We start from the raw sequence: 144,179 nt of genomic DNA, 5'->3' as shown, positions 1-144,179 counted from the left end.
AAAAGTGTTGTATGCTTTTCTAAAACATACTATCTGCACTTTTAGAGTTTCTATAGCTCTGCAAAAATCCATTAGAATTTAAAATTAAGCCTTAACTAAATCACAATTACCAAACAGTTGTTACAATAAGCATTAGTTTGACAGCTATGCAAAAACAAAAGTTAAAAAAAAATCATAACTGTTATGATAAAGGTTTGTCTCCCACTTACATAATTTAGTATATGAACTATTGTTGTAAACTCATTATCTTAGATGAGCTCCTATTAACATAGGCCGCACCAACCAAATGTCAGTGTTATCTATTGTAAAGAACTATCTTGAATTCAATGATATAAAACCCCGTATGTTTGGGTAGGGCAGAGATGGACAAAGACTACCAGGCATAAAGAAACATCAGAGATGACTGCAGTCACCATAAAATTTAAAACAACAACAAAATAATTGCGACGGACGTTCAATGGCATATAGCAGAAAATTTAGGTCTTAGAGCTGTGGTAAAAACCCAACAAGAACGGTGAGCTCCCTCCACTACTAAAAATCCTTCTCTGAATGAAACTCTAGAAGCATCCACAAGTCAGACACATACTCAACCAGAAGCCTCATCCGTTACCGCCCATCTTTACTTTTTCCAAGCAATTATGATGGTCTCTCAAACTATTACACATTCACCTGTTTTCTGAAGACCAAGTTTTTCTCAAGCAAGTAACAAGCAAGCATGACATACGTTATCTGCTATTCAATACAACTAGCTTTAGACTGTGCCACAAAAAAAAAAAGAGAGTTTCAGCAAAGAAGTACAGTTTTCCAACAGCTACAGAAAAAGGTTAAAATTTTCAGTATGCCCATACAAATTCCAGAATTTCAATACAAATGCCCAGAAATTCCTTCAAGATGCTGACAGCCTATGTAAGATGCTGGGGAGGGTGGAGGAGAAGGGGAACGCAGAAAACAGGAGCACCCCGCTACAGGGCTGCCATGGCTGCACTGTCTAAGCACCCTCTTCAGTGGGAACGATGCCTGTTCAGTTAAGGCAGCAATTCAAGTGATTTCCATCGGCTCCCGTCCTGTTGCACTGTCTTCTCTCTCCTATTCCATCCTGTTTCACTGCCTTCTCCTATTCCATAGGAAAAGTTATGTCACAGCAGGCCTGGTAGCAATGTCCTTATAATACTTCACCACACATTTCCTTTCAGTTGATAGGAATAGTGCCATTGCACAGACAAAACAGTGCCTGCAAGAAATAAGGAGCAGGATAAAAACCAGATGGCTGAAGTTAAGCGCAGGAAGACAGGAGCAATGCTTGTAGGGAGGAGAAATCATTTTGATGAGCTGAGACTGTGAACATGGCTCTCTGCACAAAGGGAACATAGCCTGCCACGACACAGTCTGCAACAGTATAAATATGAAATGAAATTTGAATGAAATATTGTTATCTATATCACCTAAAGGCTGAATTCTTTTCAAGCAAGTACCAGATGAACATGACACACATTTTTTTAATTTAACATCAGCCTAATGCAGCTTCAGCTGTTTAGACGACTACCTGTCAACCACAATCAAAACCACCATTTTGAAAAATGCAAAGTGATCTGTAACACAAGTCGAGAACATTGACAGCATATTCCCTTACAGTACATCTATACCTTCACAATGTGCTTCCAGGTTGGTACAAGCCTTGGCAGTGATATGCATGACTCTTACGTCCCAATTCCCCAGCAACTGGCTCCATCCATACAGAGACAAAAGTTATCAGTGATAAAGGAACCAGAAACATCTATGCAAGCCCAGACTGTATTTAACATTGTGTCCAACACAGTTCAGATCTTTAAATCTTGCTGAAGATAAGGTATTTTAATTCTTATTACAATGACATGAACTCTAAGAAGCCGGTACAGGAGAACTACAAGCACAGAATGTGATTCATAGTATTTTCCCTGCCCTTGCTACAGTTAAAACAACAAAAATAAGTTAAAATGTTTCAGTCAACACATTTAAAATGCATCATTCATCACCATCTACACAGCCTCGAGATTAAACTTTTAAGAACTGAAGTCAAGGTCTTTCTGACATTGCTTCCTAAAGGGTAGCATAAATATTGTCATATCAAGAATGGATTCAGTAATACCAATTTGATTTTTTTTATTAACAATAATTGGTTAAGGTAGCAGGCATTGATTCAACGAGTTTCTGCATGGTACTTGTCTTGGGACTACTCTCCATGTGTTTTCAATTAAGGAATTCTCAAATTATATAATTAATATTGCATTAATATAGCAGCTATTAAAAAGATTAAAGTCATGTTTTGAAAGCAGGGGAATTTTTTTAATATAGAAAATAATCATCATGCAGTTGTGCTTCTTCTAAGATCCCAGAGGGATCTACTCTTGCTCCTGCACTACATATTCTTAAATACCCTGAAAAATCCAAACTTGCCTCGTGGAATAGATGGCATGATCCTCAACAGATGATGAGAATTGGCAAAAGCAATATAGAAAGGACACATCACTGACTTCCACTGAAACCAACGCAGCAACATGACCAAAAGTAGCTTAACGATTAGGAAGGAAGGTTAGAAAGAATGGTAGGAGACTTTAATTTGCCATTTAGCCAACTCTGCAAAGAAATCATCTAAACATAGCTTCATAGGGCAAGGTTTTAGCCAAAAAACCTAACCGTCCTTGCAATTCTCTGTGAAACAAGGAATCTAGAGCCTCACATCCCAGAGAGGTCCTATTATCTTCTTACTTAGCATTGACTTAATTGCTTCCAAATTACAATGTCCACAATTCAGGAAAGGTGCCAATAAACTGGAGGGGATCCAAAAGAAAACTGAGAGAATAACTGAAGTTAAAAAAAAAAAAGTAATATCTGATAACACACTTCAGAAGATTACTTATTTTTCTTAATAAAAAGAACATAAAGCAAGAAATTAATCCAAATTCATAAAAATTCATCCTCGGAAAAACATGAGATATAATGGGATTTTCAGTGTCCATGAGGCTATAGCAAGATCCATTGGCTAGAAATTAAAGGTATAGCAGAAATAAGAAATAAGATACAAATCAGCCACTGGTATACTTTACCAAGTACTGTGCTGAATCTTGCCTCATTGGCAATTTTTGCCTGCATGTCCTAAAATGTAAACTCTAGTTTCAAACACGGATTGGGAAGGAAAAAAAAAAAGAAAAAAAAAAAAGTCCTATGGCCTGCATTATGAAGAGGTCAGACTAGATGATTGCAACAGTCCTTCTGACTCGATAATCTATTAATCTTATCAGGCAGATCAGAATACACGCTTGATCACTTTCAGGACCGACTGCAAAGTCATCTATAGGCGCACCTATTTTGACGGTATATTTTTAGCCTGAGACTATCTTTTACCTTTAAGCGTCGTCGAGATTAGAACTGCAGATACGTCAAGCAGGCAATAACAAAAACCTAATCGCCTCAAAAAATACTCATTTCAGCTGGCACAGTTATACAATCAAAAAGCAATCCGAAGCCAATAAGATATCCTGTATTTTTTCCGCACTTCCCGGAACTTTACAGAACTCTCCGTGGGACTGAATCGCTCCAGACAAGTTTTCACTGAGCGGAGGCTCCTCACGCCCGAGAGCAGCGCTTTGGAGGAAAGAGGTTAACCAGCCTTTAGCGGAGCGAAAAAACAACGACGCGGAGAAATAAAGGGCGAAGGGGGATGGATGCTTGCCGCCACCGCCGGCCCGGGGGCTGCCGTCTGCCGCCGCGGGGTGTGTGTGTGTGTGTGGGGGGGGGGGGGGGGATAGCCCGGTGCCCCGGCATTGTTCCGGCGGGGCAGCGCCCGGTGCCCGCGGCCCCGCGCAGGCGGAGCTCTCCCCCCGCCGCCCCCGAGCCCCGCTTCCCTCCGGGAGCCCGGTAGGGACGCGTGAACTCTTGAACCCGCGCCGCAGCCCAACGAGAGCCTCCGGGGCGGAGAGCGGCGGCGCGCCCAGCGCGGGGAGACCGCCCGCCCCGCCGCCACGGGCCGCCAGTGCCCAGGGACGGTGGGGAGCCCCCTCCGGCCGCCCCCGGCCCGGCTTGGCGGTCGTGCCCCCCCCCGCCGCCCCAGACGCGGCCCGTCCGCCCGTTCACCCCCGCCCCGCGGCCCGCCCGGCCTCACCCCGCCGCTGGGCCCCGCTCGCCCCCGGCCGCGCCGCAGGGACGCCCCCCGCCGGAGGGGGCACCTCGCCCTCCTCCCCCCACACTGGGGCGCCCTATGGCCGCCCGCGGGGCCAGGCCCCGGCCCAGACCCCGGCTTTTCCTGCCGCAGCCCCCCGGCGGACCCTCCTCACCTGGGCTTGAGGCTGCCGGCGCCCCGCTCGTAGGCCCAGGAGGCGGCGGGCTGCGCGGCGGCCGGGGCCAGGGGGTCGGCGAAGCTGGGGGTCGTCGGGTAGTTCCTGTCCATCATCGGGGCAGGGCGCGGGGCCGGGGCGGCGGGGGTTCCACTGGGGCCCTGCGCGCAGGGCGGCGGCGGCGGGGACCGAGCGAGGCGGGTGGGAGCGGCCCCCCCCTGCCTCATGCGGGGCGGGCAGCGCCGCGGCCCCCTCCCCGGCGCGGCCCAGGCCGCCGCGTCCCGGCCCCCCCTGCCCTGCCCTGCCTCCGCTCCACTCCCCTCCCCTCCCGCTCAGCTGCGGGCGGCGGCGGGTGGGCGGCTGAGGGGAGCTGTACACGGCGGCGGGGGCTGCGCGGCGGCCAGGCGGAGACCCATGTCGGGCTGCTCTTTCCCAGGATGCACCTCCCCCGCCAGCGCACACTGGGGCTCACGGGCTCCGGCTCCGTGGCCGGGGGGCAGGGAGGCCGCGGCGAAGGAGGGGGGGCGCAGCCGCCGCCAGCAGCGCCGGCGGGGGGAAGAGGAGGAGGTCTGTGACTGGGGAACGGGCGGCCGCGGCTTGACGGGGAAGCGGCGGCGGCTGGATGGAGAGCGTGGCGGGGGGCGGTAGTCGCCACCGGGGCGGGGTGGGGGGGCTGAAGGCGGGGACGGCCGGGCCGGGCCGGGCGAGAGGGAGGGGGGTGGAAAGAGGCCGGTTTCTCGGCGGGGCCGCGTCAAGTGAAGCGCTGGCGCTTTGTTGGAGGGGCCGGGGCGGGGCCATCTTGTTGCCGCTGAGGGGAAGCGGCGTCAGCGCCGCGGGCCGGCGGCCCTCCGGGACGGCCGCCACCGACAAGATGGAGGCCGGCAGGCCGCTTACAGCCGCCTCGTCCCGGCTGCCGCCCCGAGGCGGCGGGTTGCCTCACGGGGAGCGCATTGTAAAGCAATTTGTTGGGCGGCTCTCCCGCCCTGCCCCGCCGCGGGAGGAGGCGCCCGGGCGGGCGGGAGCGGCGTCACCCTCCGGTGACGCCGCTCCCGCCCGCCCGGGCGCCTCCCCCCGCCGCCTTCCTCACAGAAAAATTAAACTTGGGGTTGGAATATAAAATTAAAAAAAAACCACAATCCTGTGATGGACGCGGGGGGTGGGGGGTAATTCTGTGGGGATCACCGGGAGAAGCTCATGGCCGTGTTTCCCCTCAGGGCAGCCCAGAGCCTTCCCTTGGCTGCTTCGGGCTCCCGCCTACCCTGCTCGGCGGTTTGAGTCGGTCATCGCTATTCACAGAGGTGAAATAATATACAAGCACAGCCCATTAGTTACTCCCCCCCCTTTTTACAAGGTAAAAGCCTCTAGTATAGATATATCGATATACAGCAGAGCTTTCCAAATGATTCCCCATCAATAAGTCCTTGCAGGCCTGGCGTCTGAATAGGCCAAAAGTCAAACCAGCAAGAGGCTGAAGAGAGAAATGGACAGAAACAGTAAGTATTTAGACCAATCTAAGCTACCTGGTGCACAGACAGTAAATTCCTATATCTTTGGCTGTGTGCTTGTTAAACTATAAGGCAAACAGGCACCAGCTGTGCAGAACAGGGTAGGAGCAAAGGGGGCATCTGTGTGGGGCAGGAGGATGGTGGGTGAACTATGGTGTCTTGCTTTCCCTGCAGGTTGAAGGTACAGAGGCTGAGATGAGCAGGAGGAATGTGCCTCAGAGGTAAAGATGGGGAATATGCACTTGAAAAGAAGGTGACTGCACCTGAAGGCATTGCTCGGAAGAGGAACGTGTGTGCATGCTAATAAGTAAGTCTTTTGAAGATTCAGTTTGTAGTACTCCAGGCAATATCGAACCACAGAGTGAAATGAATTTTATAGTGAAATGTAGAGTTTAAAAACTTGACTGCAGCCACTTGGATTAGATGCTAAAAATAAATAAATCTCAACACTTGAATACAAAAGCAGAGTGGTCAATATTAAATGAGGAAGCAGGAAGGTAAGAGACTTTAGGAGGAGAAGCTGAGGCTCTGCTTTTCTTATGCCTTAGTTTCAAGAAGCAGCAAAGTTCACTGTAGGAAAAAATGCAGCCTTTGGATCAGGAGGGAAAGGTAAGTGTGAAAGTCATCAGCACCGACGAGACTGAGTGAAGTCACCCAGAGGCCAGGGCTGAGGGAGAAGAAGAAAAGAAGCGTACCAAAGCCAGAAACCAGCAGAGTGAGTTTTCCTTGTGTTTGCATAAGTTAGCACCTGTATTGCTTGCAGCTGGAGGAGAGTATGTGGGGGGTGGGGGACTTTCTTCCCCTGAGAAACACGAGGATTGCTGTTTTACATATGAACGAGGCCTGATGACAGAAAATGACTCCAGTTTTATGCTAATGATGAAGCACTTACACTGCTGATACTATTGAAAGTACCATTTCCAGCGGGGAAGGACCACAGTTTTTGATTTCCCTGTAAGATCTCTGCTAATCTCCATTATAATTTACACTTAGTGTGCATTGTTTCCCTCAAGTGGGCCTGAGGGAAGGGCCATCCATGGACCTAAGTGATATGAAATGCCTTTTCCACCTGGCTGTAGTGTTTGGTTATCTAGAGTAAACGTGTTGGTGTGGAGCTACCTTAAAAGTTTCTTGCCACAAATTTGGAGCGACATATTAATAAATTGTAAAACTGCTACTGTTTTGTTTGATTTTTCTGAAGTAATGGCAACATGAACTTTAAAGAGTACATAATGTATTTTAATGTATATTTAATGTATTTTCATTACAGGATGTTTGTCTAAGTTGGGGGTGGGTGTTAGTACTGCTAGATAGGTGGGTGTAAAATCACATTACATGAGAAATTACAAACAACAAGCACCAGTCCAGACTTACAGGCAGGGAAACATACACAATTAGTTTAGACCACTAAGTGAACTAATTGTCATTATACCCCAGACACAGTGTTTCCTTGAACATTGTTGGAGATGATCTTCTTTCCTGTAATCAAAGGGTGAAGTTGAGTGAAACAGAAGTTGTGACAGCTATTGTTAAATTTAATTTCTTTTATGTGGTTTTAATAGAGGTGGAGTACGCTGAAAACTTCATCACTAATGTCCATAATTGCCAAATAAAGTCGGTTTATCCAGTAGTTTGCTTTTCCTGTGTGCGAGATAAACGTACTTGTTCGAAGTTTTCTCATTAAAGCTGATCCCTGCTGCTTGTTGCTGTCCTATGTCTAGGAAAGCTTCCCTGAAGTTTGTGCGTTTTATCTTTTTGTAACCAAAAGATATTTTGTAACACTATTCTGCAAGGCCACAAAAGAGCCTGTGTAGAGTAGAGTAAGTGCTTTTACAGTATCTTAGTATCCGTGATACTTAGAAACAGCTTTTCTGAAAGATGTCAGCAATAGAAAAAATCCTTTGGTAGTTCCTGTTAACATATGTTATTTCCATGTGTAGACTGAAGTGTACATATTAAGATGTATATTTTGAAGTGATACTAGACATGTTCATGGTTCTGAATATTGAAAATATTTTGATTCTTGTGTTAGAAGGGGATGATTTTCTTTCAAATGCAACCATTACTTGCTGTTTGGGACCTGAGCTTCAGTGGGCTTTAACACCTTCTGAACTGTAGTTCATTAGGGAGTGCCTGTAGCCAGCAATGATATTATATCAGCTTATCTCTCAGGTCAAGAATCTAATAAATATATCTTGCTGAAACACAAGCTAATACAATTTTTCACTCTATTTAAGAGCAAAATCTTAAATTACAGCACTGTAACACAATCTGTGCAGCATACCAGCCTGGGGCAGTACTGAATTTTTGTTGCACATATCTTACCCTAGATGAACACTCTCTGCTTGGAAGAATAACTTAAATCCTTTACAGAGTCAAAAACATCATGTGATGAGTAGGAGACAGATTTAACTACTTAAGGTAATGCTTTAATAGGAATCGTCTGCCTAAGGTCTGAAGAGTGATCTTCAAAGCTGCAACATGCGTTGCTTCCTCCAGGTGTGGTGGTATGGCAGCAGGGCTGGGCTGCCTCAGCTGCTTGCTGACACCCAAAGGAGAAGGCTTTGCTCTCTCTTCCTTCTTCCCTGCTCCACCTTCCTGCTCCTAGCAATGTGCTCTGGCCACAAGGTGAGCAGTAAATTCACTCAATTGACAAAAGAACGCTTACTTTTTTTGCCAGAGGTCATTTTTCTGTAATTTTGCTGAGCTGAGTCAGCTTGCTTTCCATCAAATGAGTGCTGGCTCAGGGCAAGCAAGGGTAGTGTGCGGCCAGAAGCAGCTAGGAAGGGAAGGAGATGACAGGAAAGAGCAGGGAAGTTTTACTTTTGATGATGAGACGTTGACTTGGCTTGTGGTATTTTCAGTGTAGAAATCTCTATAGAGTCTAGGAGTGCTTGAGGATATACCTCTGTGGACAGTAACAAGCTTCTCTGCCTGTATGCTAGTTCAGCCAGAATCAAGCCAGCTCTGTTGCAGAACTGTGTTAGCTAATATACTCTCCCCCTTCAGGAGACCTTCCTATTTTCCTCTTTCTGTTTAAATAATTTAATGTTACACAATGCTGAATGGCAATATTGTTTTTTGAGGTCTAGTTTTATGTTTAAAGTGACAGTATGCCAAATGAAACACAGGAGTAAGCTAATGGGTGATTGGCAGTCTTCTGTGACTTGATCATAATTAAAACCAATATATCGGTCACAAATCCAGGGCCAGAATAATGCTCCAATTCATGGTTGGCATTGATTTATTTATTTGTAGCTGATTTGTTTATTTAGTAACTTCTTTGTTGCTTAGTATGCTATTACCCATGTTAACAGAAAAATGTCAGCCAGTATTTGAGTTGAGTGTGGGAATTTTGTATGTTTTTTATGTACAAGACTGGCCAGGCAGAAGGCTACATGGTATGTTACAGCTTTAACAGTACCACAGATGTTGAATACTAGGATAGCACCACTAAGGGTCCTTGTGCGTGCAGCAGCAGATGTTCCTGAATGGGGTGATTCTTCTTATAGGGCCAGCAGTTGCTGCCTGTGCTTTTGGCATCCTTCTTATTGCAGGTACAACAAACTTGGCTCCACGAGGCTTTTCCAAATGTCTCTCTATACCTGTATGCCCTCCTCTTCCACAGAGGGCATTGTTCCTGCCTTTCCGTGACACATGATGCCTGGTTTTGGTCTTGTCCTGGCTCTTCCCTCATGTTTAAGTGCCAAAATATTTTTTTTTCTTGCATTAAGAGGCTTTCAGCTAAACCTGTAAACTGATGGTTTTGCAGCAAAATTCTTGGTATGCTTCAGGGCAATTTTTGATGGCTTGAAAAGAATCATGGAATAGTCAGATGCACATGCTGGATCAGCAGCTTCAGCTGTTGTTGATCAAAGAAAGTAGTTAAAGGCACGGCATGCGGTTAACGCTGCAATTCTGAGATTACAGCTTGGTTGTTAAAAGTGGACAAAAAGGACTGTATTTCAATTCATAATAGTACTTTATTTTTGAACTATCACAGTATGATAAATAGTTCGCTAACATACACAAACATCTTAGTGGTTAGGTTTCAGTGGCTAACCATTTGTCAACAAAAGCTCTAGAAATGCTTAACAGTTAGCCTTGTGCTGAGAGAATGAATCTTCACAATTGTTTGAAAATAGCGTTTCAGAGACTTGAGGACATTGTTTTTTGAAAACTGATGTTTCAAGGATAAAACATTCAAATAAATTGAACGTGTCTGATCAGATGAAGTTTGAAGAAGTTCAGGTCAGAGCTGAGCTGGGTCTAACAAATTACTAACAAATTCTAAAAAGAGTCAAAATAAAATCTGTTCATTGTATTTCTCTGCTGAACACTGATGGACAGTAGGCATCAGCTTACAGAATGTGGGTGTAGCACCTTTGTGCAGGCTTTGTATGTGTGCTGCCAGGCTGTGGTATCTTCCATGAGCAGCAATGGGTAAGTACCTGATCAGATATTATGTGAATAACATGAGTCTTGGTCAGGCCTGCTATTAATCGCTCGCTGCTTTGGGTTGGGGGGGGTGGTGTTTTGTTTTTTTTGTAATGGTGATTCTGACCAAAGAATAAAATTGCAATTGCTTAACAGATTAGATTTTGCATTTAATTTGGCACGTGGCCTCTTTACACATAAAGCTAGACATTAAGAAATGTGCAAATGGGGAAGAAAGTGATGCCTTTCAAAGAACTCACTTGATCTTGGAGCCTCACAGCAAATACTCCCTTTCTTTGCATTTATTTACATATACTAGTCTGTGCATTTATTTGATCAAAAGCTTAAGTATATGTACACATAAATGAAGCAAAATCTTCATAATTCATTCTATTGAACTAAAGTTGATCTGCTAAACCATGGCACTTCTCCTGACGTGGTAAGAGATGGCTGAGCTGGTAGAAGGCTTGCTGCAGCAATGAGATGGAAGGCCTTGTTTCCTTCACTTTCCCAATCCTCCTTCTGGTCATGTGGTCCCACACTTTCCAAGGTGTCACCACTGGCACTTGTGTTGATTCAGCTCAACCACTCAGAAGCAAGCTGTCTACGTTTTTGCAGGATGATTTATGAAGGGCTCTAGTAGGCACCAGAACTGGTGTGAGGTAAGGGGGAGATGTGTACAATGACATAAAACCTTTGCTCTTGACTAAACTCACATTTTTAGCCAGGATTATTTTATTTCAATTCTTACTGGGTATTCTCCTTTGTGTCATACCCATGCTGCATATTTAACATTAAATACTGGATGTTTAGCTATTAAATACCTTATTAGATGCTGATCTTTAGAGATGTTAAACTAAAACTGCTTGAACAACTTGAGTGATCGCAGGTCCAAAATGAAGTAGGTGCTGCATCGGGAATTTAAAACCTGTTATAAGGCCTTTTCAAAACTTGGGTTTAAGTGTACAGATTTCTAGACTGAAATATTTTTCCTGATCCTTTGAAGTCTGGCTGCTGCCTTTACAGTGTGGGCTTCTGGAGGCTCCCAGAATGTAGGCAGCAAGATGCCTGCATTGGGTGGCCTCTTTTGTTTCTGTAGTCTAGGTGCTATGCGGTTCCTGAGGACTGAAAGCAGGAGGGAAAGGAGGAGCTAAAGGCCTTGCTGTCACTGTGAGGAGACTGGGGAAGCTGTGCAAGAAGAGTGGTTTGCAGAGAGTGGGAGGGGACCAAGTGCTTGGGAACCATGTCCAGGAAAGAAAAGAAAAAAAAAAAGCAGCAAACAGGTGAGTGTGTGCAATAGCAGATTATGAATAGACACAGGAAAAGGAACCGGAGAAGGAAAAAAGTTCAATAGCAAATTATAGGTAGAACAATAAGAAAAGAAAAAAAAATAACAGAAGGAAATGAAAAATGTAAAGCAAAAGTAGTTAATGTAGTTATATCTTTTCAACATTGACAAAATTTACTGCATAAAACATATCCAAAGTACATTCGATACTGTTCTGTTATTTTCTGTATAAGCAATTAGTGTAGTTGCCCTTGTGGAGTTATTTTATGGTAAAATAGAGGAATGGTGTCCACTTGGTGAAAATTTGGGGAGGCTGCTCCCACAGGGGTGAACAGTAAACTAAATTGTAGTTTAAACACTAATGGAAGTACTATTGCTTCCTTTGTTGGTACATCATAGGACCCACTGTTCCCAGCTGGAGCTAGTCTTTTGCTGACATTTCAGTATTTTGCCAAATTAGTCAGGGCGGTTGTGCAGTAATTGTTTTGGACGTTTCAAAGTGAGTGGGCTGGCTTTCTGTTAAATGGACACAGATTAAAAGTTAGATGGGAAATTTGATTAATCTGAGTTTTGGCTAGCGCTTTTTTTTTTTTTTTTAAAAGTAAGCAGCGTCAGTATGCTGTAAATTTGCTCAGCTTCCACATAATTTTCAGAATTGATGAAATCCAGTAGATACGAACTCCTCATTTTTTTGTAGCAGGGAACTATATAGCTAAAGTCATAATATAGTAAACAGATGACATAAAAGACATTTTCCAAAGAACTGGGATCCTATTTTCCCGAGACATTTAATGAGAATGAAGCATTTATACCCCACCAGCTGTATTCCAAGTTTCAGTTCAGTTGACAGATTAAAAAGCTTCAAATATAGGAGGCGATTCTGCTCTTCTTTGGGGAGTTTTAACCAGCTATCTCAGCTTATCTTGTGTGGTTGGGAGAAAAAGCACAAATCTGACAGTTGTCATCCAGTGAGCAAAACAAGAGCGGCTTAATTCAATGTAATTTGCTGTGCTACAGTATTTGCTCTACCTAGCTGCCCTCATCTATCCCTCCGGCCTCTCTGCAGATGTTTATTCTCATTGCACAATGCATACCTTCACTTCAGATTGAAATCACCATTACCGTCGAGGAAGTGCTGTTTCCCATGTTGCTTTTGCATGCCTGTTCTGGTCCTCACTGGAGTGATCTTGCTCAATCCACTAACCCTAAGGAAGTGGGTATTTTTGGGCTACATTATCATGTTAAATCTTCTCACCCAAGGTCTGGTTAAAGTCAAGGAAGATGAAAGGGTACAACACTTAGTTCAGTTGGCTTGTTTGTCTTGAAGACTTCATCTCCAGTGCCTGCAGTTCATGGTTCAGAACCTCGGATGCATAAGTGAACTAGAGCAGTGAAGTAGAAAGCTTCTGTCCAGAGTAGAAATTGCCAATGTTAAAAGAAAACAAACTATGACCCTTTTACCCTGTTGATAGGTGCTATATGGCATGAAGAAGAGTGCATGCCATTACCAAATCCATTAAAAAAAAAAAAAAGGAGTTACTAGAGTTTTTTTAACTTTTTATGATAGGCTGAATTAGCATTTTCTCTTTTGCTGTAATTAACCTGCATAAATGTTTATTTCGATTTTTTTTTTTTTACAAAATAATATAGAGACTAGCAGAGTTTAAAATATTGCTACCAGTACCCCAACAAAATGACAGCACTTAACATCAAAGTTAGAACTAAACTATAACCAGTGACAAATGCATTCCAAAGGCTCTGTCAGATCAGTAAAAGGAAATATAAGATTAAGTAACAAGGACTGTTTACACAATTCAGAAATGACTGGAAACAGTGAAAAGTTACCACCTGAATAAAGTGCAGCGTATTTGGGAAGATGTGCTTAACGTTTTTGAGAGGAAAATACATGCAACTTCTTGATTGTGAAAATGTTAATAGTGATACATTTCCACATGCTAGGAATTAATGGACAGGCATTAACAGTGTAGAAGGAGCAAGCTTGAAGTGTTCAAAAGATGGCTTTTAAACCTGGGGTTTCCTTCCTGTTCTCTACACCACATGGCACAAACGAGGACAGCAGCAATAAAACTTTTGTTGACAGATGAGACCGTGGGTAGAAGTTTGTTGGTTTTTTTTGTTGTGGTTTTTTTTTTAAACTTTAAATGAACCTGTCCTGTTGATCAAAGTAATTAAACCGTGTTGCTAATAACCTACAGGTAATTATTGCAGTTTATTCACAGCTGGTAATCTGATGAAAGATAAGGAATTTTCCTATGCCTTCCAAATTTCAAATATACTTTTTAAGGGCAGATCAGCCTCAAAACATTCTAGTTAATGTAAGTAGGCATCATTAAACAACAGAATACTCCAAATCGGGTTTGGCAACAACATTGTGGTAAATAATTTGGCAGAGCATTATACTTTTTTTTTTTTTACCTGAAGTGATTAGTTATTTCACATTTGGTGCCAATCCCAGTTAAGCTGAAGCCAATAAAAAGCTTCCGTAGACTTTGACAGGACCAGAATCAAATGCTTCATGAACTGTGGTGAGGAAGTGGCACTTCCATGTGACGCTTTGGTTTTGCTCATCTAATGAATTCACAAAAACACCAACACCCTTCCCCCCCCCCCCCCCCCAAAAAAAATAGAAAGACATAATGCTTATAATACTATTTATCAGACAATTTATCAAATAGTAGGCTTTCTTACTTAACCTGTTTCTTGCTTTAAGTGAAGTGATTTGGTTTTCAGTTGACAGAGCTGGACTGCTTTTCTGACCCTCAGTTATTTGCTCTACCTAATAAATTGTCCTGATTTATAAAAAGTTGCATGCTGTAAGATTGTATGTTGCTGAAAGGGCAACACAAAGGTTTTTTTTGAAAATTGTTCAAGGCAATGGCCAGTGGAATTTACATGTTTAAACCTATTCTGAGAGAAACAGAATTTAAATACTACGCAATTTTCCCCAGTGTTTTGTTTAGATGCTTCTGTTTTCAACTGTCATAGTAGAGATTTCTGTTAATTCACTTAAAATCCACTGCCTGTCCTACTGGCCCTTGAAAGAAAGTGTCTGGAAGTCAAACCACTGATGATTTACATCTGCGCACAAATTAGATTAAACGTGCTGCTGCTTTGCTCCTCAGAAACTTCCTCCTCCTCCTCCCTAAGGACACTTATTTGCTGTTTTCTATATTCTAATAGCAACTGCATTTTCAAAGGAAACTGCATGTAAAATTTGGAAATGTGGCAAACACTTCTGAATTCACAAGTCACCATAGTCAACCTTGTTGATTTTTCCCTGTGATAACCCTGACGAATCTAAAAAGAAGTTCTAAAGGAAGTTCTAGAAAGAGACAGGATACAAGGTAAGAGCGTCTTGGGCCAGGACTCAATGTAAGAAAGAAGAAAAACAAACTAAACCCAAACAACTGCCATTCAAGGGAATTTTCTCCCTTTACAAGGAGAGGTAAGTTCACATTATGTTCAACTAAAACTTAAGCTTTGCTCCCTATTTACAATGAGCAGAATGTGTCTTGCAAATTTTCATGTTGCAGGCAAACAGTATTTGAGTGTCAGTCACTGCATATTTTGAGTATCTTCAGAGTCTAAAGTGCAGGTTATTTGAGTAAATTTGAAGTGTTACACCCCACAGAAGGTGCAGTTTGCTCCCCAAAGAGCTACAGCATTGATGTTTAACAGTTACACCATCTTAACGCTTTTTAATCATGAAGGTCAAGATTTTTGCTTGCACTGCATGGAATCATTTGCAAATGATTTGTAGGAATAGTAGAAGAATCAAATTTTAAGTGATTAAATAGGTTTCTGTACGATTTCTGTAGTTTATTTAAAATGTGACTCTGCAAAAATCACTGTAGTAACATTAAAGAACCTCTGAACTCACACAAGACCTTGTGAAGTCCCTTTCCTTGAAAGTGCTCCTATCAGTCCCATTAGTTTAGTCATTTTTGAATCCCAGGAAAAAACTAGAGAAAAGTGTGCTCTACAGCTCAAGATGCACATGAACAAATTTTAAAATTGTTAGCTAAATGAAAAGGAAATACGGGAGAAATGCATTTGCAAGCTTGTAATTCCATAGCTTCATCATAATTCTGTATTCTGGTTATCAACAGTTACCTTGCACAATTCACTTATTTCAGTCTTACAGAATAGTAACCTCTGAGAACTTCAAAATGCTGTTACAAGTAGAGCAGAAGTGAATTGAAGCTATCTCAACAAGGGGATTCCCCCATCTCTCAACAGGAAAGAAGCTGCAAAGAGGTTTGTGACTTGTCAAATCTGATGCCAAAGCTTTAGGAATAAGAACACAGTCTGATGTCCACTGATATCAGCTGGGTTGTATGTATTTTTCAAAGGGCAAGAGCTCCTTGTGTAGCATTTTCAATACGCCCTCCTTATATTCCAATATTTGGGATACTTTCTTCTTTACAAAAGTATTTACAGATTAAAAATCTTGTGTCAGTCCTCTGCATCTCACTCAATAGCACTGTAGGTTTTAGCATGTAAAAAAGCATAAAATTCAGTTAAACATTACATATAAATATTCAACCTTTATAATATAAAAGTGCATTTTAGGCACCAAATTAAAATACCATTTGCTGTTTTCAGCATTGGTCAATGGGGGGGTGTGGTGTGGGGTGAAGAGTTGTTGCTTCTTAAAAAACTTCATTGCATGTGTCCAACTAGGTAGCTACTGTAATACAAGAAAACACCAGCCTGACATGTTATCTCTGAGATGCTCTCATATGGCTTCCTGTAGCTATGGGAAACCTTTTCCACTACAATGCCAAATATTTGACTAGGAGGTAAAGGGACAGCAGTGTTGGTCTATGACTTGATTAGCAAAATCTGTAGACCATATAATGTTGGGGGTAGATATTTTAATAGGATGTAAAATTAAGGGTGGCTACAACTAGAGATACAGAAATTTTGTTGATGCAGTTAACCAGGAACTCCCTGAAATTCTTGACTATTGCTCTGTGGATACCGGTTATTTATCTAATGTGATGTTTCATTCTACTCAAAGGTATCGTTTTGTTCTCCCAGTAGGGCAATACATACCTATGCAAAGCGCTTCTGTGGGGTAGTTTGGGCTTTGATTTGACAAGATAATTGTCTTTTTCAACATTTAAATTTTTAAACTGCAAAAGAAACAGTATCTGTGAAACCTGGGTCGTTTTTAACAAGGGACGAATCTCTAGCTATTTGCTTAGCATCCCAACCCATGGTACTCTGCTTGTTCAGCACTAAATACCAAGTCAAAATGAATATAAAACCCTTTGATAAAGTATACTTTGTGAATGGGTAATATGCCACGCAATTAGTGGCTCCTTTTCATCCAAAACTGTAATCACAAAAATACAACAATTTGAGTAGTGTGTTAACCAGCAATGTCTAAAACAAACCAGTGTAATTCAGAAGCAGTAATATACATACATTTGAAAGATCAAATCATGAAATAATTTTCATATTCAAATCTATTACTACAATGAATAGAAAATTCACACAGCAATGAAGTGAATATATCAAACAACAAAGTAGACTTCTTATGATGGTTTAAAATATTAATAGTCACCAAAAATGGCTAGTTTCAATAAAACCAATTAAAATACTGTTCATCCTAAAGGAAAAAAAAAGAAAACTATTAATGGTAACATCAATAGTAGGATAGGATGGCTCAAAGTGCTTATGGAAGAGGGTGGCGGTACAAGATGTAGTCTTTATGCAGTCCCTCCTCTTGGCGCAATAACCTTGTGCAAAGAACAGTCCTGCAGTCTTTGCAAAAGGTCACCTCTTTTCCCAAATGGGATTTTCACTCGTTCCTAGTTGTGCTAGAGATCTTTCACATTTTTGTAAACTGTCTTGCAATATGCAAGGTAGCACACACTTTTTAAAAAAAGTATGTTATGTTTCAGAAATCCCCCCTCACCCCAGAAAGAGGTTTGTGATTAAGGGGCAGGGAGCGACATAGACTTTGTGAACAACCGTGCCCCTTTTGGGGGCCCTGGATAAGGGGGTGGTGGCACATCGTGTTGTCCATCTGAAGTAACTGCTTGCTCATAAGTTGGTAGTCCTGAATCTTCAGTTCTGAGAGGAAGTGGGTTTAAAGAAAATTCTTCATGCCTTCTGAAGATGTTAGATGAATTACGTCTTCTACTTCTTACATAATCCAAGTACCTAAACAAAGTTAACAGCATTATAAGTGTCAGCTTCTGTTTTAAAGGGAAGAAAGAATATAAAGTCTTAGTTGTAAAACAAACAAAAAAAACCCCAACCCAAAACAACCACAACAAAATAAATAAATAAATAAATAAAACAAAACCCCACAAACAAAAAAAAACCCACCAAAACCTACTTGCCTTCAATGATCACAGAGACCAGAAGCCAAATACTCTCTCCAAACCACTGGGTAAGAATAGCTCAGTAGTGTGAAATTTATAAGGAAGACGAAGCACAGAATCCTTTTGTGTTCCTTTCAGGTTTAGGACCAAGGAACAAACAGGGCTGGAGAACTGGTAGAGAAGCATTTCCTCCAACCTGCTTCATCTCACATCTGAGGTAGACTACGTGCCATGAAGAGCATACACCCTACTTTAAAGAGCGATCAGAATGTGTTCGACCTTCCATTGCAGGCCGCAACGCATTAAAATGATTCCATCTTTTTAGTAAGAATATTTTGGAACCAAGAACACACAGGAAAAAAAAAAACCCAAAGGTACATCAACCACGCAAGTGGTGTTTTACATTTTTGTGTTACTAATTTCAGCAGAATTACTCCTAGTGCTCACCTAAATTTGCTTCCAGGAAAGTAAGAACTAGAACATCCACCGGATTCTCTGAGAATACAGTCAGACAAACCCACAGTAATTTTTAAATTTCACTCTTATGCAAGAGTGTGTTTTGGTGTTTGTTTTTTTTTAAGCAGTGAAATTCCTTACCCTGGTGGTTGCCTTGATTTGCATCTACTTTTACAGCAGTAGAAGATAAGCAGTGCAATTATAACCAACAGTACTCCAGCAGCAACTAGACTGATAAGAAGTCCTGTAACATTAATCTTTTGTAGTGTCTCATCACCTGAAGATAAAACATTGGTTATTTTCATTTTGTGTTCTTTCCATCTACACAGTATACAGTTTACACTCTGAAATATTAATTTTACTGTGCTATAAGGCTGTTCCTTTCCACAAATGCCTAGTTTGCTGTAAGAAGCCATAGTATCTGTGCAGCACAACCCAAGAGTATCATTTGCATTCAGCTTAAAGCAAAAGTGAGTAGATACTCCCTTTACTGTACATAAAACTGTTGAGATGTCTGTCTTCTAAGGCCTTCCAAATATTACTTCATGTACTTGTGACCGTAATCAGGCTGTAGATCTTTCCTCAAGTCATACTGACCATTTTTTCCTAAAACATCTGGCATAAGACTACTCTGAACCTGAATCAGACTGATATTACTATTAAAGAAATGGGGCGGGGGGGAGGGGAGGGGCACGGCAGGACAAAAAAAAAAAACAAAACACAAAAAGCAGCCACACAATGATTGTAAAGTTCACTGATTGCGTAATAAAACAAAGAAATGGACAACAAAATTCATACTGTTTTTACCTACAGATTTATAACGGATCCCACTGTAAGATGCTTCAGTTGGTATGTTTTATTGTATCAGATAATGCAATATACTTGCACAGTTCACAGTGAATTTCAGTAAAAAGATCAATTCTGATTTTGCTGACTGAATACATGGTGTATTTTTAAGAATGTACTATTATAACAAAACCACAAAATATTGCAATATAAGAAAAGAATAAAAAGGTGGCTTACCTATTTTTATTTTAGGGCCTTTAGTTGAATAGTCTTTCCAAAAATCCATCTATAAAAACACAAAGGATCAGATTTATACGAGATACAGAACTGGCAGGCTTATTGACAGTTTGTTTTTTTTTTAATATGGTACTGTGGGCATAAACGGAAGCAACTCCCACTGAAGGATTTGTACTTGCTTATCCCACCATATTTTTCTCATATATTCAAGTTTGCATAAAAATTAGTTTCACAAAGAAGAAAATGCCAGCTGGTGAAAGAGAAAGTGCATTTAACTGTCCAATGCTACCTGATATTTCTGCCTGATTACAGAAGTTAGCAAATATTCTGACACTAAAAAAATGCTTGAGATTAATCTTTGTAAATCCCTACAGAAGAGTATTAGTGAGGCAAAGTCAAGTTCTTAAGAATCAGACATTTGTGTGAACAGTATTTGAATTCATATCAGCTAGGAAAAATAATGGGATCCATTTAAGAGAAACTTTTATATTGTATGACTGCTATGCATTAAATGTGTTTAGCTATAATTTCCACATTTGCTACACAGCAAAATACTCCATGAAGACTCTGATTTAACACTTTCATCTTTTTCTTAGGAAAATGCTAGCAAGGGCAAACTAACACTTTCACCTTCAGAATAAGACTGTATTCCTTGCTCTTTTTGCAGGTTAGTGCAGAGCACATCTAGAATTATGAAGAGATTCTTGCAGCATGCACAAGAGCCAGTCTTCAGACAATCGTGTTCCATTACTGGGCTGAAAGGTTGCTTATGTGTTTTTCTCTTTTTATATACTAGCTTTCTTTCAAGCTGTATACAGGTAGCAATTTAGAAGATAATGCTATAGGAATACTCAGCAATAGCTGAACTGCAGATTTGCTCCATAGTCCTGTCTTATAAAACACTTCTTTGGCATGACACAAGGACACCATCAGCCAATTAATACATAGAGCATGGGGAACACATTGAAATTGGATGCTGAGAAGTTAAAAAAAAAGAAGTGAGATTCTGAAAACACATATAGGTATATCCACAAGTGGTACATCTGTAGTTTCATTTATATTTGTTTGCAGAATTGGAGCCCTTATCTAAAGTCTTTAAGACAACAGTACATAATCAGGCATATTCAGTGTGTATCTATAGCAATAACCCTATCTAATTGGGGTCCTAATTTTACAGTAAAATAAGCAATCATTTTAAATGCTGTTTTCAGAAGGGCTACAGTATTTAGATACAGTAATGACTTAGTCAGTAAGTCAGTATATTAAGTTTGAACAGCTACCGTTTTATCAGGATCTTCAAAAATTTCTCTCGCTTCTTCATAATTGCACAGCTCTTCAAAGCATTCTCTTTCCAGGTTATCTGCTGTGAATGCTTCAAAATCAAATCTGTTATTTAGAAGATGCCGTCCGATGAATAAATTGGCCTCCTTTTCTGATGTGAACACTAATAAAAAAAAATCAAGTTGATTTTAAACAAGTCAGGAAAGCTAAATTTGTTATTTTTAAAGGATTGTTAATATCCTAAAGGAGCATATTGAGACCCCTTCCTCCCCTAGCATCTCTCAACTACATACAGGAAAAAGAAACTTCAGGGTCTCCTCCTAAAATGTCTTCTGTGCTGCTAAATTTTCTAACTACACAATATAAAATAAACATAATTTTGTTTCTCATAAAGCATTACAGCTATTCCTCATACTGGCCAAGACAATTTGATTCTCATGACAGCTGTTATTCAAGTTTTGGTATTATCCCTCTGGGATGTAGGCATCAGGATTTACTGGAGCTCTTAAGAACAAAGTAATAGTCGCATAAAGCAGAAATTCAGTCAGATGCAAATGCAGCAAGGCCTCAGTCTACTGCAGGAAGGAGGCAAAAGGGGAAAAAAAGGAAAATACCCCCAAAAAACTCTTCCTTCTAAAGAATCCTCAATATACATTGATCAATATTCTGGTATCTGTGAGTTCCAAATTTTGTTCATGGTATTTGGATTTTAAATCGTGGTAGCAGAGTCCTGTTCACTTTACATTTGTTCCCTTTTCACAATCATGGCAGCAAGTTTCATGTAAAGGTTGGCATAGTGCCAACTTAGTTTGTTTTGAATTAGTCCATGATAGGAGTTTTATTGACAACAGGCATTTCTGAAGACATTTAATTCTTTTCTTCTTTTATGCTTATTACAGGCTCCATGAGGCCTCATGAAGTACATTGTGAGGTGAGATTCCAGAAGAGTTAGTGAAATTATAGAAGGCTTTGGAATACAGGAATGCATTTTCTCACAAGGCATTTTCCATAGTCAAGTTTTAGCCTGCTCTTACTACAGCTTCTTAAAAAAAAATATATATATATATATATATGACAGAACTAGTTTTCTGGCTTGGTTTCCAGTGAAAGCCTAATCTGTACTCCAAGCAATTCAGGCTATTTCGTCAAGCAAAATGACTAGAGGATTATTTTTGCAAGTGTAATGCAGAAAGAGCATTGTTACATACCAAGCCAGACAGCTAAAAAAGGAGATGAGATTCAGAATAACGTTATTCAGCTACAAGTGAGTTCTATGTTCTTGTTAGCTTGTTTGGCCAGATTATCACATCATTCAGGAATTTTTACCCTAATAGTTACTCTTAGATCTTGCAATGGTATCTCAAAATGGTTTGCTCTCTGAAAACTACGAAAACTGCAGTGTAACTTGTATATTGGTTGTTTATGTCTTTAATATTATAGTATATTGAACAAATGTTACAGTATATATTTATATACTTTATATAACATTACAGTATATATTGAAGAAGCCACATATGTACACGCGTATTTGCGTAGGAAAGGAAATCTGTTATTTTAAAGTAATTGCAAGAAAAATCTAAGCTTAAAGTATTTATGCTATATCTAAGAGTAACCAGAGAGAAGGACTTCATCCAAAAAGATCCCAAAACCCACAAGTGGAAAGGGAAAAGAATTACATGGGAAAAAAATGTTATTGACACCTTGGCTGAGTACAAATCATCAGAATAACTTCAATCTGCTGAAACTGAGTTTGTCAGTTTTGCTCAGCAGTGTTTCATTCCTTACCATGCAAGTAATATTCGCTATACTTCTGAATAGATAACATAATTGATGCATTTTTATTAATGTGGCACGCGTAGGCAAACTGCCTGGAGTCTAGGACTCCTAATTCCCAGTGATATATGCTACTTTTCTCTTTCAAAGAGTCTTTATCCATTTATCTGTACTGTCTTCATTTTGTTGGACATAGTCAAAGTGCACCTATCTCCATCTGCAAATTACCTACAACCTGGTGATTAGGATAGTAGTTGGTGAACGGAACAGATGGATTTGAATTCTCTCCTCTACATGAGGGAACTGAATGCAGTCCTGCAGTCCTTAGGCCATGCTCCAACAAAATGGTAAATCCAGTTTTAGGATGCCTAGCATTTAATTAAAAATGTATTCACACGTGCTGAATAACGTAACTCTGCTGGTAAAAACTGTTCAGAAAATGCTGAAGGGGTAAACTCTCCATGTAGGTACCCCATACTCTTGGCAACCGTTCTACTTGCTAAATTATTGGGTAAAGCATTGGACCCCTCTTTTTCCAGCTCCATTGTCAGAAGAGGGTTCTACACGTGAACTCACAGGAAAGAGGCAGCCTGGCAGCCCGACGTTTTATGCCCCAGAGCAATACGGATTTTAATGAATAACCCGTCTCAAGCATTTTTCTGCTCGCCATGTTTTCTGCTCTATTACTGCCCTGAAGGGGTCTCCTGCTCAGTGTGATGACTTCTTAAAGTTTGTCTTAAGGTTTCAGCACTCCTTACCCACTGAGGAGACTGGACAGCTAAGTTACAAATTCCTTTTTGAAGCCCTGATGCTTAAATGTTGAGTATCACACGGCTTGGCATCGTAGTGCTTGAGTCCTTTTGGGGAACTCCATTTGTTTTTACCTCAATTCCTCTCCACTTCCCTCCCTCCCAAGTGAAGAACTGCAATAGCAGCACTATGTTTATCTTTCAAGGTGTTGTAAGGGCATCTGGTATTGAGAAAAAGTTTCGATCTCAAAAACCAAGCAAATAAACCCTTTAAAATACAAAGCAATTTTAGGTATTTAGATACACAAATGAAACTGTGATGTGCTCAAGTAGTACCAAAGCAGTACTGTCTTAATACAGATTTCAAACTTTTGGAATTTTGATGTTACTTAGAGGATTCTGGTTATATCAGTGACAATAAACTCAGAGGCCTGGAGAAAGCTCAGTTGTCCCAATCTGCGCTTACTCCTGGATCTGATAAGTACTTAATATCGACACCCCAGTCAATTATCAATCCTTTCAGCAAAAGATATTAAAATATTCTAAAATTAAGCATAAAGCAACTTAATTTTTTTAATGAAGTAAAAAAAAAAGTAAAACAAAACCAAAGCTATTTACACACATTAAGAGATTTCTCAGCAGAAGCAAAGTTACAGTTTTATTTTGGAAAGCATAAAAGTCACATTAGAAGTAAGTTACCGTCTTTCCATTCGGGTTGCTTCAAGTCATTCAATCTCCCTGCGCAGTGAGGAAATGCAAAGATCACTGGGTGTAGTTGACACAGCAGTACCAAAAACACAAACATGGTGTGGTATCTGTCAGACAGAAACTAACCTGAGTTAAAAAAAAAAAAAAAAGACAATGCAACCTGCCAATGTGTCCGCGATGACCCTTGAATGAAGTCATCCAGTGCAAGCGCCCACACGCCACTGAGGCGAGTGGATCCCTAGAAGAAAGACACCGATCCAAACTGGTCCTGCGTGCCTCTCCGTCGTTCTTCCGTTGCGTAACGCAGGCGCAGGCCACCGGGCCGCTCTCCCCACCGCCAGCCAAAGCCTCCCCAGCCCGGTTAGCTGGAGAATTAACGGGGAGAGACCACACGCGAGGGTGCTGCAGGTATGCTCCCAAACTTCAGAGCGCTGCGACTGTGCTGCCAGAGCAGCCACGGCCAGGCTGTAAAAGCTACCTGACGGGAAGGGACGGACAGAAACCATTTTGTCGGGAGAACACTGTTGCCAACCTCACGCCCAACGCCCCCGAGGGGAGTCTGCGCTCTCCCACCTGGGATGACTGTAGAAAATAAGAACGAAGTAAGACCTGCATTATTCTGAGAGACGCCCAACACCCAGAAAAAAACACCATCGCCGCCTGAAGCGGAGACCTGCGGCGACCACCCGAGGGGCGCCCACAACGCCAGGGCAACAGCCGCCCTACCGCCAGCTTCCCCCCGCCTCCCCTATGGCTGCCCCGGGCCCACCGCCGCGGAGGACGCCCGCTCCGCCGCACCCCGCCCCAGCACCAGCCCCCGCCGTCGGAGCCGACTGTAGTCGGGCCAGGCTCCGGGGAAGCGGGAGCCGTCGGCCGGGGAAGCGCCCCCCACTCCGTCTCGCACGGCGAGGAGGGAGAAGGGGCGCCGCTTCCCGCCCTGCGGCCTTACCTGCTCCGGCGGCGACCTGAGGAGAGCGGCTGGCGGGGCCAGCGTCTCTCGGGGCTGCCGCGGCGCTTCCTGAAAAGGGCGCGGCGCAGTCACAGGGTTGTCACAGGGTTGTACTTGGGCCGCCCCACCCGCCCTGCCCGGGGTCCGCGCCTCTACGGGCGGCGGCACCGGTACCGGTACCGGTACCGGCACGTCGGGCTGACGCCTCCCCGGGGCGGGGGGCGGAAACGCCCCCGGAGCCTGAGGTAAAAGGGGGTCGGCCGGCAGCGGCGGGCTGGCTGGCTGGGGAGGGAGCTGAGCGGTGTTGGGGCTCTCCCTCGGGACCCGGCCCCTCTTCCAGAAACCCGTCTGTCTCCTCAGGTCGCCCCCGGGATCCCTCTGAGGACAAGGTAGCAGTCCTGTGGACAACTTTTACTGTTAAAACCGACTTTTCGCCTTTCTCCCCCCTTAGGGTTATTCATGATGCTGAAAACCGAGTTTAGCTTTTTACTGCCCAGAAGCAAAGCCCTCGGTGTGATGGGAGGGTGTCTGCTGGGCAGAAACTGTGGAGAGGAGGCGTCTCCTAACAGGGGTGAGGCAGTGCACCTTTAACTAGCTGCTTATCCACAATTAATTATTTATCTGATAGTGAACTGGAGTGTTTTATCTCCACCAAGCTTTTCTAGCCAGGCAGCTAACCACAGGGGGAAAAAGGACCAGCATAAGTTTTGCACATGTTTAAATAACTTTGGGAAGTTGTTTTTTGTTTTTTTTGTTTTTTTTTTTTTTAATCGGTGAAGCAAACCTTAGTGTATTTCTAAAAGGCTAGCGAGTGGCAGACATGGTTCCCTGAGAAGGCGCAAGCTGGGCTCCACTCGCACACACCTGCTCCGGGGCCTCCCATCGTCCACCTTCCCAGGGCGGAGGAGCAGCCTGGCCCGGAGGCTGGGTTCAAGCACATCAGTCTGTGGCTGTTTCGGCTTCTCCAAAGGACAAGAGAGAAGCAGTTGAGTAATTGATGTTTGGTTTAAGAGTATTTTCCCAAACCGTGTGTGGCGCTTAGCAAGGATGAGAAGTGGTACTTGAAAAGCCATTTAAAAGGTAAAGTTGAGAATGCGTTTAGCACAGTGTGTCAGTAACATTAAATATGTAAAGAATTTTGGGATGGGTTGGGTTAAAAACTGGACACCAAACTCTTGAAGCACGTGAGTGGAATGATTTTGCTACCAGGAAATCCAGGGACTGAGGAGTGGTTTGTGTCTATGCTAGTATAGTAGTGACTTTGGATTGTGTTATTTATTTAAGTTCTAGAGTGACTTGTATATATGGAAGCAGGAAAGAGTAGAATAAGGGTATTGGATAACACTGGTGGAGGTGATCAGATATTCCCTGGAGAAAAACAGAAACTTCTGATGTGTGAAATACGGAGAACTGTTTGGAGAAATGATGACTGTAGTTAAATATTTACTGTATGACATCAACACAGTGCAGTTAAAAGGTGCTTGATGAATATGTAACTTAGAAGCTGGGGTGGCTCTAATGCTTTTTAGCTAGTGAAGATCAACAGAAATTTCTGTACTATGATTTTGTATGTGCTTATAAAGCAGTGGAGAACTAAGAGGGCAATATTGTATAAGAAAAGAGCAGTATAGATTGTTTGTTGTCTAGATAATACTCAGGAGGCAAGCATACTTCTTTCCTACATGTTGGAAAACAGGAGAAATTGCCATTACTTTGTACAGGACCTTACAGCTTCTTCCTGTGCACCTCTACTCAGCCCTCACCCCAAGTTCCTACGTGACTGTCTCTGTGAGGATGGTGTCAGCCAGCAAAATCCCTGGTGAGAGCTACAGTGCAAGGGCATGAATGCACAAGAACTCTGGTGCATTTGAGTGTAAGTAAAATACCTGCATGTGTGTATGGAAACTTTTTATGTGTCATAACAACAACTTTGTATGAGGAACCTCTGTTGTACAAGCAACAAGTAAATCTCCATTGCATTGTGCCACTATTCCATATCATTATTAAAAGAGAAAGAAAAAAGATTTTATAATTGCTTATGTATGACGTCTGGGGAGCGGAGGTAGATCCTGCAGTCCTGAGGCCAACAGTGACCGCTGGACCCAGCCCTGCCTGCATCAGTGGACAAAGCTGTAGGTTCCTGCTGTGGACTGAGAAATACCTCAGCCCCATCTGGACTCTCTGCTGGGACCTCACCTCTGCTCTGAAGGTGGAGGAGCAATGCAGAAAAGCTCCAGTGGGAAAGGTCCCGAGATCTTTAATGCTCAGTAATGGTTACTCAAATGTTTTTGCCTATGTGGATCTTAACAGAAAAATTTTAAGAGTCTTCTGTCTGTGTGTGCGTGCTTGTGCATGTGTAGTGGAGATTTTTCAAAACCATACCATACAAAACCTAAACAGTATAGGTTATTTATTATTGAGATTTGACGAGAAAAGATTAAGTTGTTGTATGCTGGAAAACAGGAAAGGGTGGTCTTTACCTTGGAAAAGACTCTAACTTTCTCCTATGTGCCCCACTCTGAGCTCAGCCTGCATTCCCACATGCCCATCTCTGTGATCTTGAGAATTAGCTGTGAAATCCTCACTGAGGGCTACTATATGGATACACAGATGTGTGAAAACTCTAATGTGTTTATATGTTAGTCTCTACAAAAAAATGAGGGAGAAGCTGGTAATGGCAAATGTTGTAACAAGTGTGCATGAGTCTTCTAGTTCCTTTTTGTATTAATGAGGTAAACCTTTCTTGTCTTATGTTGTCACTATATAACCTTATTAAGACAGAACACCAAAGAAAGATTCAGCAAGTTTTATATCCCCCCCATGTGGCACAACTCCATTATTCCCAAGATAGGAGCCACCCCTGCTTCTGAACTATACCTGAATTTTTGCTGTCCCAACCCGAAGACTCAAGTTTGCTGTTTGAAGCAGCATTACAGCAGCAGGTATAAGGAAGACAACAGTGTACACAGCTTAAGCTAATTATTGTGTAAGGAAACAGTAAAATTTTAGGGCTATGCTATAAATAATGACTAAAAGTGTGCTTAAATTCTGGTTTGTTATGCAGAACGTAGAAAAGATAAATATAAGAAGGAAAAAAAAAAAAAGGTTGCAGCAAGTGCTTAGAATAAATAGAGTATCTCCTGTGTCTGTGCAGATTTCAGCATGGCAGAACAATGGGTAGCTTTACATACTACTTCACTACGTGTGAAGTGATTTTTCAGGTAAAACAGCCTTGATTAGTAAGCTATATGATGAAGAAGCTCAGAAAGATGGAACCAGCAGTAAGGGTGTTATTCTCCTCAACCTTTTCAGATAAATACCAGTAAACAATATAGTAGATATGTAATTAGAGATAAATACCAGTAAACAATATAGTAGATATGTAATTAGAGATGAATACCAGTAAACAATATAGTAGATATGTAATTAGAGATGAATACCTTTAAATAATATAGATAAGTAATTAGAGATATTCTGAGAGATGAAAAATAGGAAATTAATTTAAATCGCTTGCTTTTAACACTGGGTGAATGTAAATTCACATTTCTAAAAATATCTGCAATTTATTGGCTGTACTAGCTAGTATGCTTATTTACCTGTATTTTAAATCTTCACTCATTACGATGATATTTGGTAAAATATTGTTGGAGAAATTAAGCATGATGCTGTTGAAGAATTGAACCAGAACTACATATGTCCTCACAAAAGGAGTGATACCAATCTAAGATGTTCATGCACCAATTATTTCTTTCTTCGTGTATTGATTACTTCGCTGCAAATTAATAGTGGTACTCTTTGTAATGCTTTATTTGATGTCCTGAATCATATGATATAGATTTGTCCTTTATACAAAACTATTCAAAGTTCTCATGTTTGTTAACTAAACTTCTGTCCAGGTAGCTTGATTTAGAAGTAATGCTTTTTGACTAAAGGTAATTTGACATAACTTAGACTTTAATTATTGGTTTTGTACAGGTAACATCAAAGGGCATTGACTATTGCATTCAGCAATAAGAACTTCAACAAACAAGTGAACAATATCAGAATCTTGGATAACTCTGTTATCTTCTTCCACATAGTATATGCTGTAGGGAAGGGTAATTTTAGACCAGCTCCTATTTGGAAAGACAGTTACTTTTTTGGGTAGCCCTAGTGTCCCTTATGCGTTCCTGTAGAAATGCCTGGTTTTCCAGCTATATTGGTTGGTCTAATAAAAGACGTTATTAATGATATCATGTTGTTGGCAAACCATTGTCAATGAAATCTTTACTTGCAATAAAGACTGCTATTGTAAGGATGTTATAATAGAATTTTAAGTGTATTTTAAATGTGCTTAGGTTTCTGATACACTAATCACTTTGTGTTTTCAGTTAAGGCTATCACTTCATCCCCACAAGACATGATTAAGTCTTTTAAGAGTTGGTTATGAGATTCTTTGGAATTAAGAAGTTGTATTTAGCTGATAAACTAACTTCTGCTGAGGTTATTGCCTCTCTCCCTCAGAGGACTATTAGTGATTTTTCTAATTAAAAAGAAAATAATACTGGCACAAATATCCTATGGCAGTGTAGGGGAAAAGCAAGAAACACATGTGAGAAGTTAGGTTTTTAATAGCAAAATAACTAGGATTTTAAGTACAGATTATAGATCTATGTCAGTGTTAAGTTTCAGAATGAGGCAGGATTTTTCCTAAAAATAAATAAATAAAAAAGCCTACACCCAATTTGAATATTTAGTAATTAAGCACTAAGCTGTTGAGATAATTTTTGCTGCTCAGAAATAATGGTAGACATTTGGAATAGCACATAAATAACAAAAGTAACTATACATCCAATTAACAAAGTTTGTTATTGTCAGAATACTAATCTTTCTGGGAAAGTTACTCAACTAAAATGCTTACAGAGGGACAGTAAAAGCTTTGCAGGGCTGAATTTCCCATATACTTGCCTCTGTATTCAGTATCTGAAAGGGAGTGGAAACGTTATCAATGCTGATGGGGAAGCAAACGCCCACTCTGACTTTAGTAATGGGCCCAGTGCTCCCAGTTGGTGGGTGCTGTCGGCTCCCACTGAAGGCTTCAAGAACGCTGCTCATTGAATAGGATTAAAATTATGCATTGTCTGTTGCTCAAAATATTTTTAGATGCAGCAAGTTTAATAAGGCCAAATGTTTTTGTCATTGGGAAGACTAGTATGTTGTGAGACTTGTTATGTCTGTGTCCTGATGTGAGAATTCCAGGAAATGGTCCATGGAAGATTGTTAGTGTAAATTGGCTCATTTAAAGCAGTGCGCTCTAAGGTGAAAAAAAAAAATAATGTCAAAACCTTCTAGCAGTGTGATGAAAACTTCCTTCTGGCTTTTCTTGATACAGTTTTGTCTCATTTTGATGAGATACTTTTTGACTAGCAAAATCATCCTGTTTGGTTTTAGTATTTAAGGTCCTTAAGCAGGAACAAAAATTCCTGGTCTCAGGGGGTGGGGGGTGAAATCTCATCGATATGTACAAATATTTGAAGGGAGGATGTAAAGATGGAACCACATTCTCTTCAGTGGTGCCCAGTGACAAGACAAGAGGCAATGGGGACAAACTGAAATACAGGAGGTTCCTCCTGAACAGAAGGAAATGCTCTTTTACTGTGAGGGTGACTGAACACTGGCACAGGCTGCCCAGAGAGGTTGTGGAGTCTCCATCCTTGGAGGTATTCAAAAGCTGTCCTGGCAACAGGCTGTAGGAGACCCTGCTTGGGGGTGGTGTGGGGGTGGTGGACCTCCAGAGGTCTCTTCCAACCTCAACTATCCTTTGATTCTGTGTTACTGCCTGCTTCTAGTAGAGAAACACCCCTGATGTTTCAACCTCATCTCAACTTTCTGAGATCTGGGGTTAATATTTAGCTCCTTAACTATTTCTGGTTCGTTATCTTTTTGTCTCAGTAACACATTTCTCTGTACAGTTGACATCTCGGACTTCAATGATTTCCTTTTCTTGCTCACACTAGAGGGAGCTCTCTGGTGGCCTTTCAGCTTACTTGTGCAGCTCTGCTTTCACTTACAATTTTGAATGTTCCTGCTGAGAATCAAAGTACACAAGACAAAGCTGTATAAAATGTGTCTTGAAAATGTTTCATTTGCTAACAAAATTGAGCTTTTGAGTTATCTGTAGGTGAAGTAATACCAGATTGACAGCTTTGGCTGGGTTTTAATTTTTGTCAGCTGCAGCAGCAATGCAGGCTTCTGACGTGCATAAATGCAATAGATATTGATGTTTCTGTTATGCTCTGCATTTATTTTCATAGCTGTAGAGATATATTTGTAACTTTGTTGCTGTGATACAGTCAATTTCTATTTGGTGTGTGCTTGTTTGATCCACAAGGAACTTGTTTGTGATTATGGAAGGGTTGCTTGAAGATTTAAGGTGAGAAAAGGATTTTTAAGTTTTCTTTAGACATGTAATACTAAAAGCTCAATTTATTTCCACTGGTGATTTAAGCCAACTTTAATTGGGTGATGTGCTTATTTTAGGTGCTTTTATCCAAGCAGACATAATGGTTGTTAGGATTGATAATAGATCAAATATTTACTGTTTTTCATGATTACCGATTTTATAGACAGTAGTGTTAGCTTGTATTTTTTTTTTTCCTGTATATTGTAATTTGCCATTCTTTTATGTTGGATATGTTTTCTAGAAAATGGTCTAGCACATTACAGCCAGATAAAGAGTAAAGTGAATTTCATTGAGTTTGAAAAAACAATTGGTGAGAGTTTTCAGTCCAAATGAGAGACTGCCACGTGCATGAGGTAAAGCCAGCACAGGTCTGCTCATGATGCAGTTAGTCTTTGCTATGGTCTAAAAGCTGATCCTAAAAATATTTGTAGACTTGACAGAAGCAAAGAATTTTCTGAAAGTCCTATTAAGATCAGTAATGACAAGCTGCCTAAATAGTCTTTCTGCCTAAGAAAATACACGGAACATTTAGGTAAAGAGAGGTCCAGTGAAGAGTACTGGTATGAATTCTTTTGGCTCCTTTTGTTTTGTGGACCCCAAAACACCACTTTGTTTCCAACAGAATAATTTTATTGACCGTTTCAGGTGTGCATACGACTCTTGACATTTGGAACAAAGGCAAAATATTTCGCAATGGATGCCAAACTCTTTAATGCTTGACAAACGTTTCTTCTGAGGGACATAATGTGTATTATCTGAGGCAGGTAAGCAAGCAATTACTTGACTTCTGTGTTAGCTCAGGAAAAAGAACACAGATGAACAATTTGGCTATGGAGAAACTGTTGGATAAATTATATTGGAGATTCCTTAAATCATTGAAGTGGCTCAAGAAGACCAAGTAGTATGCTGCATGGCTGTTGTGGCACCTGTAACTGAGCTGCCATTACTGAAGTGGAAGTTCACATGAGTAAGAAGGAAATGGATGAGTTTGGATTGGAAGTCTGGGCATTGGTCTTGTATTCTAAATATTCACAGCATTCTTATGATGCCATTCTCACCTGACTTATGGGTGTGCAGGCTAATAATATGTGCAGTGGCAGGGATGATAAATGTAGTGTTATGTTGCCCCATTCATGCAAAGTTTTTGTTGTATGTTGGAAAAGGTTATTGAGTCTTGGCTCAAGATGGCTTAAGGGTGCTCTTTATAAGACTGTTTTCTTTTTTGTTTGGAGATTGTACAGTTGGACATGAAAAGTATTCTGGAGTTTCCTTGCTGCTTGATCTTGGGGACCATTTTTATTTATTTTTTTTTTAAATAAAAAAAGTCCCGGGAGAGGAGAATAATGTGGTATTTTCTTTGGAGCTGTGACAGAAGGAGTTTGTGTGACATGGAGGATTGCAGGGCCCTCAGCAACCTCCTCCGTGAATGCATGAAGCAATGAAAACAGCAATACTGGTAAAAGCCTGTCAAACTATAAATTTTGATAAATGTTACAGCATTGGAAGGAACTCTACTGTGTACTGTTTTAATTATAGGATGGATCATAGATTTTTCTTCCTTAAGGAAAAGAATTTTGGTGGTGGTTTCTTTGATTATTTCACCATTGACTTGTTTCCCTGGGTAGCTGAGATCTCATCTGCTACTTAAATTTTATTCAGCCTTCCTCTCTAAGTTCGCCTAGTAGGGGGAGATACAGTTGAAGTTTGTTTTCACTTCTCTGTGCATTAATGTTAAATTGTTTCTCTGGGCAAAGAATGAATCTTATTTTGTCTTTGAAAATTGTTTAACACATTAAGGAAGATGCTGTGTGGACTCGCTCAGATTTTTTTTTTTTTAAGAAGCTACTATTCAAGCAATAAATTATCTAAACAAGTGAAGAATTTGTTCTGCTTCCTCTTGTTTGCATTTTGTAACTTTATTGTTGGCAGTTTTGAAAGAGAAGGACTGTTCCAGTGTAATGGATTAAAAAGTTAGGTTGAATCATGATGTGGGAATACTTTTGAGACAGTCTTGCTTTTGTTCAATATAAACTTTGCATGTTTAATTCCTATACTTGGTGTGTCTATAATTAAGATGTTATTTGACCAACCAAACAAGAACTTCCTACTGACTTCCTAGTAAGGAGATTAGCTGTAACTTCCCACCATTGTTTAATACTTACTTATGTTCTACTTTATTCTCACCATAAGAGAAGATCTCAGAAGATGTAGAATTCACTAGAATTCTATTAACATAAATTAAGGTGGAGCCCATGAAAAGCAAAACTTCTGCAAAGATGAATCACCATTAATCATGTAGGGCTTTTTTTATCTTTGGTGTATAACTTGGGGAATAATCTTTGTGTTTGGATTTTTAGAACCTAGAAACTTAATGCAAAAAAAAATCCAAGCTTTTAAGTAAATAATATTTACAGATTGAAAATAATTTGTAAGTCTAAAGGTCACTGGTTTTTGAGGAGTACAAAGGCAATTTCACCCCCTGCGTTTATGGATGTTAATTACTTTTAAAAAAATTTTATACAAGAAGGCATTTCTCTGGTAATCAAGACTGTCAAACAGTTGCAGATCTTACTAAATAGAGAAATTGGTGGCTTTCACTTGGGAATTAGAGGTAGAGGTTAGAATTTGAGTGTGGGTTTATAGTAACTGTAGTGCAATTTCAGAAATAATTATCTTCTGATTTATTTCTTAGAATTTTCTTTAAGAAAAGAATAACACAGTAACTTATGTGAAACATGGTAGAAATTGCAAAGCTGTCTGTTTACGTTTAAAATTTTAAAAAGATAAAATAACCTGTGTCTGTATTGATGTAGTTTTAGACTGAATTACTTATTTGTACAGGGACACAGAGACCACATAAAATAGCATTAATTGTCATTGAATAAGGGATGTGAAATTATATTCTCTGTTTAATGCATTTGAGGTACTTGAGGAAAATGAAGTTGCAGGAGGCTCTCTTATGAATTTTTCTTACTCTTTTGAGCCTTTAGGCCGAAAGTGTGCGAAGGACTTGACACTTCTATAGGACTGACAAATCTAACTTTCCTTATGTTATAAGCTCTTGGGTTCCACTGTGGTGTTCTTGTATTTGGTCCAGAGCTATGTTTGGCCAAAGCATTTTCTTTGCTAGGACATCTAGTCGTCTTCTGAAGATACCAGGAGACGGAAAACTCATTATTGCCATTGGTAGGTTTTTTCCAACTGTTTGGATAACAAAGTCCTTTAGAAAAATGTTTATGACTTATTTTTGAGTAAGAAAGATGTTAGAGGAAAGGATTATACTATTTAAGCAGCAGAAGGCTAAATATACTATTGGCATAAGCTCACTTTGAAGTAGTTGACTTTACATAAGAGTACTAAAGAATGTAAATAAAAGAATATAATGATGCAATGGTGGAAGGACACTGTGTGAAATACATTTACAATACAAGCAAGTACAAAAATATTCGGTGCATAGGAAGTAAAGTGAGTAACTTTGAGATGCTTTGTAAATTTCTCTGAGAACCAATACGTGCACGAAGATATCTGGACACCTCAAGGTACTTTGCCTCATTCTTCAAACTAAGTAGATAATGCTTTTAAACACTGCAGATTCTTGTTAGAGCAATCAAGACCCTCTTCTTTGATGCGTATACCTATAAGTATGAAAGCATAAACACTTAAGTACGTGTCACAAGCTGTAAAATATAGGTACAAAAATAATACAGAGTAGGAAGAAATGAAGATGAAACAGTATTCTATTTAACTAATACTACAAAAATTGCTCTAGAAAAACTGTTTTCAGATGCTTTTGTCTATAGGAATCCTTATTATACTGGGTATATATGATCTATTTTTTCAATATTTTTATAACATCAGAAAATGAAACAAAAAAATAACCATGCACTACCAAACTGCTCTGAAAATATCAGTTTAGGATTAATTTAGAGAATTCTTTCAACCAAAAAGTATGTGTATATATTTATCACTTTAATAAAGATATATTCAATTAATTTTGAAAACCAGAGTAGAAAATTAATTTCCCTCCCACAGTCTTAATGAAGAAATAAAGAAACTAATTTCCCATTGCTGTTGGAGGGGTAATCCACTCCTTCACATATTAAGAAATTAATGTAACACATCCAGTCAGCCAAAGAGTCTCTGATTCTTCCCTCCCCCCCAATCTCTTACACCAGCTTTTTTTTGTGTAATACAATTATGAAAAACAAAATTGAAAGTGACTTAAGTCTTTTTGTCTTTCAGATGTCAGTATGTGCTAATTTCAGGTCTGATGCTATTCTCAGTAGAATCATCCTGTAATTTGATAGTACTTGCTAGTTTTGTTTTGTTTTTTTAACAGCAACAAAAAAGATTTGTATGTTTAAAAAAACCCGACAACTGAACACCCCACACCCTTTTTAAAAAATGCCAGAAAAATGTTAAGGAAAAATTGTGACTGTTTTTACATACCTTTGTAGCAATTGTGGGATTTTGTATGGTCATAAGGTTGTCCTTTTTATTTGAGCTAAATACAGAATGAAGATATTTTCTTTCTTTTATTTAAAGATTGTTTTGAATGTGATACCCTTTTCCAATACCTTAAAATAACCTGTTGACCTAGAGTTTCAATTATAAAACTCTGCTCAAATATATTCCTAGCATAAAAAAATGCTATTTGAGAGATGCTCAGAATGACAATACTAGAAATTATTTTCTTAAAACAGATTTTATTTTACATACATAAGCAGCTTGATTTTTTTTTTTTTTATATATATATTTTTTAAATGGCACTCCCTGCATGAGTGAGGCAGTAGCTGACAGTACACTCTGTGAGTGCAGTTTGTCCTTAATGTAAGGAAGAAGATTGAGTTTGTGTTAACATTCCTTTAAGGAGGTGCTTCAGATTAAAAAAAAAAAAAAAAAAGGGGGGGGGGGGGGGAATCTTAGATTAAGGTTTTGAAACTTGTTACTTCTAGCAGAGGGAAGGCAAGTACACGAAGGCCCATTGCACCAGACAAAGGTGTGCCTGGGCTGCAATACGTTAATTTTATTCATCTGGACCGTCTTGGATATGAGCAGGTACGGTAGCGAGAGTAACTGTGGTACCTGCAGACACAGTCTCAGTTTTGCAGAGGTAAAATGAGAACAGAGGCTAAAGCCAACCCCCTTTGGTAAATTCTGAGTAAATAATTCCTTCCCTGTATGCCAAACCAAAGAAAGCCATGACTTTTTGACTCTTACTTTTTTTCTTCAAATATAAATAGTTATTCTCTCTGTTAAGTGAATATTTTATTTTTGCTTCTGTACCATGTGCAACATAATGTCTCAGTAGTTATGATTTATCATCTATAAGAACCATTGATTCCAACAGGGGCACTCTATGAGAAGAGCAGTGTGTCTTTCAGGACTGTATTCCTGGGTTTGCTCTGTTATTGTTTTATATTTGTATGCAGCTGTATTACTTATTTTCAAAAATGAATCCCAGTGGTTAGTTTTGTTAATGTCTCTGGTACATCTTGTTTACATTATTCCAGTCTGTTTGTTTTAAGTGTTTCAACATTTTCTTCTATAGATACATTTCTTGTAAACTCATCTTGGTTGAAAACAATCGCAAAAAGACTGATGCTGAATTAAAAAGCAGCAGTCTAACTGCAATAATTAATAACGTGGAAGAACATACAAAAAATGTTTAATGCACATCATATAAAGCAACTATTTACAATGAAGATGGGTGTAGATTTGAGATGACATCCAAAGATATTAGTTATATAGAGGCTTCGTTAGAAGTATTAAAAAAACTAGACTTTTTTCAAGCAGGTGTTTTTTTAAGTATAAATTTAGATGATTAACACTATCAGAATTCCTAGTGAAAACCATTAAAGTGATGATAAAAGTTTGCTTAGTGTGTTAATCGGACTGTCAAATGTATTTCAAAGATTGGAGAGCTGTGCTGAACTGCCAACATCATGGTTTCCAACAGCCGCCATAGCCAATATATACTATTCTGGTGCTCATTTGTAGCACTGTCTATAAACTTCAGTATGAAGGTCAGCCCCCTGCACTGCTCATTTTTTTTAGCTTCCAACTGTGGCCTTTGCAGGAATAAATCTTGTGTTACTGGTGACAGTCCAAATTATGTCCCTGTCTAGTAGATCTAGGTTACATATTTCAAAACTGCTGCAAAAGAATGCTTTCTGAATTGTACTTTGGAAAATATTACATTTCCAGGTATCATTGTTTCAAATAAATACTTTAATTTTTGCCAAGTAAATCATAGGACTTCAAGGGGGGGAAAAGTGACTCATTCCACAGTCACTATGTTATCATTCCATAAAATGTGATTTATGTGTAACATTAAATATACATAACTATTTGCTATGAACTTTATTGAAAGACATTTGCGCTATACAACTTATTGAAACGATGCTTTCATGGAATTTCACGCTGTTGTTGAAGATGGTAATCCAGGTGAAATACAAACAATCTTGAGTCAAAAACAAAGTATTTTTTTGTATGTTTATATCTGAATTTTAGCAGAGAAAGGAAAATAAGTGAAAAGAGTTTCTATGTTACCTTCAAATTTGTGTTTTGTTTTCTTTTAAGATAGGACATATATTTCTGCAAGTCCTTAATTATTTCATTTCCTGGACAAGGGGAATAGAACAGTTACTGGAAACCTATTTTTCTTGTGTCCCATTTCTTTTTGCCTCTTTCAAGTTTGATCAAGCAAAAGTAATGGACCCTAATAGCCAGTTATTAGATGACTTCAGCTTGCATTCCATGTTAAATGTCAATCCTTGATAAATAAGTTCCTGCATACCTTTCACTATAGTGCTCATTTTCACATTATACTCCTATTATGCTTTGCCTGAGCTTGTGTGATTTCATATCCCCTTTTTTGCTCTTATATCTAGGTCTTCTTCCATGCCGCAGTTCAGCATTGATTTGTTAATGATATGCAGATGACTATAAAAATGAATGTTAAGTTTTGCAGAGAACTACTTAGTTGGTAAAGTTATAAACTGACACAAAGGTTACTATATAAGTAATGAATAACAGCATACAATTTTGAAGCTGTTCTTAACGAAATTTTAAAATGTTCTGGTGGTTCTTTATATAGTGCTAAAAAAATGCTGGATAGTATTTCAGTTTTAATTCTCTTACCATTTTCTATGAAAATTGCAAAGCAGAGTTGGACAAACCATTTTGTATTATGTGATCTTTAAATAATCCAGCTGTATTTAACGTGCTATGCTTGTTGCATTACCTAGCTCTTTTTATATTAAAGTCAGTGGTAGTAAGCAGGATTGAGTTCTAAATACATAAGATTCTGCAGTTGAAGGTCAGACTATGTATTTGTGTAAATAAACGGTCAATTTCATTGAAAAGTAAAAATCCTGTGGCAGATCTTCCTGAACAGATAATATATTCCAGTTGTATATTTCCACTAGCCATCCAGTAATATTCAAAACAGCCATGAAGACCTATGGGGACAATGCAATCTCAACAAACACACTACTCAGCTGCTCCACTAGCTTAATCCTTGTACGTCTTAGCTGAGGATTTCTGTTGCAATACATCTGTAAAGATCCATTTGTGACACACAGAAACCTCAGCACTCTGACTCATGAGCACGAGCATGGTGGTACCTGGTAAGGTTAATGAGGATGAACTTGATCATGCATTAGAAAGGAGATTCGCTGTTACGTAGGCATAGGAAGCATTCAGGAAGGTCGGTGTTATTGGAATTCCTGAGAATATTCCTTTGGGACTCTGTGCCTGCATAGCTGCCTAGCCAAGAAAATAAAGTTTTTGATGAGAAATTATTTGGGCTAAGAGTATAGTTCTGAGCATCATCTTTCTGCTTATCTGTTTAATACCAAGCACATATTATTTCAGGTATCCCTTAAAAAAAAATCTTTAACTTGAGTGGTTTGGAAATGTTGATTTTTGATAAAAAGCATTTTCTCTTTCATGCATGTTCCAACAAAGCTGGGCTATATACCTCCCAAAAGTCAAATTACTTTCTCCTTAGTGTTGTGTGTCTTTAACTAGCCCTTAATATTGTTATAATTTAAACAAAATCAAATGGACAAATCTAATTTATTGTGCCAAAAAAAAAAAAAAACCTCTGCGGAAAAGTAGTACAAACTTGTGGCAAAATACTAATCCACTTCAGAACTACGTAGAGGGATGTATGAGATGGGGGGGTGGGGAAAGGTGCCAGACAGGCCTTTGAAAAGCAAATTATCTTCTGGTTCCCATTCCCTTTAAAAATGAATTTACGTGTGATGTCACTAGAGGGCAGAGTAAAGGCCGTGGGGGGACATTAACTGCGTTTCCGCGCTCTGGTGTGTTAGGAGCGTGCTGAGCTTGAAGCCTTTCTGCCCTGAAGGCCTCAGCTCCTCCTCCGTTTTCCGTCAGGGGGAGCTTTGCCTGAGGGACGGGGCCTTGGCAGCGCAGCTCGCTTCCAGGGAGGTTTACGTTACAGACTGGAAAGGGTTACGTGCCCTGCTCTTACATATTGCTAACAAAGTAAATTAACTGTATTACCAGTGCTCTCCCCGTGCCCCCTCGGCAGCGGGGGCGGCTCAGCGCCCCCCCTTGAGGAGAGCAGCCTCGCGGCGCGAGGGCGGCCATTGGCGGGAAGGCGGTGGCGGGGCGGGGGGGATACCGTGGAGCCCTGTCGGGGTAAGCCGGGGGGGAGGGGGGTCTCGGCTTCTGCTCTGGTAGAATTGAGGGAAAACAAGGGTTTTAAAAAAGCAGTTTTCCAGCGGGGCCTGGGAGGCCACAGCGCTGTTAATAATCTTGGGCCTGTCCCAGAGAGAGAGGTGTCTTTCCTCATTTTTACTATGTAGGGCCTAGTCTCTTGTTTTTCCTATGGATTTGTTTATGCAGTACCCCATCCAAATTCTGGAAATATTTCTTTAAACTGCTAGCCAGGCTGCTTGCCTCTCAGCATAAGAACAGCTTCACCGTGCTACAGGCCTGTGGGGAAAATGCATTAATACCTGGTGTACCTTTTCTGTCAGTGCTGCCTTTTCCAGGTCTGTTCTGAATCCAAATGGACAAAAAAAAGTACAGGAGAGTTTCTCCTCCTTTTTCTGTATGTCTCTCCTTGCACTTCCGTGTATACCCTCGCTTAGTTTATTTGACATTTATTTGCTTTGCTTGTGTCTGGCTCCCAGTGCGTTTTGGCCTACAGGTAACTACAGAGGAATGTTCCCTGTTTTGAACCTGGGGTGTCTTTTCTGGTTTAGTTTCCTCTGACACCCCAGTGCCAGCTGTGTGTTACTATAGCCACGGTAATAATTTTTAGCTGAAAGAATAACTAAATGTGTAGCCAATAGTAGAGTGCTTCACGTTGCAAAATTTATCCTCAGGAGGAAAGTTTAAGTCTTGTCTTTCACTTAGGAATTTGAACAAATATGTAAAACATCCATATTTACTGAATATTTTTAGTAAGATCTCAGTCATGTTGACTTTCATGTTTGTGATAAAGGCTAACATGAAAAAAGCTCTAAAAAGAAACATCTTCGGTATATTTATGTGTCATCTTAAAAGCGTTGCTGTTCTGTTTTCTTACGCCTTTTGCATTCGAATTTTTATCACTGTGCCATGGTCTTTGATGCATCTTTAGAGAAATGTGCATTCTGCCATCTGTCCTGCAAAAATCCTGTACCTGTTGATGTATTAGTCAATACAGTCGTGTATTAGACTGGGTACCAAAAGAGGGGGAAGAACATCTGCCTAGTTTCTGCAGTCTCTGCAGCTGTGGAGTTTTGGGGATGCTGTGGCGTGGGGAGGAGACGGTAAACTGTGTCCTGGTACAAGGCTGCTCCGTGCCTTCTGCCGCTCCTGTGGGAGCTGTTCCAAACCTGGTGCTGTAGAGACGTCCTCGCACTGCCCTATAGCAGGATGCGTGTGTATAGGATTAGGAAATGGTTCTAATGATGAGACAGGATTTTTTTTTTTCACTGATACTGACATTATCTGGGATGCTCATGCAGAAAGGAAATAATTTTCTTATCATATTATGCCCCATTTAGATAATAATTTCTTTCCTTTTGAAGCTTTACCATAGGGATCCCAAAATATTTAATAGTAATGTTAGTGTAAGTTATGTTGAGGAATGGTTTGTAGAGGAAAAAGTAGTACTTTTTGTCAGATACATTTAAAAGAAGAGGGAAGGAAAAAAAAACCACCAAACTAAAACACTACAACAAACCAGCCTTCAGGCAAATTGGTTCTTTCTGAATATAAAATAGGTATTTCCAAAATGTTGGAAAGAAGTTAAATACTAGTAGTGCCTGAACTTGGTGACACAGGAGTTTGCTCCTCCTGCTGCCACATCCCTAATCTTTTGGATTAGATTTAGCCAAAAGAGTAATTTATTCTCCTTAATGAGACTGTCATGTAAGAAACACTCCACAGCTCAATATGGTTCCAAATGATTCTTCCATAGCAGATAGCCTTCTTTAATTGATAAAACTAAATTTCACAGATCTCTAGATTTCTCACATGTGGGTATGGTTTTCTTCAATACATTCCTCAGTGTAAACCTGTTTAATGTTAATATTATGTTATTTTGGACTGATTGCTTACTTGATGGTCTAATTATTTCCTTGTTTTACACTCGGTATAGTTATTTCACAACTATAGCTACAAACAAGTAGCAACTACCACATTGGAATGCTACCTGAATATGTCTGCGCTTTTTGCAGCGAGTGACACATTGCAAATGAGTTCTAAAAACTGCAGTTGCTGCTTATTTTTTGCTGCCAGAGTACTTTAACTGGACAAGGAATTTTGTTGGTGCTCTCACTGTGTCCGATACCTTAGTCCTTGCACAAACACGTTTTTAGGAAACGATTTAATTATTATTCCATGGCTTTAGCTGTAATTGCGGTGCTTCAAGTACAGGAACAGCATAGTTCATTAGGTTGTCGACTAGGTGGCAGTATGGTGTTTAAAACGAAGGCAAACTGCCTTTTGATTCAAAGACCTCTAGATTTTTCGGTGCCTGTAAAATTTGAGTAAACCTGGGTTCCGTTAGTCCCTTGAACAGTTAATCTCTCTATACTAATAGGTAAAAGGACGCTGACTGAATCTTGAAAAATATTAGGATTGAAAGGTTAGGGAAAAGGAGAATTTAATACAACGTGGTTTTATGTGGGATGTAGGTACACATTTTTACAGTCCTAATTAGAGTGCAACTGTTTTACATTTTCCTCTTTTCTTAACTTGAGTTGAAATTAGTTAAGATATTTGTTTTCTGCTAATTTCTTAACAATCTTTTTTCAGTTGTGGTTGAAAAAAAATCTGTTCTTATCTATGGTCTTACTATAGTATTGTCCTATAAAAGACAGATACAACATAATATGTAATTATTTCTTATTACAGAAGGTAAGGATCCTGAAAATGTATTTCTGTGTTGGTCAGACCAACTAATCAACTTATGTGATATGGAAATTTTAAATTACCTGGTTTTGAAAAATGTATGGGCTGGTTAGCTTGTGAAAGATTATATATTTTCATCAAAAGAATTCAAGTTACTGAAGGGAACTGCTTGTACTGGGGGAAAAATGCAGCTCCCAAGCAATGTAGTACTTGGACAAGCAGTTCTAGTCTCTTAGATGTCATACGGAGTTCAACATGTAGCTAATACAGACGTTGGAGTAACTGACACAACTTTACTCTTCCAGTTACTTTTACTATAGTTCTGTATTTGATGGGAGTAATCTTTACTGGATTATGATCTAAAAAGCTGAATTGGACCACTGTGGTAATTTTTTGAAGCAGCTATTATCACATCAAAATCAAGTATTGCAGATTGAATAAAAAAGGTTCTCAGAGGGACTTTCCCATATGCTTTCTGGGTCATCAGTTTGGTCTTCTCAGGAATGTGTTGTTCAGCTTTCCTTCATTTTTTTTTTGTTGTCATAAAATGAATGTACACATATAGTATGCTTAGCCATTATATTTAGATGGGTTTGAAACACAGATAAAGATGTTAACCATATCACCTTGCTCCCTAACAGTAACTTCATTAACATATAGAAACAGCGTTGGGAATATGGAGGAAAAAAAAAACCCAAACTTGTAGGCAAACGAGAAAAATGAAACAAACAACCCAAAGCCACTACTTCTTGACCAAGAAAACCTGAAGATTCTAACAGCTGAGGGTTTTGTCCAATACTTTTTCCACAATTTTATCAAAACTTTTAACCTTTGATATCACCAACCATATTGTCTCAGTTTACTAGTACCTAATGATGGTTTTGTCAGCAAAGATTCTAAGGCATGTTTTTAAGGATCATTGTTGTGCTCTGTTATGGAGGTAATGTTGGTGTCCCTCCCGCAAAGGACATAATGAGTTTTGACAAAGGCAACTTTAGAACAAGTGTCCAGTTTCAAGAATGAAAATCTTTATACTTATGTTGAACTTAAACAAATGCCATTGAATTTAGGCCAGAAGCTTTTAATACCATAGGTAAGGACAACTTGATGTGACTAGGAATATTTTTTCTTTGGAAAATAAGAAATAATAGCAGGTTCACAAATCTGTTCCTTGGATAAAATGCACTCAATTGTGGGATATCTACTATATGCAATAAATCTGTTATGTTAAGTCTTCAGCTGTTACAGCAGCAAAGAACAACAGCTTTGTTTTCTTTAGTAACAGGCTATATATTATATGCACTGTCCGTTTCAGAATTTCTGTCATGACCTCTCTAGACAATTCTGTCCTGTTTTGTTAAGGTAAACTAGTAAAAGCATAACCTCTAACTTTAGGAAAGAGCATGAAAAAGGATAAGTAGAGCTACTTAATGAGCAAGAGTAGATACAGCAAAGTATTATTAATCCATCAGTAAAGGGATAGAGAATGTTGTCCAGAGAAGCCTTGAAGAAGCAGTCAGGTCCCACCAGTCTTCAAAGGTGTATTGTTGAAACATAAATTGCATGCTGATGGTGATATTGTACTTGACTCTTACACTATAAGAAGCAACACATGATCCAAATTAGTGCTCCAGGCTAATTTAAAAATCCTGTAGTTGCAAAGTCAAGGAGAAGAATTGCTGTTCACTTTTATTTAGTAGAAGAGAGTTATAACTGGATTTTTATTTGTTATTCATGAAATAGTGAGATAGAAGGAACCTTTGCCTGACCTGAGGCAGCCGTTCTTACATTATGTGTGTGTTCACCAAACTTACATTCATGTAATATATGAATAAAAGAAGATTCTATGGAATTTTAGTATAAATCAATATTTATTTAGAATTAAAATTAGTATAAAGTGGTCCTTTAAAGTAAATATTTTGCATTGACAGTACTACCTGATTTACTGTAAAAATTCTAATAAATTATAAAATATTCTGCATTCAAAAACCACAAGTCTGACCCATCCCTCCTCTATATGATTTTTGAGTTAAGATGATATGACTACAAAACCACAAATGTTAGATTCTTGTTGTCTTCTGGTTTTGAGCCTTTTTAAAGAGTCCAAGTCTTGACACTATATTTTGAAGAACAACATAATTCTTTGTAAATGAAAACTGATATACTGGTATATTAGTCTTAGCTTTTAGGAGCAAATTGTCTTATGAGGTTGGCAATATACTTTTGAAAACTGAAAAGTTTGGGGTTTTCTTGAAAATTGATTAATTTCTAAAGTTTTAGAAGATTGAAGGAAATACCTTTTCCTGTATGATGCCATAATGATTTATAGATCATCATGATAACAGTTGACAATCACTAGATACAGTATTTTTAACAAAACTGTAGAGGAGCATCTTTAAAATATGAGTTGCATAGTGGATTCCCATCTAGGAAGGAAATTTTTTTGATACTGTCAGCCTGTTGGATACAGATACATAATTTCTGTAATCGCTAGAGGTAGCGATTACAGACCCAGAACCTGCCTTTTTATGAAATGTTTAGGTGTTTGCTTTGTTTGCTTTGTATGTGTGAATGGAGCTATTCTCAGCTAAAAAACCCAAAATGATTCCCAAAATACATACAACCTAAAGGGAAACAAAATAGAGAATTAAACCAACACACCTCATTCAAGAGTGTGTTATATCCTGTTATCTGCTATGCATTCCTCGTGGGCGGTATACACCGCTGTCAGCACTCTGGAACCTGAAAGGAGATCCTGGTGTGGTCCTAACCTGCCAGCATAGCTTTTTCAAAGCTCAAATGAGTTGCATCTTCTGAAACTGTACAGATGAACTGTGGGTGGGAAAATAAAGTGTGTTGGTTGGATGCGGGTGATGTGTGGCGTATTGATAGGTAGCTGTTTTTCTTAAAAGGCTGGTGTATATTCTTGGAAGATGTGGGTTGGAGGAGAAGTATTATAACCTTCTATTGAGAATGAAAAATAACTTATTTTTCTATACATCCCTAAATTGAAAAATGATTTAAGGCAACATCAAACATAACTGTGTACAATATTTGTCAGCCTATAAAAGTTTAAAAATAAATAACCCTACCGTCTGAATCTAAAAAAATGGGGGGGGGGGAGAGGAAGGGAAGCACCAATTGTGATAGGGAGAGTGCTATCTTCAAATATGTTTTTTATTTTCATCCAAGTGAGCCCAAGAACTTTAAGATGCTGTAACTCTCTTGATCCAGTAAAATAGGCGTTAACCCACTTAAACATTTACATCATGGATTCTTAACAAGTCGGTGGCTCTTACACAATGTAAGAACCTAAATCTACATTTACCTAAATCTAAAATCTGCATTTTTGATTTCTTGTCTCTTGTTGTTGCTATATAGGCAATGTACCAAGTTGTCTTATAGTACAAATTTTATGGCACTGTGTGCCAGTAGGTTATCTTGTTATGGAGGAATCCCATCTGGCTTATGCAACCAAGGTGTGAGACAGACATGATGGTTGGAATCTGGAAAATGATGAACACCTGCTTTTTTTTTTTTTTTTTTTTTTTTTTTCCTAGTGCTTTCTGTTAAGCTCTTCCTAGCATACTCATGTAGTCTGGACTGTTATGCTCCTTTGGTACAGCTGAATGCTTGTTTTCTAATTTCTGAATTTATATGTAAGTTACAACTTTATAAAACTTAAAACAGAACTTAAGCATTTATCCCTTTTTAAAAAAATAAAATAAGAATGAATTCAAGTCAAATCTGGTTTTAGTTCTCTCCAATAAAAGCAGTATCAAAAAGACATTTCCTTGGAAAGTGAAAATCTATATATGAGACTTATTATTTGGAATTTTATGAACCAGGAGGTGCCTCTAAATGTATTTTGGTCTTTAATAATGGTAAAAGTAACCTTATCTTGTGTGGGGTGATTACTTACTTATTTTTAATACTGATGACATCTTGCATAAATCTCAGTCATACTATGCCATTTCTGCATATAAATATTTTTTTAAAAGAATTTTACCCAAAAGTGGACAGTATTCTATACTCTTAAGTTTAACATGACAAAACTCTGGAGCATACTTATTAAACTGTAATCTGACTTGTTGGTTCCACAGCATCACTAACATCTTGAAAATACAGTAGCAACATATTCAGATTTAAATTTTAGCCCTTGACTAGACATAACTGTATGTATGTGGATGTATTATGTACCTGGATGAATTTATTTTGATTGCATAAACTTTTGTACTGTTTTTCACAAATGCTCACAGAAGTGTTTCTTACAGCTAAAATGTCAGTTTTAGTGGGCTGCATCTGAAGCACAGGGGTGATAGAGTTGGTTCTTAACTTGTGTGTCTGCATCTGGTAGGGATAGCCATATTTTTGTAGCCATCACTTTGATCAGAGGTTATTAGACTTAAGCAGGTAAAGTTTCTCCACTAATATTTTCATTCCTGTATTTCACCAAGAACAGAAGTTGATGCTTACACTTCAGTGTAATTTTTCTGGAGGTAGCATTTGCAAACACTTTAGATTATCTTAAGGCAGATGTTTTGTCTGTTTCTTGTGTATATGTAAGTGCTATAAACAAACAAAAGAGCCAGTAATTACTTGTCAAGGATGGTACATGCTTAAAAACTGATTCAGCCTACATTGAAATGCCATAAATTACACTGTTTCTAAAAAGTCACCGAGTGTTGTGAAAATGTACTTGAAAGGGTTTTTGTATGAAAAATTATAGAATTCTGCACCCATGCAATATTCAAACTTGTTAAGTCAAGTAGTAGGGGGAAGGTATTTCAAAATAGTTTTTTAAAGGTATTGCTATCAGATGCACTTCTGGTGTTTGAGTGTTTTAGTTAATATCAAAACCTACAGTTGTTATTGTGGTAAAACGATAGTGTGAAATTGATGCTGTTATACTATAACAATAAGGACGTGACTCATGTATTTTATGTACACATGCATTCAAGTGTAGTGACAAATGGCTTCATGCTGTGTGATTAAATGCATATTAGCATTTGCCCTAGGCATTTGATTATTACCATCTTTACTTCATTACATTACCACACTGTATGGCCATATAATTTATAAGATAATACAGACATCACTTTGTTGCTGATAGGAATTATTCTGTTTTATGGATGGTGTCCTTTAATTTTGCCTTTCATGGATTATAAAATTGGTTAATATCTGCTGAAGTGAATCACTGGAGAAGCAAATAAAGATGTTGGCCTCGGGTCACAGTGTCATTTGTGATACTGGCAAAATCTTACAGCCTCATTTATCCCTGTACATGATTGATAACACCATGGGTTAAATGGAGAAAGCTTTGCTTCCATTAAAGGATCATCATGAATGAAGACCTCCCACTTAAAAGTCAGGCATGATGAGAAGACAAGAGACTATCTACAGGTCAAATTAAATAACTTAAATAATTTAAGTGGAATGACAGTGTAATTTGTTCATTCTGTGTTATTACCCTGACCCCTATCAGGCTTATAGGCTAACTTACTTTCTAGTGTAGGGTATTTAAGATGTAATTTTTAATAAGTGCTTTTCAAAGATGTACAGCCCTTTATGACACTTAAAATTGTGTTAAAATGGATTTTATAATGTGCTTTTTAAAAAGTAATTTTTGTCCTTATTTTCTTAAACATAAAACAAGTACTAAGAAAGCAAATGCAGTAAAAGCTTCAAAATAGGAACTTTAATAATTTTTACTTTAACTTTCAGATTATGTATGCTCTAGAATTTTTTTGTTATTTTACATGAAGATTACGGCACTGGAAGAAGAGCTAACGGACCTGAAAGTGGAAAATGAGACTCTTGAAAGGAATCTTGCAGAGAGGAAGAAGAAATCCCTCTCTGACAAATACCAGTTGGTAAAATAAAATGCATCCATTTGGGCATATCTTTGATTACACAAGATATTTTTTTTAATATTTTCTGTGTCAAAGGACATTTATTACTTATCATATATCTTTACAGTAGCTCTGGACAGTTGTATTCATGTGTGATACTGAAAATAGGCATTTTGTCAGTACATGGCTTATATTTTGAAGTGTTTAATTTTGTAACTTTATTATTTTATTTTGTATATTTTTGTTTCTAGTCAAGCATAGTGTAAACTGTTTGGCAGGTAACAAAGTTCTTTGATCTCTCTGTGGTGGAAGAGACCAAAAAAGTGTCCTGCACTCAGCTCGGAGGAGGAGGAGAGGGAGCGCATGTAACAATACTGTACCTTGCAGTTTTCAGCTTTAGGCTCTGAAGCATTTTGTTCCAGTCTCGGGGAAAAGCATTCTGAGTAAAAATTGCCCATGAGAAAATAGTACTTGCACAATGAAGGGATGGGTGAAGACTCAATGGGCTTCACTCAGAGAAGCCTTTATCCTTACTGCATTAGGGAGGTGAAGTCTTGTTTGTCAAGTGCTCCTGCTGGGATCAGTGAGCTGAGAGAACGCGCATGGATGCTGGAGGCCCATTTTGTTCTATCCCTGAGAGTATATATTTGAAAATATCCTCCTGAGAAAGTGCTTCTGTGATGGGAAAGAAAGTTGCAAACCCCAGTGTGTATCAGTTAATACACATTCTTTTACCAGATCACTTGAATAACCAATAATTTCATAACCAAAGTGCACTTCCTCAAGTGTACCTGCCTTTGTAGGGTGAAGCCCAGAGTTAGGCCATCCTTTTTCTGTGTCAAGATTTTCACAAGCATTCTTATTTCCACCACCACCACCCCTGCATTAACACAGGCTAGCAGGATTCTACATTTGGTATCAGTACTGTCTTGCAGAAATTCATCACTGTAGAATCCCCCAACTCTGAACCTGTAATGTCAGCTGGCAGCAATAGAACTAGAGCACGCATCATGTCATAACATCGTATTTGCATTTGGGAGGGTCCGACTTCATCAATTCTAAATTCCTTGGCTAAAAAAAAAAAATAGTAGTGTGGGGTTTTTTTATCCTAATGCTTGACTTTGGGGAGGGGGTGGGCGGACACGGACATGACACAAACCAAAACCTAGGCCTAAACTGTGTCTAAAATGTATGCAGATTGGCTGCCCAATGCCTGATTCATGTTGGCACATTGACACAACAGATTTGTTGCCTGAAGTGGTATGTTTGTACATGGCTCTTGTTCAGACTTGTATTTGCTGTCTCTTCAAAAGTCCTTCAAACATACACATTTTGACACTGGCAAAAGAACTTATATAGATATTTCATATGGAAAAGTTCAGTACTAGTCATATCTTTTAAGATGGAAGATAAAAATGAGCCTGATTTCCCTCTTTTTAGCAAAACCATGATTTGGGGAACTTAGAATAACTTCTGTGGTGGAGCAACTAAGCAGGGAAACAATCTATTATCTGTGACCAAGCAGCTTAAATTTGATCTATGTTAGGGTTTTATTTAGACAACAGCAGAAAAAGTGGTAAGCCCTGATTTGTGGTTGTTATGGCCCTGTGATACAGACCAGGTCTCTGTTCTTCCTGCAGGAATTCCTTCCTAAGGGTTCTGTGGCAGTGGCCAGGTCAGTCATAACTCCTGTGCTCTACCTCTTCAATTCTTAGTCCAGAAACACACATGGGGTGTCTCTGGGAAGAGATAGCATTATGTATTCTAGTGGGCTGGTGGAAATTCAGTCTCAAGTATTAAAAAAAAAAAAAAAAAAATCTGGGAAGTACAGCTGAAATACATACAGTTGTTGTTATTTTGTAAATCAAATGCTGTGTTGTAATAATCTCTGATGTCACTAACAAATGTGCTTTGTCCCTACAGAGATACATGGGTCTTATGTTAGCATAACTCCTTGCTTGACAACAGTTGATGTAGCTAACTTAGAGTAAAACATTTTGATACTTTGTCTTGTGGGACTAGAACCAAAAAGTTTTCCTGTTAAAATTCAGAAGCGGAAACTGCGAATATTACCTTTAGTTCATAATTTTAAGCCTATCTGAAAGTGTCCTTTAAGATTGAGCCTGTCTTGTTATTGTTTTGAAATCTTGAAGGTAGGTAGTTACTTTTTCATGGCCTGATGTGTTAATTGCAGTACCTTCATGCCAGTGCAGGGCAGTAGCTCTGGAAAAAAAACCCTGTACTTCTTCCTTTTTCATGCTCATCACAGTCTTTATTTAAAAATAAAGCCACGCAAAAAATAAAGAGGAAAAACAAATTAACATGGTGAATTAGTAACAAAGCTGTTTGTTTTCTTTTACAATATCACACACTAATTTAAAATGAAAATATCGTTAATCGTATAATGGCTATAACTGGTAGTTTTACTCTTTGCAAAAATAATTTGCTCCACATTTGCAAGTTTTGCAGTTTGAATATTCACTCAAAGATAAACTGGAGGGAAATACACATTTTTATTTTGCAGAAACAAGTTCAAAGAATGGATGAAGATTTTAAAACACAGGCACTTGACTCTACTCTTCAAAGTCCATCAGAGACATTACTTTCCATTCGACTGTTAGACTTTAAAACGAGTTTGTTGGAGGCAATACAAGAACTGCGTATAAGAAGGGTAAATATGTTATTGTTTTTAGTGTTTCTTTGTCTTATTTCTGTCTCCTTGTATGTAATTTTAGAAAATGCTGCATAAATGTGGGTAAACTTCATGCTATATTTGAAGTAATTCACCAGCCAGGACTTTGTTGAAAAATATCATGGGTTTAGGCAGTGTCTGTATTAGAAATTTCTCTGTAGACAACACAAAGACAACAGGGTTGCGTGGGAATGAATTTGGCTTTCCTGTAATAATGTACAAAGTGGCTACAGTTGTTCACCAGGCTATTGAAAAAAAAAATGATCTACATTAAATTTTTGTATATCATTGTAGTTCTTCTCTTTAAGAGCAGTCTTTGAAATGAAAAGGAAAGACAGAGATTTGAAGTCATTGCCAAGTCCATAAGTCTTTCTCATTTCATCAATTGATTTACCGTTTGCTGGAAAGGCAGTGATTTTGACTTTTTTTTTTTTTTCTGTTTACTTGTGCTTTTCAGAATTACCTAAAAGGGCAAAAAGCTACTGTGATAACCAAATCCACTTTAATTCACCATTTTAAAAATCACTAAACTATTAAGTTAGAGCCCTATAATAATAGCATATTGAGTATTGAGGGGTGGGGGTGTTTTGTTTTTGAAATGAGTTGAATCATCTTGTAGTACTAAGGTAAAATTGTTTCTGCACTGTTGAAGGCAGCTATGTTTTGCTGTGGTTAATTTCTCAGTTATTTTTTTCTGTGGTTTCTTTTTCAGTTGTATGTATGTAAACATTTGTTTTTGTTTCTTCCCTTAGTGTTTCTGAACTGTTGTATTTTTTTGAAAGACCTGAAGTATATCTTTCTGCATTTGATGAATTTGACCTGTTCAAATGATGTGTATTATTACTTTAAAATATTAGTATTGATGACGTGCTTGATTTATGCTTATTTTGATCTAAGTTAAATGCTATAATCCTCTCTTTAAAAACCATAAACAAAAGAATGACTGCCATAAAAAAAATCCAAGAAAAAAAGCTGCATGATCCTATGTTCTTGGTGCAGTATTGTTGAAATTCACCACCATCTGGTCCCTAGACTTTTGTTACAATGGTAGTATTTTGTCTAGTCTAACGGATTTTGTATTAAAAAATAAAGACTGAAGAATTTAACTTTTATAGTAATTGGAGTGTACTTTTCCTATAATATCTGTTAGTTCAATTCGATCTACATTATTAACTTAACTTTGCATTTTTAATGCACTTGGTTAGAGCTTAAAACGTTTATAGAGTGCCATGGAGTTTCATCTTTGGGGATTTTTTTTTTTTTTTTTTTGTCTGTTCTGTGTCTGCTATACTGCAAGATTGTGATTTTATATAAGGTTGCCTCAGGAGGGAGAGCAATTTTTTGGCTTAAAAGTATTTTTAGTTTCAAAATTCATGCTAATGTCAAGAGCCAATTCCATAGTGAAGACATGGCCCTAAATTTCTAAAACATCTGTGCCTTCCTTCACCCTTAAAGATATATATATTTTTTACCTGTTTGTAGTTAGAAACTTAAGCTAAAAAAAAAGTTAAGCATTTTACAGCTAGTTAATTTGAAATCTTGAAGTCTCCCTGAATGCATTTTTGTTATTTGCTTTGCTTTAACAATCAAATCAGGGCTGCTTGCTTAGTATGTTTGAAATTTGGAGTATAAAACATTAATATTTTGAACAAGCAAGAGTTATAGAACAACATGGCTATGCTAGTGTCCTTCATTTTTATCTTTTAAAGTAGAACTCTGGATGGATGTTTTTGCTTAAAAAAAAAAAGCTACAAACTCCTCCCCTGACTTCAGCTATGAATCTCTTATATTCAATCAACATGAGGTTATTATGTAAACTTATAATCAGTCCTGAGAAAAAGGTAGTGCATAGACCAAAATACAGCACTAACTCAGAGCATTACAGTGCTTGTCTTGCACCATAACACCATAATAGTTTTTCCATGGACAAAACCAAAACACACTAATTTAAACTGTGTCAACTGCTGCATAAGAAAGTGAAGTAAAAGTTAAAGTTTTGCTGTTTTCTTACTGCTTTTGCCACTTCCTTTCCAAGTTGCTTGTGAGGCTCACAGTAGATTGATAGCCCGATGGAGGCAGTATAGGCAAGGACAGTGGATTTTACTCTCAATTTTGTCTTTGACCTGTGGCTTGACCTTAGACGAGATATTTTACCTCTGTTTGCTTCTGTTTCTCTTCCCATTGTTGGTATTGCTTGTCACTTAGACAGGAGTCTCTTCAGGACAGGAACTATCATGTATTTTGTGTTTAATAAACTGCCTTGAATGGTTGGTTGTACTGCAGTATAAACTCCAAATTAATAAAAATAAATTTGCAGATGAAATTATCTGTGCAATGCTAGATGGATAAAAATTGAACATTAAAATACTTTGAGAGACTTGATATAATCCATATTTGATACCATAAGATACTATTTTAAGGTAGAAATTTAATTTTTCTGAATATGCTTATTTAAATAATGCACCAAGTTACTTCAAATCTGTTTTTCACTTTTCTTGTTTGAACATATAGCTGTAGTTAAACTCTCAAAGTAAAAATAATTGAGAGGAGTTGCTCATAAGTGACTGTTCTGCTATTTTACAGATGAAATCCCAGTTAATGGTAGCTGTGCATGTTTATTCTGGACTATACATTGATTAAATTATTTTATTTGATACAGCTTCACTCTGTTCCTTTGGCTGTTCTTAGTCTTTGTTCTTAATATGGATTGCCTTAATATGTATGTATTTAGAAGCTACAAAAAGTTATATTACTCTTTCCCCTGCCCCACAGGGATTACTTCACTTTCCAATAGAGTTTGAAGGTCCTTCTATTTTTTTTGCCAGTTTAGCTTTTCCACTCATCAAGCCCCATCAGCCCAGTGGTGGATATCCCATTCACTTGTTCCAAAGTCTGTCAAGCTTGCTCTGCAATCATCTGAGTTAATCTTGTTGAGTAAGAAGAGATGATCCTTTTCTTAAGAGATAAATATAGGCAATTTTGGCAGTATAAAGTTGCGGCATAGTAGGTCAAATTGGAAGTCCTTAATGCTTCCTGAAGTACAATGCATACAGGGCTACTGTCCTTAGGTTTAAGGATAATGTTTACAAGGACAAGAAAGCACATATATTGTGTATTGAATTATTTTCTTTCTTGTCCTAGATACAAAAAAGCATCCTTAGCTAGAAAAGGATGTAAACATAAGAAATCAAGGAAATTCTTTCTTACTCCCCTAGAAATGTATTCTAATAGCCTGGGGATATGGGTATTTTTAGCAGCAGTTGAAGCAGGGTAGGTGTTGGTTAACTGAACACAAGAAAGATAAATCTTAGTGATGATTTTAAAATTTTACTAATGTTTTTCTTTGGTGCAAAGGACAAGTTTCAGTGACCTGTTTCCATACCTGAAAACAAGCATCTATTGAGGCTCTTTCTGGTGTTAACTGGAACATCACAAAGACTAGCTAATACTATAGATTCTGTCTTTCTTTTCCTTGAGTTTTAGATTTGATACTCTTCTGTTTAATAAAAATTACAAAAATAAATTTTGCTCTTTTCTCTTTGAGCAGTTACGATATAGATATAACTTGGTAGTGCTTATCTTTTAACTAAAATACTTTTTAAGAAACGTTTTTTCCAGCTCTCAATTTTTTTTCCTCATTTCTCACAAGGTAATTTTTCTTTACCACGAAAGAAAACTGTTGTATTAAAGAACATCAGAGTTGCAAAGGGCATTGAGTTTACCCATAAAAACATTTTCTATTTTCAAATAAATATTTTAATATAGGATTCTTTAAATATTTCCTTTGAGAATCCTGGAATACCCACCCACCCCTGAATTTTGTAAATTGAAGCCATATTGTCTTGTTATTGATAGTTATCATCCTACTATTTACTGTCAAGCACTATGTAAAACTTCTCCCTTGCTTGAGCCAAAGGAGCATGTTGACATAGCGGGTAGTATTAGAATCAGCCATCAACAGTGCGGATGAGATGTCTGATTTGCCAGGGAATTTCATATCTGTGCTCACAGCACAGGAATGCAGGGTCCCAAGACTTCTGGAATCAGTTCCATGTCCTGTCACTGACTCTGGTCTCCTTCCCTGTCACTAATGCTCTTTGTCCCCCTCTTTCTTTTCTGTGTTTTTCTTAGTTTCTGTCCCTTTCTGTCTTCTGTTCTGCCTCCTTCTGTTTTGATGTAAAGTAGACCTCCTTTTTGTTCTTACTTTCTTTCTCAATGACTGCTCACTGGCCATCAGCATGAAAATACAAGAAGAGTACTTATGTATGTATTTGCTAAAAGAGGCAAATCCTGAATCATGTCTGTTGTGACACAGACATTGTGGCTCTCCCAACGTCACCTTGAGTTTTTTCTAGTTGCTGTTCTCAGAAGCTGTAGCTCACCCTGGTGCTGCAGAGCTGATGTGCTCTTCCTTTCAGATTGATTTGAGCAAGTTTATCTCAATTGCTCTTGCTCTACCTTTGCTATGGCTTTGGCTGTTCTAATCCAAGCTCCTCAGCACAGTGGCCTATTAGAGGGAGGACATGAAGGAGCTTTGCTTACCCTTAACTACTGTCTTCCATTCCTAAAATGTAATTCTGCTTTCTGGCAAGTATGAAGGGGTTTGCACCGCACAGCGTAGCACCATATAGCATATTGTAGCTCAGGATAGCTGAGCTGCTTTCTTCCAGAATAGAAGAGATGTACATAAGTGTGCAGAGCTAACTCATCTATTTAGCAGTGTTTCACAGATAAGATGAGCAAGTGGAGTTCAGTATTGAGATGAAAGTTGGAAGTTTCAGTATAAGGTTAGTATTTGGAAACGTCACTTGGGCCCAAAAGGCAAATTGTGTTTTGAGATATTAAGTTAAGAAATTTAATGAAAGGGAAACAGCACAGTCTTGTAACTGGATTTTCTGCCTAAGTTTAAGTTAGGGTACTTTTCAGCAAAATGATGGAAATATTAAATATTAATATTGAGTATTAAAAAAAAAGAAAAAATGTATGTGGATATAAAAGAATAAGCAGTATTGAAGTTTATGGTTCTTATGAGCGTGACATACACAACAGTGTTGTTCAAGTCAGTAAGCAGTGTTAGCTTATAACTTCTGTGTTAGCAAATAATGTGTCTAATTAGGAACTATTAGGATTAGGAACTGATTACTTGAAGTTGGAGAGAAGAGTATTATAAGTATCAATGCAAGCATTTAAAGGAATATATTTAAACAGATGAGATTTATTTAAATATAGAGCAATTGCAGTCTATGCAGTGAAATCAAGGACAGAGCAATAAAAGTTTTCCAGAGGAAAAGAGGTGGTTGATATACACTTCTATTTGTCTGCTTCTGAAAATGAAAATTTTTTGAGAATAAATTACAAATATATGGTTCCTGAAAGTTTTGATTAACTGTCATAAGTATTAAGATCCAAAAATGTATCAGGAACTAAAGTTAGGATCAAGCTGTTATAAATATTTTCTTTCTCTTTAACATTGGTCCTGGGAATAAATCTTAAGAAGAATATCCATGCATTCTACTAAAAGTTGTACTGGACTATTTAGTTCATGAAGGCTACTCTAATTATAGTATGAAACAATCAGAAACTGTAGTTTCTGTGAGTACTGTTTGATTGACCTGCATGAGAAATTGGACGTGCAATTTTGTAGGAGGTAGATTATGAGTTTGAAAAAGATAATAAAAGTACCTAGCAGCAGTTTTGGCTGCTTGGACAAGAGCCAGCTGTACTCTGTTCCTAAATCTGTTCAGGGTCAAGAATCGAGGGGGCTTGACCAATCCACAGCCCATCTTGTAAAACTACAGCCTGAAGCAAACACTTTAAAGAAGGCTTGACACTTTCTAAAGGTTATAACGAGTAAATAAACCATCAAATTACTCCTCTTTTATTGTTATGGTAGTCTTTTTTTATAAAAACACTTAAATCCATGTAGTCCTAAGGCATCTAATAAAAAATGAACACTTTTAAGGTTTTGTGGTTTTTTGATACCTCATCAAAGTTATATACAATGTTATTCTCCTCAGTATAACAAAAATGTTTTTGTCTTATTAAACAGCTGGTGGAACTTCTTAAAAAAAAAAAAGTGCTTCACACAAGTTTTAAAAGCTTTCAGTTCAAAATGGGTAAACTATAAATGTCCTTTGAACGAAGTAAAAATGATGGATAAGGCTTATAATTGTTAGCTGTTTCACATGAGAACATTTTTATCATCTAATTGTCATTCTCAGTTTAAGTATTTATGATGTTTATTGTTTTCAACAGTAGTTACACATATACACATTTTTGATAGCTTCCAGAGTTTCCTTTATAATTTGGGAGTAAGTTGGAGGAGTGGTGTTCACTTAGAACTTTGGTTCTTATTCTCTTTAGTATTCAAAGCAAAGGGCTCACTTACAATGGAATTTAATGCAGTTTTCAAACTTGTGTTATTGTATTTATTTAGTTAAATGTAAAGTTCTTGGTATGGATGTGGGAGTTAACAATTATAAATGTCTTAAATCTTAACATGATATTTCTTAGAACAATTATAGAATTTTAAGTATCTGCACAAAAATGTATTTCTGTGAGTATTTTCTCTTCAGTGTTGTCATTAGGATTTAAAATACTTACACATTTTAAAATTGAAGTGGTGTATATGCTTGATTACAATTAGTCTGCCAGTTCCATTGTTTATAAAATCTTTTTGTTGTTTCATACTAAACTTTTTGTATACACCAAAGGCTTCGTTTCATTTAGGCAAGTATTTTGCCTGCATTTTGATAAGCCCAGTCTATTTGAATTGAAGTTTTCTTTGTCAAGAATTTGTAACACTAGTATCTGCTACGTTGCTACGTTGTAATATTAAAATATTACATTCTTGTCCCTTTATTTCTTGATAAGTTTAATATGGATAGATACTTGTTGATCTCCAACAACCATTGAAATTAGTGATATATTTGTCATAAATTTTAGTGAGGTCAGAAACTCAGTGCATATATTAAGCTCTTTTAATCTCTGTTACCGCTTTATTTTCATAGCAGTGTTTCTTTTCTGATGCTAGTTGCAGTTTGAAGTTTGGTTTGTAAATGCTCTAAACTTGAGCTTTTGGCATATAACAAATACACCAAACTAAATGAGTTTACAAAGAAAAGAGAGACAGTTATATGCACAGAAGCAGGAGAAATGCAGCGATCAGTGTGATCAGTTTGCATGGTTTTAAAATATATACTTGAAAAATTAGTTAGCATGCTATGAAAAAGCATATTAGGACTCAATTGTGCAGGCATTTCAAGTATTCTGGGGACAGTTTTGCTGTCCATTATGTTGATCTAAGTCCGTGCTACATCTTCTGCAGCAACATGTCACTGTTGCTTCTGTTGCACTGGTGCAGATACTTGGGTTCCCTGAGGCTAGATCTGATCCATGAGATAACCGGCTATCTCCTTCTCCCTGTTCAGTTGTGCACTGGATCAAAATTCTGATTTTATCTATGAAACGCCCTTACATATGCTCAGGCCTGCACAGGGGACTGGTAGAAGTTTGTAGTCAAGAGTTATGGAAGAATACTACTGCAGTGCATTTTGATTAGTTTAGGAATAATTTACATGGCGTGTTTAAGGGTCAGATCTTATAATCCTTACTTCTTACAATTTTGAATAATGCTTTTGCTAGTAATATATAATTTCAATAGCATTTGTTGCTTAGTGGCATAAATTGCTTGAGATTGCACTTCTATAAGAAGCTGTAAGCCAACCTTATTTGTTTTAATCAATCCAGAGAAATTAGGGGGATGTATTTTTTTTCAGTACTTATAGATTACTGTCAGAAAACAAATTCATTGCAACTCCAAAGTACTATTTGTTAAAGCAGAACTGGGAAGTATTGATAATCTTTTAAATAATTTTTTTTACCATTAGGCACATAAAATCTTCAGGTCTCTTCCCTGTCTATATTCTGTTGGTACATATCAGAGAAGCAAAGCTAAAGAACTTTTCTCTAGTTCTCTGTGAGCCAAATCTTAATTTTAAATGTACATTCAGTATTTTGTATGTAAAATTCATGTGAGAAAGGCATATCTTCAGATCCCACAAGTAACTCTTGAAATGCTTAGGGGTAGCCTCCTGTGGATAGAAACATGTGTTGTTTCTGTCCACACATGTGCCTGTAAACTCGCTGTTAATCAAGGAAGTCAGTATTGACCCTAAAACCTATAAAAGATGTCAATGTCAAAACCCAATTTTAAATCATCTTGGGACATATTTTGCCATTTTATTTCTATGGAAAGTACGGTGGGACTATGGATCAAATGTTATACTAAGTGAGCAAGGGTTGCAAAATCTTCTTTAAAACAGTTTTGCACAAATTGTTGAAGAGTTGTAAATATCCTTGCATCAAAAACTTGGCACACTCATTTGTACTGCGTTTAGGAAAGAACCGCATTTCTTAAAGATGCAGCATACTTTATTCTTTGTAGCCAAAACATTTGTATCATCTGCTTCACTGTGGAAGGAGGAAGAACCTCAGTTTGCTCTTTCACTGTTTCAGAAAATTTATTACTTCATCCAGAGGTTGGTGGGTTTTTTTCTTATGGTAAGTAATATTCATTCATGGTATTGCAATTCAGTAGAATTTTACTTAAAACCCAATATAAAGAGAATAATCTTTTTGAGTCCTGCTTTTAATTTTTTATTACAGAGATCCATAAATGGCACTTTTTTTGAGTTGTCACTGTTTCCCTGAGGATTATAGCCACTTCTTTTGCAGTTGTCTGGGCTGTTGTGGTGTGAGTCATTTCAAGAGTGCTTATTTTTGCATCAATTTAGAATGCAGGTTTTAAACTGGAGTGGGGAAGTTGAACCCAAAAAAGCATAAAGGTGTGCATATTATATCAATATACAGTAACTCATATAACACAGTTCAGGCATTGGGAGTACTCTTTTACCCTCACACAGTCACTTTGGCCCTTGTTGGAGTGTGTCCAAGACAAGACCTCAATAAATGTTACTAGTGCACCAATTCATCAAAGAGAAGTCCATCTTACCTTAATGTGGTCACTTTTTCAAGGTGTTCATTGGTCTGCGGAGAAAAGGCAGGAAATTAGCCTTCTGAAGCACAGAGCAACACATTAGTGTAGCGCTCTAAGTCTTCAAAGGATATTCATGAATTTGACTATATGCAATAACAGGACAGCAGTGAATTGCTTATGATACACATCAAAAACCTAAATACTCTTCTTGCAAGAAGCCATGAGTGTTTGATAGGGGAACCTGTTGTTCTTCCTTTGAGTGTTGTATTTGTAAAGGAAGGCTGGTGCTCATAAAAATTTGACTCAAAAGGGAAGCTGATTCCAGTTAGGAAAATCTGACTTTAATACCAGAATATTTCAGGAAAATTTCCATAAATTTTTAGCAACTGTGATTATCAGCAGGTAAGTCTCATTTATTATCACAGTAATAGTTTGATTCTTGACAAAGTGCTTCTGCAAGAACAGGAAACATAATGCACCTTCCTGTTACTAGTCCATCTCCTGGATTGTGAAAGAAACTTTAGACTTCTCAGATTTTCAGGTAGCTCATCATATAAAAAAATGTGTTGACTATCCCTGACTTCTCTTTAACTTTTTGCTTTCATCTGGTAGGTCAGGAGGCTTCTTGGCACAGAAGGTTATGACAAATGTTTCACTTTTTCCACAGTAACAAGTAATTGCTGGGACAAACTTTCAGTTGTCCTGGGAAATGTCGAAAAGAATGAAGATTCAAATGCTTTGAGTTGAATAACTAAGATGTCCTGAAGATTCTGACTCATTAACTGTGATTATCTGTATCATTGACTAACAATTGATTCTTAAAGCACTTATTGCAGCTTGCTGAATTTCTCTTCATCTCAGTATTTTGACTTGGTTCACCAGAATATTCAATCATTTTTCAAGTGTGAAATCAAGTCTAGTTTATTCCCTTTGATTCTGGTTTTGTTGCAAGATGCAGAAGAGAATATGTAGGGAACTGTTCCTGCTAATTAAAAGAGCTATAATCCTAGCTCCTAATCTTCTGCTGTGCATTTCAATCTAAGTTATTTGGCAAATTTTCTGACCAAAACAGCTGAAGTCATCTGCTATTTTACCATGTACAGAGAGCTTTTGTCTCCTTTTTTGCTGTGCAATATGCAGGCACATACTGTTCTGTGTACTGGACTGTACAGGAAGAAGGGTATGAATACACAAATTATGGTGGTATTTTATTTGAAGGTATTATCTTTTTATAAATTGTTTTTGTTTTGTTTTTTAACTAGGAAACAGAGATTAATTATGAAGATCAAATAAGTAAAATTGTTGTAGAGAAACAGGAACTTGAATGGCAAAAGGTAACTTTCCTACATGGTTTTGATGTTTTAACTGCTGGGATTTAACTTTAATATAATATTAATATGGATTGTGATTTGGTACAATTCTCTTAAGGCTATTGTCATTTTTAGTAGTAGAATGTGGCCAATGGTTTATTGCCTACTCATGAACTTCTGTAATCTTTTATTTTGGTTTGGATTGCGCTCAACCTAGAAATCTGATTAACAAAAGAGTTGCCATCATATTTGGCATGACTGGAAATCTTCAGTCAAAAGGGATGTAAATATTGAAGCAATAAGACATTTAACTTAACATGAGACATGTTGACACGTTAGCGTGGGGGAAGCTACGCAGCAGCTTCTCCCTATTATGCGTGGCTTTGGGAAGTGTGAGTACCAGTGCAGTTGTACAAATATCTTCACTTGCAATGTTTTGGGGGTGAGAATTTTTCCAAAAACGTATTTTAAACAGGAACTTATGTTAGATGTACTCAAAAGTGGTTTGTCAGCTTTTACATTCTCAGAATGAAGTTTTCGGTAAAATAAGTCTAACATTCTTCTTAGGGGTAGGGCTCTTGAGGTTATGCTTTCATAAGAAATCCATTCCCTTCTCTAATACAATCAAACCTATGACCCCACTCACTAGGTCACAAGATAAAAGGCTTCACTCTGTATATTTTACGATCACAGAAAAAACAATAATTTTAGGTCTATCCTTGATCTTGGGTTATTTAACATCTTAGTAGTAAAGGAAGACTATTTCATCTTGCAGTTCATCCTAACCATCTTAAGTTAATAATCCTCACCACATGCTTTTTTTTCTGAAAGATATATATGTGCACACAGAAACAGGAAATATTTTGTATTTGTAAAAGCAACAGTGCTTTCAATTTGTAATCCTTCTTTGCTTTTTTTAACCTAGAATTGCAGTATTATTCTCAATAATCTGGGTTCAAAAGGGATGATTTCCATTAATTCTGAGACCTTAACAGCGATTTAATTTACTGTTAATAAAAAGATGCGACTTAGGCAGTTAGGTGAACTCTTTTTTTCCTGCACTTTGCATTAAACATTGGCATGTGGCAAACCTGATGTAAACAATGAGATGTAGATTTTTAGGAACTTTGTGTGAGCACATATGTAGAGCTCTGGAACTTCAAAGGAACTAACTGATATGAGTTTCCAATTCTGTAGATTCAAGTAAGATGAAAATGCTAAGTATGACACTTAAATTGAATTTGTGACCTGATGGTTTCTGAATGCAGAATCATATTGACCTCAACAGTAGTTCAGTAAGTAGGCAGCATCCCCTGGCTTATCAAAGGTTTTGTTATACTTTTTCTTCAGAGAGATACCCATTTCAGTCAACGTTTCTGTGATTCAGTATATATTATTTTATTATGTATTTTATTTTACCCTAAGTTTAGCAAACTAGTTTAAAATAAAGATGTGACAAGCTAAGTTTCTGGTTTATTAACAATTTTAAAGCAAATCTTTGACTAAGTTTTATGAATACTGTTGCTGCCCTTGGGGAAAAAAAAACACACTACAGGGAAAACAGAATAACTGGAGAAAAAATTTGTTTAAACCTAATGAGTATAAACATTATAGTTGCTATAACATCACAATATCAAAGGTGATTTTTGTTTATATTTTTAAAAACCAACTTCATTATTCGCTCTCCCTGCACCACACATACAGGGTATGTATGGAAAATTTAATAAAAACCTGAATTTCTGAGAAAGTTATATATAATAATTTTATTTAATAGTCTGAGCTGTGAGGCCTGTTAGGAAATGAATATTTGTAGAAATTTCCCAGTCTCTTTTTTAGGGTAAAATATATCAATTGAATATACAGTACAGAGATGACTGTGGTATACTACGAAGACTTCAGTAATGCTGTTTTCCAGTTATCAATTACATTAATGACAAAATTGTATAAAGGATGACTGTTCTGTGAAACCAAAATTATATCTACATGGATTATTTTATAATATTGGCTTGAATTCTGATAATCTAAGGAAGTGTCATCTTAATTTGACAGTACTGTGGATATAAAATGTTATTCCTGTGGTGAGTAGGAATACTCCACTGGGAATCATTGATTTGCTGTCACTGCAGTACTTTTTCTGTCTCTCCAGTGTACTTGGCATACCCTTTACCCACTAGAGAACCTGTGTCTTTGAACACAGTTGTGTCAACTTGAGGAAAAAATTCCTCAAGACTTTTGTTTTCACCTTTTTGAATATTCGTTCATGTAGTATGCATTGTTTGTTAGATGCCAATCAAAACTTTCTCAGCCTATCTTACAGTGAATTAAAGAGTATTTACATGAATATAAAACACCTTACTTCCACAGATTCTTGTGTTGTATCAAAAGGCAACAGCTCTCACTTGTGGAACTTGAAAGTAACACCAATTTTCTGGGGAAAGCAGCAATAATAGAATGGGCTTTGTGTTTGAAAAACTCTCAGTTTCTCAGTTAAGGCAGGAGAAGAAATTAGACTTTTCATGTGTGAAACAAATAATCAATTTATTTTCTCCCAGTCATTATTTTTAATAGTCTCGATTCACATATATTTTTGTGCAGTCATTACTTAATCATTTCCTACTTCACACTAATATTTTTTTAGCTAAACACTCACCTATATTTTGAGATAGCTGTTCAAGGACTGCTGTTCAAGTCAAGAGCCTCTTGACTACCTTTACCTAATATTTTTTAGTGTTTAGAACTTCAAAAAAAAAAAAAAGTCTTAGAAACAAAACATATCTTCTGTATTACTTCACCTCAATTGGTGTGTGTGTCCTATCTTGTATAGGAACATGATGCTTAAAGACATTAAAAATTTGCAGTGTAGTATGTCTATGAGATTATGATATGAAATAATAACAAAAATAAAAATAATAGTACATCTTTTACTCATTTTCCTGTTTTTATGGATGAGAGTAAAGCCAGACAGTAGGATGATAAAAATCTTACGGTATCGCCTTACTCTTAGTCTTTTCTGCCCTCCTTCAGCTCTTTCATGTAGTTTGTTAAGTGACTAAAATGTAGCTAAAAACAGAATAACAGATTGTCATTCTTTAATGGGATTACATTTTTGTAATGGAGATTAAAATTAGAATTCTATTAAAACTACCTGGGACTGTGTCAAGATGCTGTCTTAAGATGGAAATAGGTGTTGGATTGCTTTTGCAGGTTGATGGGATGGGTAAGAATTGCTTATAGAAGTCCTAGCAACAACAAATCTGAATCCCAGAGGTGAGAGTTATTACATGTTATGAATTAAAGAGAAGCTGCTACCAAAAAGATGATTACCAGTTAACAAATGTCTCTTTTTAGTCTTCAGGTCTTGTTTTTAATCAATCATGTCCTTCTAAAAATATGTAACAAGGAATCAGTTTTTTTCTTGAAATACTATATGTATGGTTTGCTGCAAGATAATATTTAAAACACATCATTGTTATTTCACATGAGCAGGAAACTTTGCAGCATCAGACGGACACACTGCACCAACAAAACAAAGAAGCCGTGGCAGCTTTTAAAAAACAGGTAGCAAAATAAGGCCTTCTAGCTTTGACAATGAGATTTTAAAATATGATGGTGTAATATGATGGCATAATAGCAAGTTATCAGTTGGTCTTAAAATATTTTTCTGTTGCATATGAAATGTTAGAATATATAGCTTAAAGAATTCAGGTCTTTTTCTTTCTTCCAGGCACAGTATAATGCCTGTATTTTGACAGTTCTTCTCAGTAAGCCACTCTTACTGGAATTTTTCACTTTTATACTTCCAAAATTCCTAGAGAAGATAACACTTCTTTTAATCTGTTTTTTGGTTTGTAGTTTTGTTTTTTTTTTTCCTCTGTCTTTAAGATGGCATGTCCTCTGCAAGGTTAGATTCATAAACCATGGTAAAAGATCTGACACATAACTTACTCTGTTTAACATTTGAAAGTGTGTTTCAGTCTTTCAAATTGGAGTTGTGGGTTTTTTTCTCTCTGTAATATATACTCAACAAATATGAGTCCTGAAAGAACTTGCAGAGAACAGTCATAGGAACTGAAACTGTTGCACATGTTGATGAAGAATTTATCACTAATGCTGCATCACAATCATATCACGCAAAGACGACAAGCAATTAGGTTTTTCTTTCTTGCAAAAAAATAATTTGAGATTCACAAGCTTGCTGCTTGTTACTATAGTTAAAGGAAAATACAGGAAGTACACTATGCAGGGTAATATAATTATATTGTCAAGTTGTATAAATAAAATTCATCCCATGTGATGTATTGATTTGTTGTTTCTCTTTTTTTTTTTTTATGCCTCTGGCAATCAAGTTACAGGCAAGGATGTTTGCCATAGAAGAAGAAAAGGTACTGTCTGTTACAGTAATTTGTTATTTGTGATCCAGTGAAGCACATAAACAAATGATAATACCATATATCTTACCAAACATATTTTAAGTATAAATACGTATATTACAATTAAATTACTTTTCTTGCTATGGCCCTCGCAAAAGAAATTTCTTTATTACTTTTGTTACTTTTTTTTTGTTTATAGCCTATAGAATTACTTGTGTAATGTCACTTTAAAATCTGCTTATGCTAAAAATCAATTGGGGGGAAAAGTGTTGTTTGATAATTCTATATTAAAGCTATACAAAATGTATTTGATTTTAGGGGTTTGGGGAAAGTCTTATGGCTATTTTTCCACGTACTAGTGGAAAATAACAGTTCTAACTGGTTTAGTAAAACCAGATTTTAATAGGGCTTTTATTAATTTACCTGAGCTGGTTTCCTAAGGAACTTGAGCTAAACTGAATTAAGATATACATAAGCCTGAATTTATGGGATTTTTCTTAACTACATGAGTTTTTATACCAAACTGAGTGCCTGCTTCCTTTTCTGAATAAAAGATTTGCATTTGGTACACTAGGAGCCTGTTTCAAACAGTGAATTCAATAAATGTCTGCATGTGGACTCTGTTTCACTTAAATTTCCCGATGATTAAGAGTGGCTGAGTATGCCATATGATTCATAAGAACTTGCACAGAAATTTGCAAGCAAGTGAAATTGGTTTGAAAGTATATCAAAGTAAACTTTGCTGCATTTATATTATCTGGTTGAGTTTCTTGCTTGTATTTGGAGTTTTTTCTTGTTTGTTTGTCCACACATACCTGTGTAGTAGTCCCCAATTTGTATTTTCAATGACAGCTACTGTTTCAGAATTAAGTTGTGTGCTGATTTTTTTTTTTTTTTTTTCTGAATACTTCCATTGAATTGAACAGTACTTTCAACACTTTATACCAAGTAATTGAAAGAATAAATTAAGCTGTAATGGTTCAGGACACAGTTTGAATACAGTGACCAATTTTTGTTCCAATTTACATGAATATGTACTTTTACGTATCAAGTTGGTTTCAGGAGATTGCATAGCCAGCACTGGCTTAGAAACAAATGGAACATGTGAAGGTGTTTGAACGGATATATTTGTTTTCCATGGTGTAATCTCTGATATCTAGGTTCTGCTCTCCATTGTATTGATTGCTGCCTGAGATTCTTACCTGATTTAATTCCACTGAAGTCCTTTGACTTTATTCATGTGCATATATATGCGTGCGTGTATATACTCACGTGCATATATATAAAAATATTAAATGTGGTCGCATGTACTTAGTAATTCTAGCGATAGCAGATTACAGTTCGATCTTTGTGGATTGGAAAAGCTGAGGAAGTTGTTTCTAAAGACCCTGCTACAGTGGATAAGAAAATGGATTTATCTGATACTTTTATTATCTAGTATCTTTGTTCTAAACTGAAGTAACTTATTAATACTACCGTTGTGAGGCTTGTCTCTCCCAGAACAGAAAATATTAAAACTTGCTGACTAGTCATAAGTGGTGAAAATATACTGTCGTGTTTTCACTTTTATTTTTATAGCAACATATAGTACATCTTAAAATTATTTAGCTGAATTTTCACCTGCGTTCACCAATAAACTGTTCTGTCACAGTGGAGTAGTGCTTTATTTTCGTAACACTCTTGTTGATAATTTCTTGTTGTAAATGCATTTATTCTGCCCAAATCCTGAAGTACAGCTTTTGTTGAAAGGGAAAATATCAACTTGCTGTGGAAACAAAAGAAAAAGAAATTGATGGACTGAAAGAAGCGTTAAAAGCATTACAGGTAAACTATTATTTTTGTTAAATAACTTCCCTTGGTATGCAAGTGTTTTGGTTTTAGGTTTTTCCACTGGTAAGAAAAGAATTGTTTTTAAGAGGGACTTTAAGGCCTTCTCATTTAATCTTTCTAGCACATGTAGGCCTCACTTTCTAACACTGAGTTTCTGTTGTGGTCTTCAGTGTCAAGACTACTTTAAGTTAGCCTTCCCACTAAACATCTTTTCCCCCAGAAGAACTGCAGACTCGAAGTCCAAATAGCATGTTAAATGTGCTTTGTTTTCATTTCTATAGTCTTCCTCTTCCTTTCTTTTCTTGTCTTCTTACTTCTCACCTGCCTGGAAACTCTGGTTTTGGATTCCTAAACAGAAACAAGTATTGACACCAGACCTCCAACTCACCATGCTACCTGTGTTTTTTGTTATTTTACTTTGTTTCACTGGGAGGTTTCTGTATTTACCACTTAATCTATTGCTTTCCAATGCCTGTTTGTCAGTAAAAGTAAAATCGTTGGATAAACGCACAATTTACTCTGTTGCTTCTTGGTGTTATTTTTGTATTTTATTTTGTATTGTTACATGTTGCTGGAGCAGTTGTGGCTGTGATTCAGAGTTACTTGAAATAAAGGAACACATAGGGATATAGCTAGTATTTTGGTTTTCTTTTAAAGGCCAAGGCAGATATGTTGAAAATGGATTAAAAGAGTAGAACTCTGAAGGTTTTTGTTCAACACAGAAGAGAATTAGCATTGTAATGCATTGTCAGATTTTGGGTATTGCCAGGAATGAATTACTTTTCTACACAAAACTGGGTGGGATAATAATTAATTTGAAATATTATTGAAAACAAATGTTTTTTGGTTATATTGAAAACAAATGGTTATAATGGATTACTACCTATGATTTTGCAACATGTCTGATTCTTATTAACATTCTCTTATAATGGGATGCATTTACCTTGGTATCAGACTGTTTGTTTAATCATTTAGTTAACACTAAAGGTATTTTAGGAGCAAAAGAAATTTATTCCCATGGCTGGCCTTCTGTGCAGTTGCTGTAAGGATTTTGTTGCCTTGTTCAAACCTTGGCATAGCACAGATGATGTAGAATATCCCTCCATGGTCTGCTGAACATAATATGTGGATAGCAAGAGTAATGAAAGATTCCACTGGCCTTTCTTTTGTAAGATAAAACAGAAATTTCAAAACTAGCTTAACATAAAATGTTTAATGTTCAGAGATCAAACATTTGTGTAACAGTATAGTTCAGATCTAGGAAATTCTGCTGTGGCTTGAGGAAGCAGGAGGTCACAGTGAACCTGTGGACCCAGAAATATTGTTTGGAAATCAGCCTAAAATAAGAGTGAGGAATTTCTAATTCGGTTCTGTAGTCCTCTCTATCCAGAGAGTCAGAATTCTACCTTAGAATGATTGTTCTCCTAGGCTTAGTTCTTTTCTAGAAATAATATTTTCTGTATAAGATTTGTACACACTGGGTTCTTTGACATTTCTTTTTTTTTTTCCTAGACATCATTAATGTTTCTTTAAACGTTCTAAGAGACATAGAGACTAAAGCTCTTGTGATCTTAAGTATTATGCAAGTCAAAATTCTCTGATGTCAATGGTGTATTAAAAATACTGTTAATGACTTCAAATGTCAGTCTTATATTATTAAAGCATGCGAGATTGTTACAATATGTCTTTATATACCACCATTCAGAATATCTACCTAGAATTTTTTTTCCAACAGGGAACACACTTATATTCCTCTAGGACTTGAGGGAGTACTTTCATTTCTAAGAGTGTAGTTTACAGACTGTAGTCCATTTACATATTATTTTTATGATGCATATCAGAAAACACAAGGATTTATGCATTTTTCAAAACTCCTCTAGTAACAAATCAGTGTAAAGTGTTTTTACACAATTTAAATATTAAAGTGAAATTAAGTAAAGTCAATCTAACGATAAAAGAAATAGTGTCGTCATTAATTCAAAACCAGTATTACTGTATTGGATTGGCAATAAATGCAATTCAATCTTAGGTATGAGAATACCTAAATATGCAGGTTGTAGTCAGAAAATTGTAACTACAATTTAATGAATACTTCCTTTTCATTTTACAGATTTCAAAATACACTTTAGAAAAGAAACTGAATGAAATGGTAAGGAACTAATAAAAGTAGAAAAATAAGGAACAGCATTTATGAAAAGAGAATGTCTGTTTAGAGTATAATGCAAATACTAACTAGCTCCATTACTTAAACAATGTGTGATAATTATTACAAATAACCAAAAGAGATGTTAGCAGCTTTGAACCTGAAAAACTTTCCAATACAATGTTTTTAGTTTTTTATAGTGTGATAGCTGCTACTTAGAATGTGGAATTTTTTTCTTCCTGAATTAAAGTATAATTGGTACATTTGTTCTCTTTTCAAAACACCTTCACTCTAATCCATATGGACTGTGTTTTGAATAATGTAATTATATTACCCTTATACATATTTGCACATATCATATTTGTTTCAAAGTAGTAACAGAGAATTCCAAGCAGTTCTTAGTTTTGTTTTTAAGAAAAACTGATAATGTTTTTCCTCTCACTCTTTTCACTCCTGTTAGCAAAATTACTTCTTAACATCAGTTCCCCTGAACAGTTTAGATTTCATCCAGTCCAGCTTACTCCCTCTGACACAGAGAATAAATTTATGTAGAGTGACAGCATAGTTGCTCTGAACCCTGTTGTCTGTTTTAGGAAGTGAAAGAGTGAGCTGCAGAAACATTGCTAAGCTTGATTGAATAAATGCTGTGAAAATTCTGCTGCTGCTCAACTGGAAAGAATAAAGATAATATTGTCAGACCATTACAAACTGTGATTTTAATTAAGAAGCTCAAAAAACTAGGGTCCAGTTTAGCTTTAAGTACCATGACATTTGTACTGAAAGTCATCTTCAACGCTACAGTGGTTTTACACAAAATATGGTGAAATTGAATAATGTGCCCTCTGACCTGGGAGATAAGGCTACAAGTTAAAGATCAAAGGCAACATAAAATGTGTTTTGTCTTACTTCGCTTTTAACTTGTATTTGTTCTTAAAATACATCTGATCTAAAAATGTATTTAAAATATACAAAATTATTGAACTTACCTTTAGGTCATTTCACATATTCCCTTTCTTTCATAACTTGCAAGCTCAGTCTTCCATATGAATGAGAATATTCAAATCACACCACCTTTTCTATAAGCTGGAAGTGCCTCTGTGCTGCTTAAACAAATACCTTCCTTTCTTACGACTATAAACTTTTCAATAATTGATTATTTGAATATTTTGAAAACATTGGCGTACTGTGACTTTGATATAGAGTATGGTTATTAAAAATGTATTGAGTGGGCGACAAGGTATTAGAAATCCTCTTGCATGTGGCACTAAACATAACATGTATGGCTCGGCCATATTTATGGAAAGTGCTCTGATAGGAAACGATGAAAACGAAAAACCACAAGGTAAACAGAAACGAATTCTTTCTTACAACCTTATGCAGTAGTGGGCTAATATAGTTTTAGACCGGGTCAATTTCTACCAACTTTGCTCCCTGAGCATTTCCACTGAAATAAATGGTACGTTCTAGGGATCAAAGTAGTAGTAGCCTGCGTAGACTCTCTTAGTTATCAAAAATGGCAAAATCTTTGAAAATAAAATGGGTGAAATTCCAAATCATTAATTTATCTGAGACCCATTTCTATTTGTTTGTTACAGACAGATTAGATTATGCCCTGGCTAGTCTTTTGAAAGTAAGCAGATGTGCTATTTAGTTTATATCTGGCACCTTCAAAACTCTGCCAGTCAGTAAAGTAGCTTTTGTATGTGCTGGGGATTGCGTATTCCTTACTGATGTAGCATTTTATTCTGGTTTAATTCTGTTCTTTTAGTCTAGTATGTGTACTGTTATTATTTTGCATATAGACCATATTTTAGCATGATATGCAGTTAAGTTTATGTGAAAATTATAGTGCTGATACAATTCTTACAATATATGCTAGAATTTTGAAATAGTGGAAGGGTTTGTTTCAGACTGAAAGACTGGATAGAGTCAAAGAAATAAAAGGATTTCTTTTTCTTCCATCTTTCCTTTGTTTCCACAATAAAAGTGTTGGTTATTTTGTGTGGTATAGTCACTTTGCACCTCGCTGCATATGGATAGTAGCACTCATGCAGTCAGGAGGCTACAGGGTGATTACTACAAAGCTAGTTGTCTTGATAGAATGCGTTTGAGTGTGGGTTCTGTATTAAATTCTTCTTCTTGCTGCTGAAATAAAGAAATAACTGGAGGAAAATGGCCTTGGTCAGGTCTTGGTTTCCTCCTTCATTAATTTCCTGGTAGGTGGTACAACCTAGAATGCTAGAACTCCCTGAGTGTAGCATCTGTTCTCTTGTTCCCTCGTTGACTTGCATTGTCTGATCCTGGGCATGTCTGAGAGAGCGAGCATTTAGAGTTATTTGTCTTCTGCAGTACCTAAATCTAAAAAATATATCATGGTGCTAAAATATAAAAAAACAAGACTGAGATTAAGGCTGGTGTTGGCTGGTTTAGAGACCAAATCTTGTGCGCAGTTCAGAAGAGCAAATTTGGAGTGCAAGATCTGTGTAGTCAATGGGGAGACATCACTGTCTACAAGGTAGTGATTCAGTGCATCGGTATTAATGAGCTCAGTAGATGGGGTGAGTAGCTCTGTGAATGACTGGTAATTAGTCTAGTTTCACTTGCTGACTGCGTTTATATTGGTAAACTAAACATTTGCGAGACCATTTTGGTGAAGCTACAGTCAAGTGATATGAAATGGTCTAGGTTCATTAAACTCTACTGCTCTTCAAACAGGGGAAGCTGCATCCAAATAACCCACACTGTTCCCAGCAGACAGTCTCCTGAGCTGTGCCCAGCAACTGCTTACGTGAGCGCTACATGGCATCAGCCAAAATGTATCAGACACATTTTAACAACTTAACAGCATAGGCATTTCTTGAACTTCCCTGCCACCAGTTAGTTTTCTAATACAGATGTAGTTACAAATGAATGAAAAAGTAATTCCTGTTAAATGTTTAATAAATGTAATTTTTAAAGCTGGTTTGTTCTTAATAATCTGGGATACAAATGTTATTTTTATTTCCACATTTTTTTAGGAATGCACCTGTAATTATACTATATTGTTTGAAAATACAGTAAGAAGGCAGGGATACAGTATAAATTAAAAATAATGATATTTAAGTATAAAAATGGTGGGAACTAAAGGAACTATTGTGGAAACACTTTCCTATTTTGAAGATTTACAGTTGGTAACCCTTTGCATAATTTTCATGTAATAACATGGAGACTTTAGGCAAGATCACATCTCCTTTGTTTCTCTGACACTTTTACTCCCAATTACCACCTTCTGCTTCACTGAGTAACTCTGACTAGTGACTCAATTTCCAGTATATCTTTGAGATATGAGCAATTCCCTCTTTGTCTTCCTCCAGTCACCTACCTGACCCTGAGCTATTTCTCTGGTCTAGTTCCACCAAGAAATCATTGTGCCTCAACAAACCATATGGCCACAATCAGTTCCACTCCCCATCCCAGCTTATCTTTATTACTGGTGCAGGGCAGGGCAATAATTCCTGTTCTTGCAGTATCAGACGTTAGGAAGGAGAACCAAGAATCTGTGGGTCTTACTCCAGCTCCAGGGTCATACCCTCCCTATCCTGTAGTGTCTCCTGGTGTTTCTTGATTGTCTTCTATGGAAGAATGTTTTGAGACCTTTTCACAGTGAGCAGAAGGAGGATGTCAGAAGGCAAAACCAAACTGCTTTTATTTTACTGTGCACTAAGCCTGGAAGAGAGCTTGCCATCAAAAATCATATTTAGGCAAGTGGTAAGCTCTTAATAAAACTTTTGAGGCTGTAGCAGGCCAATTCCTTTTCTCGTTGGCGAGAGCCCTAGGAAACAACAAAACATATTTCTACTTTTCTAGTAAGGAGGAGGGACTACACTATCTTGCTAATTTAAGAAAGAAATTGGGAGAACAGAAAGAAAAATCTATATATAAGAAAGGGCAAAAGGCCTCAGATCTTGCCACAAGCTGTTAGAGTCTCAAATTAGCGATGCTTCCCTGTTTATCTGTTTCTTAGAATAAATACACCTGAATGACTGTCAGGAAAAACGTATAATTTTTCTTTTTTTTTGTTACAAAATCCACATCCTAACATTGTTTAAGCACAGTTTTTCAACAGTTTATGTATGATTAGGAAAAAGAAAAAGTACATGAACATTCACAACCTACATTCCTTGCAGTGATTCTGTAAGTGGTGGTGTTTCTTTACCAGTGCTTCCATTATGACTTTCCATTTGCTGTAGTGTGTTTAATTTCATACCTTATAAAACATGAGAAATTTGTATTGTATATCCTGTTTTGCTAGCCTTATGTTGGTCATTTCTTTTGATTACTATCAGCTTTTATTATCCTCTGATGCTTGGACATGTATTGCATTTGTTACTGTATGGAAATGGAGTCTTACAGAAGCCAAACAGACTGGGCCAGACTCATCCTTCTGTAACTTGAATTTACACACAGGAATGAATTTGGCCCAATTCATTTTAATTGCTGTCTTGCTCTACTGTAGATTAGAAATAGATTAGATGTCTAAATAAATTGATATCTTTTCTGAGGAATTAATTTAACCCACTCTCTTCAGAGAAAATTAATTTAAAAATTGACCAAATAGTACCTACAAAGCTATTAAAAAAAATACAGTATAAAGAAGAACACAAAAATCTTAGTGTATATGAAAGGATAACAAATAATTTAAAAAAAAAAAACAGTTGCATGTGTCACTGAATATACTTCTCTGTGAATATGTATTTTCAGTCACCCTCATACAAAACAAGAGAGAGTGATAAAATTCATGAAACTTAAATACATTTTACTTAATTACTGTGTGGGATTCATTGCTAGAAGATATTACTTAGACAAGATGTTAATAGTGTAAAAATAAAGTGTTAAGTGCTTACAAAAGTAGTTAGAAAAAACTCTACAGATACATAATATTAAAGTAGTAGTGAATTCATTGTACTTCAAGACATTACAACTGCTAATTGATACGGAGGAATTGGTAATTATTCGAATTATTCATTAAAAGAGTACTTACATTCTGGGAAGCTTGGGGTAATAATCTGCCTTAGTTTCACTGATCTGAATCAAAATCACCACTACTCTTTAGAAGTAGCTGATGCACTTCTGGGTTTTAGCAGTTATGTTGAAATTCTTTTATTTAGGTCTGTCAAATTCACAAACTTTCTCCTAATCGTTCTTCCACTATGTCATTTTCAACAATCCCAGAACTGGAATGGATGAGGCTGTCTGGCATCTCTGGAGATGGCTTAGTCTAACTCTGCCCTGCGCAGAACAGGGTCAGTTAGAGCTGGTTGCACAGGGCCATGTCCAGTCAGTTTTTAAATGTCTCCACAGATAGATATTTAGATAAACACTCTGTAGGTGTTCCAGTGTTTGACCACCTGTACAGTAATTTTTTTCCCCTCAAGTTTAAGTGAAACTTCTTGTATTTCACTTTGTGTCAGTGGACACCACTAAGAGGAGTCTGGCTGTGTCGTCTTTATTTTCTCACACTGCTCCCCTCCCCCCCCAGTTTTTATACACATTGGTTAGATCCCCCCAACTCGCCTCTTCTCCAGGCTGAACAGTCCCAGCTTCCTCAGCCTCTCCTCGCATGTCAGGTGCTCAAATCTCTTTATTATCATAATGGCCCTATACTTTGAACAATTGAGAAAAAAAACCAATATTTTTGTTTCAGTTTGTATTGTGACAGATCTTAAGAAGCCTTCCTTGTTGATTAAAACCATGTTATGCCGGAAAGTATTTAAGATGCTAAAAGGAAGACAGTACTTTTAATAGTGGCTTTACAAAGAAGACTGAACACTGCATGATAGAACGAGAGAATGCAATGCTGTGCTGAGTGGTAGTGCAGGAGGACAAATATAAACCACAGGCAGCACTAGCATGTTAGGCTATATTCACGATACAGTGGCAGATTAAATAACATGCTTAAGCCATGTAACAAAGGAAAACTTGAAATTAGGATTTGAAAACAGTTAATACAGTTCTGCAGACATTTACATAAAAGTTCTCCTATATATAAGGTACAGTATGTGAAAATATGTTAAAGTGCTTTTTTTGATAATCTAACACAGGTCTTTAGGAATGAGATGCTATCTGGAAATGGGAACTGATCATTAGGTATGAAATAGACAAGTGAGATATTCTGGGATATATTTTGCATTTATGCTATTATGATAAAAAGGATTTGTATAAATCAACTCTCCATGCTAGTTACTATCATTAAGTAGGTGCTTCATTTATGTTTCTAACAGGATCAAAAACTACAGATGCACTTGACAGCAAAAGAGGAGCATCATAAGAAACTGAATGAAGTTGAAAGGTGTTATGCTACTATTGCATGTCAGTTCGGAATTGTAAAAGGTGTTCATGGAAAACTGGAGCACAGTGGTATGTATTTCTTTAATGTCCGCCAGCATTTGTTTTTGCTGTGTTCTGACAACACAGAGGTGTTGGAGACACCTGACAACTCATAAGAATAGCAGCTACCCCGTGCCAAGCATCAAATATAATAACTGATAATTACTGTATCTCAGTAGCTTCCTCAGTGTTTCTTTCTGTGACAGTGTAAGCAGCATAGGCCTTGTACCTCTTCTGCTCTTTGCTGATATGCTACTACAGTTGTATGTGTGACCACATGGTAAATTATTTTGAGGAACTGTTTTGTGTTCAAAACAATCCAGCAGCAGACCCACCCCTTTAATAAAAAAAATAAATAAAATTTGCACTTAATTCGAATCAGCTTCCCGTTGCCATTCAGCATAATCAACAAACAGTTTTAACAGCTCAGATGAGGGAGTGAAAAATAAAAGAATTAGCAAATAGGGGAAAATTAATGCTTTTAAAAGTAGGTTTGACATTGAGAAATGGACAGAAAACATTAAAGAAATAATAAAAATTACTTTCCTGTACAGAAATATAAAATCTTAAAACCAATTCAGTAAATAAATAGGGTGGAATGAATAATTTTATGCAGTTATTATTGTTACGTAGATTCTGACTATATGGCTATCCAAGCTTTATAAATCACTACCTTATCCCTGTTCATGTGTTGAAACATAACAAAATTATTTTTGAAACTACTGGCACAAAAGTATTATTCCGCATACTTTTATTTGATATAAATATACAATTTTTAACTGTAAAATAATAAAGCTGATAACCCCAAGTAAAAATATATCTCATTTACATGAAACTTTGTACCTATTAATTTGAGAGAGAAATCCTAGTTTTTCATAACAAAGAGATAAATTTCTATGCAAACATCACAGTGTATGTGTAGAATATGGACTTCTGTATTGTTTTGTGTGCCTGTGGTTTTCATCCATATGAACACATACACAGTACGTCAATAAGAATAAGTATTATTTTTTAAGGAAAGGCAGGAGTATTTGTATAACTCAAAACAAACAAACACCCCCCAAGCAAACAAAGAAACACAAAAACACAAAACCCACTTTTTGAATACTGAAGCTTGGTAGTTTGGTTTTTTTTTCCGCCTGAAACCAAATAGTTTTTCAGATCTATTTTGAATAATTATTGCCTAACCAATGTCCTACTATTAGTATTTTAAAGCTAGAGAGTGAACACATGACTCTTGTTGAAAGATGGGGAACAGTTTTATCAATTTTTGCCTGCTTGTTTTTGTGGGGTTTTTTTTTGAGTTGTATCAGAAGATATTTGTTACATTCTTAAGTTTTGGGGTTTTTTTCATTTGTTAAGCACATATTGTCATATAAAAATGCAGAATTGCTTATCGTATTGTAAGGCTGTTGTCCATCATTCCCCATGATGCTTACCATCCCTAACAGAATAGGAAAGAACTTTCTGGGTGCCATGGAGTGCCTAGAGTCCTTGTATTCAAGTGTTGTGCTAGAAGATTTTTGAAAAAATAAAGGGAAAAGATTAGCAGTGAATGAAGAGGAATCAGGAAACAGAAAAGGCTGAATAGAGACCTCGGAGGATCAAAATACTGAATAGAGGTGACTGAAAAAGTACAGGAACCAGTGAATATCTTCAGCTTTTCACTGTGAAACTTCAAGCAATTTCCTAGTGATATCTTGGCCCATATCAAGTCTAAGAGAAAATTCTCTTCCCTTTCAAAAGGGACAGAGGTTATTCTAAGCATTTTCTTCTCTATTATCCTCTGCTATTTGCTGTCTTCCAAGTCGTATATGCATATAACTCTGTACACATTTTAACTTAATGAACCACAGAATATTCAAGTAATTATGTTCTGTGTTCCTCTGAAAATTCACTCATCAGAAAATTACAAGCAAAGCCTTAGTTAGAAAAAAAAAAAAAAAACACAAACAACTAAGATTAAAAGTTAATGGAGAAGTGATCCTAATAAAGTGATATCAAATGACACCAAAAGTTAAATTACAATTCAGAAAAAAAAAAAAAAGGCAAACCAACACATAGAAAAGTCTTAACTCATTGTTTGAGGTATAGAATAACTGGTACCACCTGGTATAATCTTCCAGTATAGTATCACACTATACAGAAAATTAGTTGAGTCCTATTTTCAGTCTGTCTCCTTTCCATGAAGATGTTTAATTGTTTTATAAATTATACACACATACATTGCATTTATAAATCAAATATTCATTCAAACAAACGTGAAAGTATATGTTAACATGTTTTAACTTTTGTTTAAAGTACAGGAAGCAATACAGCTCAATAAGAAACTTGCATCAGTGAATAAAAGACAAGAGACGGAAATAAGTAATCTGAAGGAAGTATGTATTTCTGAATGTATAAGTGGGATTCTTTGGGACTTCTGCAAGCTGCTGTAGTATTAGTAGAAGTAGTGGACAAGCAGCAGAACTGTTCTTCATTCTATGACTGATGGCTAAATTAGTCTTATGCTCCCTTGTTATGCACAGATAATTCAGATGAAAGCTAATTAAAACTTGAGCAGCTCTGAATAGTTTCTGTAACTTGGGAATTTTTATTTGCCTCTACCGTGTCCTACTTGTTTCTTGTTAATTCTTCCTGTACTTTTTCCTGTCACTGCATCTCACATCTGATATGGAAAGGTAGCAGTGGTTTCAGTTTAGTCAGAGAGAGATAGAACATGAAGAGTAGTTGCCATAGAAGCAAGCTGGTAACTTGGACGTAAGGTAAAAAGCATAACTAAATCTCTGTCAGAAATGGGAGAGTTTTGTGGTAGAGCAACTGAGACATTAGATAATAGTGATACTATGGACAAAGAAGTCCGGCCATTAAGCTTTTCTCTGCGCTCATCTATTAAAAAACTACTATTTGCCAGGTACATTTGAGTTGCACTCTTGAACATATATAATAGCGGGAAGAATAGAGTTCTCTTTTCCTTTGCCGCTGCTTAAGTTCTGACAAGAGAGCAAATGGACCCTCTGAAGTCAAAATTACCTTGTAAAGTCGGTATCTTTCCATACCACATCCTCTTCATCTCTCTTTGTCTTTCTATGCCACTTTTTTTTCCTCCCTTTGATTTTCTGAAGATTTTAGGTAGGGAACAAATGCATGTTTGTTCTTGGTGTCTTGGCCTAATGTTAATCCCCAGCTTCCAGACAAATGCTTTGGACTACCATGGAATCTTCGCAAAGTTTGTGATTTTCCTGCAAAACAAAAAGGGGTGGGGTGGAGATAATTTGTAAATGAGGAGAAGGGAATATGACCATTTTATACTTGGGTGAAACTGATCAAAAACTGCGTGTTTACCTACCATGATGTTTGTTTGCCTGAAAAATGAGATTTGAAGGTACAGAAGTACTTGAAAACTCTCCTTCAATCTAGTGTTGTTTTTTGTTCTTAAGAGCACACAGCTTCTTATCGTTAAGGTTCTTTGGAGTATGCCGCCTCTGGAAGCCTGATAAAATTAAATTTTATTTTGAATTAGAGACTATTTAAGGCTTTTTTATTTGTTTCAGTCTTACCTTCTCTAGTGCTTTTCTTATTTTGTTATTTATTACATGAAGATATTTTAGCCACAGTACAGATTATTCATAATTGGTTAGTTACATACTAGAATATAACATGGCAAACCTCAGTGTCAAAAAGATCAACTTTTGAAGTGACTGATCAAGACTGCAAAACTCCTACCATCATAAAACCAGACTGAGAAACACAATAAAAGTAAAGCAGAACGCTGGAAAAAAAAATCCGATTATTTTCTAAATCACAGTTAGGTTTTGTGGCATTTAGAAATGTTTATTGGCTATGTAATTCAAATGCTAGATTATATATATATTTATATATACACAACCTATATGTATTTATCTTAAATATTTAATGGCTGAAAGAGCAATGGAAAATTTTGGAAGTCGGTGGTGGTGATAACTTTCCTCTGTAGAAGCTGTATTTGTTAGACTGCTAATGTCATCATAGTCATGAAGGCCTGAGGACATTTGTCTTGTGTGCCTTTAGTACACTTCAACTGTAGAATTCCTTTTTCGAAGGAATTGTAATTTGTATGTGAAAAAAAGAGGGACATTCAATCTAAAATACAGCATATCTTTATTGTAATATATTGTAGATATAAAAACTTAGGAGTTTTAGAATTTTTTAAGCATCACAGTAAATTAGATTTGTTGCTTTTGGTTAAGAAACCAAGAATAATTCATTACTTAGAATTCTCTGAGGGTAAGTAATTTGAGAGGTAAGAAAAGAAAAATGTTTAAGAAAATTTTACATAGTGAAATTTGTGAGTAACAGAGGTGTGTGAGATAAACTGATAGTGATTTATGTATTCCAGTAATCAAACATCTTGCTTGATCCATTTTTTTTTCAGCTGTACTCTTGATTCTTAAGGTCATGGGTGATGAATTTTAAATAAAATACTGTTAGATAAGCAGAAGAAGAGGTCAACTGAAACTTAATCTGGCTTCCTCAGTTCACCAGGAAATGCCTTTATCCTGGTTATTTCTGAATTTCTTATTGGTTGTTTAGTATTTGACCATCCTATTCGGAATGTCAGTGGAAAACTCAACTGGAATTTAATTTCTTAGCCTTCTAATATTCATGTAGTACTGAAGCACTTTGCTGTCGCAATGCATTGTTCTGCAAAAAAAAAAAAAATAGGGGGTTGTTTATTTGCAAATATGGTTTTATTTATAAAAGTTGTATATAATAGAAGTACATGCCTTTTTCCTCAAAATGCAGATTTTCTGTGAAAACAGTCAAAAATGAATAATCGAGTTAAAAAAGACCCATTTTTCAATATTCCCTATTTCAACAGTTTGCTTATAAAATATTTCTGGAAAGTTATGTAGTGAGTGGGTGCATTTCTGAACTATATCTGCAATGGCACTTGTTAGTTCAGTACAACTTCTGTTTGTGAAGGGCTGTAGGCTCAACTTTCAGGTCACTCTGTAAGCAAAGAGAAAAGAAGAACTTGGCCCCAGTAAGAAGTGCCCTGAGCTAGTTTCATTTCGTTGTGGTTACCTTGTACTTAGCCTAACCATCTTAAAGCAGTTGGGTGTTTTCCCTTGTTGAGGAGTGTATCTCTTGAAGAGTTGAAGGGACCAAAAAGAGATACAAAGCAATGAGAAAACGTTGATATTTAGAAGAGTTCGGAAAAGGGATTACCAGGCTGTTTTCACTTGCTACGTAGCTGAAAGAAGTCATGATATCTGCAGCACAAGTTGGGACAAGTTATAAAGCTGGTTTTATCTGCCTTGGGGACTTGACTGACCTCTAACAGGTCTGACAGCTTGTGGGTTCAAACTTCTTTCCTCTCTAGCCTCAATGCTGGAGTGGGAATGACTATCCATAGTACTAAAATCTTAATTTCGCTGTCAACTCTTATCACAGCCATTACTTTGACTCAGCCCAGGATGACCTCATGTATTTGTTCTTAATTGGAATATGAAGGTAGTGAATTCTATTCAACATTTGTGGATAAAACTAAACTAATCTTCACTTTTAATGAAATTGCAGGTATGTGATGGAGGTGTTAAATATGTACAACAGTAAAAGCTGAATTAAACCGAGGTCCATTCTGCACAGATTTAGTCTTCTGGGATTTAGAGAGGTTATAGTTTGCTCTTGACATTGCCTGCTTACAAATCCCTTTCCTAAATCTTGGCTTAACAGGCTATGGCATAATTTCCTTTTCAGTAACATTTATTTTAGAATTTGAACATTTAGATATTCACTGTGGTAGGATTCTTTTCAAGCACTGTGAAAATGCTTGCATTGAAATCTGGCCAAGAAAAGCAGCAGAATGAAACAAACCTTTAAAAAACAACTATGTTACTTAGGGCCTGAAAGGTTACAAGAGAGTTGCACCAATCTAGGAAGAGAGCAAAAAAACATAGTGGTTTTTTTTTTTTTTTTTTTTACTTAAAGTTTGTGTAAAGTATCAGCACTGTCTTGGGAAGTGGTTGCATCTGCCTGGGCTGGCTGCTTTTCCAGTCCTGTACCACCTCTTCATGGTGGCACATGCATTTGTGTGGCCTTGAGGGAAAGTACAATGAAAATTTTGTATTGATCAAAACTACGTTTTACCAAAAAAGCAAGTAAGTTTTAGCTTAGATCAACTGGCAAAAGGAAAATACATTTAAGGAGCAGGATGGTCTCTTGTGTCACTCTTGACTTAACGCTGGCTTGAAGTGTTTCTGAAAACATGTCCCTAAGTGTTGGCTGCTAACAACACATCAAAGGAATGGGTTTAAAGCCTTATCATTCTTTTGTACCATTCCCCAAAACCTGATAAAATTATTTTCCAGATTCAATTTAATTTATAGGGTTCTGAATATTCCTAGTGACCTTTTAATGACAGAAATTACTAGAAAAAGAAGCAAAAACTCTGGGGATGAACATGTTTTTAATTTCAGAGTACAAGAAAATACACATATGTATGTATAAAATTATATTATATTTACAGCTACAAAGCTTGTGCTTTCACTTATTTTTGGTGATCTGGTTTGTGTTGGTTCTTTTGAGGGTTGTGTTGGTTTTTGGTTGCTTGTTGGCTTTGTTTTTTCCTGGCCACAGCTTTGTTAGATCAGCAGATCTGGGTTTGTTTCCAGATGGATTATACACATCCACCTGCCATATACAAAGAAAACAATCCAGTCATCTTTTCTACCTCAAGGGCACGATTTACTTAATACGATTTGTTCTTCCCCTGTGACAAAATAAGTACTAAGATTTTTTTTCTGCACACAATAAACTCAGAGTTTTGGCAAATATATGCTATGAAATCCATAGCAGGCTCTTGCACCTGTTTGTGTAGCACACAACCTGTTAGCTGTGTTCTGTGTACCATTAATCTGGTTCTCTGTAAAGATTGGCATAGTGCAGCTTTTCACTTTTTACAAAGTTAAAACTGCTTGCACCTTCTGCCACTTAAATGTAGAAACTCTCCTTGCATATTTAATTACAGAGCCTTCTAGTAAAAATAATACAACTAATATATGGGGTTTTTTGCAAAAGCTGGAAAAAGCCTTATTCTGTTACAGAATATCACGATTCTAAAGCATTGCCATCTTTGGGTTCTATAATTGATTCTGCAATCACACTTAGAACTTACTACATCATTTTAGATTTATTTATGGCTAAAATACATGAGAAATAAAGCCTCTAGCAAAAAAATGATTTATTTAGAAGTAGTACCTATACTTATATTTTCCACAAAACTTTGTATTTGTGAATTTCAGCTACAACGTAATCTTCCCTTTTTCTTTTGTACTGTTATATGATTTTGTCCAGAACAGTTAAACCATTGGTCTGTGATAAGATGGAATTCCAGTTTTGTGAAGAAAAGTTAAACAGACCAAACTTAGTTGTTAGATAAAACTATTACCATTCTGAATGCTTGGTTCACCACTATGGCATCATGAAGAATTCTTGATACTATCTGTGAACAGCATTCATAACCTCTGCTATTTGTCTGAGTAAACGTCAGAGTGCTCAAGGAGAGAGCGATATTAAACAGACTACCTTGTACCAGAATGGGAGGGGTAGGGGAGAACAGGACACAATATTTATGACTCCAGGAACTATAAGTTGTAATTTAATGAGATCAAAGCATTTGCTGTTTATTTGCTGCACTGGGAGCTTGGAATAAACTGGTTAGAAAACAGATATATATATATATATAAAAAAAGCAGGATATTTAAAAGATTATAAAGACTATAAAATCAAAGGCATATTTTAGATGGAAAATCATGTTGTAGAAGCCTCTAATACAAAATTAATTTAGCATTCTCCTGAGATTAAGTAATTAATTTTTCAGGAAAAGCAAAGATCCTCCAAATTTATAGCCAGTTCCTGTTTTTACCAGATAGTCACTATTCTTTCTTTTTTCCCTCCTGATTCCCAGGAACATACACAGTAGTTATAATAGGTACTTTATTCCTATTGTATATCTCGGTGTAGGAGGTTTTACCAATACCAACTCAATGTCCATTTCTAAAATACTTCTTGGGAGAGAAAATAAGAAAATGTTTAAGTATCATAAATACTTCAAACAGTAAAATTAGCACAATAACACTTTACCTCTGAAAATAAACTTTTAGCCATGTGTGACAAATAAAAAGTTTAGCAAGTCAGTCTTACGCATTTCAGTTCCTCTAATTTATTCTGTTGTTTCCATACGTTATTTAAAAGTAGGGCATGACTCAGGATAGTTTAAAAGATTTGTCTTTGTTTTGAATTGCAATGCCTATACTGGATGAACTATTTATATGTGTTTCCTGTGTTAAGGAACTGAAGAAAGTAACTACAGACTTGGTAAGGTCCAAGGTCACATCTCAGTACAGGGTGGGAGAAGAAAACATCAATCTTGCAGCAAAGGAAAAACAGGTTCAAGAACTGCAACAAAAAATCAGAATGGTATTTTGGAATTTAAGCAAATTAAAATTTTGGTGAATATTTTCTGTTCTTCATTCAGCAAACATCATGGCAATGATCTCTCTGATTTATACAGATTAGTGATTTCTTTCTACTAACTGCATATAAAATATAACAAAATTGTTTCCAGAACGACCTTTTCTAGGGAAGTAAATAAATATAATTTTATAGTATATAAAAAAAAGATAAGAATACATTTCAAAACAATTTAGTTTCTTTAGATAGCCTCATGATGATTCACGTTAATACAATATTACTAAAGAAAATGGACAGTAATTTTAAGTGCCTTTTACTGTTCTTCATGCTCTTTTTTTAAGGAGATGGCAGTTACTAAAAAAGTTCAAGAAGAAAACACTCACATTAAAGAAGAAAAGTTGGTGAGTTGTATTTATACAATTTTGCTATTTAAAAGTCACTTAAGAATATATGTGCTATATTTTATATTTTTTCTTAAATTATTATCCTAAGCTATTAAAACTAATTAAATTCACTTATTTACTCTTCAGTAAATATTTTTATTCTAACATAAATGGGATCTTATGCCTCAGTTTTTAGAAAGTATATTAGCAAAACTAAGTACATTGCTTGACACTTTATTCCAAGTCTTAACTTTTGTCTTTGAATTCAGATTGGAGAAATTTGGTATACCCATGAAATGGTTGTTTACATATCAGTTCAGTATGAATAAGCAGTAAGGTTTGCATAACATGCTCGCTGTTCTGCTTTCCAGTTGCCAACAGTTTACTGTAATACTCCTGGTATTGAAACCAGGTAAAATTGGAATCGTATATCAATCACATACAAAGGAAATGGTGTTCCATTCCTACAGAACATACATGTATAGAATATTAAGCTACACCTATACATAGATGAACAGAGTTAAAATTGTGTTCAATCGCAAACTCAGGTGTGTTCCAGCACAAATTCTGATATTCAGACCAAGATACATGGAGCCAAGTATCAAACACAGCAAAAAATTTATGTTCCCTGTAATAACAGCATAATATACTGCTTTGCAGAATATTAAGGTTATACTATATTTTATATATAAAAAATTATATATTAATATTAAAGGGGGGTTTGTTTTTCTTTTCATAAACAGTTGCAGAATTTTCATTCTACAGTTCATTAAACTAAACATGTCAGAAGTGTATCATTCTTGTTCTCGGGAAGAGGCAAAGGCAGTAGCTTGCTTGTATATCCACTGAGCATTCATTGAAGGCTAATCCAGCAGTACTCTTCCAATCCATAAAAGCCTGTTTGTATTTTGAATTTGTTTTTTAGAAATACTTGCCAATAAACATTGGGGAAAAAACAAGAGACATACTCAGATCTCATTACTCCCACAGCCCTGAATGCACTAATACACTATGTGTAAATGCTTGTAGCATAATTCATATGCATATTTGATATGTATTATCTAAGAGAAGGAATGTGTTTTGTTTCTCTGTTTTCTTCTGTGTGAATTGCTAGAGGTTGGTTGATTGTTTTTTAACATATGGAAGTGTTTGGTACCAATCTGGGGAGGGCTCTAATATAGAGATTAACTTCATGTTTTCTCCAAGAACCTTGGTTAGAACCTGGATTTTGGTATTATGGAGAGCCACAAATTCACTATCTGGATTAACTGAAGATACTAGTTTCACTGGTTCTTGGGCTAAGGCTGAATATACTATCTAAATTATAGTCGATTTACACTGAACTGTATGCAGAGAAGCAATTTTGTCTAGCTGAGTGAACACTGTATTGGATTCAAAAGACATGTCTACCTCTGCTGCTGACCTGTTAGATGACACTGGGCATGCCGTTCCACATCTCTGTGGTTCAGTTTTCTAGATGTAAAATTGAACTAAAGATAAATTAAGTTTCAGTGCAAAAATATTATTTTTCTCTGCATGAGAGCATACATGCATGAAAAGGAATTGAGAGTACACCCAAAATAATGATTTTATTTTTAGTGGATAGTTGTATATGTGAAACCAAAACCAGATAAACTTGAAAGCTCTTTGTAAGTAAATGAAAGTACTTCATTTTAATAATACGTTCCTTTCTCAATATAATTTGATACAAATGAGCATATTTAAGAATATCTTCTACCTGAAACTTAAGGGTTTTTTTCCTGTGCAGATGGTCTTTTAGTAACTGCTGTTCTGGTATTTAGGAAGTAGAGATTGGCTTGGCTATGTCGTTCCCTCTGAATCTTTGGAAACGTGTTCTGTAGTTTTATTAATATAAAATGACTGTCTCCATTCCATCCACTTTTTCAGCTAACTGCAACAAACATAATGGCAGCACCCATGGGTTTGTAAATCTATGCCACCTTAATCAACTTATTTTTTGATGGCTCTTTTTTTTTTTTTTTTTCGAACTTACTCTTCTTGAAGTAACAATATACTTTTGATGAAGGTACCACAAAATCTGATGTACTTGCACCATATGATGCGAAGCTAATATGTATTAGTTCACAACTATTAGGATCTAATTCAGGAGATACAAAATAATATCACATAAGGGTGATCCATTAATGAAAGTGATTACTCGCCTGTCATATTGCCTAATTTCTCTGGGTTTTTCCATATTTTCCAGAACTGTAATATGGTACCATAAAATTATTTGTTTAGATTAATTGAACTCACGGTGGGGTTGGATTTGATATAATTTTATTCAGATTTGCACTGAAATATGTTTAAAGTATCAATGGATTGTTATTTTTAATTATAAGAAAATTCCCTGAAGAAGAATAAGTTATAATAAGTTATAATAACATTATCTTCTCCAAGGCAAAAGGCCAGAAAAACCTGGAGTTGTTCTGATTTCTTCCTACGAGCCCTTCCCCAATGTTGATGTTGGAGTACATTTTTATATGCATGATTTTGTAACCACTGGCAGAATTAAAAATAAGTATGGTAATCTAAAAGACATAAATTATCTAATGTTTAAACTTCAAAACAAAATCTTATTCAGTATATCCTAATTTGTTTTTATTAATAAGGAAATTCTCAGCTCTCTACAATGTGTGCAGGAGCTGCTTCAGCGAATAACCCAAACGAATGTTAGAATGGAAAGTGAATTAAATGCACTGAAAGAAGAATATCAGGTCAGATTCTTCTTGATTAGACAAGCTACTATCTGTTATGTATTTTTTAAGTCCGGGGCTGTTAAAGACATCTGTATGCTTTTCAGAACTTTTGACCTCACTTCCATTGCTCCCTCAGCTCCTTAACTGTCAGCATGAACCTTGAAACACAGTCTATGGTTTCCCTTTTTTAGTTCCCCCCCTAAAGTAAATCATGGTTGCCATTCTTACCAGCCATTTCTGGAGGGTAAAACCAGAACATGGGGGTAGCTTTCAAGTATTTTGAAATCAAATGATTTTATGACTTTTGTTTCTTACAATTTTCATGTAGGTATATATTTATTTTCTGGAAAACACTTGAAATTTCAGATCTTCGTAGACAGCGCTCATCCGCAATGTCATTAGAGCAGAGGGCCTAAAAAAAAGCATATCTGTAGCCATTTCTGGTGTTGTATTTATGCAAGAGGTGGTAAGTAGCCACGGAGGAAAGCATGGAGTTGCAGCATCCCTCAGTTCCTCTATGAGCATGTTCAAGTGGCTCAGAACAGTTTAGACTCTAAATTACACAAGCAGTCAGATTGGCTCACAGTGCACTGAAGATTAAGGTCATATCTGTTCCAGTCAGATGTGCCATGCAGAGTTCAGGAACAACCGTTAATTGCACTATTAATAATTATTACCTACTATTTGTCTATACATAACCACAACTATTCCATTTTTTGCTTGGCCTGTGAGGCCAAGGTTTTGAACTAGGATCTCAGATAATGTCAAATTAAACTTCCTGTGTGCATGTATACTTTTGTTTCTAAGTAAATGCTTCTATGCTAAATTGAAATTCGATTCACTTCACGTAAGCCTTTAGTCTTTTAATAGGTGTAAGCAGTTTGTCTTCTGCCACAATATAAATACATGAATTTTGCATTTTGATGAAACAAGTAAGGTTAAAGCTGAGTTATGTTCTCCATCAGAAACCAGCTAAAATTTCACTAGGAATTTTGAAAGTACCTGCTTTGTAGTGCTTGATAAAGTTGCAGTGACTGGAAGACAGAGGAGTCACTGATTTCAGATGTTTCGGTTCCTGTATATTAGTTCAGTGTTGGATTTTCGTGACTTAAAATGCTTTGATCTCAGAGTACTCTAGAATCAAGGAGATGCATCTCAACCTGGAGAACAGTCCCACCAGTTCATTATGAATCTTCAGAGTTCTCAAGTTCCTTTTTTATATATTGGCTCTTTTAAAAAAAGAATAATAATAAAATGACAAAGCACAGTTAAATGGGGAAAGGCTTGTGTTTTTCTTAGCACATTTGAAACTTTTAACCAAGATTAACTTAACAGTCCTTGGCTGTAAAATTGCCTGAAGTAGCATGATTTTCTGTAACCTCTGTTATTTATATGTTTGGTCCAGTGAAACAGCTGGATTACTTGCTATTCATACAATACTGGTTTTTGTTAAAGTAAGACCTTAACAAGCATTCTATTTTTTAAGATAACTGAAATTACTTTGTAAATTAAACCAGAAGCTTGAGATCATTTAATTGGTATATAACTTTACTGGTGATGACTTTCATAATGCAGGGGGTGCTTTGTGTCTGGATTATTGAATAGTGGATGTATTCTAAAAGTACTTTTTCTGATAGTATGTCTGAGCTATTTTTTCCCATCTGAGGTAAAGTTTATAGTATGCCATAAAGCTCCAGCTAAAACTGAATGATATCTGTGAATCTTATCTTTGGATTCCACATAAATGTCTACAAGTATAAGAACAGTGTAGCTTGTTCTCCTGTTGTTAAAGTATGAATTGAGTACAAGTTCCTGTTTTGCAGCCTGTACAGGCCAACAATTGATTTCTAATTTGCAATAATACTAACTCTGATTGGAGAGCCTGCTTTGATTTGGGTCCTGTTTATACTAGACATTGGGAAGCTATTAATGTTTTCTGTTTTTCTAACTTCAGGACAAACTATTTCTAGTCATCAAAGCTTCAGTGTAGTCTTCAAAGCTAGTTTCTTGCAGGCACAAGTACTTTAGATGAAATTGGTGTTGTGAGACATGCATCACTAATAAGAGGCTCTTGTTTCAACCTTTGAAAGCTCTGTGGACTATATGAGGACTCCTCAATACTTAGTTTGAAGTAAATATTCCTTCTTAGTCTTCACTGTGGCGCATAAGATCAGCTAGGATTTGATCTCAGTTGAGTTTTGTGAGAGCATTCTGTGTATTCTCAAAACCAAGATGTTCTCACTTGAGAATGGGAGTTAAAGGGTAACGTATATGCACATATGAGTGATAAGCTTTCAAGAGATTACATCTGGAAACATGAAAGCAGCTAGATATTTTAATAATGTGCTTTTTTGTAAATCAAATATACGCATAAAGTACAGCAATTGTGTTAAACAGCATGATGTAAATACAATGTTATACTAGAAGTACATGTTATGTGTTCTTGTTCTTTCCATATTAACTCATGGGGTTATTTTGATTTGTCAAAAATGCCTGTCTTTTTTTAAACAGTAGTCATAAAATAGTGTTGCTTTTTACTACTTGTTTGGCTGACAGTTTGATACAATTACTAGGATATTCCCCAAAATGAGAGAACATTAACTGTTTATTTTGCAGTGTCATTTTTTTTAAAGCAACAAATGGAACTTATAAAATAGGGAGCTGAATATATAACTTGAAGGGTCTACCCACTTTCCTGCCAATTTGAGAGTTATTGCTTTCATCTTTCTTGATTCTAGAACCACAATATGATGAATGGAGTCTGAAGGTCATGCATTATTCCTATGCTCTGTCCTACGTACCTGTCAAATTTGTGGACCTTGCTCATCAAGAAAAAGAGCTTCTTCAGAATAATAGAAAAATGAAAGGAGTGATTGTACAGTCCCATGGAAATATTTTTATTCTTATACTCACAAAAAAAATTACTGCTTATTTTGGGCTTGAGATGACAGTATACTTAAACTTGTAAGGTCACATTCAAGAAGGATCATACTGTCCTTTCTCATTCTGTCTATGCATATGTAGTGCTAGGATACCAATGTCCTTAAAAGTTCAGAAAAACATGTTATAATTCTTTAACGGATGACAGAATACTTGAGAATGCCAGGAATTCGGGTATTCCCCTCTCTGTACAATTGGCTTTAACAGAATGTCAGTTATATTCACCTGCTACGCCTGATCTTTTTTCCCCAAGAGCTATGCTGTGAGTAACTATTATATTCCATCTCGAAGGAGGTTGCGTTTGAGACACAAGTAAAAGAATCCTTGGAGTTAGAGCAGGTTTATCAAAGACGGGAGGTCTTGGACTCCTAGTTTATAAAAATGTATGAAAGGTGCTACATCAGAGTGCAATTTTTCAGATAATGTTTTGTTGAATTGTCATATCTTTTTAATTATATAATTTGTCAGAGAAGATTCATTGTATTCTTAGGCACAACTTTTTCCATGTGTATAAAAATGCGAGGTAGTCTGAATTTTCCTAGTGTCATACCTGTAAAATACATTTGTGTTAATAGTGTAGCTAAATTAACATAGGCGTTTTAAAATTGATGCTAAGTGAATCAAGAAGTAGACTAATTTTTAGTTAAAAGATTAAGTAAAAAGGAATTGCTTTTGAGTATTGCCTCCATATCTTAACCGTTTTCAAGTGGACTTTCAAAGCAGCTCAGCACAGTCAGACATATGTAGCTGGTCCTATAGCTACATGTGTTAAAGTTATGTTTACATTATCAAATATATTTGTGTCATCTATATAGTAGATAATGGATGCAGTAAGTCCTTTATCTTCCATATTGTTTGCTATAAAAATGTGATAGGTTAAAAATTCCAACAGTACTGAGATGTGTGTGAAGTTGCTCTTGATTTATGCAAGACTGCTTTGATTTAGCACAGTAAGACTGAGTAAACCCAAAAATGTTGCAAGTACAATTATTATAGTATAAAAGATAATATTACTGTTATTTTAATGCACTCCTATTTCAGTGATGTAATAAAAATAAATTAAAGGATAATCAGATGTATACTTCATGATCCAATAGATATATTTTAGAATTTAAAGTTTATGCAGTTTATATAGATAGGTTAATAAACAATTTAGGATAGAAAAACTGCTCAGAAAACTAAACATAGTTTCTTTGGGTATCCAGTAGTTTTTGCTTTAAGCACAATGGGTCTAGATTGTGCTACATTTCACATTTCTCATCTCTGGACTTTATATTACTTTTCAGCACATTAAAACTTATGCAGTGAAACTGAATAATGGCAAGTGTTTTTATACCCTTTTATAGCCATTTCTTTTTTCATAACCTCCCCCTGTTTCCTGTTAGCTAAACTATAAGCACCTTTCTGTTAATTTATGAAAATTATTGTTGAGATAGCACATTATCACTGATCTGTATGGCACTTCCAGCATGTTAGAAGCAAAGGTCCAAGCAACATAAAACACATCAAAATTCATTAATGTGGTATTGATTATTTTTTGGATAATTAATTTTATTGCAGACCCTTGAAAGAGATAATGAGCTGCAAAGGGAGAAGGCAAAGGAAAATGAAGAAAAGTTCCTTAATCTTCAGAATGAGCATGAGAAAGCACTAAGAACTTGGAAAAAAGATGTAGGTTTATTAAATAAAACGTTAGAATATTAAAAGGTTTTTGAAATAGTCATCAAGTGTTTCGCATAATTCCTAAAAGCCAAGAAAATATTGCAGAAATAATACAATAAAACCAACCAATTTATTTTACAGTAATGCAGACTCTTCTAAAAAAGAATATTTTTAAAAGGTAGATTTAAGAGAAATGTTGACTTCTGTGCTCTAAAAGGTCAGTGCACTTCCTGCAGCTCTATAAAGCAAGAGCCAGCATATTAGGTGTTGCCTTGAATTTAGGACTTAAAAATATTCCAGAATTACACACTTGCCATTACTAGACATGAAAGCTGATTTAGTTTTTAATTTACATTGAATTTTATGTATTTTTCAGGAAATTTGCAATTTTTTACACAACTTATTCAGAGAATACCAGCATTTCTAGGCTGCACTCTTGTACCCTGAAAAAAACTATCAGTAAATTGTCATATACTAAAAAAATGAATGTATACACACATAGACAGAAGTGACACAGACTAAAGGTACTTCTGAAGGGCCATATACCCAGAAAAAGAAAAAAAAAAAAACCAACACCTACCTCAGACTGAATCAGGTAGAGATACTGAAGGCATGCATTAAAGCAGAGGTCCGGATTTGACAGGAATTATTCAACATGGGCTGTGGGGGATAAGAAAAGGTAAAAGACTCGGTGAATTCACTTCTGTGTACACCTAAACAATAATTTGTCTTCAATGTTTGCTGTTCTTTCTACTGCTTCATTATTTTTAAAGAATACTTTAGTAATTATTTAATACAAAATAATTAGCTAAATATTGTAGATGTAAAAGTTGTCTGGAATAAATGCGTGTTTACAAGTACTTCTTCAATAAGACAAGAGCTGTTTACTGTGTGGAAACCAGACTCTAAGCAGCATTTCTTTAACAGTCTGCCCTTTTTATTTCTCTGTAATTGGCACCTCCTGCCAAAATGGTTTTGAATTTGGTTGGTAGATTCTTAGGGAGGCTGTGAGAAAATAATGCAAAATTGTCCTTGTAATCCTGTTGTCTAAGGCTAACTCTCTTGAGTGCATCCACTATGGAGATGACTGCAACCATGAGACTACAAAATAGTTGATGTTCTGATGCTCACTACCTGAGAAGATTTGATCTCCCCGATTCCGAGGAGAGTCTTACACCATAGTTTCGTGTATAGACACGGGAATTGGCCCTGCTTATTTGTCAGGAATGTTTGCAACTATTCTTTAGAAGATAATTTCTTTTTTTTTTTTTTCTCTCCTTATTTCTGCTGTGGCCAACTAGAAATCTGGTCCCTTAATATCTTAAAGTATAGCTTCATCATGGATAATGTTAACGTTATACACTGCTCTGGAAATATTTGCCAGCTAAATGAGGGTATTTCTGTAAAATTGCCCTTCTGTTCTTTTTACAACTTATATTTTTGACCATCCTTTTTGTTATAAATATAAAAATTTGTTATGTGCTTGCCAAAGAAGCATTGGACACTTAAGGCTGTTTACAGAAGTGAAGTGCCAAAAGAAATTATTTGCTGTTGTAGTTTCTTGACAGTGTAGGTAGAGAATGACTGTTGACTAGCATGTTTATCTTTGAGCCAAAAAAGGAAGAAGCTAAAAATACGAATCTCACTTTTTTGAGCATTGCTTCTTGAAGTAAATGGTGGGAAAAAAAAAAAAAAAAGAAAAAAACAAACAAACAAAAAACAACAATTAATAAAAGGTATTGGTTTGAATGAAAGAGCACAAAATTATCTGACTTTGTACAAAGAAATTCCTTAGCATCTATACTTTCTTTTAAGGATTTACTTTCATTTGCTAAGCTGTTGATACCCCTGTAAAATACTGGTTTACATATTTGAACATGCAGATCTGTGTTTGTGTCCTCTGTGTACCCTCAATTATTATAGGAGGATAACATGAGAAGAGAAATGGACGCTATTAAAAATGAGCTGAATTCCCTCAAAGGAGTTCATAGGCATCCTGAAGATTATCATCCTCCTCAGGGAAATCGGCATTCTGAGCAAGTGGAAAATCCACAGGTAAGTGTCTCCAATAGCTGCATTACTTTCAATTTCTTGTAAAAAGTATTAAAGAATGAGACACATGACAGTTTTTCTAATCTGGCTGTCATGTCCACTGATCTTCCTTTGACATTGGCTAAACCTAAAAATTTATCTGATGTAATCAATGATCCAAGATCCCATTAAAACTTACTGTACCCAGAGAATATTTCCCTTTCATGCGAAAGGGTGCTTATATGATAGAAACTTGAGATGTTACCTCATTAATAAATTTATACATAATAGATAGCAGTTATCTTAAATAATCTATCTTTATTAAATCCTATTTCACAAATATAGTTTGCATGGGTGTTTCTCAAATACTGTGACACACCCATTGACTTCATATGTATATGAGTTCCCTGGAAGTGTGGAGGTAACTCCATTTCTATTCAGAGGAACCAATTTCAGCTTCCCTAACATGGGACAGATCAGATTTGTTTTATAAACATATAGATTATCTAAGGTTGTCAGTTTTAGTTAAAAAAAAAAAAAAAAAATATCTTTATTTCACTTAGTGTCTTTGAGAATCATCAAAGGCATAGCAAGCTCAACAAATAATGCATTGCAGGAGGTAAAAGACTTTTATGCAGCGCAGGTTGAACTAGAAGTGAGCTCTCATTGCTGGGTGAATCAAATCCATGTTCGGCTCTAAATTCAGAGCACATATAAGAAGTCAACAAGCGGTTAAGCACATGAAGATGGTCTTTGGGAGCAAAAGGAAAAGCATGTAGCCCTGCAGATACGTGTTATCCCTTACTTAAACTGGATAGCAAATTTATATTCCAGTCTTTAAGATGGAAAAAATGGGAAGAGTCATAAGCAGTAAGAAGAACTTTCCCTGTGCATTCAGTATATTCTGTTGTTCAATTGAGTATTGGTTATATCATTTTTTTCCATTAGTTTTTACATCCAAATAACGAATTATGCTTCAGAGAAGGGAAAACTCATTTTACATGTATATGACTTTGCTTTCAGTGTTAGGAAGACACTAGGACTGTAAAGACATTATGTTTTTTGAACTAGTCTATGAATTATCAGTAAAATGACAAACTGTAATAATATTTTAGAATTTGGAAGAACTTAAAATCAGTTTCTTCACAATGCATGTATGTACGTTTATAGCTCAAAAACATACATATACACATATATGAATATGTGGTGTGACTGGATGGATAGATGAGGGAGGAGCGGTAGATGTGGTCTACCTTGACTTCAGCAAGGTGTTTGACACGGTCTCCCACAGCATCCTCATAGGTAAGCTTAGGAATAGTGGGTTAGATGAATGGACAGTAAGGTGGATAGAAAACTGGCTGCAAGACAGAGCTCAGAGGGTTGTGGTTAGGGGCGCAGAGTCTAGTTGGAGGTCAGTGACGAGTGGTGTTCCCCAGGGGTCATGGGTCCAGTCCTGTTCAATATATTCATCAACGACTTGGATGAGGGGGTAGAGTGCACCCTCAGCAAGTTTGCTGATGATACAAAACTGGGAGAGGTGGCTGACACACCAGAAGGCTGTGCTGTCATACAGACCTGGACAGGCTGGAGAGTTGGGCGGAGAGGAGTCTTACGAAATTCAATAAGGGCAAGTATAGGGTGCTGCACCTGGGGAGGAATAACCCCATCAGCAGTACAGGTTGGGGGCTGACCTGCTGGAGAGCAGCTCTGTAGAAAGAGACCTGGGAGTCCTGGTGGACAACAGGATGACCATGAGCCAGCAATGTGCCCTTGTGGCCAAGAAGGCCAATGGCATCCTGGGGTGCATCAAGAAGAGTGTGGCCAGCAGGTGAAGGGAGGTCATCCTCCCCCTCTACTCTGCCTTGGTGAGGCTGCACCTGGAGTACTGTGTCCAGTTCTGGGCTCCCCAGCTCAAGAAGGACAGGGAACTGCTGGAGAGGGTGCAGCATAGGGCTACCAAGATGATTAGGGGACTGGAACACCTCTCTTATGAAGAAAGACTGAGGGAATTGGGTCTCTTTAGTCTGGAAAAAAAATGGTTGAGGGGGGACCTGATCAATGCTTATAAATACTTAAAGGGTGGGTGCCAGGAGGATGGGGCCAGGCTCTTTTCGGTGGTGCCCAGTGACAGGACAAGAGGTAACGGGCACAAACTTGAGTATAGGAAGTTCCACCTAAACATCAGGAGGAACTTCTTTACCTTGAGGGTGGTAGAGCACAGGAGCAGGCTGCCCAGAGAGGTGGTGGAGTGTCCATCTCTGGAGACATTCAAAACCTGCCTGGACGTGTTCCTGTGCAACCTGCTCTAAGGTGGCCCTGCTCTGGCACGGGGTTTGGACTAGATGATCTCCAGAGGTCCCTTCCAACCCTATGGTTCTATGGTATATACAGACATAACTGCTGGGATGTGCTTAATAACACAATGGAAGTTAGACTTGAAATGAGCACTAATCATGCCAAAGCAGCATGAAGTATAATGCAAATTGTGTAACATTTAAAAATCATTATTTCTTTGAATGAAAGGAAATATGAATTAGACTTCAGATGCAGAATCAATGCACAAAATCACTCATTCATGACAAACAGTACTTGTGCTTACTAAGATAACCTAATGTGTTTGAAGGTAGATAAGCTTAAAGCATACACCCATAAATGCAAAAAAAAAAAATCTGAAATGTCTTCTAAATATGTATCTTATGCTATCTTATGGCAAATTGCCATACCACCTTGTGTTGTATGATTGTAAGACTTCAAAAGCTAGGCAGGTTAGGCTGAGTCAAATCTCCAGTGGAACACTGCCAAGAAATTACAGGAGCTGCAGCAGATCATATTGATTGTTCCAATTTGTGGAATTTCACTTTGTATCGGTAATGAGTCAGTGTCTAGTAAAACATAAAAGTGCAAGGTGTTTGCTATGATTTACATCCAAGTGTTGCAAGGAAATATGCATATATTTATTTTTACACATAGTGCAATCTGAAATCCCTGTGATTATTTGTGGGGCATAAAATTTAGAATGTATGTAAACTTCATACCGATCACCTGTGGAATAGTAATTAAACAAAAGCCTGTTTTAAAAGAAAGGTACAATGTCAGACCTTATTGCAGACTCAAATTGCAATTCAGTTTAACTTTACCATGCTTCACATTTATTTTAATATCATTTGTAATACAGCTGTGTACCATTAGAGAATAGGGCTGCACCTAGTGATGGGTTATTGTAATTCTTTTATGTGTAGATGTACAGGGAGATCTGGCTTTGAGGTTTTGAATTTCACAGTATGAAATATTCTGTTGAGGGAAAGGTCATCTTTTGTAGATGTATGTTGCTTAGTTAGATTTTACTAAATCACAGAGAAAAATCAAAATCTGGGTCTGATAGTTTTGATATGTGGGCATTTTAGTTTATGCGTCTTGGACCCATTTTTGAAGGGCTGAGCAGCTATTTGAAGTTAATGGGAACTAGATTTATTCGACCCATCTGAAAATCTGGGAAAGGAATCATGTAACTGTTCTCCCTTTCTAAAAACACTTTATCACGTTTGTTTCAGATGGATTCAGCAGTTCAGCCCATACCAACAAATGTGGTAAGTTGCACCGTAGTAGCTGTTTTATATCTGTACAAAAGAGTAACATGCACGGTTATATTGTGTTTGGTGTTTCTGTCTAAAGAAACAGCTCCCAGAAGCAAGAGTTTATAAAAGAATTACATATTTCATGAAAGAAAAAGGAAATTTGTCTTATTTGTAAAGAAAAGCTTGAAAATGTAATGCCAAGGCTGTATATAGCCAAGAAGCAAAATTAACTAATTAAAAACTTAAAAAACAAAAAAGATGTAATATTTATGATTTCCAAATCAGAATGACAGGGAAGATGATGATAAAACATGAGGAAAAGAGAAAGAAATGTCAATTGAAACTTCAAATTGAAGGTGGAGTATTTGGCAGAGGAAAACTATTTTTAAGACCTTACTCCATTCACCATGACTCCTCCCTCCCCCAAATCAGCAAAGCTGGGAGCATCAGGATGTTTGTGTGACCTGTAGAAACTTGTTTCCTGCAGATTTGTATTCCACATCATCTACTTTGCCACCATTGCAATAATCCCATTTTTGACCAGTGTTGTCTATGCACCTCCCTACATTTTGCAATATATTCTGTCCTCCCCCCATATCCGATGCCCAGCCACAGCACTTGTAACTCCCTCCCACATTCCAGCCTTCCTTTTGCAACACCTCCAGTCACCCAAGTATCTCCAGCTTTTTCTCACATCTTTTGTAGACTAAGCAATACCCCTGCTCCCTCCCACATCTACCTACTTTTATGTCCTATCTGTAGGGCAAGAGCCAGCATGTGCTCCTGCCTTCAGCTGCCAAACAGCTGATGATGATAAAGGATGCATCTACTTTTCTTTTTTTTTTTTTTTTTTTTGTGGTTTTATTAGGGTGTTTCTTCACTATTCAGCTCCCAGTTTTCACAGAACTTTATCGAATGCAACTTTCAAAAATGAAGACAAATACAGCTGCAGTAGTAGACCAGTGACTTAAAGTTTAAGTAGACACATCTTTCAGGCTTCTACTCCTGTTCAATTTTACTCAAATTGAGGTTAAAAAGCCATCTGGGAGGGAATGAGGAACTGACTAACTGGAATTGCAAATTCATAAGCCTTACTTGCCTATGAAACGAAGTTAAAAATCTTAGGTAGTTTGTTAGAGGGAAAAAAAGTGTTTGTGCGTATGCACATGTGTTTGAGTGTAATTAGTAATCATGCAGGTTTTTTTTCTGCATGATATTACTGAGCAGTTCACTGATGTAGCCGCAGACAGAGGGAGTGATCCAGTCAGGACATATACAACACATATTCCTTCCTCTGAGAAATTCTCTCAATCTGTGAAACTTTTTCTCTGTGGGCTGTAATATAGCAGTCTCTAATTTCCTTCCTACTCTTCTAGGGTATTAGTCTGCTTTTTTTCTCCATTTACATTAACTTTGTATACTTCAGGTGAATGGTCTTTGTTTTCCACCAGAATTGCAAAAATAATTTTAAATCTAAGCCCTGAACTTTAAATCTAATCAGTAGTAAATTATTAAAATATGTATAATCTTTTGTTCCTTCTGACACCAGAGTGGTCAAGAACACTCAAAAGACAGTGAAATACAGGCTACTGAGAAAGAAAATGAACGCGTGCAGTCTATAATAAGAAAAGACTGTAGCTTTGGACATGAAGAAGAAACTGAATTAAAAAATGCAATGGACTACTCTTTAAGCATTGAGGAATTACAGATACAACAAGGTAATAATATTACATGGATAATAGAGAAAAGTGGTATTGTTGAAGAAAGGATAAATGCTTACAGATGCAGTATATGACAAGAGAGTGCTTGTTTTTGTACTAACAACAGTAAAATTCTTGGTGTCAGTAGTGTTAATCTATGATAAATCCACAAAGCTCTGAATGAAAGCACAGTACTTGCACTGGCTGCCCTGAGACGTTAAAATCCAAGTGCTGTAACACCTCAAGCTGTTGCAATACTCTCTCTGCGTGTCAGTTCAAGAAGTGAACAGGAGTTAGGAAGAACTATAATGTATATAGAAACAAAACCAAGGACTTTCCCTTTCCAATAAAACAATGAAAAAAGGCAGAAAGAGATTGACTGCATTGCACAGGACAATGAAGGTCTGTTCATGTGGATAATCCTAATACTTTTCTATACAAAGTACTTTGTAACTCCAGTAAGTAATTTTTTTAAGCCACCTAAAGGAAATTTACTTAGTGTCTAATGCTCTCTCTAAAATGTAGCAAAGATAAGTGGAAATTTAAAAGCTTATTAACTGCAAATTGACTGTTTTAAAAGATCGTTGTTCACAGCCTTTGAGTGCATTTTTCAGAAGATACCTTTCTGATACTGAAATGCTTGTTATTTCTCACTGGCCCACTACCAGCAAGTCATAGCATATTCCTTTTGGTATGAATCTAGTCCCTTAAACAGTTTTGTTTGGTGGCTAAAAATGCCACTTTCAAAAATAAAGACAAATACAGTTGCAGTAGTAACCAGTGGCTTCAACTTTATGTAGATATACGATGGTTGATTAAGTATGTGTTACAATTTCATAATGAGGACTCCTTTCAATACTAAGGCTGACAGATATCAGTTGGGAAATATTTCAACTGTAAGGCATATCTAAAATCTACAGAATGTTAATATATTTTCTGTTTGAACAGTTTATATATATTTTGCAAGTTACCATAATACAATACTTATCGTCAGTAAGTTTTTGATAGACTTGTGTATGTAATGTAAGATAAGAAAAGTCAGTATTGATACTAATCTTGAGTCTATCTCTTTGGAAATTTTTAACTGTAATAGTAAAGCATTACTTAACCTCTGGGTTATCTGTCACTAACTAGAGAATGCACTTACTCTAACAGATTTACAAGTACTTGAAAACAGTTTTAAGGATGAAATTAATGTTGCTAGCCCTTATGAAGAAAAGCAAAGGGAGGCTTCTCCCAGGAATACCCTCTGCACAGATACTGATTTAATTACCCAAGGACAGACCTCAGAAATACATGTCACTGAATGCAAAGAAGCAGAAAACCTAGGAACAACACCTAGAATGTTACTGGAGAAAAAAAATTCAAATTTAGAACCAAAGCTACAGGACAGCACCGAGTCATTGGCAGCACGCCACAAACAAAAAAAGATCTTTTTAGACAGTACTAACACTGTTGATGTCTACAAGAAAAATGTGAGTGAGGGGACCGACTCTAGCAAACAAGAACTGTGCAATACTGCAGATGAATCAGTTTCAACTAAGGCAGATAAAAAATCGAATGCCATACAACACAACAAAAGTGTCCTTACACTTGAAGCACCCAAACCTGAGTCTGAAGTGGTTCTTTGCACTGGGAAGAATGCTGTGTGTGAGAGTCTAGATAATCATCAAGCTAAGGAATTAAGTTTTGGCATCCTATCTTATACTAAAGAAAATTCTCAAATGGAATACCAAAAATGTAGCTTCCTGGACAGTGACAATTATGTAGGTAATGGATTACATAAAACAGAAAAAAACTTGTTAAATCTGAGTGGTTTACGTAGAGATAAACTTCCTTTTAAACAGACACACGTAGATGCTGAAGACGGAATTTACGATGACCATGCCAGAAACATAAACAGTGCGCTGAGGAGTGCTGGTGTTCCAGCAACTGATGCTCAAAATCTACCAACTGTTCATTGTGATAATGCAAGCAGTGATGATGCCACAAAAGAACACAGTGATAATATGTCTCTCTTAAGTACTTTCAATTTATGTCCCCCCAAAATAGAAAGAGGAATAAATGTGGATGACATGCGCAGCAAGCAACCTGAACAAGACAGTGCTGAACAAACAGGGAATGATACAAATACATGTTCTTTGAATGCTGAAGATGTATCTCCAGTGGAGGCTGATGCTCATAAAAACAACCCAACAGACAGAATTATTACAGATAAACTAATTCCATGTAAAAAAGTTATTGATGATATTCAGATACACTCCATCAAAAATGGACATTCCCTGGAGATCAATAATTCAACAAATAACACATTATTATCAGAGAAAAACAACTCTATGAATACTACAGTTCCAGGAAGGAAGTTTGCTGAGGGTGACCTGAAAGAATCATGCTCTTTACCCATGAGAACATCTGGAAATTTAGTAAACATAAGTGGAAGGTCATCCTTTGATCTTTCAACCTCAGATAAAAAAGCTGAGAAAAATCCAGTATACTTAAATTTTTTAGACCTCAGTTCTTGTTCAAGGGTAAATCAAATGAGAGGTCAAGATACACGGGCTTCAGCTTCCAAGGAACCTTCCCTTTTGAAAGAAAAACTACCATGCTTAGTGGAAAACACAAAGGTTATTTCAAAAACACAGTGTCAAAATCTCAGTGAAAATGTTGACAGAAGAGAAACAGAACTAGGTAAGAAATGTAAGCATTTATGTTTTGAAGCATGTACTGAATATACTTGGAAAAATTACCAAAATGTGGAACTTGTGCATCTGAGTTTCGTGTAGCGTTAGAAAAATATAAACCTTCTAACATTTTAGTTACATGGTAAAAAAAAAAAAAACCCAAACCTGAAAGATGATGTCTCTCTGTCAATTTATAGTATAAAAGCAACTAAACAGCTTTTGTTTGCTCAATTGCCTGATTAAATAAACAACTTCTCATATTTCCCTTTGTGAAAGAAAAGTAGTGCAATAACAAACTGAATTTTTATAGGCATTTCTAACCCTAATGTAGACCATAATCTATCAGGGCTCTGCACGTATCTGGAAAGCACTGAGCAACTTTTGGAAATCATTCAATGCCCTCGTTTTGCATAAAAAATTAGGGTAGTTTTTGAACCAGTAGATGCAGCTTTGAATGGGGCTTAAAGAAAGTTTACTTTTTTATTTTATTGTCCATCTTCAATTCAGATGGACCCTTAAAACCATCTGAACGTGTTGAATGTGTGAAAAGAGAAGTTTATATTCTCTGCAGCTCTGGAAAACACACCTAGGTGTTAAGAGTGCTCAAGGAACTTTTTAATCTACTACTGTTGGCACTTCCTGATTATTTGCTGAGCAATGTTTTGCATATGCAAAACAGTAAATATGAACTTTATTCCACATGTTTCTAAATCATTACTGAAATGCAGAAAAGTGTGGTTTAGATCTGTTTTGCAATAAAATTAGCTTCTAGATTACCCCGTTTATTTACTAAAAAAAGCGCCATTTTTAAACTCAACCTTTTACCAAAGTAATAAAAGCATCATCCATATTTCCACAGTGAATTCACTTAGGTTCATTTACAGATATTTCTCTACTTCAGTACCTGGACATAGTAAAAGATAATAGAAGTGGTGCCTTCCTTTCTCAAAATGAAGTTTGCATGCAGATTCTATTCTTAATGCATGCTGTAAGCTTAAAAGCAGATGATCTCTTAGTCTCTGAAGAAATGAAAGCCCTTGCTTTTGTAGAAAAATGGGCCTTTGGGTGCTTAAATCTTTTTCAAAAGAACTAGATCCACAATAGAGGCTGTTTGTGTCTATTCGAGGTTTTGCTGATGTGGTGTTTTGAGCTTTGCCCCTTGAAGATACAAAAAGCAGAATGGAGTCCCATCCCTTAGTTTTGCAGCCAGTGGCAGTGAGACAGAAAACCAGCAGTCTGGTTTCTTTATATTGTTCTGGTGTTATGAATTTAGATTTATAGGTAATTTTGTTTCTGTAGTTGATCTCTTGCCTATGTGTATTTGTATACAGAGGCATAATTTTTTTCAGAAAGATCTTTGTCCCTAAACCAATATTGGTGGTAGAAGGTAGCAGAATCCTGATCACAGATGGTACGTTGTTTCTTTTAGTAATGTGAGTTTTTATACCTATTTCAAGAAAATGAATGCATAGTTTTGTGATGTCCTTCATCTTTTCTGTAAAAACAGACAGCGCTATCTGAAGTTCTTCCATGTGTTCGTCCTCCTTTTCTTGTTAGAAACCTTTCTGTATGCAAAGTCTGCTAATTCCAAGAAGTGATTCTGAGAGTTTCATGCAAACGAGCTGATTGGGATTTTAATATAACTCTAATTCCCCAAATAAGTTACCTAGTGACCAGTACAGTCACCAGACTTCTTGAATTCTAGCAAAACTTCACGGTGGGGATCTTGATCTGGGTCCCAGACATGCCTCTCGCTCTCATAATACTGCCTAATTTAGATAGGTCCTTACTTCAGCTTGCTGACATCTCTGTCATCTTGCTGCCCCTCTTTTGGAGACCAGAGAACCTTACTGTCAGGGCATCCAGGAGTTAGTCATTGTGGTACTCAGCACTGCAACTTCCATGATTTATTGTGGTTGGGTTTTGTTTTGGTTTGTTTCCAGATATTTTCCCAAATGGCAAACCTGGAGTGGAATTCATGAAGTCCCTAAATTTTTAAATTTTTTGTACTTACTGAAGCACAAACAGTTTAGCCATATGGGAGATCCAGAGACCAAGAGCATTGGTGAAAGTTTAGTAAGCCTTTCTGAGGGAATTCCTTTGGCTGCCTAACCACAACGCAATTTACTGTTTACACAATTCTGGTTCCCAGAGAGCAGCTTTTCCACATCAGTAAATACAGGAATGAACTGGGAACGGGCAAGATCTTCTGGCGAACTCTTAAAAAAGAAAACAAACACAAACTCATAACCGTTTTCCTCTTTCCCCCACCCCCCCAAGAGAAAATGACAGTATTCTTAATTGTTACATAACCATGAAGTAACATGTATTTTCATAGCAAAATAAAAGATTTTACTATTGTAGCAGTGATTGACAAGCATCTGTGCAGTGACAAAACAGCTACTGTTTGCGTTATGAGTAATTGTGCAAGTACACTTATGTTTTGATCTTGCAAGGAACTTGATCTTGGTTGGGTTTCAATGGAGTCTACTAGCAATGCCAAAAGCCACTGCAGGATTGGAGCCTTATTTGCCCTTTCTACCTTTAGTAGCTAGCTATAGCCCGATTTCCTGAAATATTAGATGTAGCCATTTACAAAAAGACTCCTTATTTAAAAGATGTTCTTTGCTTGTCTAAAAACTTTAGAATTTTAGAAATTAGAATGTTGTCTTTATTACAAGTCACCCTGGAATATGATGTCAGGATGGCAGTAATTATGTATTTTATTATCATTATCAGAAGGTGAGTCTTAAAGTAATACTGCTTGAAAAAAATATATTCAGTTAGAATATTCAGAATACATACATTTTCTATAAATCACAATTTTAATTTGTTATTAACTTAATATGTGCAAATGATATAAAACGTTTTTTAATCAGAGTAGAAACATGCCTCATCTTTCAGAGACAAAATAGATGCAGAAGTATGTGAAAGAAAAAAATGAAGAGGGAAAAGCCTACAACAGAGAGTCAGTGATTTAAAACAAAAATATTTGATTTTTTAAGATCAGAGGTAAACCAGAAGTTTAGTTACTTTACAATTAGTGCCTAGAGACTAAATTGCAGTTGTTACCATTTCCTTTTTGTCAATCAGGTTCTACCAGTTTTAACAGAGCTGCCGACACTTTGAATACCTCTAGTATCCACCGAGACCCCCAGGGAGACCCTTGTGATGAGTGGAATGCTATGGCAAAGACTTTTTATGATTCTTCTTTTCCCACAGAACATGTAAGTCAATTAAAAATATTGCGAACCAGACCTCAGTGAGCTAATTCCACAGATATTTGTACAACTGTACGCATCTGGATACTTTAAGACTGAGTCAATCTCCAAAATAATATCAAAAGGGCAACAAGGCACCATTTTTCACAATTAAGGTTGATAGAAAGCAGCAGGAAAAAGTCACAGCATATGAATCAAACAGATGCTAACCAGTCTGTTTGGGAGGGGAGGAAGAGGGTAGTTCATTGTGTACCCTAATAAAAATCCTCACCTACAGTAAAAGTAGGTGTTAAAAAAAAAAAAAAAAGTAAAAAAAAAAAAAAGTTGTATGTAAAAGTATAAAGACATTGTTTCCTTTATTAGGAACATGTTATTTAAAAGAATCTGTGACAAACTAAAAATTCAGCATATCTAGGGATTAGAGCCTCTCCACTTATTCTATGCCGCAGTTATGTGATGCCATATTTAGAGTTATCTTACTATTTACTAGGATGACATTACACTAATGTGTAAAAGCAGAGAATAAAAAAGAAACCTATTTTTTCCCTGTAAGACAACTTCCTTCAGGATGGTACTAGCTCATACTGCATTTTTAGATGCGTTAGTCTGTGGAGCTTGAACAGCTGTATTAGGACTTCACCTAATGCTAATCATATTCAAAAGTGATAAATTAATTTACAACTGCAGTTGACCTTCCTTTTTAGAAGGGGTTCCAGAGCTATTTCTCAGGTAGCTATCGCTGTCTTCTTTGGATGAGTCTGAGGTCAGGGTGTATAGTGTTTTCAAGTGACAGTTGGCTGACTTCAGCGGACTTAATCAGCTCTCAATAGCATTAGCATTCACATTCTCCAAAATTCAGAAGTAAAGACTGATGTTTTAAATTACTCAACTTTTCTAACATGACTCTACTTGGGAATGACAGTGAGGTGGATTTTTCACCAAACAGTGGTGGTATTTACCATGTCTCTCTTGCTTTTTCTCATTGAGGTGGAGCCAGGAATTGATTGGTTAGAGCACTTTTCTTGCTCCGCATTACTTGCTGTCCCTCACTCTCCTTTCTCAGCTGAGAACTTCTGGAAAGGACTGAACTAAAACACCTCAACTACAGCTAATACAAAGCTGTATTTCATTACCTGATTGTGATTATACCTACTTTGTCACCTCCAAAATAAAGCTCCTTATGTGTTGGCTAAGTAAAAGCTGAGATGTACAAGAACAGAGCGCCCTGCTGATTTGACCTTAGATTATTTTCCAAATACTTAATCTATGAAATCTCAGCCTGGGATATTGCAGACCACATGGTCCCTTTTGTGTTGGTGTCATTCTAATAATTTCTGTCCTCAAATTTGTCATTTTTATGACTCATACAAAAAAGCTGTTGAGAGATGAAAAATAGGCTCAGCATACTTGTATTTTATTGTGAAAATGGTGAGGCCTTTTAGTTTGACAGCTGAGGTTGGTTGTTTGTTTTTTTTTTTTTTAAAGCTTTATTCTAAACCCAGTCAGAACTGTATTAAAATGCTATGTGTATTACCTAATGGCAATTACTTCTCCAAAGAGGTCTGAATGTTTGTTGTCTTCAGTAAAAGCCAAGTAACATGGCACAGCTTTATTTCACTGGAAAATTTCACCTCCATGTGTGGAAAACCTAAATGAAAGGTTTTCTCTTGGATTATTACTATAGGACAGATGCAGCCCCATGTGCTATTCCACAGAGATTTTGCCTAGTGGCTTGTAATGAAGTATGATCTGTTTCTTTCTGAGGCCTTGGGAATAAGCACGGGAGACTGTATGTATACAGCCACTAAAATTAACAGCTTGAAAAGTTTATTGCTCAAATGAAGAAGTTACTTCCTCATTGAAATGGAGATTAGTCATTACTGACCTGAAGTATCAGTATCTTCAGCTGCATGGCAGTAATGTTGTTACAGATGCAATAGGCTAAGTGAACAATTTGCATGAAGTTTATTGTTCATATTTCAAACTTCAGGAAATGTTTGTGCACTGGAGAAGGAAAGTTTTCTAATTACCGGCTCATGTAGTGATATGCTGTCTCACTATAGATCTTTCATCTCTAAATTTTTATTAGTTTATAAACAAAATTAATATGCTAAAATAAAGGCAGGCCTGATAAAGATTTTGTGGCTTACAGTTGGTTGGGGGACAGTTGCCTAATATTAGAAAATAATTGAGCAGAGGGGGAAGGCCTCATCTTGCGATCTCTGTAAGATAATTACCCTAGTGTGCAACCAAAGTATTAGAGGTCGTGTTACAGATCCCCAAGAACTACTGCAGCACTGGCTCTGTCGTGCACCTGCACTCAGGCAGGTGGCTGGTGCTGCACGTTGGCCTCCCCGAAAGCCACAATGTTGTATTACGAGTGGAGAACTCATCATTCAAGCAAAAAAACTGTTTCCCTATTGTGTTGCCATACGTGTTTGATTTGGTTAGATAGAAAGTATTTATGAAATAGTAAAACTATTCAAAAACCAAAAAGATCTTTAACATAAAAACCCCAACCTATTACAGACCTTGCATTAGTTAATGATGTTTGCTTTCTAATCTATACAGTGAAGCAGAGAGGGAGTTAACACTATGAACTTCATGATTTTGGGTTTTGTTAATCAAATGCTTGCATAGCAATAGAACTGTCAATTGCAACATTAAGCCGTTTAATTAAACTATTTATTTTGCTAATCTGCATTCTAGTACAAGGTTGTCTCTTTTTTTTAATCTTATTCTTCTGTACTAAGTCTTAAGGTTTGGTTCATAAAAGTATATTTGTCATTATCAAGTTTTCTAAATTAAAGCTGAAGCAAGCACTTCAATTAAACATATTTTTTTCCAATTGACTTATCTTTCTGTTCACATTTCCTTGCTTGCTTAATGCTCAGCCAAATCCAACAATTTCAACCTTTGTACCTGAATTTCACTGGATTAACTTCTAAGTCTGTATTCTGTCAGGTAAAAGAAGAATTTACTGCTTTACAGCACAAGCAGAAGTCATCTCACTTGACCGTAACTCCAGCAAGAAGTGAAAGTGCACTCAGAGATGAGGACAGCTTTTCTATTCGTAACTCCATTATACAAAACCAAATAGAAGAAATTGAGAAATTCCTGAATTTGGAGAGACTTCATTCAGCAAGAAAAAGAAAATATGAAGGCGGCCAGTGAAGATCAGTGGCCAGACATAAAAAGCATGTCTATTAGACACAGATAAATCACTTATGTAAATCAGATTAGTAGAGGTATATACCATATTCTATAGGAATATGTGCTGTGCTTTCATGTTTAATACAGTGTATAGACCTTTTATATGTTCAAAAATGGACAAAATCCCTACTAACAACATTAGTTCTCTGTATCTGCAATCAAAGTTAATGTTTAATTCAGTAAAATTAAGCAATTACTTAAGAGTACCCTTCTCCTGCTGCTCATAAGTTTTGGCTGAAATACTTCAATTTGGTTTCTCTGTCAGACTGCTCACTTAGTTTTCACGCAAAATCAGCTGCAACTGTTTCAAAATACAATGGTTTCTACAAACACTTACAACAACTTACAGCAGCTCTAAGTGGCAGAAGAACAGGAAAATATTCTGCTTACCTTTACTGCCGAATTATTTAAATTTATCTGTTGTAGTTGTTTCTGTATCAATAAGGTCTCTTTCAACACTAAAGCATCAGTTATGATTTACAAAGGGAAATTTTCTCTTAGTTTATAATTACTTGCACTACCCCTTTCTCTGATCTCCTTCCCTTCCTCCCCACAACACTTGCAAAGAAAGATCCTCATATTGTAAACTTAAACAGGAACAAAAGAAGCAAACCCAGTACTGCTAATTGTGTAAGAAAATCAACAGAAGCTGTTTTCCCATGTTAGTTTTATTGCTTTTTTGTGTTGCAATTTAGAATATTTAGCTTCTTTAAACCAATTGCATACATTTTGGAAACATTCACAAATTGTCCAAGTTTTGAATAAATTTCATCTATAGTGATGTTACTAAGTAAAAAAAAATTTTTAGGTGTCTGAGAGACTGAGGAGACTGTTTTTCACTTGATTCAAATTTTGTTTCCAGGTGTTTAGAGTATCGTACAATTGCTGCCATTGCTGCTTTCCAAAAGTCCGATGTGTGCTGTGACTAGAGAAGTAAAACAAAATTGGAAGATGATTACTAGATGTCATGGTCACCTAATAATTCTCTTATAACATTACTTTACTCTCACAAGTGAATAGGAAAATTTTTATTTTCTCTGTATAAAGGGCTGCAATTTACCAGTTAGAGAATTCTGTAGTCTTCCCAAATATTTAAAGCAACAACAGTCATTAGTATTCCTGTCACTATTAGGTCATTAAATGAAATGTGCTGGAAAATAGGACTCTTTCATTAAATAAGCTAATCACATTCAGTGTGAGCTTTAATAAAATTATGATAAATAGCAACTATTTAACTACCAGCAACTGATAGGAACAATACCTTGCTTCTAGTTAAAATATTCTACAAATGTAAGTGAAATAATTAGAACACACTAAGTTTGCAAAATGCTATGAAGAATTAAGTCTTACCTGACAACTACTTTCCTCTGTGTCTGATCTATTTTGCAGTATACCATCTTTGTCTTTACAGCTGCAAAAAAGCAATGCTGTTTTGAGCAATATTTTCAAGATACTGCGTAAAAACTGTTCAAAATTAGATCAATACAAACATAAAAACACAGTAGTTCACTTAATATCGTTTTGCTATTGGTTTTAATAGTCTAGTAGGCAGAAAAGCAAAATGATGTAACAAGGTGAAGGTCATGCATGAATCCTATTGTTTGGTGCCAATCTATTAAAGCAATATCCTGTACAGTTTTTATGAACTTCTCTCCCCTACAAACACATCCTGTTTTAATGACAGCAAACAAAACCAGATGTCAAATTAAACCTGCAAACAATTTATTAGATCTATAAAGAATTGCATGAAATACAGTTTCCATCACTAAAAAGAAAAAGTTTACAAGACAACATGAAGTTTTGGAGATATACCTTGTAACAAACAGAAATTAAAAATAAGTATTTTTCTGAATATTTAACATTAGCTTAGAAGACTATAAAAAGGTATGTTTCATTAGCATTGTATAACATATGGTACTACAGTTCTTACCATCAATAACAAACGCTTCTACATCATCAGCTCCAATCTGAAGTTCCTGCTGCATTGTGTCAAATGATATTTCTTTATTCTCTACAGCCATTCCCATGAAAGTAAGCAGCCTCATTTTTGCCATATTGTGTTCGTGCAACAAGCCTGTGTTAAGAGTGTTGACAGTTTATGGATTAATTATAATTCAATAATTCATTAATTTCTCTTTCATGTTATTTTTACTATATATGCTTCCAATAATTTAAAATTTATTTAACATCAAGAAAATATTCTACCTGTCCTTATCAACATTTTTGAGGTAAAACATTAATTTCCTTGTGTTTTGCTTAAATAGCTAGTTTAGTTGTAAATTCTTCAAGACGCAGTTTTTGTCAATAAAAGGTAATAAATATCTACAAAAGTGAGGCACAGAGACTTTTTTAAACAGTAAAAACATCACCTTAACAGAATTTTAGGTGGTGAGGATGCGAGTGAATTTTTCAGTTGCATCACCGGGAAGAACAGCAATGCAACAACAAATGGAAAATACAGGACTGGTAATGTCAAAACCTTCTTACAGCCTCACTGTTCATTCTCACATAGTTGCTTGAAAATACACCTCTCTCGGTAAAGGTTTAACATTTTTGTGCCAGAAAAATGTGTTTTGGCACCAAATTAATGGTTTATACCATGAATGCACAAAAGCATCATGAGTCAGACGTATACTTACAGCATCTAGAGTGGCAAAAAAGTGCTCAAGAATAGAGGAACAGATATTAAAAATTAGGTTAAATGTTTTATGTGATTGTATGAATGGCAAGGCGAGGAATTGAGCCAAGGGCTTGCACACCTAAATTAGAAACCGTTTTCCTGAAAAAAAGTCTAGGTCAACAAAGTTAAGACATTCAGATGAACCAAGGCATGTCTTACTCGAGTTCTGTGAGGTACCAACTAAGATTCAGTGGAAGTTTCTTTAAAATTAATGTCAATCATTTTGTTTTGGAATGACATTATAAACATTCACATTGCTTCAGTAAATATTTAAGTTTGGAATTTATAACATACATACACTAATAGGAAAGCACATTAGTGCAGGACATCATGTTGTGTTAATTAGCTGTAATTACGATGCAGGTTCCCTATTTGGCACTGATTCAACAAAAATGTGATCACCATAATTCATACGAATGAGGAGCACCAGCAACTATACCTAACTGGGTTTAATGGAACTCTACAAGCATCAAAAAATCAATTAGCGCACATTAACCCTAATTAACAAATGCAAATGAGATGCTGATTAACTTTCCGAAAAAGACTGCCGATAATACCAGATTAAATGTGGACATGTTAGGGCGATTCAGTTGACACAGATAATGCTACCGCTGGCCTAAGTTGTCAGCATTAATAAAACAACAAATTGTAACAAACTGATGCCACCTGTAGGAGCCTTCACTGCACAGCTTTCATAGACCAGTTTCCATTGGTCCTGATCCAGGCAAGGTTAAAACTAAAGCTGATGCCGTACTGTCACTGAAATCCTATTATTAATATCCTTTATTTCAAAGCCCAATATCATGGCAAGTTGTTAAAAAAAAAAAAAAAAATCTTTAAAGCATGGTTAAAAATCTGTTTATGTTGGGGAACAGACCATTCTGAAGAATTTTTGAATGTTTCCTCTAATAATTGTATTGCTTTCTATACCAAACTGTTCTTGTTTTTCAAAGGTATGGCTGAAACGCTCAGACCAAGTTCCTAGCATTCCAGTCTGCACTACCTCAGAAGCACTACCTCAGAATCACTACCTTGTTCATTGCTCAAAGACATTCAGAATTTTCTGAGTACACCACAAAGCAGGTCAGAAATCAAGATAACTGGAAGTAAGGCTCTCTTTCAAAACAGTTACACAGATAATTAAGGATTTTACTCAGATTATGTGAATCATAAATATGTTGAAAATGCACACACTGTATATTCACAGAGGTAAACACAGATACCGGGAGGCAAAGCAAAAGAAATCATGACTATTGTATTAATATTACATATACGTGTAATCCATAAATTTATTCAAATGTTGGCATAACGGCATTTTCAGCAAATACTTCTATGGCCAAATAACTAACAAATAAGCCATTTCAATACATAGAAGTAATTACAATATAAAACCCACTCTTCCCCTACGAAAGAAAAGCATAAGATGTCTACACAGCTAATGTTCAAATACATAGGACAAAAGGTATGCTTATCCTATATACACAAACTACAAAAAACTTGCTGCTAATTTTATCCAAGGAAAACCACGTTGATATTTCCATCATTTTAATACCCGCAGTACCAGCATTTTAAAGCTTTGAGGGTAATTATTCTCAGAATTATACCACACTCCATTAAACAAAATAATGCATGTGTTAAAAGGCTGCACTAAACTCTGTTTTAGCAAAACTATGCCTTTCCTCAAATGCATTCAGCCAGTGTTCAAGTGTCATTTCAAAATCAAAGTTATAAAAAAAAGAAATCTGATTTTTATGGAAACATTTATTCATTACCAATATGTCAAAACCTTAATGCAGTAATAAAAAAATCTGCATCATTGAACAATTTCTGCATTGTCACTGACCCCTGTCCTAAAAAGCTGGAATATAAAAAACGTAATTTTAATGCATGCAATAGCTTATGAACCAGTGCTCCTTTGAAACAGTCAATTACACATCAACGGGGGAGTGTCAAAGTGTTAATTACTACTCCTTTTTTCCACAGTGTGTAAATAAAGAGGGTGCTGACATTAACATTCCATCACATTGCTTCATGTGATGAAACAAATTAACTGGGACAGACTGTGGCTTGCTAGGTCTAATGCATCAGCACACGCAGACACACACGCACTATTTGCACGTTTTATCTTACTGTTCAGGAGAAATATTTGCTGTTATAAAATTACTCATCATAAAAAAAAAAAATTGTAAGAGATTTATACAAGCTGCTGTCTTACTCAATAAAGTCATGATCTCTGGCCTAGCCTAGAGTATCACTGCGTTACAACTGCCCTCCTGAAAGCTTTAAGAGAAAAGAGGTGGGGAAAACCACAGTTCTCTTCCACATCCATAAAACAACTTGTCCTAGTAGAACAAACCACAGTTAGATGGTCCATTTATGATCTAGCAGAGGTTAGATTCTACAAACTCGAATCTGTTCTTAAAAATTCCTATTAAATTTCCTTGGCTTCAATATATGGGTTCAAACTGAAGCACTTTGCAGCTTCCATATTTTAAGCCACATAAATAGTCAGAAATGTAATGATCTGAAAACTTACCAAGGGAGTCAATGAAGTCTTTGTTGTTCTGATAAAACTTGACATAGGATGCTAGTTTAGCACTTACAAAAATTGTCAGAAGCTAGAAGAAGGAAAACAAATATAAGAATAGTTTAAATATTATCTATGTTTCCCTCCCTGCAGACTGGACAGAGATATATATAAGCCATCGGTCTTGAAAAGAAAAATAAGCCATTAAGAACTAAAATTCTGTCTTCTGTCAGTAGTTGAGGGCAATCTGTGCTGAGCTTACTGCCTTTTTTTCCTCAGACTTGAAAGGCAGTTTTGCTACAGAACTCATTTGAGAGCAGGATTTGTAACTTGAGTTTCTGAAGCTTCTAAAGGGAAACATTTCATATGTAACATTTTAATTTTTTAATTAGAAAAGCAGTAAAAGAAATAGTACATTGCAGCTCAATATTACTGACATAGATAACTATTCCAATGAATTTCAAAAGACATTTATAAAACAAAACGCTCTACAGATACCAAACCATCTTGCTGAAAACAAAGTTACTTACATCATGAATAAGTTCTCCTTCCAAAAATTTGACTGGTTTTAAGGCAAGAAGATGATCAAAGAGAAAGGTATTTGGATCCTTCAGTGCTCGTACAATACATCTAATTAGAAAAGGAAAATGCTTATTTTTACAGCAATACACATTTTAATAAGTACAACTCAATTTGTTGTTCCTTGCTTTCTAGGAAACACCCAAGGGTTTTCAACTATTCTTAAATGTAAGACATGTCACATTCCAATTGTAATCTTCATTTTGCAGACGGAAAAACAAGGAACAGAAAGCATTAAGTAATTTGCCCAGTATCACAAATTAAATTTGCCAGGTGGGAAGACTACAGATCACCCTACTGTTTCCATCTATGCATTTATTTCCAGCCCAGCCCTCATTCCTAGAGGTATTTTTACTGTCTTCCTAAAATTTCATAGAATTAAGTTGTTTAGGAAGATTGGTTATACTTGAATATGTGACACAAAACAGAGAAACTCCCAATACCAAACACTGCAAGGCTTATGATTTATCAGTTGCAGCTCCAGACTATAAACAGACCTGAAGTGTTTCTAGAACTCTAGATGAAAGCTTTTGTCCAGCGGCACGTTAGAAGACATAGTGCTACACTCGGTCTGACAGCCTAGACCCCCACCCTGCCACATAACGCACACCCAGAAGAACCTACGGTCTGCACAGACGGGGCAATGTGATAAACCCTAGGCAGGCACGCTCCTTCAGATGTAAAAGCCTCAGATTGCTGTAGGGTAGTCACTGAAGTTTTCATTTACGCACAGACGCTTTAATTTTCAAAATGAGTCATCCTGATTTTCCTGCATGCTCAAGTATAAACAACTCCCTTGAGAACTACTGGTTGTACGCACCCGGCAGGACTACACGATGTATTAAAAATCTACTTCCTAAGAAGATTCACGGTAGGTAGAATGTCAAAATAAAAGCTTTTACTAATTTTGGCCAGTGGGGAAAATATACTGTTAAGAATCAATTTACTCCCAGCTTGTCCAACAAGTAAGTTTATTTCTGTGCAGTTCACATCCTTAGTACTCGCTCACAGAAAAGAGCAAGAATTGCTTTTCAATAGACAGTGCTATTTGAAAAGAACACTCGAAGTTAGAGAATCAAAAGATCAGTAAGTAAACAAAGGATGCCAATTCAAATTCTGACTGCACAGTAGATGTAAACGAAGTCCTTACCCAAGGGTGATCTCTCTCTCAGCGGTGACCAGAAACACACCTGTGCACTCGCACAACGGAGTGAACCTGCCTCTGCCTGGGCACAAGCAAACCTACCACAGCCTGCGCACATAAACTCTTCATCAAGTCAGAAAAGAGGCTGTGGCAGGGCCCTTGCTGCCAGGCCATTCGATACCCTTAACAGTAAGGTGATCAATGTGATTTAGGAATTGAGAAAAAGCTACTTTTAAGGAAAGCGGGAAGCCAGTATTACCTGTGAGCATCAACTCTAGCCTGGGAAGCGTTGTCCTCTGTGTAACTTCCCAGTAGTTCCACCATTACTTTTGCTGCAGTGTCACTATAGAAGAAAAATAAAGTTACCTCAGGATTGCTGAAAAAATAATTCAAACAAGACACTCAAATATTTAAATAATTCCACTATGATGCTATAGGTCAAATTAAATTACACTTGAAAAGATGTAGATGATCCATTTTAATTCTAGTGGAGAGAACAAATTAACTAGATGTATTCTTTCAGTTCTTGTTCTACAAAATGTTTATCTTCACCCTTCATTTCATTCTCTTAAATTGATAAATTACCTGCTGGTTATGGAAAAAGCTTTCTGAGCTAGGAACAGCTTTATATGGTTCACTAGAATGCTCCTCTTATACACATCTGGATTTAATCATTGCAGAATAAGTAGCGCTGTGAAGTTTATTTCAAATGTAAAATGGCACATCTTAAAGAATATTTATGGTCAGGAAAATGACTGTATAAAAGCTGCCTTTAATTCTTTCACAGATTCTCTCTTCAAGTATTCAGAGTGAGAACTGCTCATTTTACTAAGTTAAGCAGCCAGCAATTAGATTTGCTTAGGCTGCTGTGAGGCAAGCAGCTTCCAACATTGCTTTGACAGACAGCTTTTAGAAAAACAATTCATTCTAAGAAAACTGACTAAACCCACAGCCTTGTCTACCCAGATTATTTTGTAAACAGCAGCTCATCAATGTTACTGCACACCAGCTCCGAGACCCCTTACTGCGTCATTTTTAACAGACTTTGATTTATTTCCATGTACCAGTCCTTACCGCTAGCGAGGCCAGCAACTGCTGATGTTTTTTACAAAACTTTCAGCAAAAAATATACGCGTTAAACCGAGAGCACAACCAAAACTTGGTTACAAGAGCATGAGCTCTGCAGAAGTCTCCCATGCCCACTGGCAACGACTCTACAAACAGGTAATTTCAGGGGAGGAAGGTTGGATACTGCTCTCCAGAGTACCGTGAGTTACAGTGTAAAGCTAAGCTCTTCCTTCAAAGTAGCTCGATTCATAGACAGCAAATTTCTCCATGTGGTCTAATAGGTCTACAAAATTTTCCTTAAAAGAAAGAAACTGTGCAAGAATAAAGTTTCAATTTACTTTAATTACTTAAATTAATGGCATAAATTGCGCAGGGAAGGAACAAGCCAGCACAACGCTCCCAGTACATACTGTGCTGTGATAAAGGTTATATAGCAGCACAGGTCTGAATGGTTTTTATAGTACAATGACACTATCTTTACATGGATGTTTATTTTAAATCTGACAACACTACTATTTGACAACTTCTCTATAGGGTGAGGCTTTTGTGCTCTCAGAGAATTGACCAGATCTCATAGATATGCAGTACAAATATTAAGACATGATGGGAAACAAGCAATATCATAGCCAATCTAGATGTGCATTGAATGAAGACAGTCTGTGTCCAAGGCAGGGGAATTTTCTCTAGGTCCCAGCCATTATTCCAGAACTGCGTTCAGGGATGTAAACTTGAATGAAACATTTGTTTTAAGAGTCTTGCATTAAAGAGGTCAGCTTATGTTTTGTCATGGCAACTGATACTTGTGTATAGAGGAACTAATAGCTCTGTATCAGTGAAATAAAGTGAATTTGGACAGCTTTATATATGAAAGAACCAAGTGCATGTGAATCAGTCTATGACAGACTATGATTTTTGCACTGATGAAATCTCATCAACGCTAGATGTTCTAGTGAAGACAAAGAACGGGTTTGATACGATATAGACATTTAAACAAAGAGGCTCAGCTCGTGTGCTATTCAACCTGACAATACAAGTCTCCTTATTTAATATAAGCTTTCAGTAGTTGTTCTTACACACTTCAGAACTCTGTGTCTGGAACTTTTCCTCTTCTCTCCCTTCCCATAGGAACAAAAATTGAAAACTATGCATTTAACTAATTTCAAACAGTATTTCCAATCCCCCCATTTGTTTTGGGGTTGTTTTTTGTGCGGAGGTTTTTTATTTTTTATTTTTTTTAAAATTGGGGAAGGAGTGGAATCTTTCACTTGTATTTCTAGGAAACATCATAATGCTATAAGACAATTACTCCCAAACTTTCTGTGCTAAATTCTTGTGAACCTCAGCAAATATGGCAGCCCTTTAATCTTATTCATTCTATTCAGTGCCAGATTACTAGTGTAAATTACGATGTTTAAAGCAGTAATACAGACCACTATTTTACCAAAGCTCATTGCTAAATGTGTATCTCACCTAAGATGCAAATGTGAACATTTTTTCTAGCAAGACAGCTTGCAGAAGTACTCTTGGCTCCACTTGCCAGTCTAGATCCATAACTTGACAAAAAGCCAGTGAGAATTGAAGAGTGATGGTAGATAAAAGGAAGGAAAAAAAATACAGAGTATTCAGAGACTTAGTAAGATGTTGGAATCAAGTCCCTCTACATTACCTTATATTAAATGGAATTAAAATGAAATGAAACTATTATTTTGCAGGTGCCTGAGCTTTTTGCTACAGGTATTAATAACCAGACTTGCCAGACCTGTTTGAATGTAAACTTGGGCAGGACTAATACCACTCTGAATCCTGCCAGGTCAACAGCAAAGATCAGCTGTAAGCTGCAACAGGCTGGTGCCTGGCACGATATTCAGGACCTTGCAGCAGAGCTCAACTCTCTGGCTGCATGCAAGCCATGCATGCCTGTAAAACTCCATCTATAACCTGAAAAGACAACAGGTTGTTTACCTTGCAGTTTCATACCAACACAGCTAGGAAAATGCTGAAGACTAAAGCAGCTAAGGCACGAAACTCTACTGCAGAACCTTTATGGCAAGGAGCATAAGCAGCAGAGAAAATAACTAATCTCTTGCAAAGTTCAGCTACCAAATACAGATCTCAGAAAGAAGACACTCCAACCATCTCTTTTCCAGCCACCACCACCAATTTTTCTTCGGCTGATCATGGGAAAGCTAAAAATCCCTCTTCGAAGAGTTCAAGATGATTTGATCATCAGAAAGCAGAAACTTCAACCAGAAAGTGACTGAAAAAAGATTTGCTAAAACAAGCTTTCACTTATCACTGCAGGAAAGGGAACACCACACAGAACATCTGCATGATCTACTTTTCACGAGCTACCAATCTGCTCGCTACCAAGTTATCCACTGGGGGAAAGTCTATTAGCTATGGCAAACCATCTCTTCTGCTGCACTGAGCAAAGTTAAAACATAAAATGAACCAAAAAAAAATTTAAACTCAATTGTTTTCAACAATGTATTCTCTTCCCTTGATTATAAATCAACACAGTAACTGAGATATGATTTTTATTACTTATTTTTCAGTTCCCACTTATCTTCCCATCCTGCTCAATGCAGCAACATTCCTGAGTGCTATAAGCTGGAATGCTGCTGTGAGTTTCCCATACTATTGCAAATACTGCCCACTGATCCAGGAGAGTGAACCAGGTCAAAGGTGCTGGGGTCACTTCTTGTTTTCTTTTCTGGAGAGAAGTGTAAGTGCTCTGAAAAATTGCTCCATTCACTGCAAAGCTTGCTGCAACAGATGGTAAGGACACCGAGTGCAGGAGTTATACATTTCAGTGTTTGTCAAAGTTTTTAATACCCAACTTAAAAATATCACCTACTATTAGTAAGCAAAAACCATTTGGTAGCAAGGCTACTGGTAGCACTGGAAACAAAAATTAGAAGTTTAATCCACAGATTTGATAACAAGACTGGCTAAAAATAGTTATCCATTAAGTCTGGGAATTAAGCTAGTTAAAACCTCTCAATAGATCTATAGGATGAGAAGTGTTTAAGAGAGTAGGAGTGTTACAGAGTATTAGTGTAATATTTCTGAAACAACGCACTAAGTCATGCATAAGATTTCCGATTAACATTTCTGAAATTAGTTTGACCATCTGAAATCTGTCATACAGTACTATCAAGACAAAAGCATTTTAATGTTAGGAATAGGAATTTCCAATAATGTTGTAGCTCACAGCATAACTAGTCCTCGAGGATTAATCATCCCTAAATCGAGGTTAGTTAAAAATGATCCTGCTATGCTGTTGCAGCATTTCCAGGCTACAATTTCACCAAGCCAGAATAACCTAACTCTCCTGCCAGAAGAAACTCTCCTTCTCCTATGACAGCTCCACATTTGCCCCCCCCCCCCCCCCCCCCTACTGGTAGCTGGAGGTGACAGGACAGGAACAGGGGGTACAGGACAGAATTGCTTCCTTCTGCAGCCGTACAAGCTTATGCAAATGTAGAAAATGCAAGTGCAGTTCTGCTACCAGTGTAAGACAGCAGTGTAGAGGTCCTGAAGCTGTCTCACTAAGACAATTAAAAAAAAAAAAAAAACCAACTCAGAAAACAGAGCAAAAGGGAAGGGCGGGCGGAAGCAACACACACCACACACCCCCACCCTCCGCCAAACTACAGCAGGGACAGTTTAGATAGGCTGAGACTGTTGTGGAACTACTGGCTGAAACTACTTCTGGAGAGCAGCCCATCTCTACAGCCCTGGCCAATACAGTCAATACACCGTATCACATCTGTAAGATAAACTGATGACAGCTCTCAGTTAAGACTTACATTAATTTACAGGCACGATACACACAGGATTACTTTACATGCCAGAAGACACTGGTCTGCCAAGTTTGTTAGATCAAAGATGCTTCTTATGATCCAGGATAATAATTTAAAATGGCCAAGCAGGTACTCTGCGGACATTAATTTCAATGACTAGTGGAAAGCTCTGTCTTAAAGGTAATGTTTACATAAAAAGACTGATTCTGTTAACTGTGATTGATAAGCCTCCCAACATCATTAAATAAGAGATAGCACTACCATGCACTAAAATGTCAAAAGTGCAATTAAATAATAAACTTGGCATAATGCTATAATGCTCGAAGATTAATATATAGACAAAGGAATAGTTTTGTTTTGGGAATCTGTGGTTTGCAGGTATTTCACTGCTAACTTTAATATTCTTGGAAACACTGTTTTAATGTAAGACTTCTTAAAAACATAAAAAGAAAAAAAAAAACACAACAGGTATATTTGAATTAAATTATCAGTGCAGATTAATTTTAAAAGTGTTGTGAGAAATACTTTCCTGACAGATCACTTACAAACACCAACTTAAAATACAGTTATCTAGTATCTATTACTTGTCTTTTATACCTTTTTTTGCAGTCTACTAGGACATCATACAGCAGTCTCAGCAGAGTATGCTTTTTCTCTGTGCCGAGATTCCAGTCAGAAATCCATTTTCGGACCTAGGTAGAATACAAGTGAAAAACAAGCAATGGGGAAAAGACTAAAATAAAACTGAAGATATTCCTCATTTTCTCTCAAGCAGAAAAGGAATGAAAAGATCTTGTGCAGACATTTCTCCTTTGGGTCCTCTGACTCTCAGGCTCCCCATGCAGAACCTGGGTTTTCCCGTGAGAAGCCAAAAGCCTGTGCTCTCCACGTTACTTCCTAAATAAGGATGAGCAATTTTAATACACTCCAATTCCAGAGCAAGGGACGAGAACTTGATGCCTCACTCCTGATTAAAGCTCCTCACTTTCATTACTATCAGAGGAATCAAACAGACATATCGAACTAAGTTCAGCATCAGAAATGGAAAATAAATGGTAGCTTTAGATTCTGTATACAGACCTTTAAAAGATAAGAAATTCTGTATTCTGCATTTCTTATTTCACTAGACTCTGGCAATTTATAACAAAGACTGTCTGTATCAATTCTGACTAACAGTGAGATGCAACATCATTAATGCAAAGGCCGTAACTTGAAGAACCACATTAATTACCTGATCTAGTTCAGTTGGAATGTACTGGATGGCACCACACGATGAGGCCACTTTAAGAAGGCTGCAGTACACTGTGTATCTCACAGGAGTGTTCTTATCCATACCATGGAAGAGATTGCTCAGTCTAAACCACAAACAATGAAAAACTGAGTTAAAAAGGTTTCAAAATACTTTACTGGAGTGCACATAAATGTTTCTATTAAGATATGTGTGTTAAGATGTGTTTCTATTAAGATGTGTGCATGCAAAACACCTGGTGGCACCTCACATCTGTGATGAATTGCAATGGCTTCCAGTTTTGTAAGTTTTCAGCAGATAAGCTGAAAACTCTATGCATTTTAATTTTAATTTTGTAATAGCCATGTCAAGAAAGTATATTGGTACTTCTATTTTATGATAGGGAAAAAGAAGGTAAAAAAAGAGTGCTTCCTGCAACAGACACATATCTTGACACCCCACACTTTGATTTAAAGACATACAATTGCAAGATACCATTGCTTCACTTTCTTCTGTAAAATACTTACAACTGCAATCTAAGAGATGGGCGCTCTCCTTCCCGAAATTTTACTAACTTCTCACACAGGCTTTCAATCAGTGCTTCTTGTTTGTCAGGTTCCAGGATAAGAAGCAAAGAGACTACACTGTTCATCACGCTCTCAACATCTGCACAAAACAAAACATGCAGCTGTTTAAAACTGCAAGCAGCAATCATCAGTAGCTATTCAGTGCTGGAGAGTTACTTCTGCTATGAATTATTATCTTGTATCAGCAACAACTGTAAAAGAAAGAAAATGCCAAGATAACCAATCTGGATCTTCATCAGAATATATGAGAGATTTGGCTCAGGTGGTCTTTTACCAACACATCTCCATATAAAACAACTACCACTCTAAGGTCAAGACAGAATTTGGTATTTGATATCACACTTGCTCCAAATACTCCGTTCACACATAAGAAGTCAGGGCAACTTCAGGTTTGGGTCTTAAAGAAACAGTGGCTTTCTCCTGCACATCCAGAAAGCTGCCCCATGGTTCTAAAGTGAGAATAATAACATGTAGTGCTCAAGTACAGTAACATATTTCACCAGGAGCACAAGCAAACCCAGACCACAAGGAAAATGCCCACAAGAACAGAGTATATTTAAAAGCCTCCCCAGCTCCTGTTTTAAGCATGGTGTTCCATCCTTTGCAAACAGGACCAGACAGGTTCTGTGCTTTCTTTTCACAGTCTGCCCAAATATTATGCAAAGGAGATGAACAAAATTCATTACATATGGAAAATATTATTTATTCCCTGAAATGACATCTGAACATCAAACAGCAGAGCACTACGTTTCTCCGGTATTTCATACTCGTTTACCTACAGTAAAAGGCAACATGAAAAATAATCTTAAGTACTCCTTCTTAGATGAACCATGCATTCTTTCAAGCAACACACACAATTCATATTAGCAATTGTATTTTACATGTAAAAGTTCTAAATGGAATCTGTATATAGGTAGAGAGCACAGCAGGCACAGAAAGATCATTTAAGGCTACTGCAGCATTATCAGTGCCATTAAAACATATTAGTGCAGTTTCTAAAGAGCCACAGTCCTAACTCAAAACGAGTTACTGACTACTGAAAATTCTAGTGTTTTCGACAATATTAATCAATTCATGTTTTAGGTCTTCTACTTACAGATGTATAGTTTTGATTTTTGTTGTTACCTCATTTTTTGTTGTTCTGCAGCATCACAGCCTTTAATTGACAGTGAGTCTTATTTTTATCATACTTTTTTTTCCCCAAGAGAAAAGCTATTTTTTATACAACCTGCTATGCCCTCATAACAAGCAAAGCTTAACTCGATTTCTGACTTCTTCAAAAGGCGCTGGATGTTTGGAGAAGGGAGAGGTAGGGTACATGCAAATTTAAAATGGTGATGATGGAAATAAGCACTTCCAGTTTTATAAAAATGCATGTGTTAACATGCAAGCCATGCAACACACCTCTAAATTCTGCCACCTGTTACTTTTTGAAAGCATTGATGGTGATATGTTTAGCAAAACCACCAAGACTTAAAGATGCAAACCTTTATCATCCTCTTTCAAGCACACATCACAAACTTCTATAATCTGTGCCAAGTCCACATGAAGTCCACCTTCAGCATTTTCTTCAGAGATATCTGCTCCTTTGGATTTCAGGTAAGCTCGAAGTTCTGCAGCCTTAAAAGAAAAAAGACAACACACACAAAACAAAACAGTCACTTTGTGAACAGCAAAGTCAAAGTAATGAAATTTCTTACAGATTTATGTTCTGCAACCACTCCTCTGCCCCTGCTGCTCACTCACACTTCCTCTCACTTCTCCCAACCACCCTGCATCCTACAACACTCCCTCTCCTCAACTTTAACGTACAACCCAAACACCGACACAGACTAAGATGCTGCACATGCTGTGGCTGGTTTGCCAGTAACTGAATAAATCACACAGCTGTTGAGCTTTCTCATGGTAGGAACATGTCACTTACAACCACTGGTTAGAAAACAGCAGGCCTAGTAAGTTTCTGTGATGAAGATGCTTTCTTCTTAGGAATGTTTATTATCTTTTACTCCCTTTGAAAACTTCAGAAAACAATAAAACCATTTAGTTGCATCTTCGCCAGAAAAGGGTATAAACAAAACTACTTCAGAGAAGGCAGAACTTACAGCCTTCACACAAGTTAAAGACAGTTCCCAAGACCATGCTACAACCTGCCTTACTTTGTTAGGATTTAAACCTACACTAAGATAACACCTTTCCCCAGCAACAGGTCTACGCATTAACTCTACAATCCATAGTTTCAGCAGCAAAACCATAAGTCTTCAGAGACAATCTGTATGAGGCCATGGAACTTTTGGCACAGGGGAGCTCTGACCAGTGTAATTTACATCGAGTTGGGTGTCAAATCATTATGGCACCCTAAGACATAGCGAAATGCTCTAGGACTCTTCACTGTACTGAAGAAGTTTCAGATTAACTACTTGATGGGCATTTACTAGGCATTGCAGCAAGTGAAAACTGGACTGAAGGGTAGTAGTTGTGTATGCATTTCTGGTAGATTTCCAACTGTGTATATATACACCGCTCTAAAAGACGGTGGGAATAACAAACCCTAAAATTCAAAAACAAAACAAAGAAGTAGCTCAAAGACAAACTTCACAGCTCCCATGCTTGTAGTATCGGGAATTTTGCAGAACCAAAACCTAAGTAATGCGCTAGCCCGTATCAGAACTAGTTCCCTCTCCTAGACAAAAGTACTGCTGAGGAGGAATGAAAGCGAAGCATTAGGGCAGACGAAGAACTTTGAAGCGAAAACTGCAAACGGAGACTTATCTTACGGCTTACAGTTTCTTTAACCGGCCGGTTCAGTCTCTCTGGGAAATGCCACACACGACCTACCGGAGAATTACTCAGGCCTGACAGGGGCCCCTCTCCGCCTGCCCCACCGCTCCCCCCGCAGGCCGCCGCGGCCCGGCCCTGCTTCCCCGCCCCGGGATAGCCCCCCAGGGCCGGGGCCCGACCCCCTCGCCCTGCTGCCGCCGCTACCGCCGCCCGCCGAGCCCCGGCAGCTGACCTGATCCTCTTCCGTGATATCGATAAAAGCCGGGACGCTCATGGCGGCGGAGGCTCCCGCGGCCGGACCGAGCACGCCGCCCGCACCGGAAAGACAGAGCGACTTCCGGCGTCCGCGCGGCGCCGGCTTCCGCTTCCTCGCCGCTGGGGGGCGGGGCAGGTGGGGTCTCGTGCCCCGCCCCGCGCGCGGCCGTTGGCGCTGAGGTGAGGGGATGGGCGGCGGGAGCGGTGATCGGCGCTTCCGGCCGCGGGCCGTGGAGGGGCGCGCACCCCCTTCCAGCCTCACCCGCCGTCGCCCCGGTCCCCGAGAGGTTCCCCGCGAGCCGGGCGGTGCCTGGGCGGCGGGGTGCCGGGCCGGTAGCCGCCGCAGCGCTCGCCTATGCGGGGGACATGGGAGTAACTGCCGCTTTTAGTCAGGTATCCCCTGGTGCGGTGGGTGCCTCTACCGCCAGAACTACTACCGTGTGGAAAGAATGAATTGGGTTTTTTCCCTCTCTCCACCTAAAAGGAGTAATTTCTACGCCCCTGCCCCCTTCCCCTTAAAAGTGTAGGTTCTTGCTTAGTCCTTTTTCTTGGAAGAGTTCGAGTAATAGCCTTAGTTTAGGTGAGTCAGGAGGGAGAACTGGTCTGAGAGAGGACAGAAGTTGCTAAGCAGGTGCTAGTAACCTGTTGCTTAGGTTGTCTTAATACTGCCTTAGCTCCTACTCCAATGAAAAGTAGCAAACAGTGACTTGGTTTTACCAATGCATTGCACATTTTTTTCAACTAGAGTAAGAAATTGCCAGTCAACAGCTCTGGCAGACCAACAGGAACATAGCTTGACTTTCCTGGTATTTCAAAGGCTAAAACAAAAGCTGAGAACAAGAAGTAGAGGAAAAAAGAAAACCACAAGCAAACTTTTATTTCCCTGTGGCTTATTGAATACAGGAATTTAGAAAACAGACACATTCACAACTGTTTAGGTTAAATATTTTCTAAAGATTTATTTAGTAAGAGCTGGAGGGTTTTGAGAGAACACTTGGTGGATGGCCTCTTACTGCTACATAACTACTGGCCAGAAAGTAATTAAGAGCTTTTTATTACACTAAAAGTTGTTGAGTAATTCGAGATAAATATTTCTTTGGAGCAATACAGTCTGATAACCAGTAATGGGAGTTTTGAAGTGCCAGGAAAAGAGAGCTGAGATGACTACTCTGCTAATGAGAAAGTTGAGGCTGGTACTATGGTGCTGCGTTTTGTGTTGTTTACATTAGAACGTGTGAATCATCTTGATGATACAGTGTTTTGTAAAGTCTTGTCCCTGATGTAAAATAACTAAATGAGATATCGTTCACCGGGACTGGAGGTAGTGTCTTGTGCTTCAAGAGTTTACATAAATAATCTGCAGTATGAAAAAAGCTATATTGATTTATTGATCATACCGCTGAGTGCCTTCCTAGTGTTGACTGTTTATCAAAAAGAGCCGTTGCTCTACTGTCGGTGAAACGCTCATTTAGTCCCAATTTTACAAATGAGATTTTAGCAATAAATACAGAAACACAAATAAAAAGGGGCCTTAATAGTGATATTTCGTGTTTGCAGTGGTTTGTATTTAGAAATCATTTACATAAACTTAAGAGACTTGAGTATTAATGGCAGCCTTGGAGTTTTCAAAGAGGTTTGCCAATATATTGGAAGGTAACTAGGAAAAACTATCAATTGATAATGAACTCAAAGGGTATATAGACTAAAGGATGCCATTCGAGGCAGTTGCTGTGCTTAAAAAATAGCAGATGTGGTGCTATTTTTGTTGTCCTGGAAATTCCCTATGAAATTTTTTCATTCCTCGGTAAAACAAATCTTTATGAATTCAGTTGCACTGGCTGGAGAGTGAGAGTTCCTCCCCTTCTGCAAAAGCTGAAAAAACTTAATTCTGCTGTGGAATTACTGGGCAACTTGCAGGAATCAAAGCCACAATCCCGTGAGCTTGCAGGACAGCCTTTGCATCTCTTGGCTGTATAATCTGAGTTCTGCACGTTTGTATCACAACTAACACACATAACGTGGTTCTATCCACAACCTGTTCTTGTTTTGGATCACCAAACATTTTGGGAAATGTTTCTGGTATAGGTTTTATATAGAATATGTAGAAGATATTGAAAGCACTAGCAGTTTCAACCTTTTATCAATAAAGGTTGAATTTATTATTAGTCTCATCACCTTATTATCATTACACCCACTATAGTTTGCAGAGCTAAAAGTATCTAACTTAGCTAAATTCCCTAAATTAGGAAGACTGCTGTACACAAACCTCTTTTTTTTTTTTCTTTTTTTTTTTCTTTTTTTTTTCACCTACAAAGCTGATCAAATAATGACTAGACATTGAGTCTAGTAACCAGAGCAGGGGTAGCACCTGCTTCTGAGTTTCCGCAGCACTGAGTGCAACAAACCTGATAAAGGCCCATGCTGCCTTTAACAAAGTTCATGACTCAAATTAGTTTTGATCATCTACGTGTTTGTATTACTTTCAAATAATGGTTCAACTCTTAATTTTTCTATCATCCAAATCCTGGCTAATTAACTTATTCTAGTTTGGGCAATGTTTTTTGAAATAATATCCCTACTTTAACTGATGAGGTATCTTTATGAAAAGTGTTTTTAAACATAATAATTTAATACTATCTGATTAATAGTCTTACAAGTATTTTGTATTTTATAGGTCAGCATTCTGGAAGTTATAGCTAGGTATAGAGATAGGTCTGTCCTTTGTGTGCCTAATCTGAAACAGGATCTGATTTTTTAAGCATCTTTAAAATGCAGATGACTTTTATCTAGTACTGCTTAATACAGCCCTGTGAGAATAAAGGTAACCTGGCATCCAGCACACTGGGGGAACAGGGATACATCATACATCTGATTTGCACAGATCACAAGACGTTTCAGGTGCTGGAGTACGTGCCTAGTGCCAATTTGCTTTCAGGGATATTGTGCATGGCTACAAGCTGCCATGAGTCTCATAGAGACTCATGCTGTGTCGGAGATTCCTCTGCACGTCTGATACCCCAGAGTATATAAATGGCCCAGTTTGCATAGAGAATTGAATCCCAACCTCAGTGCCTAATTTTTGTTTAGGTAATGCACCCAGATGGAGGTTTGTCATGTATTGTTCTAAATATACAAAAATAAAATAACCATTGATCACACTGGGTAGACAGGACATGACTCTAAAGAGCTCTGCTGAAATATCCACATATGGTCTGTTGCATGTTACTTTATTTGTCCCAGAAGAATTAAGATGATAGATGATAGCTGGGATTTGAACTTGTGCATCAGGAAGTCCACTTTGAATATAAAGGGGGCAGTATGTGTTTTGTGAAACTACCAACATAGAGAGGATGTAGTGGAAGAATGGGTTTCTTTTTTTTTTTTTTTTTTGAATAATGACATCTCTGTGGAAACAAGGTAATTGTTTATAGTCCTGTCTGCAGATTGTGAAGCCATTTCAGAAATGGGGCGTAGATGGGGTTAGAGCTGTGCTGAGGGAGCCAGCGGTCCCTGTGGAGGCTGCCAGGGCTGGGGAGACTGGGCCCTGGGCTAGCAGGTCTGCAGGGTCGGCTGGGAGCAGCGCCTCAGGGACAGGCCAGAGCAGGAACCCAAAGGAGGTCACTACAATTTCAGAATTGGCTAATGTGTGTATGTCTCTGTGTGTGTGTGCGTGTATGTATGCACATGGAGAAAGAAACATCACAGTAAGTCTTAGCTGCTGAAGGGAAGGGGTTAATTTTGACTGGCACCCACTGTAAACTGTTTTGTTTTGTGTCTGTAGGCAAACCAGAAAGAGACAGAGAGATCAAGCCTGAAGAAGTGATATTCTGTCCTGCATGCTTTGAACATAGTGACTGAAGAAAACAAAGTAATTCAGGTGACGCATCTTAAAAAGCAGTCTTTATGGAGGCAATAGCTCTTTGAAATCAACAGACAGCTTTTGAAAGTAAAGGGTTTAGGGTTGACTCTAGAAACTGATCCTCTTTTGTTAAAAGCATTGATGAAACAACTTCAATACAGAAAAGCAGTACAGACTCTATAATGGCATATTTTTCCCTCTTCAGATTTTTTTTTCTTTTTTTCTTTTACAGTTCTGTATCTGAAGTGATGAGATGAAAGCTGAGTTGGCTCTCTGGAAAGCTGGGTAAGGATAACTGCCTTCTGCGAAAGGTGGCCGATGACATAATTGTAGACCCTTTCATTCCTGTAACGCATGCAGTACGTTTTGTGCTGAGTGCCCTCTTGAGGTCTTTGGCACACAGTGACCTGGACGAACCCTGGGTAGTGTGACTGTAGCTGAGCTGTTAGGGGGTCCTTCCTTTAAAGGTTTTCCCTCTTTTTTTTTTTTCTTTCGGGAGAGATGTTCTAACCAGCCTAGGCTGGGGGAACACGGTTGGGTCAGCTATTACTTTAAGTCAGAATTACAGACAATGAGTTACTCAGGAAGGGGGGGAAATAATTCAGAACTTCATCCAAAATCCCTGTCAGCCAAACTAAATCTGTTTCGTATTCAGGAGCTTTGATTAGCTTTATTGATACATAGAAATGTGCTTCCTACTGATGCTTCTGGGGTTTTTTACTAGTTCTGGCTGGGACTAAAGGGAAAGTGCTAAAATGCCCTTTGAGTCTCTTCTTGCAGGACATATCAGAGATCTCAGGGGGAAGCCTGTTGTCCTTACTCTTCCAGCTAAGTTCTCTAGTCAGAGGAACTCTGGATAACTTCAGTAACTATAGTAACTTTTGGGTGCTTATCTGGTTTTCTTACATACTGTTTGAAAATTTTCCACATTTGCCCACTTATTTCAATTCCCCCAGCTGTATCAGCTTTAAAAAAATACCTGCAGTTATCCTGGCCAGCATGCTGTCTTCATTCAAAGTATTTATTAAATATTCTGAATTTAAGAAAAAAAATACAATATTGCATTATTATTAATAATATTGGGTTCTGACATGGAGCATTTTGTCTTCAGAAATAAAAATGAAAAGCCTTTAGAAATGTATTTTGTTTGGACTCTAGATACACTTATTTTGCTGCTAGTATAGCAGGTGTTTTTCTTAACCATTTTTTTAGGAGAAATCCTAAGTTTAGAGGAAATGAGCACTCGATTATTTAAATTTCCTGAGATTAGAGGAAGAACACTTTGCCAAACAATGCCTCTTCACTTCAAAACCTCTCCTCATAAATTATGTTAGGAGATCTTATTAAAAGTCTGTAAAAATTTCCTATTAAAAATGGTTGATTGCAGTCCAGACCATCACAGCTTTTGTGCTTTCAGTGAAATACCACAGCTGTCGCAAAGAAATATATTGTGAGACAAAAGGTTTTGTTTCCTTAGTCATAAATTATTTTTGTGATATCTGTAGTGAGATAAAACTTTCACTTATGTTTGAGTGAAGGAAGATTCCAGTGATAACTTGTTCAAAAATCTATAAAAAGAATATAAGAATGTAGATCTAGATAGCAAATTAGAATCAGACTTCCTTTTTGCTTAAGGAAAGCAATTATTTCTGAAGTCAGTGAAGATTATAACCAGGGATAATAGCATAACTTTGCAAAGCACGGTGCCTTTATCTCAGTAGAACCTGAAGTTTAAGCTTTCAAGTCTGACCTTCGAGAACTATACAATAGAAACCTTTTGTGTTCGCTAGTTTTTAAACCAAAGTTAAACAGTAGCAAGTAGTCTGTTTACTAATTATACTTACAAACAAAAATAGAACTTTTTTTTTTTTTTGAGATTTTAAATAAGCATTAAATAAATTGACTTTGACCGTATTTGTTTTTCTGTTGGCAAATGAGTTTTCTGCTACGGAATTCTGCAGAAACAGTAGCCTTTTAGAGGAAGAAGGGCTGTATGGACACTGAATAGACTGTGAAGTGTTTGCTGCCAGGATTGGATTCTAACTATGTTCACCCAGTCAAGACGTAGAAGTATATTCCACATATGACCTGTGCATGTAATGAAAATATAAAAATACATCTTATATACTAAAGATTATTTTCTGAAATCAGTTGCCAAATAATTTTGAATGAAAGATAAATTAGGATATTCACCATTTGCTCATACATTTGCTTTATGTATAAAGGTCAAATTTCTCATTCTCCTCCCCTGCTCGTTATAGAGATTACTGAAAAAGGAAAGATAGTACAGGCGCTAGAACTCAGTTTGAGAGACATTTTGGATTATGTTTGGAAAAATCAATATGTTTTTTCTAACTATCAACAGCATTTATAACTAATCCAGTTTACCCTGCACCATCACAAGTTCACTGGAATTTGTTTTTGTGTATATTTAGATTAGGAGTATACAGAACAAAAATGCAATACAATCTTCTCATCTGCTGTGTAATTCAGAGAAATAGCGTATGCGGCCTTGATCCTTTAATAAGATCCATTACTATAGCCCCCTACTTTTTTTCCTTCTGAGTGATTTTTCTTATAAATCAAAATCCAACTTTGTAGTGCTTTTTTATGGCGACATGTGCTATGCATTCTTTGGGTCGAACTTGCTCAAACTGAAAGAACTATGAAGATAAATATCTTTAGCATAAGGTCTAAAGTAAAATAATCAGCCTTTGGCAATTATTTCCTTTGTGAGGATGAAGATATATATTTCACGTCCCATATACCTGGGGCAGGGACAACGTGAGTCACGTATTTGTGTTGGCGAGATTCAGGAGTTGATGCACAGCAGTGTAGATGAGGTACAGTGAGCACAGAATTACATACTGCTCCAGCCATTGCTGAAGGGTGTGGGGGGTGCTTTTGGGGTTGGCAGGGAGTACCTAAAACCTCTGTAGTCCTCTGTACCCTGTTAGGATCTAGCTCTGTGTTCTCACTCATGCTGAATGATCTTTTACAAGTAATCCCACTGATGTCAGTGAGACTTTTCTGTAATAAAATGCTGTCTGACAAGAATATGGATATCAGAATCTGGCCCTGCTTGTACTAATTCCATTTTAATGAACACTTAAATGGAGTTGTTATTAAAAAAGTCTATTTCCTAATATTCAATAAATCAAAACTATAAAATCAGTTTGCCAGTTGTTGCCACTCCAGTCAAAGCCAGTTTCTCTTGTACTGAGAAGAATAGTACATACTGCCTCCATTCAGGAGGGATTAATTGTAATACTTTTATCTGTTTCATAAGATTTATTTCTAATAATGAAGAGTAAAGAAAAGTAGGGGAGCTTTTAACGTTTATTATTTTTATTACAGCACCATATAGTCAAGAGACGTTTCACAAACACAGAATTTGCTAAACCTAAGACGCTTGTTTTATGAATGAGCAACTTCAAAACAGAATTTTAAGAAAGCATTATTCATTTTGCTGATCATATCCATTTAATTTTATAAGATGGATCTTTGGGCATTATGTGATAATGCAGAGGTACATATTAAAGCCTGCTAAGATTTTGTAGGCTAGTCATCTAATGAAGATTATTAAAGCAGTAGTACGGTGTGCTACTGCGGAAACTACCTGACATGAGTCCTCACTGTTGTGCAACAAAGTTGGACTGTTTGTATGGAAAATGTTTGGGATTTTAGATGGTTTCTCCCGGAGGGCCGATCTGCTTAACTGCCGTGGTGACATTCATACCAAGGAGTAGGAAGTATGCTTATAATTCTATTTGAATTTGTTGCACTTTAACAAAATATAAATAAAAAGCAGTGAAGGGAGGGTAAAAAAGAAGCTGAATTCGTTTAAGTCAAAAATAAAGCTGCCATTGTATTGCGAGCCCAGCACAAACATTCTAGCGGTATTATTTCCTTGGAATTTGCTAAATCTTTGACATCCAAATGTCTCACGAGGGTGGGGAGTGCTCAGTTCCCTCAAGATGTTCTTCTAGACAACAGGCAAGTGTCCTGATTTTATACCTTTACACATACTAGGTTTCCAGAGTCTCTAGCTTTGATGCAGTCCACTAGACATCCTGATGTGGGGCCAAGGATGCCAACTCCTCCATTACTCTGCAGCAGCCTACCAGGCTGTTTTTATAAATTACATGTTTTCTCCAACCATAAATATTGCTCCTAAAAGGGATACTGAAATGAAGATAATATGACTTTTCAGTAATAGGTCTTCTAATGTCAGCCATTCTGTTTAAACTGTTCAATTTTCAACAGAATTAAAGATCTACACAGTATATTCTACCTCCTGCAGACTGCAGTTGTTAAAAGAAAATAAATCACTTAAACAGGGTCATGAGCAACAAAGGCCAATGTGGGTTCAAAGTTTACAGGTCTCTGCATTTATCAGGTAGAAATATGCTACATTTCACTATTTCATAAAATATCCTTTTATGAAAAAGCCATCAATCTTTGTATGTCCTACTAAAACTGATTTCTCAAATGAAAGAAATGAATGATGACACCAAATCAAGAAATCGTTTATGAGTTTATATTTTTGCAAGACCACCATGACTTTCACATACGTTTTCAATTTTGGTAAGGATGTGATTATCATGTGGATATGTTTTACTCCCACCATCTGTACTAAGGGAACTGTCAGAACTGTGTACCCTTTCTTGGGCAGTTCAGGATTTGTTCAGATTTTTTCATTAATCTGTAGTGGGTTTTATCCAGTGATAGTTATCATGTCTGTACATTATCTACAGATTTTCTGGGGTTTGAGAATATATGTAAAAATATATATATAATCATTTATCATATGCAAGTTCACATTTAAACTAAAACTGCCCCTAAATGACTTAGTTATATTTCAAAAATTTTTAACATTTCTGTGGAATGATTTTTGTCTGATTTCTGTCACACACTCTACAAAACGTCATCTTAATTACAGATTTTTTGTTATTTTTCTGGCCTCTCCTTGCCATTGCCACATTTCCTCCAGGTGTCACCAAGCTCTTTGACCAGCTGAACAATTTAGATACTTAAAAACAGTATTGTATATTCATGCTTCAGGTATTGTAGAACTACAACACAATGGTTTGGGGTAGGAATAATATTAGAAATTAATTATTTCTCATCTAGTAATGGCAGCCAATACAACACAATAACTAGCATGCCACACTGTAATAAGGAAAAGTGATTTCTGTTCTGGCAAATGGTGTGGTGTCCCTTTGTGTCTACACAAAGCATATGAGCTTAGCCTTTCTAGGTCTCCAGTGAAAACAGACACAAATTAATATGGTTTATTAAGTATCAGTCTCATAAGAAGAAAAATGTATGGGGAAGTTCAGCTGAACTTCTGAGAGAGAACTTGATGCTTGGGTTTTTAAGAGGAGCATTTTGCTCCTTTTGCTATGGAGGTAAGTTTGAAAAAATATCATTATTGAGCTGTTTTTTAGGAAATTCACTTTTTTGGTTTATTTATCTTTTTTAACTGTTTTTGATTCAGTGATGAAAATACAAAGTTAAAGAATGTTCCATGCTTCCTTTGTAATTGATAGGTTAGACTTTTAGTCAAAGAATATATGCTATCTAAACATGTATTTATTCCTATCACCCTTCTCTTTTCTCTCCTGGGGAAAAAAAAGGGCAAGAAAAGAACAGAGTTTAGCTGTAATGTTGGGGAAGAACCTTTTGCAGTCACACATAGAGTGTTTAATGTGGAGTTCGCATTATCAGAACACAAGCCTGGCTGCACTATGGCTAGCATTGCTTTTTTGCAGCTTTTATTGTAGTTACAGGGTCTTGTATTGTAATTTAAACAGCCTACTCTTGTATGAGCATGCTATGAAATACATCTTATGACACCACCAAAGACTCTGGAAAACCTTACATACAGAGAAGACATAAACATCTTTCAATGAGCACTTTACATTACAAGCCAAACATCTTCCCAAAACAAAATCTATCTTGTCTGAATAGACTGAAAGGTAAACAAAACTTTCTTTTCATCTGGTGATGACCTTAGAGAAAATGTTGCGGTTCAAGCAAGCAAGAGTAAAAGTTTGGGATTGTAATTATTTTTTTTTTTAATGAATCTCAGAAGAATGGTACTTACCTGAAATTTGAGGGCTTTTGTTCCATGTGCTCCTCAAAGCATCCTGAAAAAAAATCACAGAATTCTATAACAACTCCCTCAGGTACCAGAATAACACCCCCAAATCCACAAACAGAGTCATGACAGTTCAACGTGCTTTGCCTTTACCTCTCAGTACTGTACTCCGTAGTTCTTACAGTCAAGGGCCCATGGCTGATTCACACAGCAGAAGCATTCAAAGTAGCTGGAAGAATCTGAGGCCATGTGCATAATGTGTAAAGGGCGCATAACCCTGTTGGAGAAGTTGTTCATCACTTAATGGATTCTTTACCTGAAGAAAAGCAGATGAAGAAGTCAGAGGCTTTAGGTGTCAAAAAGGCAGTTTCCACTCTAAGTGGAATGGAAGCGTTATCTTAGAAGTATCTTAGAAGCACTTTCCCTCCCTTTGACCCGTATAAAATCTGTGGAAACCTGGTTAAATATTCAAGATATGGCAATATTTTTCAAATGGCTAAGATAGTTAAATTCCATTCTGGTGACCATCTACACTGTAAACAGTGTGTATAATCTTAAATTTGAAGAGGAAGTCTCTAAAGAAAACTTTATTAATGTGTTCTGTAAATGCATGCAGTTTTGCAAATGCACGAGCATGGTCACATAGGAGTGTGTCATAATGTGTCATGTAGTTTGGTATGCTGCATCTGATCATGGCTGCTGGGGGATGATTTGGAGGATGATGGATGGAACTCCAGTACAGGCTGTCAGAACAAGTTGTCCAGGGAAGGCAGGGGAAAAGGAGTGGAAAGGTTCTTCCTTGTCTCTTCTCAGCCGCTGTTTAACATGCCATGAAATGTAAGCATAATTTCATTCTCTAATAAAACATTGAATGTTTTTATAACCTGTCATTGATCATGAAATCATAATGGTAAGAGATCTGAAGCTGATCCATGGAGTCCCACCGTTTTTATAGTGCTTTCGATTATAATTTTATTAAAGAGTGGAAAGTGTTCTGTGAGAAGTATTGAGAAATATCTGTTCCAAAACAAGTGGGAAGCATGTCTTTATAATATTTTAAATTCCTTTTCCAAGCTTAGTAGAGCCAAGGGTTCCAATAGTTAATTATGTGCTGTTACACTTTATTTTCATTAAAAGTCGGTTATAATACAGACCAAATACAGAGTGCTTGTTTTCTCTGTGTCTTTCTTTCTTTAATATGCATCTGCTGAATGCCCTCTTACTCAATAATTCTCTAAGCTGTATGGTCCTCATCGTGACTGTCTCTCCTCATTAAGAAATCTTTTCATACATCTAATCATTTGTCTGTGGCTCTGACCCTCTTTGTGAGAAAAGGTCCCGTACGTTGTCCTGAAGAAACGTTTTGAAGGATATATCCCTCTCTAAGGTGCCAGAGGTGCAGCATGCTACTTTTGTATAAAAGTCTCACAAGAGAGCAGAGGTATGTCTAAAACGGTGCAGCTTTCCTTTTCTGAAGGATCCCTCTCTCTAGGAGTTCCACTACCATTGTTATTCTCCCTTGCTGTTTAATTCTAAGAGCACAGTGATACGTGATATGTATTTGTCTTGCTCTGTCCTCGAGGACATAGTAATGTGCTGCTGGGTTAGAAAAGCGTTCTTTAAAAGTACTCAAATGCTGGAAAGCTGTTTCTTCCGAGTAGCTGCAACCTGAGAACATCTTTTCTTAGGAAAGAGAGCAGTTCAGAAACTTCTTAACCATTTAAATGCACCGCTAGTTTTTGTCATTTAACTTTTTTAAAAAGAGTTACAGGATATAATTATATATGAGCTATGTATTTCAAATAAATGAAAATGATGTAGAATTACCGCCTTTTTCTTTCTTTTTTGTAGAATCAACTTCTGTGATAAATCTCAATTTTTTAAGAGCTGTATCTTGCTTCCATAAGTTAGGCATGGGTACTACACTTCGTGTTACTCTTTTGTTGTTTTAAAGTTTATTATATCCTGTTGTCCCTGCCTGAAAAATATCTTTGGGGAACTGCAGGAACTTGATACTGTCAAAAAGTTTGTACTTTCACATTTACAGCTGAGTGCAAGCTTCTGTCTACCGCCGTGTTATCACAGCAAGGTCTAAACTTACTGAAAAAGCAACAGTTTTGAATAACTACTTGAATGTGATACGTCTAATAAGACAGTATTTTATATTGTTAATTCTTTAATTAACCTCTCCGTAATCCCTTCTTTACTCCTTCCTGCTGCGTGTTTGCCAGAGAGGGAACTGATCAGAACTTACAACCCTGTAATGTTTTACAGCTCTGCTGGATTTTACGGTATTTCATTTCTTGCATCACCTGTGAAGAATTCCAAATGACAAAGCTCCCAGAAACCTCAAAATAAAGAATCTGACTCTTCTTTTCTAAAACACTTCTAAAAAGTACATCATAAAATTAATGTAATTAAGGACTATAGTAGCCTTCTAGCCAAGCTTTAATAAGGCTACACAATAAATCTCAATAGAAATACAAACTTGGATCCTAGACAAAGAAATGCTTCATGTTCATTTACTGAGGATGAGATTCGTTTTGTCTGTTTAGTGTAGACGTCTGCACGTGATGCAGTCATAAAAACTTCATTGATGAAGAGAAATCAATGCTAGGATCAACTCATTTTACCTGTGTTAATTGTCCACCTAAGAATGTCTACCTTACCTTCAGTTCAGTGAAAGTGGAGGTTGACTTATATTCAGCATCCCACAAAAAATGTGCAGGTTAGTTATTAGTGCTGCATAATACAATACCGACACAGTCTCACATGTATTCCTAAAATCATGGCTCACACTATTTGTGAATTTTTTGTTCCTCTGATGTAAGCAGATTTGTTTGCTGATTCTTGTATGCAATACTGACAATTAACATATTATAAAACCACTTTTCATCTGAAAAGTTAGGATGGGGCGGGACGCAGTGCAGAAGTTTGGGAAGGAGCATTGGCACTTTTGCTGTGGGCAGGTTTTATAAGCGTGTTGCTTAATAAGAGGTTCAGATCTGACATTTGAATGTTAAAGCCCCATATTAAAAAGGAGGCCAAGCTGGCCTTTAAATGAAAGTTCTGGCATCTTTTGTGAGCATAAATAGTATAGATGCCTCTTCAGTCAGTTGTCCAATGTACAACAAATGCAAAGTGACAAAGTCAGCAAACAGAAATCTCTCACTCTACTGAGAAGTAAACAATACTAGAGTACTTATGTGTAGCTTTGACCATTCCTCTTCAAGGAAAGCTTTGCTTACTCATTGCTGCTACTGAACTTGATATTGTTTGTAGGAAGGCTAGATATTGAGGAATACTACTGGACAGTTTCAGATGTTTAGTTCCAATTGATGTTTTCCTTTCAAATCTCATATTCATGATATTAACCTAGCATTCTGGGAAGTGAGCACTTTTCACTGGAAAGCCACTGGTCAGAGGTAATTTGCACTGGAGAACAGCTTTGAATGTAAACACCATAGGAAGGGATGCTCTTAGCAACTAAGAATTCTGCACTCAAAGAGAGCTTTAATGGAAATGGCTGGTTTTAGTGTTTTAACTCCTGTTAGCATTTGGCTGGATTTTGTGTCAGTTCCCTAGTGTGCATTGATGGAGTGGGGTTCTCCCACTTTTCCAAATCAACAAGAAAACTATCTGCTTAAAGAGTAATTATATGGCTGTACATGTTCAGTCATCTGATGGTTTTGAACAAGAGCAGTCACTTACGTTGCAGCGTGTGTTAGTTTTGTAAGTGTCATGTGAAGGCTGACAGAGATCACATTTCTGTGTTTTGCTGCTTGGTCCAGACCACAGCCTCTAGAGGTAATGGATCTCCACAGAACCTCAGTGGAGCAGATCACCAAACAGTGCAGGATTTCAAAAGCTTGTGCACTTTTATTGCTACAATATTCTTGTCTTAAAGGTGATGGCTTTTGTGTTGTGGTTTCATGTATCAGTGTGGTTTTATGTCTAAAAGCTGAGCCCTGTTGGTAAGCTGGATACCTGTTTTTTAAAAAAAAAAACAACAAAACAATAAACCAACAACTTTTCTTTTGTTCTTAGAGGTGAGATGTAGTAATAGACTTCTGAGTGTATATTCATATATGCTATAGTGAAAAGACTAGATGCCCATACATGCATAAAAGCTGGCAACTGAAGGGAGGCTCTGCTGTTACTGTGGACTCCAGATCTGAAAACCTCCTGTAAGAAGCATCATAAAATTTATCAGAGCATGGCTCAATCACAAATTAGATGGGTTTGTCCAAGAGAGTGACACCTATAACCAGCTACAACCCTTGGTCAATAGTAGATTGGTCCTGCTGTTGGCAAAGTTGCATTTTCTCTGAGGGTAGGTTATGAGCACCGTGTTTGCTGTTGCATCCTCTACTCTTGGAAATGTTAGGCAAGCTGCAAGTGCTTGCTAGCCCAAATATAGCATTATAAAAACCAGAATAGTCCAGCCAACTGGGTGAAATGGCCTAGGATGTCTGTTTATGACTCTTAAAAATCATGTCGTTCTCTTTCCCACTTTTTTTAAAGGAGCACAATAGAAGACTGGGGTTTTGTATCCCATCTTCATTGAAGCAGATATTTACAGGCAAGTTATAAAGTCCTGGAATGGGGTTTACATCAGATTTGTCTGTGCTACCGTCATTTATGTATGCATTTATGTATTCATTCTTTAGTGAAGCAAAGAGCATCTATACTGTTACAATTATAGCGGTTCAATTCCATACCCACCAGTGATGATTCAGTTTTCCTCATAGCTGCCCTCTGACATCTGTGGGATTTGCATTTGCGTGAATGTTCCAGCATGATTTGGGAGTGACACCAGGGGTCACAGCATGGCACTGCAGTAAGTAATCACAGTCTCCCATGGCCAACTTACAGGAGGAGCCGAGTATTTTGGAATTCCGGTCTTGTCCTGGGTTATTGCCCTGGAAAGTCAGATTGCAAATGCCAGAGGGATGTGCCAGATTTTGAATGGCAGCCAGCAGACTAGGAGTCACGGCAATCTGAGAGAGGCATCTGTGGCAGCTATTGCTTTGCAGTTCCTTGGTCCCACCAAGGTGCAAGCTTAGCTGCCATTACCAGAAGTCCTGGTCTTGTGTGCAGGCAAGGTATGCCTGACCCATCTGATTGGCAGCATCTTGCCTTTTCGGGTGGCAGCGTCTTGTGGCCCCTGTGATATTCCTACCAGGAGAATAACCCTTGAATTAAATCCAACATTTCAGCAATGACTTCTGATTTTGAAGTCTTCCTCTTTGCTATCTTTGTCATGGATTTCCAGATGCGATAGCCACTTATGACTCCATATTATCCTGACAGGTGGTGCTATTTTTATTTTCATATCTGTGCTTCAATTGTTGAAAAGCGGAGGAGCAGAGCCCTCAAGGGCTGTGTTCTGGATATGCCAGTCTCCAGGCTCTTCAGCAGGAACTTGAGAAGGACACATAATTATTTCACTGAGCGTAAACAGTACTGGTAGCACTGACACATCTAGGTTAACGGTTTTAGTAAGTATGACAGAATTTGAAGAGACAGAATTTGGACCCAAATAACGTGGAAATACTTGAAGGTTAATGCCACTTTAATTTTTTTTTTAAATCATTTTTGTTGAAAAATATTTTTTTTTTCCTGTACAATCTAGTAAGGTGAGGTCTATAAAACTTGCTTTGCTATCTTTTGTGTTAAGTGTATATGTGCATGTTAAAGGTTTTTAGTGGCACTGGGTCTACTTTATGTGGTGCTCTTTTCAAAATAAGACATGAGGACTTTTATAAGCTGTTGTTTTTCTTGACTTCACCTTCATTAATCTTATTTAGTTTCTGTAAGGGGCTATTTTGTGAGCTCCACCGATGGGTAATGTTTTCTTTTCCAAAGTTCATGATTCTTCTATTCAAATCACTAATTTTCACTGTTACACTCCAGTGGTTTAGTGCTTCCCAGGCCTCGAGGAATGAGTTTAATTAGCAATACTGAATGAATTCTGAGACATGATTCATCTTTCTTGTCACTTGGATCTAAGTAACAAAAATGCAATTTTAAGATGTACTTTAAAGCCTTGTGAGAATGACGTCTTCTGTATAACCGGTAAAAGATTCAGATGTAAATTTGGAAAAAAGGATTTTACCTGTCTGTCTGTTTTCAATTTAGCTAGGAGATATAGGATTCAGTCATATGTCCTGGAAGTCACTGGCATGTTGTTTTCAAAATATTAAGCTATGAGCAGTACTTGGCAAATACATACCAAATTAAAACTGTGCATTAAAGCTTTTTTAGATTAAGTAATCCATTTGGCAAGTTTCAAAAGTATCCCAGATTTAATGTGATTTCATTTGGCTCTGGCTTTTGATATTTTGAACAGAGCATACATAAGTCCACTGAAGGGAAAATGTAATTTTCCAGTGATCCTAATTGTTGCAGCGCAGAGGTCCAAATTTTGTCGTGTCTTTTTCTCTGAATCAAGAGAAGGTGTACTTATAAGACATAGTGTCATGAGGGGAAAATAGGGAATGCAGAAAGGGAAAGGAGGAGTGAACTCAGGAAAGCTGAGCTAAATTTAATACTTTGTAAATTTAATAATATGCGCCAGTCGGCACTGCTAGCAGTACAGAGAACTATAGCATTTTGCCAAGGTGTATCACCTCCCGAGCAGAAGGCTCAGACCATTTTACACCATTAATGGATGACAACTCTGCCTCACAGCAGCTGTGGGAAGAATTAAATGTAGTTTTCCAGAATTTACAAAAAGGAATCGAAATGGTTAGTAGCTTGCCCAAGGAGAGCTGTAAGCCAAACGAAGCTGAACAGCCTGACTGAGAATCCCAAGTTTAATTCTGAGACCACTTCCTCTACTCCATCACGTGGAGCACTGTGAATAAAAAATATGGATTGTTTAGCGCCTTTCTCATCTAGGCACAAAGAAATTAAGGACAAATTGTGGCTGTAGCTAGTTCCCTGGATTTTGTCAGATTCAGACTGATCCCAAATGTTATTTTAATGTAACCTTAAAAGAAACCCCTTGCTATTAATTTTGTATTTATTGCAGTTACACTGACCCTAATGAATTTTTTTTAAATGAATTTGACATATGTCACAAATATTTTCAATGCAGTTTAACATCATTAAATATAACCTTTCCTAGAAAAAACGTTCTATGAAGTGAATGTAGGATAAGATGGATTCTGGAAAGTCAAGGGTATCGCATATTACTTAGCACACAAAATAGATGTATGGGAATAATGTTTATGGAGCAACATTACAAGGTTCTCCTTCCCATGTATTGTCAGTACATCTCACTTAGAAGAACAAACTCCTTTAGAAGGGAAGGCTTATTAATTTAGTGCTTGGTTATTATGTATAGTTGGTTATGCCTTCAGAACCAAATTCAGTGACCTTAGGAACTTTTTTTCCAGCTTCGTTCTTTATTACTTTGCTCTCATGTGATAGCCAAGAGGGCTAAATGAAGCCTCTGAAAAGGAAAGGTTTTTCCACTTCCTTGGAGACATGATCTTGTTTTATGTTAAGCTTGCACAGTTTTTTGCACCTGGTGGCCCTAGTTCTGCTTGGAAGAAGAGCAAAGAATAAACCATAGTTCTTTACATTGTATGTGAACTTGTGAAGTAGTACAAATACAAAGTTATAATCCAGGCCATGAGAAATGTAAAATGAATAATTTGAGGACTGGATTCTACTGGATTACAATACTTTATAAACTTTAGAGCGCTGGTAGGGTCCCCAACTGGAATATAAATAAAGCATATCCTTTCAAAGGTTTATAGGACTATACTTGGTCCTCTCTTACTGCCTTAATTTATGATTGTTGCAAATTCACAAACTGTGAAATGTGTTGGTCACAGTGCTGATGGCAATAACTTCAGAATATGAATGAGAGCATATGGGTTGCTATTTACCTTTGTTTCACAAAGTCAGCTTTTTATCTTTGCATCATTTAACCTCAGAAATATGGCTGGGTTAGACAGGCATATGAAGCCTTCTGTGGAACAGAACATTTGCTTTCTATAACTTCATTAGTTTCTTCTGTGAAAAAATATACCATTTGCTTTCCCACCACTGTGCCGTTCCTCTACACGAATACAAATCAAATTAATGTAAATAAAAATAAGCAGCAGCTTCCAGATGTAAAAGAAATAAGGCTGCTGGGGCTCAGAATTTCTTTATTTTGTGTTGACTCTAAGGTGACTTTGGTAAAATGAAGGCCCAGTTGGCAAGCCTGCGTAGCACTCAAATCTCATTTAAACGTTATTTTGCAGGCTTTCATTAGTGGATATAAATTTTGCTTGCTTTTAGTTACAGATGAATTTCTCTGTGCCTAACTTTGATGCTTTTGAGTTTCAGTTTCCATATCTGTAAAATGGTAGAGAGACGATAAAGCTTTCTCAAATATTTGTCAATTGCCATGAGTTTTCCTTGGGCTGAAAACTATGATATTGAGTCTTGCTATTGTTCACCAAAAATGGGAATCCTTTGTAGACAGTTACTGTGTACTAACACATTTTTTGTGGTTGATGTCCAGAATATTTGAGACTAATTCAGGGATAGCTTGGTGTAATTTAATGGTCTGCGTTATGTGGGCGTTCATATTAGGTAATGACAATGGCTACTTCGAATTTATGCTCCAGTAAGTTTTTTTACCAGAAGAAAATAGAACCTTAACTTGTATGGTGATTGGTGACTCTAAATCAAGGCACAGCCATTTTGTGATATCCAGATCAGCATCATTCTTTTATTGTGGTGTAACTGGATATAGCATC

At 37.1% G+C, this 144,179-nt stretch overlaps 3 protein-coding genes and 1 long non-coding RNA gene across 5 annotated transcripts; 2 read left to right on the top strand and 2 right to left on the bottom strand.

Annotated features, from left to right (window-relative positions):
- Positions 1-5,852: 5,852 nt before the first annotated feature.
- LOC309673764 lies at positions 5,853-23,058 on the top strand. Of its 2 annotated transcripts, XR_014269341.1 has the most exons (8): positions 5,853-6,122; positions 11,352-11,535; positions 14,742-14,905; positions 15,698-15,818; positions 18,038-18,273; positions 20,046-20,140; positions 21,559-21,590; positions 22,972-23,058. It is a non-coding gene; the product is annotated as an uncharacterized lncRNA (long non-coding RNA). The 2 variants fall into 2 exon arrangements; XR_014269342.1 differs by lacking the exon at positions 5,853-6,122 and having other exon boundaries at positions 11,104-11,535.
- On the bottom strand, positions 17,507-24,254 carry PRRG4 (proline rich and Gla domain 4; the record flags this gene model as incomplete). The annotated part of the gene is made up of 5 exons (XM_082485622.1): positions 23,881-24,254; positions 20,659-20,822; positions 19,379-19,427; positions 18,497-18,632; positions 17,507-17,735 (listed from the first exon to the last, which is right to left on the bottom strand). Exons 1-5 carry the CDS (start codon positions 23,984-23,986, stop codon positions 17,507-17,509), a joined length of 684 nt encoding a protein of 227 aa, XP_082341748.1. The 5' UTR covers positions 23,987-24,254.
- A 26,796-nt stretch (positions 24,255-51,050) lies between these two features.
- Positions 51,051-108,764, top strand: CCDC73 (coiled-coil domain containing 73; the record flags this gene model as incomplete). The annotated part of the gene is made up of 18 exons (XM_082485049.1): positions 51,051-51,182; positions 61,464-61,535; positions 64,998-65,069; positions 65,858-65,893; positions 67,631-67,705; positions 69,822-69,860; positions 76,115-76,250; positions 78,522-78,601; positions 84,555-84,683; positions 85,019-85,078; positions 87,694-87,798; positions 92,281-92,391; positions 94,306-94,437; positions 97,965-98,000; positions 99,538-99,706; positions 100,844-102,376; positions 105,463-105,596; positions 108,555-108,764. The coding sequence occupies 18 exons, from the start codon at positions 51,051-51,053 to the stop codon at positions 108,762-108,764; spliced, it is 3,261 nt and encodes a 1,086-aa protein (XP_082341175.1).
- A 689-nt stretch (positions 108,765-109,453) lies between these two features.
- Positions 109,454-125,521, bottom strand: EIF3M (eukaryotic translation initiation factor 3 subunit M). The gene is made up of 11 exons (XM_082484959.1): positions 125,433-125,521; positions 123,910-124,042; positions 122,363-122,501; positions 121,839-121,962; positions 121,205-121,299; positions 115,993-116,076; positions 114,541-114,640; positions 114,020-114,101; positions 110,734-110,877; positions 110,154-110,214; positions 109,454-109,728 (listed from the first exon to the last, which is right to left on the bottom strand). The coding sequence occupies exons 1-11, from the start codon at positions 125,472-125,474 to the stop codon at positions 109,608-109,610; spliced, it is 1,125 nt and encodes a 374-aa protein (XP_082341085.1). The 5' UTR covers positions 125,475-125,521; the 3' UTR covers positions 109,454-109,607.
- Between the last annotated feature and the right edge of the window lie 18,658 nt (positions 125,522-144,179).

This window comes from Vanellus vanellus (genome assembly GCF_965231255.1).
Source record: "Vanellus vanellus genome assembly, chromosome: 6".
NCBI lineage: Eukaryota > Metazoa > Chordata > Aves > Charadriiformes > Charadriidae > Vanellus > Vanellus vanellus.
This window is presented reverse-complemented; position numbering and strand designations above follow the sequence as displayed.

Bases quoted from the DNA above. Each gene is read 5' to 3' on its own strand.
- EIF3M (XM_082484959.1), bottom strand. From the start codon at position 125,474: ATGAGCGTCCCGGCTTTTATCGATATCACGGAAGAGGATCAG. The intron at 122,502-123,909 runs GTTTGCATCTTT...TGTTTTGTGCAG, and splicing joins CTTGAAAGAGGATGATAAAG to ATGTTGAGAGCGTGATGAAC. The intron at 114,641-115,992 runs GTAATACTGGCT...TTTTCTAATTAG, and splicing joins GCTAGAGTTGATGCTCACAG to ATGTATTGTACGAGCACTGA.